Source organism: Brassica napus, chromosome A1 (assembly GCF_020379485.1).
Source record: "Brassica napus cultivar Da-Ae chromosome A1, Da-Ae, whole genome shotgun sequence".
NCBI lineage: Eukaryota > Viridiplantae > Streptophyta > Magnoliopsida > Brassicales > Brassicaceae > Brassica > Brassica napus.
The window spans coordinates 26,216,140-26,351,226 of record NC_063434.1 but is presented as its reverse complement, the minus strand read 5'-3'; the positions used below and the strand labels follow the sequence as shown (position 1 = coordinate 26,351,226).

At 35.1% G+C, this 135,087-nt stretch overlaps 28 protein-coding genes, 1 long non-coding RNA gene, 2 other non-coding genes and 3 pseudogenes across 36 annotated transcripts; 21 read left to right on the top strand and 13 right to left on the bottom strand.

Moving 5' to 3' along the window:
* Nucleotides 1-1,440: 1,440 nt before the first annotated feature.
* LOC106349327 (multiple organellar RNA editing factor 8, chloroplastic/mitochondrial) lies at nucleotides 1,441-2,902 on the top strand. Its single transcript, XM_013789278.3, has 4 exons — nucleotides 1,441-1,836; nucleotides 1,910-2,007; nucleotides 2,078-2,143; nucleotides 2,231-2,902. The coding sequence occupies exons 1-4, from the start codon at nucleotides 1,466-1,468 to the stop codon at nucleotides 2,695-2,697; spliced, it is 1,002 nt and encodes a 333-aa protein (XP_013644732.2). The 5' UTR covers nucleotides 1,441-1,465; the 3' UTR covers nucleotides 2,698-2,902.
* Nucleotides 2,903-7,526: 4,624 nt separating this feature from the next.
* Nucleotides 7,527-12,650, top strand: LOC106379046 (transcription factor TCP4). 3 transcript variants are annotated; one of them, XM_048739321.1, is made up of 3 exons: nucleotides 7,527-8,584; nucleotides 11,863-12,219; nucleotides 12,298-12,650. In XM_048739321.1, the coding sequence occupies exons 1-2, from the start codon at nucleotides 7,849-7,851 to the stop codon at nucleotides 12,186-12,188; spliced, it is 1,062 nt and encodes a 353-aa protein (XP_048595278.1). In that variant the 5' UTR covers nucleotides 7,527-7,848; the 3' UTR covers nucleotides 12,189-12,219; nucleotides 12,298-12,650. The 3 variants fall into 3 exon arrangements, with proteins under 3 accessions (XP_048595278.1, XP_048595275.1, XP_048595273.1); XM_048739318.1 differs by having other exon boundaries at nucleotides 7,527-8,590; nucleotides 11,869-12,220; nucleotides 12,327-12,650; XM_048739316.1 differs by having other exon boundaries at nucleotides 7,529-8,584; nucleotides 11,863-12,220; nucleotides 12,327-12,650.
* A 1,349-nt stretch (nucleotides 12,651-13,999) lies between these two features.
* LOC106349355 lies at nucleotides 14,000-15,293 on the bottom strand. Its single transcript, XM_013789313.3, has 2 exons — nucleotides 15,150-15,293; nucleotides 14,000-14,840 (listed from the first exon to the last, which is right to left on the bottom strand). Exons 1-2 carry the CDS (start codon nucleotides 15,291-15,293, stop codon nucleotides 14,160-14,162), a joined length of 825 nt encoding a protein of 274 aa, XP_013644767.2. The 3' UTR covers nucleotides 14,000-14,159.
* Nucleotides 15,294-15,376: 83 nt separating this feature from the next.
* Nucleotides 15,377-16,601, bottom strand: LOC106349346 (protein IQ-DOMAIN 10). Its single transcript, XM_013789300.3, has 3 exons — nucleotides 16,389-16,601; nucleotides 15,860-16,315; nucleotides 15,377-15,762 (listed from the first exon to the last, which is right to left on the bottom strand). Exons 1-3 carry the CDS (start codon nucleotides 16,461-16,463, stop codon nucleotides 15,499-15,501), a joined length of 795 nt encoding a protein of 264 aa, XP_013644754.1. The 5' UTR covers nucleotides 16,464-16,601; the 3' UTR covers nucleotides 15,377-15,498.
* Nucleotides 16,602-17,111: 510 nt separating this feature from the next.
* TRNAI-UAU lies at nucleotides 17,112-17,185 on the bottom strand. Its single transcript has one exon. It is a non-coding gene; the product is annotated as a tRNA-Ile (tRNA).
* Nucleotides 17,186-17,249: 64 nt separating this feature from the next.
* LOC106349363 (ras-related protein RABA1g) lies at nucleotides 17,250-18,214 on the top strand. Its single transcript, XM_013789321.3, has 2 exons — nucleotides 17,250-17,523; nucleotides 17,611-18,214. Exons 1-2 carry the CDS (start codon nucleotides 17,303-17,305, stop codon nucleotides 18,044-18,046), a joined length of 657 nt encoding a protein of 218 aa, XP_013644775.1. The 5' UTR covers nucleotides 17,250-17,302; the 3' UTR covers nucleotides 18,047-18,214.
* A 1,211-nt stretch (nucleotides 18,215-19,425) lies between these two features.
* On the bottom strand, nucleotides 19,426-20,776 carry LOC106349384 (F-box/kelch-repeat protein At3g04660-like). The gene has a single exon (XM_048739313.1). It carries the CDS (start codon nucleotides 20,701-20,703, stop codon nucleotides 19,534-19,536), a length of 1,170 nt encoding a protein of 389 aa, XP_048595270.1. The 5' UTR covers nucleotides 20,704-20,776; the 3' UTR covers nucleotides 19,426-19,533.
* A 3,740-nt stretch (nucleotides 20,777-24,516) lies between these two features.
* Nucleotides 24,517-25,834, bottom strand: LOC106380640. The gene is made up of 2 exons (XM_013820446.3): nucleotides 25,057-25,834; nucleotides 24,517-24,942 (listed from the first exon to the last, which is right to left on the bottom strand). The coding sequence occupies exons 1-2, from the start codon at nucleotides 25,696-25,698 to the stop codon at nucleotides 24,580-24,582; spliced, it is 1,005 nt and encodes a 334-aa protein (XP_013675900.1). The 5' UTR covers nucleotides 25,699-25,834; the 3' UTR covers nucleotides 24,517-24,579.
* A 2,571-nt stretch (nucleotides 25,835-28,405) lies between these two features.
* LOC106380651 (protein CUP-SHAPED COTYLEDON 1) lies at nucleotides 28,406-30,253 on the top strand. Its single transcript, XM_013820455.3, has 3 exons — nucleotides 28,406-28,657; nucleotides 29,224-29,507; nucleotides 29,587-30,253. Exons 1-3 carry the CDS (start codon nucleotides 28,456-28,458, stop codon nucleotides 29,998-30,000), a joined length of 900 nt encoding a protein of 299 aa, XP_013675909.2. The 5' UTR covers nucleotides 28,406-28,455; the 3' UTR covers nucleotides 30,001-30,253.
* A 1,878-nt stretch (nucleotides 30,254-32,131) lies between these two features.
* LOC106349409 (30S ribosomal protein S20, chloroplastic) lies at nucleotides 32,132-33,190 on the top strand. Its single transcript, XM_013789366.3, has 3 exons — nucleotides 32,132-32,436; nucleotides 32,508-32,668; nucleotides 32,806-33,190. The coding sequence occupies exons 1-3, from the start codon at nucleotides 32,256-32,258 to the stop codon at nucleotides 33,061-33,063; spliced, it is 600 nt and encodes a 199-aa protein (XP_013644820.1). The 5' UTR covers nucleotides 32,132-32,255; the 3' UTR covers nucleotides 33,064-33,190.
* A 759-nt stretch (nucleotides 33,191-33,949) lies between these two features.
* Nucleotides 33,950-37,210, top strand: LOC111198776 (ethylene-responsive transcription factor 4-like). Its single transcript, XM_048739299.1, has 2 exons — nucleotides 33,950-34,261; nucleotides 34,343-37,210. Exon 2 carries the CDS (start codon nucleotides 36,242-36,244, stop codon nucleotides 36,881-36,883), a length of 642 nt encoding a protein of 213 aa, XP_048595256.1. The 5' UTR covers nucleotides 33,950-34,261; nucleotides 34,343-36,241; the 3' UTR covers nucleotides 36,884-37,210.
* A 5,555-nt stretch (nucleotides 37,211-42,765) lies between these two features.
* Nucleotides 42,766-46,287, top strand: LOC106377610. The gene is made up of 5 exons (XR_007316083.1): nucleotides 42,766-44,353; nucleotides 44,636-44,816; nucleotides 44,906-45,007; nucleotides 45,093-45,185; nucleotides 45,301-46,287. It is a non-coding gene; the product is annotated as an uncharacterized LOC106377610 (long non-coding RNA).
* Nucleotides 46,288-53,624: 7,337 nt separating this feature from the next.
* LOC106380672 (squamosa promoter-binding-like protein 5) lies at nucleotides 53,625-57,784 on the bottom strand. Its single transcript, XM_013820478.3, has 2 exons — nucleotides 56,239-57,784; nucleotides 53,625-56,146 (listed from the first exon to the last, which is right to left on the bottom strand). Exons 1-2 carry the CDS (start codon nucleotides 56,556-56,558, stop codon nucleotides 55,936-55,938), a joined length of 531 nt encoding a protein of 176 aa, XP_013675932.1. The 5' UTR covers nucleotides 56,559-57,784; the 3' UTR covers nucleotides 53,625-55,935.
* A 479-nt stretch (nucleotides 57,785-58,263) lies between these two features.
* LOC106380678 lies at nucleotides 58,264-60,051 on the bottom strand. The gene is given in 3 exon segments (XM_013820489.3): nucleotides 58,264-58,708; nucleotides 58,711-58,810; nucleotides 59,007-60,051. Coding segments are annotated over 3 exon segments (468 nt in total). The 5' UTR covers nucleotides 59,142-60,051; the 3' UTR covers nucleotides 58,264-58,475.
* Nucleotides 60,052-62,148: 2,097 nt separating this feature from the next.
* LOC106380687 (VQ motif-containing protein 19) lies at nucleotides 62,149-63,136 on the bottom strand. Its single transcript, XM_013820501.3, has one exon. It carries the CDS (start codon nucleotides 62,955-62,957, stop codon nucleotides 62,307-62,309), a length of 651 nt encoding a protein of 216 aa, XP_013675955.1. The 5' UTR covers nucleotides 62,958-63,136; the 3' UTR covers nucleotides 62,149-62,306.
* A 10,884-nt stretch (nucleotides 63,137-74,020) lies between these two features.
* Nucleotides 74,021-75,540, top strand: LOC106382206 (annotated as a pseudogene).
* Nucleotides 75,541-78,700: 3,160 nt separating this feature from the next.
* On the bottom strand, nucleotides 78,701-83,757 carry LOC111201783 (annotated as a pseudogene).
* On the top strand, nucleotides 80,036-80,975 carry LOC106367916 (annotated as a pseudogene).
* An 874-nt stretch (nucleotides 83,758-84,631) lies between the features above and the next one.
* Nucleotides 84,632-87,657, top strand: LOC106349435 (beta-glucuronosyltransferase GlcAT14A). The gene is made up of 5 exons (XM_013789401.3): nucleotides 84,632-84,881; nucleotides 85,261-85,940; nucleotides 86,021-86,096; nucleotides 86,159-86,274; nucleotides 86,949-87,657. Exons 2-5 carry the CDS (start codon nucleotides 85,349-85,351, stop codon nucleotides 87,452-87,454), a joined length of 1,290 nt encoding a protein of 429 aa, XP_013644855.2. The 5' UTR covers nucleotides 84,632-84,881; nucleotides 85,261-85,348; the 3' UTR covers nucleotides 87,455-87,657.
* Nucleotides 87,632-91,844, bottom strand: LOC106349428 (protein SPA1-RELATED 3). Of its 2 annotated transcripts, XM_013789389.3 has the most exons (7): nucleotides 90,760-91,842; nucleotides 90,394-90,551; nucleotides 89,235-90,141; nucleotides 88,698-88,844; nucleotides 88,260-88,571; nucleotides 88,122-88,181; nucleotides 87,632-88,043 (listed from the first exon to the last, which is right to left on the bottom strand). In XM_013789389.3, the coding sequence occupies exons 1-7, from the start codon at nucleotides 91,348-91,350 to the stop codon at nucleotides 87,852-87,854; spliced, it is 2,367 nt and encodes a 788-aa protein (XP_013644843.2). In that variant the 5' UTR covers nucleotides 91,351-91,842; the 3' UTR covers nucleotides 87,632-87,851. The 2 variants fall into 2 exon arrangements, with proteins under 2 accessions (XP_013644843.2, XP_022543735.2); XM_022688014.2 differs by lacking the exons at nucleotides 87,632-88,043; nucleotides 88,122-88,181 and having other exon boundaries at nucleotides 88,469-88,571; nucleotides 88,679-88,844; nucleotides 90,760-91,844.
* A 1,584-nt stretch (nucleotides 91,845-93,428) lies between these two features.
* Nucleotides 93,429-94,575, bottom strand: LOC106349445 (lectin-like protein LEC). The gene has a single exon (XM_013789413.3). It carries the CDS (start codon nucleotides 94,446-94,448, stop codon nucleotides 93,618-93,620), a length of 831 nt encoding a protein of 276 aa, XP_013644867.2. The 5' UTR covers nucleotides 94,449-94,575; the 3' UTR covers nucleotides 93,429-93,617.
* A 256-nt stretch (nucleotides 94,576-94,831) lies between these two features.
* LOC106349455 lies at nucleotides 94,832-97,357 on the top strand. 2 transcript variants are annotated; one of them, XM_048739247.1, is made up of 5 exons: nucleotides 95,057-95,117; nucleotides 95,267-95,318; nucleotides 95,398-95,525; nucleotides 95,616-95,883; nucleotides 95,980-97,357. In XM_048739247.1, exons 3-5 carry the CDS (start codon nucleotides 95,442-95,444, stop codon nucleotides 96,132-96,134), a joined length of 507 nt encoding a protein of 168 aa, XP_048595204.1. In that variant the 5' UTR covers nucleotides 95,057-95,117; nucleotides 95,267-95,318; nucleotides 95,398-95,441; the 3' UTR covers nucleotides 96,135-97,357. The 2 variants fall into 2 exon arrangements, with proteins under 2 accessions (XP_022543728.2, XP_048595204.1); XM_022688007.2 differs by lacking the exon at nucleotides 95,267-95,318 and having other exon boundaries at nucleotides 94,832-95,117.
* TRNAK-UUU lies at nucleotides 94,838-94,909 on the top strand. Its single transcript has one exon. It is a non-coding gene; the product is annotated as a tRNA-Lys (tRNA).
* On the top strand, nucleotides 96,759-97,357 carry LOC125577666. The gene has a single exon (XM_048739251.1). The coding sequence runs from the start codon at nucleotides 96,759-96,761 to the stop codon at nucleotides 97,191-97,193; it is 435 nt and encodes a 144-aa protein (XP_048595208.1). The 3' UTR covers nucleotides 97,194-97,357.
* Nucleotides 97,358-98,506: 1,149 nt separating this feature from the next.
* LOC125577667 (cytochrome c oxidase copper chaperone 1-like) lies at nucleotides 98,507-98,918 on the top strand. Its single transcript, XM_048739254.1, has one exon. It carries the CDS (start codon nucleotides 98,508-98,510, stop codon nucleotides 98,724-98,726), a length of 219 nt encoding a protein of 72 aa, XP_048595211.1. The 5' UTR covers nucleotide 98,507; the 3' UTR covers nucleotides 98,727-98,918.
* A 2,154-nt stretch (nucleotides 98,919-101,072) lies between these two features.
* On the top strand, nucleotides 101,073-104,035 carry LOC106349489 (probable ubiquitin-conjugating enzyme E2 25). Its single transcript, XM_013789464.3, has 7 exons — nucleotides 101,073-101,275; nucleotides 101,632-101,733; nucleotides 101,814-102,626; nucleotides 102,716-102,779; nucleotides 102,871-103,010; nucleotides 103,106-103,417; nucleotides 103,503-104,035. The coding sequence occupies exons 1-7, from the start codon at nucleotides 101,225-101,227 to the stop codon at nucleotides 103,812-103,814; spliced, it is 1,794 nt and encodes a 597-aa protein (XP_013644918.1). The 5' UTR covers nucleotides 101,073-101,224; the 3' UTR covers nucleotides 103,815-104,035.
* Nucleotides 104,036-105,729: 1,694 nt separating this feature from the next.
* LOC106367925 (choline transporter protein 1) lies at nucleotides 105,730-110,157 on the top strand. The gene is given in 13 exon segments (XM_013807797.3): nucleotides 105,730-105,779; nucleotides 105,938-106,010; nucleotides 106,013-106,042; nucleotides 106,045-106,123; nucleotides 106,221-106,366; nucleotides 106,462-106,536; nucleotides 106,538-106,650; nucleotides 106,743-106,790; nucleotides 107,478-107,583; nucleotides 107,585-107,611; nucleotides 107,706-107,745; nucleotides 107,748-107,852; nucleotides 107,855-110,157. Coding segments are annotated over 13 exon segments (1,182 nt in total). The 3' UTR covers nucleotides 108,145-110,157.
* Nucleotides 110,158-111,558: 1,401 nt separating this feature from the next.
* On the bottom strand, nucleotides 111,559-114,877 carry LOC106380693 (putative nuclear RNA export factor SDE5). Its single transcript, XM_013820514.3, has 12 exons — nucleotides 114,498-114,877; nucleotides 113,863-114,384; nucleotides 113,735-113,760; nucleotides 113,193-113,261; nucleotides 113,022-113,086; nucleotides 112,692-112,933; nucleotides 112,516-112,598; nucleotides 112,391-112,447; nucleotides 112,246-112,313; nucleotides 112,036-112,157; nucleotides 111,897-111,958; nucleotides 111,559-111,812 (listed from the first exon to the last, which is right to left on the bottom strand). Exons 2-12 carry the CDS (start codon nucleotides 114,362-114,364, stop codon nucleotides 111,687-111,689), a joined length of 1,422 nt encoding a protein of 473 aa, XP_013675968.1. The 5' UTR covers nucleotides 114,365-114,384; nucleotides 114,498-114,877; the 3' UTR covers nucleotides 111,559-111,686.
* A 582-nt stretch (nucleotides 114,878-115,459) lies between these two features.
* Nucleotides 115,460-116,771, top strand: LOC106380703 (period circadian protein). Its single transcript, NM_001316060.1, is given in 2 exon segments — nucleotides 115,460-116,690; nucleotides 116,692-116,771. Coding segments are annotated over 2 exon segments (1,311 nt in total).
* Nucleotides 116,772-117,381: 610 nt separating this feature from the next.
* Nucleotides 117,382-119,883, top strand: LOC106380710 (ultraviolet-B receptor UVR8-like). Its single transcript, XM_013820535.3, has 5 exons — nucleotides 117,382-118,126; nucleotides 118,266-118,475; nucleotides 118,556-119,035; nucleotides 119,114-119,221; nucleotides 119,370-119,883. The coding sequence occupies exons 1-5, from the start codon at nucleotides 117,803-117,805 to the stop codon at nucleotides 119,697-119,699; spliced, it is 1,452 nt and encodes a 483-aa protein (XP_013675989.1). The 5' UTR covers nucleotides 117,382-117,802; the 3' UTR covers nucleotides 119,700-119,883.
* Nucleotides 119,884-120,622: 739 nt separating this feature from the next.
* LOC106349502 (stem-specific protein TSJT1-like) lies at nucleotides 120,623-121,958 on the top strand. Its single transcript, XM_048739239.1, has 3 exons — nucleotides 120,623-120,885; nucleotides 121,211-121,575; nucleotides 121,653-121,958. Exons 1-3 carry the CDS (start codon nucleotides 120,680-120,682, stop codon nucleotides 121,841-121,843), a joined length of 762 nt encoding a protein of 253 aa, XP_048595196.1. The 5' UTR covers nucleotides 120,623-120,679; the 3' UTR covers nucleotides 121,844-121,958.
* Nucleotides 121,950-123,615, bottom strand: LOC106349498 (ribosome biogenesis protein BRX1 homolog 2). The gene is made up of 7 exons (XM_013789477.3): nucleotides 123,211-123,615; nucleotides 123,047-123,125; nucleotides 122,839-122,963; nucleotides 122,665-122,766; nucleotides 122,501-122,569; nucleotides 122,320-122,418; nucleotides 121,950-122,236 (listed from the first exon to the last, which is right to left on the bottom strand). The coding sequence occupies exons 1-7, from the start codon at nucleotides 123,553-123,555 to the stop codon at nucleotides 122,099-122,101; spliced, it is 957 nt and encodes a 318-aa protein (XP_013644931.1). The 5' UTR covers nucleotides 123,556-123,615; the 3' UTR covers nucleotides 121,950-122,098.
* A 2,738-nt stretch (nucleotides 123,616-126,353) lies between these two features.
* LOC106367935 lies at nucleotides 126,354-127,411 on the top strand. The gene is made up of 4 exons (XM_013807808.2): nucleotides 126,354-126,460; nucleotides 126,549-126,681; nucleotides 126,844-126,947; nucleotides 127,036-127,411. Exons 1-4 carry the CDS (start codon nucleotides 126,354-126,356, stop codon nucleotides 127,409-127,411), a joined length of 720 nt encoding a protein of 239 aa, XP_013663262.2.
* Nucleotides 127,412-131,378: 3,967 nt separating this feature from the next.
* LOC106349514 (NAC domain-containing protein 55-like) lies at nucleotides 131,379-132,702 on the top strand. Of its 2 annotated transcripts, XM_048739204.1 has the most exons (4): nucleotides 131,379-131,663; nucleotides 131,753-131,866; nucleotides 131,936-132,021; nucleotides 132,104-132,702. In XM_048739204.1, exons 1-4 carry the CDS (start codon nucleotides 131,483-131,485, stop codon nucleotides 132,605-132,607), a joined length of 885 nt encoding a protein of 294 aa, XP_048595161.1. In that variant the 5' UTR covers nucleotides 131,379-131,482; the 3' UTR covers nucleotides 132,608-132,702. The 2 variants fall into 2 exon arrangements, with proteins under 2 accessions (XP_048595161.1, XP_013644954.2); XM_013789500.3 differs by having other exon boundaries at nucleotides 131,753-132,021.
* The last annotated feature ends 2,385 nt before the right edge of the window (nucleotides 132,703-135,087 follow it).

Sequence of the window (135,087 nt, the reverse complement as noted above, 5' to 3'; positions counted from 1 at the left end):
AAACTGAAGTTCGAAAATATATCTATCTTTATTCAACAAAAACGCTTACCTGGGCGAAACCAAAGTACTAATAACACTTGAAAGACGAATATCTTGCCTGTTGTTCTTGGGGGCAACCGAACTAGTGACAACATCAGCAGAAAGAGCATGTATTGGGCCGTAGGCATGAAGATAAGTACTCTTTCTCAGGCAAATGTGCCAAAGGATTAAAACCTCAAGTGTTATCCTGCCAAATCAAAATTTCAATGCAAACAAGTGCTAAACTAACGTCTTGTCTGAGAGCTTATTGTTCTCCTCTATACCGAGCAGTACGAAGTCATCGTATCCGCAATCTCCCTTCTAAGCTCAGCCATTGTCACCTCATGATCTTTTGTATACTTGCTGTTGAGGCTGAAATAATTATAGCCTTGAACCCCAAGTCATTTGCTCATCATTAGTAATTCAGTGTACAACTGGATGTTGCATATTTATATAATATAAAATTCATAGATGATATGGATTTGGAAAGGACACTACTAAATTGAAACATCACCAAAAGATTTGAATGAACCAAAAAATAGAATATATATTTATATTTAAATAGATTTAGACCGATAAATTTAATATACACAATCCATTTTTATTCTGCCATATAGACATGTGAAGTTCAATTTCAGTGGAAAATTCTCGAAACATATGAACACTTAATTATAAAATCAGGGCTGTGCCTGACAATTGATGACCCAGAAGAAAAAAAACATATTTGGCCTATTATCTCAAGAAGTGTAAAAAAATACTGAAAATGCAACGGCTTGGATTTGAACCCAACACTTGTATATTACTTTTTTTTTTGAACAACACACTTGTATTACCTAAAACCGGCTGTAACAAGTAAAACTAAAGACTATCGTCCGCTATTATTGGTTCCTAAAGCAAGTTAATTTAGTTTGGCCCTGAAACAAATGCGTCATTAGCCTCTATTCAGAGTTCAGACACTGCTGCAATTAAAGAAAACACAATTATAAACATATCAAAAATGATATTTTTATTTAAGATATCCTCTCATGGCATAAACTAGCAATCATATCTACTGTTCATATATAACTCAAATGTAAAATCCATTCTATATATACTAGTAGTATAAAAAAGGAAAAAAAAATTACTAGTAGTACCACAACCAATCACATACTATCATATTGTTACAGCCAATAAATTAATAAAACAAAAAAAAACAATACTAAACCAACTAGATTGGCAAAGTAACTAGTAACATGAATATCACTAGTATAGGAGTATCATTTGATGTAACTGTTGCTAAAGTTCATTTTGCTCCATTTGATAAGATCAAAGGGGTTAATGACCGAAGATCTCGTTGATATTTTCTGTTCAGATATGAAATACCGAAACTACCCACGACTGAGTATTAAACCCTCCCAAAACCTCTGTTTGGCTCATCACTACTCTCTACGGTTTGTAGCTTCCTTCCATGGCGACGCGTTCCATTTCTCGCTCCATTCCCAGGCTCTTGACTCGATCCTTCGCTTCATCCGCTCCCCTCTCCAAAACCCCGGCGGCTCCGTCTCTCCTCAGCAGTTCCCGCCCCCTCGCCGCCGCCGCCTTGTCCTCCGTTCTCCGCGGTGGATTTGTTTCCGTGAAAGGTCTTTCGTCGCAGGCGACGGCGTCTTCTCTGAAAGATCCGAGTCCCAACTGGTCGAACAGGCCGCCGAAAGAGACGATCTTGCTCGATGGGTGCGATTTCGAGCATTGGCTTGTGGTTGTGGATCCGCCTCAGGGTGATCTTACGAGAGACGAGATCATTGATGGGTATATCAAAACCCTAGCTCAGATCGTTGGCGGGTAAAACCCTAAATTTCAAAATTCAGAAGTCTCTTCTTTTGTATGATAAAGTTTTGGTTTTTGAAATGGACAGTGAAGAAGAAGCGAGGATGAAGATCTACTCTGTTTCGCATCGTTGTTACTTTGCTTTCGGTGCACTCGTGTCTGAAGATCTTTCTCACAAGCTCAAAGGTTTTGTCTTTTGACTTGTTGAGGTTTTAATTTTTCTCCAATTCTGCGTTTTAACTTTTGTATGTAACAGAGTTGCCAAATGTGCGTTGGGTTCTTCCTGATTCTTACCTTGATGTGAGGAACAAAGACTATGGAGGTAAGGCTTAAAGGGCGTTGCTTTACTCTTCTTTTGATTGTGGAGAGTTTAACTTGATGTGTTTTGTGTTTTTATATTGGATTTTAGGGGAGCCTTTCATTGATGGGAGAGCAGTCCCTTATGATTATAAGTACCACGAGGAATGGATAAGGAACAACGCTAGAGCTAATGACAAAAACAAGCGCAATGACCACCGTCCAAGAAACTTTAATAAAAGGAGAGACAACATGTCAGGAGGCTCTCCTCCCATGGGAGGCCCTCCTCCACCTCAGAACTATGGGGCACCCCCACCACCACCTAACAACATGGGAGGACAAAGGCCTCCACCGAACTTTGGAGGTGCACCACCGCAGAACTACATGGGAGGACAGAGGCCACCACCAAACTATGGAGGAGCACCACTGCAGAACAACATGGGAGGAGGAGGTCCACCACCAAATGCAGGATGGTCAGGTAACAACTACCAGCAGCAGAGTGGTGGAATGCAGCAGCCACAGTACCAGAACAACTATCCACCTAACCGGGATGGCAGCGGGAACCCGTACCAGGGTTAGAATAGTTGAACCAGTTGTGGGTTTTCTTTTATTCATGCATTCTGGACGATGTATAGGTTAGTCTAAGGAAGGTAGGGAGACTTAAAAACTCCTTTTGTTTTCAGTGTTTATCAGCCAGGTACCGTGTGAGAGAATAACCTTGAATAACTGTGTCATGGTTCTGGCGTTTTTTTAGTTTATATCCTAAATCCCATCTTAAGAGTTCGTAAGTGATTCACTTGGATGCCTTTGTTCAGTATGCATCTTTAATAGCTGATCGTTTTGTCTTTGTTCGACTCTTTTTGGGTCGAGTTAGTGTGTATGACTTACTGTTCTCCAAAAATGTTTCCTGGCTGCTTGTTGAGCAAAATTGATACTAAGAAAATTACATTAGAAAATTGTTCAAAGAGGATAGTGTTAACATGTTATGATATTACCAGTAGATGCTTTGCAGAGCAGGTGACATTATCTGCGCTTGGTAAAAAATAATTGCATGTGGAGGAGGTGATCAGGTGATGCTTATTGCTTACTCTCGTGTGGCTACATTAACCAGTTGCATTGCCTCAGATAGTCAGATGATAAAAAGTTAAAATCACTCAGTCTGCTGAATCTGAAAGAGAACAGAGCGAGAAATATGTACTACTTCGGCGTGTTCGGCCCGAATCTGTAAATCTCAGCCCAAAGATAAATTCCCCATCCGACCATACCCTGTATATAAAAATAAGTAATAAAAAGAGAAAATAATGTTTGCTAGTGCTACTGTAGTGACAACTTGCATTTATCTGCCTTGCAGTATTTGATTTACAAAGAGATGAAAGTGTACTTGTTGGTGTATTATTGTTGGATCACGAGCCCTTCTGTCTTTATGATTTTCATTTTCTTTACTTTGATGAATAAATACATGTCAAAAGAAGTGAGATAGTGAAAGAACATTGTGTCCTCTTTCAATGTCTCACCTTTTCTTTTATTTTTGTACTTTTTCATAAACAAAGTAAAACTCAACAATGCTTGGTAAATTAGTGAATAGATCTTGTACGATTTAATAAACATATCTATTTAGTCTTTTTTTCTATACATTTGTTTCTTCACTAAGATTTATTCAGTGTGTTAACTACAGTTAGTGTTTATATATTGGTCTCTGTAACGATCATGATAATACTAGTATTTTAAGTAATGTTGGAGGACGAACACAAGAAACAAATATGAGCAGTAAATAAAATAGAGACCCTTCGAAATTGAAATATTTATGATAGCAAATGGACAGAAGAAGAGTGTTTAATTTAAAACCAAACAAAACAAATGAAAATTTATGTTCTTGAGAATAAAGGAAACATGGAGACAAATGACTATATAGAAACTGATCCGAATGGTACTATATCATGGATAGCATACGACCAAAAAGCACGAACACCAGTCAGGGGTAAAATCGTGATCTCGTTTTATATAATCAAAAGGTAAATCGTAGGTGAACTGTGTTGATTTTCAAAGAAGCCATTTGTCATCTGTCGCCACCTGATCATGATTTAGTAGCAATGTCATGTCCTATGTGCCAAATCCGACTTCACGTGTGTCTTTCTCTTTCAGATGAGTTGTTTTTGCGTTATTTTCATGTTCACTCCGAGCACTATGAATATTAACATACAATAATAAACAAATACATCAAGTGGTCTACTAATTTACAAGTAAAGCATATTCAAATTGAATCTTATCAATAATAACATAGACCAGAATTAAGTTGCTATGTTGCAGAAAAAATTGTTATGTTGCGAAAAGTGGATCACTACTACTTGTCTAGTTGGTCATATGCGAGAAAATTATTTGATGAAGCAGGTGCATACCTTACTCTATCAAATTCTGTAAAATATTAATTTGAGGTTGTTAAATTTTCATTATTTAATATTTTAATTATCATTTTAGATTTGTGCATATAGATTAAAAAATAATTAATTTTGTATGTTTTTTAAATAAAAATATCATTACGTATACATCTAACTATATTTTAATAAATACAAAATTAAATAAATTTTTTAATAAATTTTGTATTAAAATTTTAAAACAACACTTATTTTATAATGTAAATTTTATTTTACAACGATAACTAACTGAAATGGAAAGAGTAATAATTTTCATTAGGTAAACGTAAACAATTGTCCTCGTTGTAATTGATAGTTGAATTTCACATAAACTCCCATAATCATAATCATTATATTTTGTTGTGTTGCGATATATGACTGTAGTCCCAAGTGGAAAGCTCCTTTGGTGTGATTAAGTAATATGCAACCGTGTGATGATGACATATATTCTCCATTTATCTATTAAATAACCTACTTGATGTAAAATATATCCCTACTTGTTTTGTTTGATCAATTATTTAATGTGTTCGTATTAGGTTATAATGCAAATATGTCACTTTCATAATTATTATTCCATTAAAGTAAGTGTGTTTAACTGTAGTTATTATTTATGTATCTAGACGCAATAGTTTGGAGCCTACAGATAATTATGTACGACTTATTTTCCTCCGACTAATAAAACACTACTACTCCAGTTTAACAATATGATATGATACGTTTTTTTTTTTTTGAAAAAAATTATGATATGATATGTTGCGTCGAGTTTTTATTTCTGCTTTTAAAACATAACTTATTGAAAACTGTTTAGCTTACCGTGAGTTTATGTTTAAAATCTTATAAAATTATGTGAACAATATGTTTTGTTTTTTCTTTTTGCTTAAAAAACAATATGTTTATATTAATTCGAATATGTTTTGTTGGTATTCGAATTAATATCATTTATATTAAAACAGAAACCACAACCTTGATTCATGTGTGATTTTTTTTTTAAATAGACTTATGGACATATTTTTAAAAAGTCATGTTACATTTAATTACTAATCTTATCATTTAAATTTTAGGTCTACCAGAAATTTGTATTGAGCTATCAATAATTGGATTTAAGCAATAGATGATCCATTAGATTTATAGATAGTATAAATTAAATATATATAATTTAATGTTGTAATACTATACTTTCATATGTTAATTATTTAAATATTTATCGATGTTAAATTTTAAATTTAGAAAGATTTTTTTTTAAATAACAAAAATCATATTATCTAACAATGACTAATCCTTACTACCTTAAACCAATGAAAACAAATTTTAAACTATATAGTTTATTTTAAAAATTAAACAAAAACTAAATATTTAATTATAACATAAATCTGTGAAGCGAAAAGTTTAATTTTTAAAAAACTTTCTTAATTTATGAAATGTTACAATATTTTTGAATATGACACTAAAAAAATATTTTATTAATTTATATATATATAGTTACGATTTTAATAATGAAATAATAATCTAAAAATATATATATATAGAAGAAGATACAAATACATGTGAAAGTGTGAAACAATCTATCCATGAAAAAATATACCGTAAATTTATTATATTTTAAAAATTGATAGACACATATATATATTATAACATATACCAATTTAGAATTGAAAACAAAATGTTTATATAAAATTACATGAAAACAAAAATCCGCACGGTTGAGCGGATAGAGATTTAGTAACCAATTAATTTTGGAGATATCTGTTATGTGTTAAACATATTTTAACCACAATGCAACTCCATGTGAATTAGTCGTGTGAGTTTAAGTTTAGTCAATTGGTTGGGTTTGAAGAAGCATTATGGAGTCCCACAAATTATTTTGGAGCTTGTAAAATTCTCTCGAGATTTGAAATATCTCCATTGAAGCTTAGATTGTCTTTTACTCTCCTACTATTGTATCCTCATAATTCAAGATACCTTATATATAGAATTTGTGTTATACTTAATTATACGGTTAAAACAATTACTTCGCCAAGTTTAAGTCGGACAGTAGTGTTGGATTTTGGAACAAAATATGAGGATCTCCTTTTGTATATTTTTAAGTGAAGCACCAGGAGTTTATAGAATCGAAGACTAGATGAAAAGAAGATTTCACAAGTGTTCTAAGCGTATAGGTTAATAAGAAGACGCCGAAGGATCTTTAGTTTAGTTGTTCTACACAATTACTATATTGTATCTGTGTGATTTAGTCCCCGATTTTCCGAATAAATCTGCTTTAGTTAACTATTGAGATTCTTACAACAAAAAGTAGAGAAGTGGAGCATCACCAAACAAAGAGCCTTTTATAAATATTTACACAATATGGGGTCAACCCTTAAAAAGAAACCAAGATGCACGAAAGGCTGAACCGAACCTTGACACAGCCAAACACCATAGGTTTATTATTAGGGTATTTTTGTCCGGTAACTTAAAACTCTACATAATGAAATCCCCGATTAATAGCCTAGAGCAATAGTAGTTAAAACTTAAAACTGTAAAAATGATAAATGGGAGGATGCAAAAACTGAACAGTAAAGTTTTTTATGCCACTTTTATGATTAGTAATTATTAAAGTGATAATACTTTGTATTGTACGTGCACAAGATTATCAATCAAACCCAATTCTGATGAACATGTTTTGCATTTCTTTTAAAATTGCTGTTCTATTGAATGGATATGATATGATTTTTTTTTCTCCTATGTACGTTTATAAAGGTCAAGTAATTTTATAAACTCTTAATAATACTATTATGTTATAATTCCTAGTATTGAAATCCAAAAGCTTAGAGTTAGTATGTTTTATCTTCATCAGATTTTAGGTTGTTGTCAAACCAAGACATGAATAAATTTAGAAAACAACTAAACCTTGATAAATGGAAAAAAATGAGAGAGAGAGACATCTTTAATGAGAGGAAAACACTGTCGTCTTAGCAATTGCGTCATCACCAGCGTCATAAACACACACTTAATTTTAATTTACTTTTTTCTTGATTGGTCAATTACACATCTCGCTTTTGGTCTCCTTCTTGCTTTTCTCTAGGAAGTACATAGAATTTAAACGAGGCAGATAGAGAGAGATTCAGACATGGGCTAGTCTGCATCTTTTGATAAAGAATCATCTTCTTCCTAGGCTTTAGCTATCTCTGCTTTTTTACGGTTACGGTTTTTGAGGTGAGACTCAATGCGTGAGTGAGAGTTACATCCATTTCGAATTATTACTCTGGATTCCCCACCGTCTAACCCTTGCCGCCGCCGCCTCGACGAACAAGACTCCGAGCTTCCCCAATATGCTCAACCAATGGCAGACGAACACGATGAAGCTCACCACTTCCTCCACCCTCAACCCCCGCCGCCTTCTTCAATGAGGCACCGCGCTGCGTCAGACGAGATAGTGGAGGTGCAGGGAGGTCACATTGTACGGTCGACGGGGAGAAAAGACCGGCACAGCAAAGTCTGCACGGCGAAGGGACCACGTGACCGGCGCGTGAGGCTATCGGCTCACACGGCGATTCAGTTCTACGACGTTCAAGACCGCCTTGGCTTCGACCGACCGAGCAAAGCCGTTGACTGGCTTATCAGAAAGGCTCAGACTTCCATCGACGAGCTCGCTCAGCTTCCTCCGTGGAGTCCCGCCGACGCTATTCGCAACGCTAAACCGAGACGAACCGCCGCCAAAACTAAAATCTCTCCGTCCCCGCCGCCGCCGCAACGGGAACAGCTTCAGTTCGGTGGTGCACGGTCCGGTGGATTCGACGGAGAGGCGGAGCTTCCGAGTTTTCTTCCGCCGTCGACGGATTCGGAGTCGTTTTTCCCGGTGGTTGGCTCCTCGACGGAAGCTCCTCCGAGACAAGATCTCCGTTTATCGCTGCACTCGTTCCCGGATGGTGCACCGTCGCTTCTCCACCACCACCACCACCACCACTCAGCTCCCGAGCCTGTTCTGTTCTACGGACAGAGCAATCCGTTTGGGTACGATGGCTGGGAGCAACAGTCGATTCAGAGACTGGTGGCTTGTAACGGCGGCGGAGCAACCGATACAGTGATAGACTTCTATTAGCTCGAGTCTGACGTGGCAGGGAGGACGCTGACGTGTTTAATGAGGAAGAGTAAGGGGAGCTTTAGTTTGGTTCAGAAGGTTTGCAGTTGGGAAGATTAACGGAGAAAGACGATATAAATATAGTTCGTCTTCTTCACTTGTTCTTCATGCTTTGATGTTTCTGTAGATTGACGCCATGAGTCATCTTGACCCGATCGCCATGAGATCGGTGACGAAGGTGAAGCTCGCCATGAGAGCCTAGCCGGAGTCAGCTCAAAGCTATTCCTTTATCATCTTGTAGTCTCTGTTCTAGCTTGTACTCGGTGTTGGAGTGATCAATAAGAAGAGTCAGGGAGTTAGAGATATCTAAACTCTATCATTGGTGCGGTGAAACTGTGATCGAATCTAACGCGGTGGTGTTACGGTGATGATGAAGTTCGGTGAATCGGCGGCAAGAATCAAGGGAAGCGATGGTTTTGTTGCTGGATTCGTCGGAGGCGCTATTGAGTTTCACGAACGATGCGAAGATTACGGAAGTTACGGAAATCGCGGAGTTTCCAGAGATGATGCGAACAAGACGATGCAGAGAGATCCGTTGGTGACGCGAAACGATAAGGCGACGGCAGAGCGATTGGATTCTGTGGAGAAGCAGATCGCAACGATCGGAGAGGATTCAAGCGCAGTCATGGGAATCGTTACGGTTCCAGTGTTTCCGGATGTCGACTTGCGGCAGTGGATTTCGTGGATGGAGCATTACTTTGCTCGGAAGGGACTCACTGACTTCGAGAAGTTACACATGGCTTATGGATTCATTGTGGATGAAGCTGAGAGGTACATTAGTGGTATCGATTCTTTGAGGCCTATTAGAAGCTGGAAACATATGAAAGAAACGTTGTTGTGGCAATTTGGCGCTGATGATGATCCAGAGAAGATCAGAATGAAAGCTAGTTATGATAGAGGCCACAAAGCTTTCTTGGAGTGGGAAGCAGACAAGCGACGACGTTCACGACTGTGTTCAGGTGATTCTGGTGACATAACTTGCACGGATGAATCAACCTCACACAATGCCATTGTTCATGAGACTGGAGTAGTGAGGAACTGTTCTCTGTCAGATTTGATTCAGCCAGCTTTAGATTCCGAGACGGTTCATGAAAGTGATATGGTGATACATACTGTCCCTGCTGCAGAAGTTTCTGTACAATCTGAAACAATACTCGAGAAAGATGTTTTTGCTGAGACTGGTCATGAGGACGAACTAAGTACAGAGAAAGAAGCAGAGCAGGTGTCAAAGTCACTATGTATTACAGCTCAGGAGGAGAGATTAGTTGCAGAGATGTCTCTAAAGGGGCCAGATTTGGTGAAGACGATGGCATTAACGACTTTGGATAGTGTGTCTGCGAGTTCTAGTGTTAAGCATGTTTCAAGTTCAGAAGCTGCTCAAGAGGCAGAAGTAGAGCTTAAGCCTGCGTCACTTCCGGGTATGGAGCAACAAGCTGATGTTAAACGTGAGATATCAGACAGTGGTTGTGTGGAGCAATCTGATTTGTTTCTTGAGAAAGCTCCAAGTTCTTCTCTGGTTGATAGGAAGCTGAAGGAGGCCTTGCATTCAAGGAAGGAATCTGCAGGAACTGTCAAGGGCCTTCAGAAGTTGAGTGAGTTGTTGCAGGCTCAACTGTGTCATGTCCAAATGAAAAGTTTGGATGTAATTACCTTGTTGACTTCAGAACAACAAACTTTGGAGCCAAAGAGGAGGAGTTCCAAGTCATGGCACTTCAAATATAAAGCTGAGAACGTGGGGTTGTGTAAACAATACAATCATGTCCTATATTATGCGTGTTGGATTCTGCATATGAGAGACTGGTTGCGGCAGCGCAAGGATGGACAGTGTTTGAAGTTTTGGCACTCTCGGTTTCCATGCGTTCCTGTCCTGGCTGAAATATGGAGATCATTGTGCAAAATAATAACTCAGGGTGAGAACAAGGCAGTTGCAGGAATGTCTCAGTGTGAGAACTTAGCTATTACTCTTATCTCGGTTATCCACACATTTGAGAGGTTCAGAGTGGAGAATGGCAGTGTTTGGATTAGTAGCATGATTCTTTCATGCCACGTACTATACCATGCATGTCTGATGAGCAAGAGGACAGGGCAGATGTTTTTGTTCCAGATGCCGCAGATTTTACAAGTGTTGCAACATTTTTTGGTTGGTGAGGGAGAGTTCCACGTGAAGCATAAATGGAGGTTTAAGTCAGTGGCAGATACAAGACCAGAATGGCAGAGATTCCTTATCATTTTCTTCTGTTCAAGCTTGAGGGCAAGCTTGGTTTCAAGGGCGGGTGTATATGAGAGAATACTGACTTGGTTCAGGAGGCTAAATGTACTGATTTGGTGGTTTTCAACAGTAAATGGGACTGATGTTCTTGATATAAAGGTTGGTAAGCATGAAGAAATGACAGAACCAAGCGCACAGTTGGAGATACAAGTGGTGAATCATCAATTGTGTAAAGAGAGAAGAGCTGTGTTATTGATGCTTTTCAAGAGATGCATGCTGCACACTCGGATACAAGAAAGGCAGAAATGGAAGAAGAAGAGTTACAAAACGGGGATGTTCAAATACAAAGCTAGATTGAAGCAAGTGCTAGGTCTGCCATTACATGTTGTGCTTTGCCATTGGAGAAGCTCTTCTTTTGTTTGGCATCGCTGGAGAAGTAAGGGTGATTCACTTGTTCTTCTGAGAAGGTTGGCAATCTAGAGGGGCAGAGACGAATAAGAAGTGAAAATGGATTGTTCAAGGCATATATACTTGCAATGCTTTCGTCTCAGTGGAGGCTGCACGTCAGTTTATAAATTGGTGGTTTCTTTTCATACAAGCTTGTGGGCAAGCTTGATTTCGTGGGGAATGTATTGATAGACTTCTATTAGCTCGAGTCTGACGTGGCAGGGAGGACGCTGACGTGTTTAATGAGGAAGAGTAAGGGGAGCCTTAGTTTGGTTCAGAAGGTTTGCAGTTGGGAAGATTAACGGAGAAAGACGATATAAATATAGTTCGTCTTCTTCACTTGTTCTTCATGCTTTGATGTTTCTGTAGATTGACGCCATGAGTCATCTTGACCCGATCGCCATGAGATCGGTGACGAAGGTGAAGCTCGCCATGAGAGCCTAGCCGGAGTCAGCTCAAAGCTATTCCTTTATCATCTTGTAGTCTCTGTTCTAGCTTGTACTCGGTGTTGGAGTGATCAATAAGAAGAGTCAGGGAGTTAGAGATATCTAAACTCTATCATACAGGAAACGGAGGAGGAGGGTTTCTCTTCGCTCCTTCTCCGACGACGTCGTATCAGCCAGTACTTGGCCAAAGTCAGCTTTGTCCTCAGAGGGGTCCCCTTCAGTCCAGTTACACGCCCATGATCCGTGCTTGGTTTGATCCTCATCACCATCAGTCCATCTCCACCGAGGATCTCAGCCATCATATTCCTCCTCCGGTGTTTGCCTCAGGTGAATTCTCTTCCGGTTTTCGCGTACCAGCACGGTTTCAGGGTCAAGAGGAGGAGCAGCAGGACGGTCTAACCAACAAACCGTCCTCTGCTTCCTCTGTTTCTCGCCATTGATAACAATCGAAATAATGTCCTCCAGTTCCAGGTTATTCAACTTCTGTCCTTTTTACATCAGTAAAGTATTTCTTGTTCGTTTAAACTAAGAAAATAAACCGTTTTGCAGGGCTTGTCAAGCTTCCATTCACATTGAAAACTTGGCTTAGATTGTTCTGAACAGGAAAGGTGTTCTCTCGGTTTGTATACAATGGCTGAAAGAAAAAGGCAAAGAAGGGATGAGAGAGTAGAGGAAGAACAAACAAATGTAGCTCACAATTTCAGCTTCATCTTCTTCCAATATCTTCACCTTGCCAATTGTAATTTTGAGATTTTTTCACCAGTTAGACAACTCTCTGTAGCTCAATTATGGTTCGATCCCAAGGTTTCTTATTCTTGTGTTTTGTCTGAAAACCTTTTTGTTGTGTGTTGTATCAATCATCACCCTTTTGATACTGCAATAATAGCCAGATACTTGAGAAATTGCAGTTCCTTGTTCTTGTTGTGTGGTGCAACTCCATTGATGCTCTAATAATCTTTCTATATATTTTGATGTGGATTTTTGCTGCTCTCCTCAGCTAAGAAATTGTTCAAAAAAAAACTCAAACTAGATAAAGTTAAATGATCTGTTCAAGCTATAAATCCTTGTTGTAAAACAACCTGAGCCTGTGTTGATTCTTCTCATATCTCACTGAAATCCTTTGGCCCCAATGATAAAATGTTCGTCATTTTCGATGAACAGTAAGTTTTAAATGGTTGCTTCTTCTGGAACATTTAAGGGGATTTAGCCAGTTCCCTTAAATTACAAGTGAAACTTTCCTCACGAGTAAAAAAAATGGGTTTGTAATCTGTCTGATGGCACTAAATGTTTCCTCACCTACTTTAGTGATAGGACAAGAGATCCACCAAACTTGAATGTGATGTTGTCTTTGATGAGTAAAGGAATGGAGACATGAGACAAGGTACTAAAGAGTCACCCATGTTTGTCTAAATGTAGGAAGCTGATCAAAATTCTCAAATCTTCTCTGTCATTCATCTTTATACAAATAATTTTGGATCTAAAAAGTTAAGTCAAAATGCATGGTTTCAGATGTTTTTAGGGAAATTGCATCCAGTAACCACAAAAAAAAACAAAATTCACTACCTAACTAAAAACACCCCCTCTCTCCTACTTTCTCTTCCTATCTCTCTCTACTCTCTCCCAAAATCTAATTTCCCTTTTTTTTTTGCTATTTAGCAAATAAGCCCATGTTTTTATTTTACTTTCATTTAGCGCCGGAGAATTATTATTTTGCCTTTTAAAAGAAAAGCAAACACCTTTTCATGTGATGTAATAAGCACATCAGCAACCACACAAAATGAGAAGGTGAAGTACGTTCTACCAAATGATAGAAAGGCTGAATCTTTACCTTTCGATTACTGAAGCTCATATCCAGAGTCTACCGTTTGTCAACTGGTAAAAAATCTTTAATAAGTTATGTTCTATAAGACATATGTAGAGTACAGTATCTGTCATGACCAAGTAACATATTTATCACTAAACCTGAGAATATCTAATGGGCTTGAGAGTTGAGAGTGATGTTGAAGATGGAACCAAGATTGTAAAAGAGCTGCCGCTTTATAGAATGGTCCCCTCTCTCTAGTAAGATCTCAATGTCTTCCTTTTTATCAAAAGATCTAGTGAAAAAAGTCATAGCTTTTTAACCCCTCTTCACTTGTCTACTTCCATATAAATATAGTTGCAAATAAAATATAGATGCAAATTTAAGAATTTGAAACAAGTGAAGATTCACAAGTTGAATAAACTCAAACCCCAAAACATGTGAAGAATGTAAGCAAACAATCGCATCAATCTGATTAATATGAAGTAAACAACAAATCGTGTAATGTAAACAACATATATGAACAATAGTACATTGGAATGTTTCTGTAAACCAAATAACACCGGTTCAATTGGGGGCAATAAATCAAAGAATGAAAAAAAGAGAAAACTCAATCAATAAAACCGGTTCTTCTGAAAACAGCATTCCTTACCTGCCGGAGATCTCTCCCTTTAAGTGTTCTTCCTGCTCCTTCAAGCACCGAGCAAGACAGCAACGAAGACTGAGCCAAAGACCGAGCTACCATCTCGTGAGGCGGAAGCATCTCCCCTTCTTCATCATCATCAACATCCACCACATCAGTCAACTTAAACTCCTTCTTATGACGATTCATCATCGCCGACGGAACTCGAACCGGAGCTGACTGAGGAAACTTCCCTCCAGAAGATGTAAACGGAAGCCGTTCTTGAGGCGGTTTAGGAGCGGCGGGGATGGTTCGAGCACCACCGCCTGAAGAAGAGGAGGAAGAAGCTGTGGAGGAGACTGAAGTGGAGAGAACAGAGGCGGGTTTGTGGTGAAACACGTGGTTAAGGTAACTGTTTCCACCTGAAGGCTCGGGGAGAGCCGCGAGGATACCTGAAGCTTCCACGTTTTTTAAACTGCTTTTGCTTCTTTGAAGGTGACGAGCAGGTGGGTGTTGTTGCTGCGTGGGAGAAGGACGAGGCGCGTGAGTTATGTCGATTGCGAAGATGTCGTCTTCGTGGAGCTCACCGTCTGCGGAAGCTAAGGATGGAGAAGACGAAGAGGGAATATCGATCCGTGTGTTTTTGTTCATTTTATTTTTTGTTAAGATCTGCGAATCAGAGAAATCAAAGTAAAACAAAAAGTCAGTAAGTTTAGGTTTTATTACAGAACCTAACTAAAGTGGAATTAGATTGGTCGGAAAGTTGAAAATTTTCGATTTTTTTTTTATTTTGTAAACTAGATTTTCGAATTTGATTTGCTGAAAATAACATAATCATAACGTAGAAGATCAATTTTTTCAGAAACCTCGAATCATAAGAAGTTTCAGCAAAGACGAAGATCGATCCTATTGAAAGAAGATGAACTTGTTATTCAAGAAGGAGATCGATGATAATCGAAAGGAGGAAAAAAAAATTACCTCAACTATGGGAAGATGAAGAAATATAATAGTAGTAGAATAGATGCACGACCAGCTAGCGATCTGAATGTTCAGCGATGGAGAGAACAGAGAGAGACGAAAAAGACGAAGACCTGAATGATATATTTCTACAATTTTTGACATCCATATAGTAAATATTAATGTATACTAAAGCCTAGTATACAAAAGCCCAATAGCTAAAGCCCAACAAGATTCTTTTTATCAGATTCTTGTAAAAGAGTGTTTTATAATAACGACCAATTTATATAAAACAAACAATTGAGAAATCAAACAGGACAATGCTTAAATGTAAACATAAACAGTTTAAAAAAAAAATTCATAATCAAATTCATCCAGAACCGGGCTTTCTGGATTTTGCAGCTTCTTTGATGTTTGGCAAACTCGGTTTAGTGGATGTTTTCTTTGTGCTCACATTCGGTGGTGATAATTTCTCCGGTTTTGTAGCCGGTTTGATCGGTTTAGTGACTTGGCATTGGGCCCTAATCTCCCAAGGTCGAGCTGCTATCCACCGTTCTTTCCAACTCCATCCCCAGTTTTCTTTGTCTAGGTTAAACGAGGCTTGACCTAGATACTGTGTAGCATTAGCTCTCCACTGCAAAAAAAAAATATATATAACAGAAAAGTTACTTGAGCTGTAAGGTATCTAAAACACAAACCAATTAAAAATGTTAATCTCAACTTTCATTGACCTGGTGAGAAAAAGCATAAGCCATTGCACGTTCACGCTTCACTGTAGCTTCTTCTCTCTGTTGTATCCTCGCAAGAATCTCCTCCATTGTTTCAGACCCTCCACACCATTCAACTTCTATCTCATGAAGCTTGATCTCTAGCTTCAACCGATTCTCCAATCTTTTGTTCTGGAGTCTACCTTGTGTCACCATATACATACGCCGTGCTCTGATCTGACTCTGTATATCACACCAAGAATGCATCACATTGAGTGCAATTGAAGTTTGGTTCCTCACCGTATGGCCTTGGATCAGTGCGTTAAATCTCCTTGCGCTCTTCAAGCTGCATAGTCTTTTTCTCGCCTTGTATGCTCTAAAAGCCTTTTGAATGCGAGTAGCAGCGATCTCTACGGTAAGAGTAGTGGAAGCTGAGCTTGATTCGACCGGTTTGACATGGTTTAATGTTTCAGAATGTACCTGATAAGAACATATATATTGAAATAACTAGTATGCAAGAATGAAAAGGGACTAAAACAGAGATTTTACTAACGTTGCTTTGGTTTGATTTTGTATGTTTTTCTGCTTTGAAACATACGAGAGACCGGAGCAACCATCCAGATCCCATAACAAAAAGAAGATTGTTAGTAAAAATCTGAGAGATTTAGAAGAATAAAAGATTTTATTCGAGAAGATATTGAAGGTTGAAGATTTAATCACATTATGTGATAGTGAGATGGAGTGTTAATGTATGTTGTTTCTTGTAAGGCACACGAATGTTAATGTTGAGTGGGTTTTAAGTAAATGGGGATAGAGAGAGTTGAAGCTTCGTTCTCTTTATGGTGAATAAACCCATCTTGTTGATTGACATTTCAACCAATGGTGAAAGTGGTTGTTTGATCTTTTCTTCAATTACAAGGTGGGGTTGCTTCTGATAAATTAATTAGTTTTTGGCAAGTATTGGGAAAACTAATCAAAATGAAGGAGGACATTGGGAGGAAGATGACAAAAGAAAAGATTGGGAGGAAAATGATAATTTGAGATTCAAGAGGTTTCCCAGTAAGTATTGATGAGTTTGATGAAGTTTATAAATAGGATACAAATAAAAAATACAAGGGTATATTCTTAAAAAAAAAAAAAAAAAATTTAAGCTGCTTCAAGAGGGTTCCCTGTAAGTATTGATTAGTTTGGGATGAGATTGTTGAAGTTTCTAAATAGAAGGGTATATTCCATTAAAATACAAATTAGAAGGGCCATAAAAATAAAATAATTTAGCTGCTCCCGGCGGGGCGCGACCCCGCAACCTTCGGCTCATAAGACCAACGCTCTAACCAACTGAGCTACGGGAGCTGCTTGTAACTAATATTAAATGTGTTTTATATAACAATGAACTTTTCTTATATCATCTTGTGCGTTTCTTCTTCCCCTTTCTTAGCGATTACCCAAGAATCTTCCTTAATCCTCATAATGGCGACGTATACAGCTGACGACGATTACGATTTCCTCTACAAGGTGGTACTAATCGGAGACTCCGGCGTCGGCAAATCCAACCTCCTCTCTCGATTCACCCGCAACGAGTTCAGCCTCGAGTCCAAATCCACCATCGGCGTCGAGTTCGCCACCAGAACCATTCACGTCGACGACAAAATCGTCAAAGCTCAGATTTGGGACACCGCCGGTCAAGAAAGGTTTAAACTTTCCAGTAAAAGTTTCATCCTTTAACCAATCTCAAGAACTCTAAAAAGATTTGATTTTTATTTTGTTTTTTTGGGAAGATACCGAGCGATCACTAGTGCATACTATCGAGGAGCTGTAGGAGCATTACTTGTGTACGATGTTACGAGGCATGTGACGTTTGAGAACGTTGAGAGGTGGCTCAAGGAGCTTAGAGACCACACTGACGCCAACATTGTTATTATGCTCGTTGGGAACAAGGCTGATCTGCGTCATCTCAGAGCTGTTTCTACCGAGGATGCTACGGTCTTTGCGGAGAGGGAGAAGACTTTCTTTATGGAGACGTCTGCGCTTGAAGCTTTGAACGTGGAGGATGCTTTCACTCAGCTGCTTTCTCAGATATACCGTGTGGCTAGCAAGAAGGCTTTGGATGTTGGTGATGATGATCGGTCTGGTGTCCCTAAAGGACAGAGTGTTAATGTCGGGTCTAAGGGGGATGTGTCTGAGGTTAAGAAGATTGGTTGCTGCTCGAGTTGATCTCAGATTGTTTAGAGGAACTATGTTAGTTTGAGTGTCTATGGAACTGATGATTATCACTTGTGTAGTTACTTTTGGTGTAAGTTTCTCAGATCTTTATAATGTTCTATCTATGTTTACATGATCATATTAGATAATCTATGAACATAAAAGTGTGCTTTAGATGAATGCAAAACTATACTTCAGAGTAGCAAACCAAATGTACAAGGAACAAAGAAGCCTGTACAGTTTTCTTAGTCACTGAGCCACTATTTTTACAGGTTTACTCTGTTTCTCTTATGAAACCATTATATAAAAGCATGTCCAAACCACCATGTGAGTTAAACTTGAAGTTTATATAATGAGAGATGCGTGTGTGTGTGTGTGTGTGTGTGTGTGTGGAATGTTTATATAAGCTTTGAGGATGCAGTTTCTAAGATTTTTATTGGCTTTAACTGGTATATCAAACAAGAATCTGTTTCTAGATTGGTTCATGGAGCTTCTTCCGGGTTGATTCTGGTTTGACAAAGAGGTTCTTGTTTTCGGAAACTGTGTAACAACTTATTCTGACAAGCCAGTCTTGAGAGTTGCAATATGGCCGCTCAAAGCAAGAAGCTCCTGATGTGTAATAAGAAAAGCCAGTGTGTATTCGGCAAAAATCTATAAGTTGAAGCTTAATCATGGAGATATTTGGTAAGGAGTAACTGTGGACTCACTTCGTATGTCATGTCCTCTATGTCCAAGCGCATGTCTTGATGATGATCAACATAATTAACAGATATAAGCCAATCTTGAAGAACAACCATTCTTGAACAAGCTGACATTAGAAGATGGAAAATGTAGGTGATATTACATCTGCGTGAATTGCTTTAACGAGAGGCAGTCCATTGTCTCGCGGATGTATCCTAAACCCAGTTGATCGAACCGGTCCCACATGCCATGCATATTCAGGGGAACAATGTATGAGGGTATACTGTCGAACAAGGAGGGGCAGGCTAATGGCTAAAATAGTTGTGCATAGTGTATACAAATGGTGTGTGGTCTCTGCTTCTAGATGTTCAATGGTATCTCGGAAAGCAGACAATAGCAGAGTCTATGGAGCCAGTAACACCGTTACCTAAGAGATCATTCAAAAAGAAGAATACGATTTAAAAGAAATTTCAGAAAGACAATGCTGAGAATAAGGAGTATACCATGCATATAAGGTGCACAGGATGGTTGGGGCCAAAGCGAAGAGGACCCAATATTGTATGTGAAATTGTGAATCATATCTTTTTTTTTTTTTTTTTGTGAATCATATCAGTAGTAAGAATGTAAGATTGATATATCCACATTACATAGCTATATATTTTTAAGTCACAATATAAACCAAAAAAAAAAAATATATAGAAAACCAAAACTTGAAACAACTCATACTTGCATATACAATCCACAATCACACAACGTCATTGATGAAAAGACTGAATAAACTGTTTTATCAGATGTCACAATAACAGTAATAAGGAACATTAACATACCCTTGACAGAACCATATAACTCTCTACATGATCGACAAAGACTTGGATAAACACAGGGTAATCTACAAGTTCATCAATCTCAATTTTTCTGAATTTTCCCCCCTCCGGATTGTAACAAACAAAAAAAAACGGGTTAGGGGATGGGGATGGGGTTGTCCTCGGTGCGAATATCATCTCCCCAGTTCCAAGTATACCCTTGAACACGAACTCATAAGACATTCCAAATCTTTCTGGAAGAGAAGGCACCACGACAACAGTTTTTGACCATACTTCTTTGTTGACATCTTCCAGAACCCATAGGTCAACTGGATCAATACATCCTAGTAGAGTCGTCGCTACGGTTATCTTTCCAGTGTGATTCACCATCTCACCAAACCGTTGAAGCTTCTGATCCTCGGGTAGCTTAGTAACATTAAAGTCTTCAGAACTCAGATCAAACCTCATTAGAGATTTTTTTCCTTTGTAAGAAGCTAAATAATATATAACTCCATCCCTGCATATCTCTTGATATCCAGGATAATGATGATATGGATACTTACACTCGACCCTCCTCCATTTTTCTTTGGCTCCTACAGTGATCACTTGATGCACCTCCGACATAGCAACACAAGGTGTGTGTTTAGTTACCACCGTCATGCACAACACTTTGTACACATCATTAACTGGATCATATCCAAAAACACATAATATGCATTGATGCGTCGTTTCGACTCTAGGTAAAAATACGAACTGACCCGTGCCAGGGTTCCCGACCACCATATTGCTACAGTGCCGACCAAAGATCAAGCCGCGAACAGGTGGAGTAAAGTCATACGTCGCTAGACACGGTCCATACGGATCCACACTACAACTAACCTTGTCATGATTAGAAGACGGATACTCTTGAGAGATGGAGTGAAAGCGGTGCATCCACACGTACGGGTGGCCACCGTGCACTGAGACAAGATGACGCGGCTGAGTCGAAGATCGAGTCTTGTACAACTCGGTGAACTCTTTGCCGAGGATTATCGATGACAAGTGTTTAGAAGCGAAATGGAGCCTGGCTATGGATCCCGGCGGCAGTTTCATGAGAATCTCTACGTTCATGTCATTTTGAAGCGTCATAAACGGATCGTTTACATTCATTTCGTCTTGTTTCTTAGACCTCTTGACCATTTCCATGACTGTTTTCAACTCTGCCTCTCACAGTTTGATTCTTTTGGCTCTTAACCCTAATATCTTTCTTTAACCTAGATATATCTTTTTATATACTTGTAGATGTCTGGGCCGAGATCCAAACATTTCTCTAAGGATCGAAGCCGACTATTAATTCGAATCTGTTTTTCTAAACGAAACAAACAAAATTTAAAAAATGTATGGGCCGAGACCCATATAATCCTTTAAAGATTGAAACCAACTAGTAATAAAACTTGTTTTTTTTCTCTAAATGAGACAAACAAAGTTTAAAAAATGTATGGACGAGGCCCATATAATCCTTTAAAGATCGAAACCGACTAGTAATTAAAACTTGTTTTTTTTTAAATGATGCAAACAAAGTTTAATTTTACATGGCTAGTCAAATGATAATTTAGTTTCTAACAGAAATGAAATGTACAACCCACGACTGTATATCTCATCTCAAACTCTTTTTTCTACCACTAGACTACCACCGGTTGCTAATGTATATATAGCTTTGAATGCTGACAATACCAATTCCTTGATGTGTTAATACTTTATAGATTTGTATCACATTTTGGAAAAATGCAGCAGGAAACGCCTCTTGCTTATTAGGGCATCTCCAACCCTACTCCATTTTCTACTCTAAACACTATTTTGGAGTAAAATCTTCTCCAACCCCACTCTATTTTCAACTCCAAAATGGAGTAATGGCTAGGGTTACTCCATTTATGGAGTAATCCTACCCATTACTCCATTTTGGTGTTGAAATTTTTTTATTTGCGAAATAGTCCTTTAAATCTTTAATTATTTTTATTTCTTACTTAAATAATATTTTAAAATGATACAATAACATAAATTAATAAGACATTCCATTATTTAATAATTTTACATAAAATATATATACTATAACTAAAAATAATAATAACATAAAATAAAGATAGCATAAAGGATCTACAATTGTGTTTTGCTATTGTGAAAAGACATGTTCGGTTTTGGAAAAAATGTGTTACATGACGTGACTACATGTATAATTTTACATAACATGATAATTGAGGATGAGTGTGAATACGATGCACGAACTGAACTTGGAAGAAAAGCTCCACCTCCAGATACCGAAATTGTAGAAGATGAAAATGTCCGATTTCAAAAAAAAAAATTGTTCGATTTAGGAATATCAAAAAAACATAAGCTTATGTTTCATTACGAAATGCATTACGAAATGCATTAGTTGATCATTGTGAGAAAAATATTCTAATGTCATTATTAAATCAACTTATATATAGTCTTTTATTTTATTTTATGATTTCTTGTACTTTTAATAATAAATGTTTAATTTAAATAAGTTATATTTTAAAGAATTTCTGTAAACATAAAATAGTTGGGGTTAATTAGTAAATTTTTATAAGTATAAGGTATTATTACAATTGTATAAAATATATTATTTTTGGAGTAGAAAATGGAGTAGTACATTGGGGTAAAACCTTATTCCATTTTGGTGTTGCACCATTTTGAAGTAAAATATAGAGTAATACATTGGAGATGCTATTATGTGAATGGAAATCCTTAAGCCATCTTTAGTGCCAGTATTTAATAGAGTTTTAAATACCTGAAAATGTAAAAGTAGAGAGTTAGGAGATTTGCAAATAAAACCCTCACTTTCCACGACCATTCCAATTCCTCCCTTTGTATTCAAGTATTTCTTTGCGATATGGTGTTTATATTTGTGAATTTGCAAGGTGAACCTCTCTTTATAAAAAAAAACGCTAACAGAAAAGACGTTTTTTGTGAAAAGAAAATCTTTAGGACAAAATTTAAAGATGGTTGCTAAAATAGCCTTAAAGAAGGTGAGTCACAAGTGGAAACTGAAGTCACTTTAATCAAGAACTATCTTGTATATACTACTATATATTTCAAGTTTCATCACAAGGCTCTTGCGTATTGAGTTTAATAGCTCGAGCAAAAAAAGATGTTAGAACAATTGAATGGGAACAAAGATATCATTCCAACCAAAATGATTGTACATTGTTAGTTGTTATCGGACTGACTCGTCAAAGATATCATTTCACTGTAATTACAAAACTCTTCTACAAGTCGGACATCATCATGTAACATTCTGTCTCATTTTTCAAATAGTCAATTGACTCATTCTTTAAGATGTTGTTTTTGTGCAAATGTAAAGCAAATAAGAAAATCAAATGTAAAACAGCCAGGTCCAACACATGATCAAAATGAAAGGCAACACCAAGGGTTAACTTACATTTGACAGAATATAAGACTATCTACATGATCAAAATAGACTTCGCGTGAAGCATAGGGGTCTCCAAGTTCTTCAACCACAACTTTCTTGGCGATGTTTTCCTTGAGATTTTAACTGATGAAATAGAATGGGTTAATGGGAAGGGTCCTAGGTGCAAATATAAGCTCGCCAGTACAAAGTGTACCCCTGCATCTGTATCCATGATGAATGTCAATTAAATCTATCCAAGAAGGAACATCAATTGAAACTTTTAACCATTCTTGTTTATTGGAATCTTCTAGAATCCATAAGTGAACTTCACCGTTAATGGCATTAAAGTTTTCAGATATCAATAGTAACTAACTGAGAAGTTATCGAAAATAGTCTGACGATTGAGCTCTGACTCAATAGTAGTCGTGAACTTATACAGAATGAGAGCAATGACACCTACTGAAACCACACAAAGAAATCACCTTTGGTGTGTTCTGTCTCTATTAGCGAGCTCTGTTGTGGCCGGCCTGCATGGCTTCATCAGACTCTTCACTGAAGGCTAGCTGACCAGAGTAAAGGAGAAGTCCGACCGTGTTGATACCGAAAACAAATGTTGCTAGATAGCATACTCCATTGATGATTGTCCTGCAGATTAATATTCCATTGAAGACTTTGGTCAAAGAAATTTCCAGAATGGCTTGAGATGAAAACAGATTAAAGCTTATATATATATATATCTTACAGTTACTGTGATTTGCCTAACCTGCAAAGAGATAGAAGACACATATAAAGCTTTTGTAGACTCTTATTGTGTACACAAGGAATGATCAAAAAGGTTTATATAAAATGAAAGAAGGTACGGACTGAGAATCTTTAGAGAACATGACCTTCACATAATGAACATAGTTATTGCAATTAAGAAAGCATGGACTGGGTAGAGCCGAACTCCATCACTCTTATGGGCATCTACATATATTGAGAGCATGATGTGACCCATAATGATTCTCTCAGTTATGGGCTTTTACTGATACTGAGAGTTGAGACCATGGTGATACTTGGAGTGCAAGGTAACACTACTACTTGCTACAGTCCAACAACTAAGCAAAGATAGTTAGAAACAAGAACTTTAACTAGTCTTTGACACAAGCAATGAGATTGGTCAAGAAAAACGAGTAACTAACTGAGAAGTTTATCGAAAATAGTCTGACGATTGAGCCCTGACTCAATAGTAGTCGTGAACTTATACAGAATGAGAGCAATGACACCTACTGAAACCACACCAAGAAATCACCTTAGGTGTGTTCTGTCTCTATTAGAGAGTTCTGCCGTTCTGGTACAAAGACACTTTATAAGTGAATTCCAAAAAATGTTCTTTTTCTATAATAAAATACAAAGTATTTCACTTGATTGTTTTATCCACTTCGATTGCATTCTTCTTCACATAAATAATTATTCCAAGCTTTCGGCGTCAAATGATCCAAACACATTATTATGTTTTATATTCTTATTTTTTTAGTAAAATAAAAGATGAATGTTTTTTTTTTGAACATTAAGATGAATGTTTTTGAACAAAATAAGGAACGAAAGAATATAGAAAAGAGTGTTATATTTATAGAGAATCATTTGTTGTCAAAGGAAAACGAATGATTGTTTCAGCATTCTTGTCGAACATTACTTGCAACGGTTCGAGCCCAAAACTTGATCTGAGCTTTCATGTCTCTTCTTGACTCCTTTGGAACCCAAACTGGAATAGGCTGACCCACCACCGCTGCAGACCGGCTTTTCACGGCTGCGCGTGGGATCCTCCTCTGTTCTTCCTCATCTTTTTCTTGTTTCGTCTCCGACTCAGTAACGTCCAAGTCCTTCAACATCAGAAGCTCTTTCGTGTCGACGCTGCTTAGCGTCTTACGCAGCGTTTTACCATTTGGTTTTCTTTGTGACTTGATGACCATTTCTTGTATAGCTTCTTCTGATCTCGAGTGTCTCGGTGGTCTAGGCCTTGGGATGCTTGAACTCTGCTCAACGTTTGAATCAAATTCAGGAAAGATTCAATAGCAATCATCCAAAAGTAGAAAATAATCAAATAATACCAAAAATAAAATAAAAAGACAATGAAAATAAGAGATAACCTTTGGTGTGTTTTGTTTTGTTGGAGTAAACTCAGAAGAAGAGCTAGCGATGGCTTCACGGATCAAGAAACCCATCCTCGAATCGTCAATCTCTTGATCTTGAAACTCATTTCCGACATCTTCTCTTCCTATGTAACTAGGTAACGTCTGAGTTCTCTGTAAACTCCCTCCCATCGAACAACACTGGACACTATTGTTATTACAACTACTATTAATACCAGTTCTGTTCTTTTTAGAGCTTTCTCTATTTCCCTTCTCTCGAACCATAGGTTCCTTCTTTTGCAAGTAAGCTCTTCGTTCGTGAACCCTAAGCTTCTCAGAGAACTGCCTTCTCATCTTGTTTATCTTCTCAGGCTCTCTTCCACCTTCTTTATTCACTATACACGGTAGTGGAACCGAGTCTCCCTCGGTGGGAGCATTTAGAAGCTTCTTGTCTGAATCCGAATCTCCAATTTTTGAGAATTCGGGTTTCGGACAAGTGGAAGAGGAAGAAGGAGAAAGAGGGTAAGGATCTGAATGACAATACCTCAAGATTCTTGATCTTCTGTCAAGTAAGTTATCAAAGAACCAGAAATCTTCAAGAAGATCATCAATAGCTTCGATTTGTTCCAACTCTTGATGATCATTCAAAGTAGGATCCATTTTTATTTAATTCAGACAAAGAGATAACCAAAGAGATAAGTTTTTGGTCTTTCTTTCTTTCTTCTTCTTCTTCTTTGTTCTGTTTGTATTTGAAGCATAGATTCTGGAGACTTATTAAGAGGAGCCCATGTGGGCAACCATTCAGCATTTATTTTTTTAATATTTGTTTTTAATGTTTTATGTGGAGTCAGTTTTTTGTTTTTATTGCGCATATGAAAAAGGAAACAAAGAAATCTGAGTGCAAACAAAAAAGGAAATAAAATGAGACTTATTCCAAATAGAAAAGACTTTCATTTTCCAATTATTCAGATCTTGGAGTCAATAAATAACTTCCAATAAATTATATTGACTCCATTATTTTCAATATTATTGATAAGTATCGGTTTGTGATTTTATTTCATTTAGGACGTTGCAGAAACTAAGCTGCATTAATTTTGTGGAAAAGAAAACAATAAGTGGATAATTAAAACAAATGGAAATGATTTCTGGCAACAACTAAGGCAAAATAAGGTTTCAAAGAAAGGTATGATAGCTAAGAAACGGCATAATAAGCCCTGTCATGACAGTCAACATGCCATGTGATTCATAAACTAAAATGTAACAAATTGATTTCGGTATAATATAAAACAATACAGTTTTTATTCTATATATATTCTTTGTTCTCAATCGCCTCCAAAGCGACAGCTAAGAGTTGTAGTAACCTAATTTTTTTTTTTTTGTCAGCAGAGTTGTAGTAACCTAATAAATACAAAGATTTTGATAAAATATTGAAACATGTTATGTAAAACAGTAAAAGCAACAAGTCTCGAGCTTTGAACCTATATTGTTCCCCAATTATAATCTTACATTGCATATGCTATAACTAACACTAATTATGCTAATCCGCCGTAATCTTTATTGCGTGGCAAGTTGCCGAGGCTAATTAGTGATGGATAGAGAGTGAAGTTAGCTACGTACCTGAACATTTGTCGACTATGTTGAGAAAAAAGAATGCTTCAAACTTCAAAGAAGTTAGGGGGAATCACATCACAGTAAATAACTGCGTGCCGTCTGCTACTACTACAAATGGCATGCAGTCTCTAAGGACAAGACTCGGTAGACGAAAACGTATCAAACCATTCACCAGACAAACTATTAATTTGGGCTTAAGCCTGAATGCCGCAGCCCAGTCCAGTCTCGGGTTGACTTTAAAACAGCGTGCCGTCTTTTGATTCTAAAACGAACGGACACATAGTTATAACTATTCAAGATGGCATGCATTGTTTCTTCCTCTGTTTCTATCTATTCTGGAAATTGCTTCTCAAGTTCATATATTATTTCACTTCAGTGCCTCATAAGCTGCTGGTTTTGGTAATTTCCATGGTTTTGAGCTTGTGTAGTATCTCTGCGTTGATGCTTGATCTTAGATAGTCTATCAGCTTAATTTAGTATACTAGTATCTCTGCGTTGATGCTTGAACTTAGATAGTCTCTCAGCTTAATTTAGTATAGTAGTATCTCGCGTTCTAATTATGTATTATCTTGTTAATTCTTTGCTAGTACTACTTGTGGCACTAGAAAAAGTGGAAAGGAGCTCGTGGTCAGGGGCAAGGGTTGGAGGTGATGACTCAGAGTCTGAAGATAACAAATACAATAGATGTAGCTGATCCTATGTTTCTTGAGCTTCTCAAGGAAGAAAACGATGTATGCCTCCTGTCTAACAATACAATTGATTCAACTAGACTAAATGATAATGTTGCTTGCAAGAAAGAGATGGAAAGTCGTGTGTCATTCTTTAACTTTTGCATGTCCTCCCTTCCATGACTTTGCTTTCTCTGATGTCATACCCAAAAACTGATCAAAGAAAGTCTCTTAATTTGCTGTGTTGTTATGAATAGTGAAACACAAAGGTGTTTATAACATTCCTTCCATAATTGGACTAATCTCTCCCGGTTAGATCCGGTTATAAACTGAAACCGGTTTTGTGTATACAATACAACTGCAGATACTTGTACAAATCCGAAAGATGTAGGTAGACTTATTTGTGGGGAAGCATTGAGGTGAAAAAAATTGCAGGAGAGGGGAGAAAGATGCATGCAAAGAAAGTAAAGATTGGAGTGTGATTTGATGTAAAGCCTGTGAGGACGTTTCCTTGTGACAGATAAGACGCGTCTGTATCCGGTCCGTTCGTTTCTTCTTCAGACACTGATGGATGGATGTGAAATGCTTCTTCTTGATTTGATGCATCCATGCTCTTCCTTTTCTTTTACGTGTCTTCTTTGTTCCTTGTAATAAAGTTTTATCTTGAAGATACTAACGCGTATTGAATTATTCGTAACAAGAATCTTATTCATGGTGAAGTTCAGACTGTTTCAGTAGATAAAGATCCAATAATATATTGGCTAGTAAACAAAAATAAAGATTTGGCTGACGTAGAGTCCCCTGAGATTTCCAGTCATGCACGCATTGCATGCTCAAAAGACAAATGTTTTAATTATATTTATCCTAGATTCTAATACATTTTCAGCGATATTAATTGCATGCATATACACACGCATCATATATACATATATATATATATTCGTTTTGTGTGGTGTATTGAACACATCAACATCAACTCTATCTGTCACACTAGCTACTGTCCAATATCACATCAGTTGCTTGCACAACAGGAGAAACACAGATCATTTTACGAAAGGACCCTTTTACTATTTCACCTTCTTTTGTCTTTAAACACGGGAAAATCTAGGGTTTTGTTTGTTTTAGAGCTTCTCCCACAATGGATATGGATGTCTTCAGTGGTTGGGAGAGATCATCAAGATATGAAGATGAAACCATAATGCCACCTGGGTTTAGGTTTCATCCTACCGATGAAGAGCTCATCACTTACTATCTCCTCAAGAAGGTCCTTGACTCCAGTTTCACTTGTGCCGCCATCTCTCAAGTTGATCTCAACAAGTCTGAGCCTTGGGAGCTTCCTGGTAAAGCCCACCTAAACACTACCACACCTATTTTTTCCTCACGTTATTATAACATTTCATGTCTTGAATCATCATTATAGGTCTAAAGTTTCAGACTTTACTCTGTTTTCACATAGCTTTAGACTTAAGAGCGACTACTTGAACCTCTAAAGTTTAGACTTTTATCATGTCATGAACCTTCACAATATATATATAGTAGGAAAATGGTTCACCTTGATTAAGACATTGTTATAAATCTACGAAAATCTGATAAGAAATCAAACTTATAATAAGCTCAGTCTTAGACCAACATGGCATAAGTCTTTGTTTCTCTGTTTCAAAACAGAGTCTTACTTGTAACATTTCGGTTTCAATAAAGTTTGGCATTTTTCCTCTTTGCAAACAAAACCTTTGGAGCAGAGAAAGCCACTGACAACTGTTTTTAATCTCATAAGAAATCATTTTTCTTATAAGCTCTATCTAGACCTACATAATCATAAGTCTTTGTTGCTCTGTTTTAAAAACAGAGTCTTACTTGAACCATTTATTTTTGTGTAAAGTTTGACACTTTCCTTTTTTTTGAGCAGAGAAAGCGAAACTGGGGGAGAAAGAGTGGTACTTCTTCACACTAAGAGATCGTAAGTACCCAACGGGGCTGCGAACGAACAGAGCAACAGAAGCTGGTTACTGGAAAGCAACGGGTAAAGACAGAGAGATCAAAAGCTCAAAGACAAAGTCGCTACTCGGGATGAAGAAAACACTTGTCTTTTACAAAGGTAGAGCTCCTAAAGGTGAAAAAAGCTGTTGGGTCATGCATGAGTATCGCCTCGACGGCAAATTCTCTTACCATTACCTTACGTCCTCCGCTAAGGTAAGTAGTAACCCCTTTCTCTCACATTCACTTCTCTCACTAACCAAAACGTAACTCTTTGTTTTTTGTTTGTGTACAGGATGAATGGGTTCTCTCTAAAGTTTGTCTGAAAAGCAGCGTTGTCAGTAGAGAGACAAAGTTGATCTCTTCTTCTACCGCTTCCATCGCCGGAGAAGTCTCCTCTTCTGCTCCGATCATTGACGCCTTTGCGACGGAGCACGTGTCCTGTTTCTCCAATACCTCTGCTGCAGCTCATGCCGATACGAGCTTTCCTACGTACCTTCCCGCTCCGCCGCTTTCACTGCCACGTCAGCCTCGACGCATAGTTGATGACGTGGCGTTTGGTCAGTTTATGGATGTGGGATCTTTAGGGCAGTTTAATGTCGACGACGCAGCGTTCTTACCTTCTCTGCCTCCGACGGTTCATCCTCCTCCTCAGACGTTCGAACTGTACGGTGGCTCGGCCCTGAGTTGCTGGCCGTTTGCTCTCTGATGATCGTTGCTATGCTGGTTTAGTCTCGACTCTCGAACCATTTGTTTGTTGTGTTGTGTTACTCGCATGTACGTGTGTTTGTAATATCTCTATGCGTGTTGTAACATGACTTGTATGTCATTTCCTAGCAGTAGTAGTACTCTCGGATCATTTGCATTATGTTTTGTAATGTCTTTTGCATGACTTTTTTTATATTAATTTCTTGTTTGCTTGGTCATTAAAAATTAATCACAGTTAACTTCTTTTTCTTTTCCGTTGAAAATCTTTGATTTTTAAAGGTAGATAGTACGATGGAGAGAAGATTAAAAAAAATGACACGTGGATTCGTGGTTTGTTTTTTTTTTATTTTGTCGATTCGTGGTTTGTTAAACCTGAATAATGGATTAGTTGGGGAGAGAGGAAATCGGTCAATTTATACATTAACATAGAGCTGCGGTTCCGATCAGTACATACACTGATGACATGTGCTAAAACATACATCATCAAAGATTTATTTTAAATTTCATACACGACCTAATAAAAATAGGCTAAATCATACATTGACATCTTTTCCGTTAGTCAAACGTTTATAGATGGTGACATGTCATTAACGAAAGCTTACGTGTTGCTAAGCTGTCTATTACGATTTAAAATATAAATTATTAAAAAAAAAACAATTCAAACAAGTTGAAGGGGGTTTCTAACCCGGGATGAATCAGTGAAAATTGAGTCGTTCAATCACTAGGACAAAATAACTGATTGTTTATATTCTCTATAGTTTTAAATATATCTTTAGGAAATATTTAGCTATGATATTCTTCTTCTATGACAAAGGAATACACTCCTCGCGTCAAAAGCCTGTGATGCTACTCATGAAGGACCTTTATAAAGTGCATGGATGATCCACCAGCTGTGATGATCGGGGTTTTGCGAAGGATTTCGCCGAGAAGAATCATTGTAAGACCGAAGTTGCTGATCCACAAGTGTTGTTTCAGGTTCGGAAACAGAGTGATCTCGATTAGGTACTCGAGGAGTGAGACTAGCATTGCAAAAGTATAGTGTTTGGTGATTAAGATGAGCTTAGAGTTACTCTCGATTGTTACGGAATTTATGGTTATGATACCACTTGTAGAGTTAATTGTAACTCTAACAAGACTTTGTTGTGGGATTCGCAGCTTATGATATCACTCACTACAATTCCCAGGTCCCTTGATCTTTCCCATTGATTCAATCCTTGTTCATGACTCAAGAACTTTTCACTGCTTGAGTGCAGTGTCAGTCAAGATCTTTGTCATTGATTCTTTACGAAGCTTAACTAAGACCTAAAAAAACACGAGTTACAGATCAGAGAAGATGTTATTGAGTCCTATGAAAGAAGTAATAATCCAAAGATGGAAAGCATTCAAGTATCCAAACTCTCACTGGACTAAAGATATCTTTAAGCCAAAATCTCAAGAACATCTCAATCAATGTAACAAATGCCTCAAATGTAAAGAAACTTTAACTCACCAAAGATTAAAAATGATAACTTTCCGACAAAGAATCAGTAGAAAGGAGATTACTTGAGGGGTTTGTGTGAAGAAGGAACAAGACTGAAAAAATGGCAACTTACCAAAGATGAAGAGTAGCATATGAAAAGAAGGAAAAAAAATCAAATATTTAGTAGTAATATATTTCACACCATAAAGAATATAAACAATTAGTTACTTTGTCGCACTAGTTTAGCGATTCAATTTTCAATGATTAATCCCGGGTTTAAAACCCACATCAACGTAATTGACAAAAAAAAATTTAATAATTAATATTTTAATTCGTAATAGATAGTTCAGCCACATGTAAGCTTCCAATAATGACATGTCATCATCTATGAACGTTTGACTAATGAAAAATAAGTCAATGTATGATTAACTTATTTTTATTAGTTTGTGTATAAAATTTAAAATAAATTTATATCGATGTATGTTTTAGCACAGGTTATCAATATTGATCGGGACCATAGCCCTATGTTAACGTATGAATTGACCGATTTCCCCATCGGTGGGGTAGATGTTGCCTATGGAAAAGTCATGTAATTTTTTTATGCATGGGCCTTGGCCCGTTGGATTCAAAAGGTCACAACAAAAATTGGTGAGAAGTCCATCGAAAAGGGGGTAAAACGGTAAATTACAGTTTTAGACATCATCTCTTTTCTGGATAACACAGGTCCGAGAGCCAATAACTCTACTCGTTACGGAGTACGAAAGCAGAGAACTGGTGTTCGGTAGTAGAATAGATCAATGGCGACAATAGTACAGTGTCTTTCTTCCTGTGCGACCCTCAATTCCAAATTCAAATCCCTTTCTCTCAACGGAGCTTCTTCATCATCATCTCCAACTTCTTCCTTCTCCATTCGTCGTGGTGTCTGCTCCTCCCTTAGCTTCGCTCAGAGCGTTTCTCAATGTGTCGCCTTCTCCTCCGGTATAATACCATTTTTTTGTCAGAATCTTGAATTGATTTCCTACTAATTCACGTTGGTTCGTCCTCTGCAGGGAAAACGTGGGTACAGAAGAAGCCAGCGAGGCAATTGACTGTCTGTGAGGCTGCTCCCACGAAGAAAGCTGACTCAGCTGCCAAGAGAGCTCGCCAAGCCGAGAAGAGGCGCGTTTACAACAAGTCTAAAAAATCTGAAGCCCGCACACGGATGAAGAAGGTAATCTCATAGTCTCGCTTCACTTTAACTGAACATATGTTTTCAGACAACACCATCACTGTCTGCAACTGATTTTTCTGCTTATATGTTTTTGTTTTTGTTTTTGTATTTTTACATCCCTGTCAATTACTAAACAGGTCTTGGAAGCACTCGATGGGCTCAAGAAGAAAGCAGATGCTGTGCCTGACGAGATTGTGACGGTGGAGAAACTGATAGGAGAGGCTTATTCTGCGATAGACAAAGCAGTGAAGGTTAGAGCGCTACACAAGAACACTGGTGCACGTAGGAAGTCTCGGCTGGCTAGGAGGAAAAAGGCAGTTGAGATCCACCACGGTTGGTATGTCCCTGCCACAGCAACAGCTCCACCAGCAGAAGCTGCCACCATGGCTGCGTAAACAACGTGGACAGAGATAATTGTTTTTTTTTGTCATGTATAATTCAATCGCTTTCAGACTCTTTTTTGTGTACTTTTGGTCCAAAGCTTTGCCTTGGTCTGGTTTAGTAAGATCTCAGTTCTTGCCTCTTGACATCATTTCTCGGTAATAACTCAATGCTTCTCCTATTTTCCCCTTTGCACTTATCGAGAATCCGCCCAATCTCTTCAGGTGACCTTTCACGGTGGTGAGTGATGTAATGATGTTGTTCTTATGATTCGGTTTCTCTTAAGGAGAGAGACGGCGAAGACAGGACAGGGATGAGTAAGAGGAGATCCGGCAACGGGTAGAGAGCATTTTGTAGCTGAAATAAGATTTCGATTTTTTGTTTCCCTCCCATCGTGACAACGGAAGCAATAAAGGAACAATGTTCGGCTCATGCTGTAAATTTAAGATGGGTCTATGTCTGAAGCCCAGATACGAAAATATAAGACTAAACTAATTTATATCTAACTCTATTAAAAGGAAAATAACAAGCCTTCTAAGTTATGCCACGTCGGATCAGAAAATCAGCCACTCATATTGCAGCAATCATCCATGTCATATGTTTCTATTTGATTTTGGACTTCGTCTTTTGTTATGAGCTTCTTATTTTACCTTTCCTTAGATTTTAGTGAATGAGAATAAATTCCATAAAATATGAATTTAATATCGATCTACCCGGATCGCATTCTTTACCATTGGATTAGATTTAATCCAACAGGCCACATCTAACCATACTCTCTCTCTCTCTCTCTCTCTCTCTCTCTCTCTCTCTCTCTCTCTCTCTCTCTCTCTCTCTCTCTCTCTCTCTCTCTCTCTCTCTCTCTCTCTCTCTCTCTCTCTCTCTCTTTTTTTTCTCTATCGACACTTTGCTTTTCGCTTTTGCTTTATTTTTTTTCTCTAAAACTCATCTTCTCTCCATAGATTCTCTCACCCAATCTCTTAATCTTTCCATGGAAACATATAAAACAAAATTCAATCTCTCGTATTAACAAAAATAAAGTAATTGGCTTTAGTTACCTATGAGAGTCAGTGTGGTCCGGGCCATCTATATCTTTATCCCTTTGCTTCTTCTTCTCAACATTCTACGCGACTAAGATTCTTGTTTCAGACTAAGTAGTGTTTTGTCCAATTGCAATCCACCATCGATTCCCTTTAATGTGCAGTCGATTTTGAGGTCAGTTATCAACTTCTTTTTCCTTCAAAATCATAACGAATTATAACGAAATTTTTGGGATTTTCTTGTAAATTGTTACAGTAGCGGCTAGTGCGGTAGTTAGTTAGGCGAAGAAGAATGACGAGAACGACTGGGTTTAGTTCTAAGCACAACAACCGCCAACATGACGATGGTTCTGTAACCAACAACAACAACAATAACAACAACCCTACTATACATAAATGGATGATCGAGCAATGTGTAAGTTTGTCTTAGAAAGCCGGATTATTTTTAAAATTAAGAGATTCTAAATGAAAAGTTTGGTATTGATTTTCTTTTTAATTCGTCCCCATGCAAAATTAAATGTTTTTATTAAATTTTATAAAAGGTTTTCATTTTGATTTATAGGTTTGCCTACAAGTTATACATTAAATTATTCAAACCGAGTTCAATAAATAGACAGGATAAGGAGAAGTTAAACATTGCCATGATAGTCCATTATCCTCTTATATTTTAATGGAAAGAACATAAGATATGATACATTTAATTTTATATTCTTCAGATTTTGTGGAACGAGGAAACCCAATCCACTATCCATGGCGTGAGGAACGTAGATGTCGTTAATTAAGTCAATTAACTAATTTAATTAAGTTATAATCTTTAATTTTGAGGTACACGTCTTTCTGCCATCAATGTAATTACCGTCTTTTAGTAAACAAAATAGATGGCGGACGGTTAGAATCTCGGTTAGCCGATGCAGCCATCATTTTCTCTCATTGTCTTTCTTTTAGATATTCTCCACGTGTTGGCACTAGATCTTAAAAATAAAATATTACAAATTTTGTTCATTATTTTATTTAGTATGAATTCTAGTGAGTAAATGACTCTTCTACCTTTACGTTAAAAGATATAAATATAAATAATATTTAAATAAACAATAAATAAAAATAATAAATTTTTGATAAAATTGTTATTCATTTACAACCTTTTTTACTTTTTAATAAACAAAAAATTAAAAAATATATATATTTTGAAATCTGAAAATTCCTTTTCTAAAACTTTTTTAAAATTATTATTGTAAATTTTAAATATTTTTTTAAATCCTTAACCTCAATCCTAAAACTTCATCTCTCGTATCTAAATTTTAAGTATGGATTGGTTAATCCTATAAATATAGTTTTTGATCGTTTTTAGTCTTTTGACCTTTGTGTGCTATAATTATGATAAAAAAAATTATTTCTGTCGCCTTAAACAGAGAATATAACTATTGTGCACTTATCTTAGAAAAATTCTCATATCAATATTTCAAAATCTGTCTTGATTCCATATGTTTCATAGTTAGATCTTTCTAAGTTTATAATTTTCACTGATACATGCAAAGATAGAAATGTGTAATTATATATACTATTCATCAACTAAACTCAAGGATAACAAGGTATAATGTTATCTAAATTAAATTGTGTGTATTTAAATACTGTAGTTTACTAGTATATCTACATTTTTTTAAGCATTTGAGTGTTTACCCTTTGTAAATGTATTTAAATTTGAAGTATATATCTTTAGATTCTTTACTATTTGAATCTGTTTACCACTTTAATTTTTATGTTTGTGTTCTCGCCTACGTTATCAATATTTTCTTTAATACATGAATAAACATCTTTAATATGATTAGGAGCAACAAAAATGAAAACGCTTGATAGTGAAAAACCAAATTATTAAGGGTAGATAAAAAAAAACAGGATTCTTCGAAAGAGGAAACAAACACACGTGGCTAAGGATAAGTGGAGGTTAAAAAGAAAACCATGAAAACCGCTGTTGTTGTAACCGAAGCCGCTAAAACCATCTCTCATGCTCTGACTGTTCTAAACAAAGCGCCCCAAAAGGAGCGTTGCTTTTACTCTCTCTCCACCTTATATAAACTACCATCTTTCCTGTCTCTTCCACCTTCAATTATCTCACCACCACCACCACTCTCTCTCCCTCTCTATCCAATTTTTAGTTATGGTCAAGTTGGGTTTGAAACCCGACCCGGTTCACAATAACGCCATAGAGATTCGTTACAGAGGCGTTAGGAAGCGTCCTTGGGGTCGTTACGCCGCCGAGATCCGAGATCCCGGCAAGAAAACCCGTGTCTGGCTTGGAACCTTCGACACCGCCGAGGCGGCGGCGCGTGCATATGATAAGGCGGCGCGTGACTTTCGTGGTGCCAAGGCCAAGACTAATTTCCCTAACTTTCTCGAGCTGAGCGAGAACGTTTCCATCGGCGGCGGCGGCGGTTTTGAGCGTAGCCCAAGCCAGACCAGCACCCTCTATTGCGCTTCACCTCCGGCGGCTGCTGATATTGTTCCGCCGCCGCTTGAGCTTAGTCTTGGCGGCAGAGGAGGCGCGTGTTACCAGATCCCGGTGGCGCGTCCTATGTATTATTTGGACCTTATGGGAATCGGAAACGAAGGTCGTGCTGTTCAGCCTCCGATGTCGTTAGCGTGTAGGTCACCGGCGATGCATGTTGCGACGAAGGTGGCTTGTGGGGGCCAGAGCGATTCTGATTCGTCTTCGGTCGTAGATTTTGATGGTGGGATAGAGAAGAGAGCTCAGCTGTTGGATCTAGACCTGAACTTGCCTCCTCCGTTGGAACAGGCCTGAGCTGTTGGCTGTGTGGTTTGGTTTCATTGCGTACGCTCATGCGTTTTTTTTGTTTTTGTTTTGGAGCTGAGAGAATTCGTTTACTTTCCTTAGTTTTTTTTCTTCTCTCAGACTCTAAAATAAAGATCGATTTTTAAATCGAGATAGAACAAAAATATAATGATAGCTGACATGGATCGTTATGTACATATTATTACATAACCGGAGATCTGGACTTTTGTTGTGTGTGCCTTTTTTTTGCGACTTGGTTTCACCATGTTGTTCCCACGTAGGTTCTTTTTTGTATTGTTCTTCCAAATTTCAATTAATAATTTGGTAATTTCAGAATTAAGGTGTTCATGTTAATATTCAAGATTTAACTATCACTACTTGGAACTACTTACTAAACTGGCGGCATCTTTCATTGGCCTTGTCGGTAATTGAAAGACTAAAATGTGTTCTTTTTTTGGCAAAAATAAAAGTAGTTGAACTATAGCAGAAGGATTTGACCAAAAGAAAAAGAACTACAACAGATGGAAATAAAAAGTGATAATTATTGTTAGTATTGAAAAGATAAGCAGGGTAACGTCGGCAAGTCCAACTTTACAGCAGTCACGCAGCCGGCGTGTGAGCCCTCCTTTTTTGATGCGATTGTATATTAGAAATGTCTTCGCGCTTCCGTCACTAAGTAGGGTCTACATACAGCCTCGTTTTTCTTCTCTTTCTAGAGGACTTCGACATTTGAGTTTTGAAAGAAGTAATTAACACTCCCGACAGAGTGAACCTATATTTTCCATTTGATAGATTCTGCTTTTTAAAAGATCCTAGTTTTATGGGTCTTCAAAAAAGAGAGACAAGTTTAATGCTACCAAAAGATATAAGATTGGAGATATTTATATTTTCCCAAATTAAAAAACAAGATCTCTGTTTGAGTGAAAAATTATTATAAAAACACAACTAGTACTCTGTTAACAATACCTCCTCGTTTAAATTAATTGGTTATATACCATCGCTCAGTATTATATTACCATATTTTGGTATCAATATACTAATTGAGTGGATTCCGAGTTGAATTGGACTAACACAACGGTTATGATTGGAAAATTTTAAAGTAATGCAGAGTAAATATAATGGTGAAAAACAGAGTAAGTATTAAAAGATAGAAAGATAAAAGAGAAACCAAAGGTAGCGCTAATTGTATTTCTTTTCTCAATCCTAGAGTTAGAGTGCTTTTACCACTTTACCAATAGTACACAGAGTGGGAAAGACAGTTTAAGTGAACTTGAGTGAAATGTTACCAATCAGGTTAACATTTCAGTTGAACTTGGAGTAAAATTGTTTTACTCCAAAATATTTACTCCAAGAAGACTATACAGTCACACCCAACATCATTGTTAAACCGGTTAAACCAATCGTGTAATTTCCTAGATAATGATGGTTGACTATATTTGATTGTGAGCGTAAACAATTTGTTATTGTGAGAGAGTAATGATGGTGCGATGTGTTGAAAAATATAGGAAATGATGGTTTGGTGTAACTATGAATATGTAATGATGTTAGCTAGGAAAGATTAATTGTTGTCTGCTTGAGTCAAAACGACGACGTGTGAAAGGGTGTGAGAGAAAGCAGTTTCATAATGAGAGGCAGAGAACAGATAGAGGTTTGATTGGATTCTTGTCTCCAACTCCGCAATCAAAAAGGGCAATGAACTATCCCTTCGTTAGGTTTGACAATAGTAGAGAGAACTGCGACTCTTGAAGACACCGACGCCCTAGATCTGTTCAGGCGCGTGCGCCAGCTCCGGCTCCGTTCGTTTCTGTCTCTTTTTGCCTCCTGCCATCTCCTCCTTCTCTCGTCGATATGCTCGCGACCCTGGTGATGGAAGATGACTGTGTCGCTCAGATCTGGTCAAGTAGATCTTGATTTTGGGCTTCGGTCTTCCTAGCTGGTGAAGCGGCGAGACGAAAGAAGATATGGAGATTAGGTGGGGGGTCGGCTTTTAGGCTTAGGGTTTGGAACCCAAATTTTCCGTTCGTACTGTTTATGAAACTTGGTCGGTTTTGGACTGCTTGGAGATGTTGGGCTTGGTGTGCTGTCTCTGTTCTTTGAAATCAACTCTTGTGGTTGTTGATTTTTGAGGGTCAGAGCCTTTAACGAGATCTACTTTAGTTTGGAGGAGAATCAGAGGGAGATAGATGTTTTTAGGAGACAATGCTCCATTGATGGTCGTTTGTCTCCGATTTGTTTCGTGATTTTCCTGGATTTCGAGTGGAGTGTTTTTATCCAGCTACCGGCTGTGTGAATAAGACGTGTTCGGGAAGCTTTTATTGGCTTCGCCGTGGGGTGTTAGGCGTATGAGGCGCGTGGAGAGCACAATCAAGGTCCAATGGCGAGTCTTAGTTGGGATTGAAGGGTGTGTACAGCAACGGTTAAGGACTCTAACCTCTCTCGAATCTGTTTATGCGTTGGTGATGCTCGTATGCGTCCTGTCTACCTCGTTGTTCTTCTCCTCTGGTGTTATTTGTGGATGTGTTCTCGTTAGGTATGCCTGTCCTTGAGTGCAAGGTGGTGCTCTCCGTTCTTGTAGTGATCTATCCCTTCCTTGTTTTAGCATAAGTTATGTTCTTTGTTGTTGTTTTACTCTTGGTTCCGAAGGGTGTTGTTTTACCTCGTCGGCTTATGGCTCCGGAAAGGCTTTGTTCCTTTGTCGGCTTTGTGTAAGGCATGGTTATTTCAATTTTAATCCAACAGATGACAAAAAAAAAAAAACTATCCCTTCGTTCACATCCAACTGTTAGATTCTATTTTTAGTCCACGTGGATGGATCTCAAATATTTCAGATTACTAATTAATTACACAAAAAATAAATAGAGGGAGGCGGCACCGACGGCCAAGCATTTCCTCTTTTTTCTTTATGGGTATATTAAATTATTAATGAAAATAATAGTACAAAAAAGTATAATCTCAAAGTCATCGTCATCTCGGAAGTAATGGCGAGCAAAAGAAAATACGTCTAATTATTTCCAAATCTTTCCTCAACCACTTAGTTGTTGGTGACAAATAGTCTCATTATTGTTGTACAAACAATTTCATGCCAAAAAGCTTTTAAAGTTGAAAATTTTCAGATTTTTATAAACGATGGCTTGACTTGTTTCCTTGCATACAAAATAAATTCCTTTACCAAAAAGCAGAAACTTGATAAAAGCAGAAACTTAAACATATCGTGAATGTAAATAAGAATTTCAGAGGTTGATATATGCTGATATTCGTACAACCGGTTAAGCATCCGGTTCCGGTATGACTTGGAGTATTTACAAGTGATAACCAAAATGGTTACTGGAGAGTAAATTAAAGCGTGTGGTGAGCATCTGACGCGTGTGAAATGGTCATGGGATGTAAATTCCGTGTTGCCGAGGTTTATGTCGGAATTATGGGTTGTCTTCACGTGCATGGTGCATCTCCACCGTCCAATAAAGTTTGATGCTCATTGTCTTTTTTTATTATTGTTTTATTACCTATCATTTGTTTACGTGAACGACTCCGTAAATTGAGGTATTTTCATTTTGGCCCATCATCTCATTATCTTTGTTCCCGAACAACCCCACATCTCCACATTTTCCAATTTAAAAAGATAGATTAGATAATAATAATAATAATAATATTTATTCTGATTAGCAAAAGAGTCCACCGTTGATTAAAAAGGAGGTAATACGTATTAAGCGATGGTATTATGACATACTATTAGAAATAATCCCTTGTATATTAAAGGAGGAATATTTGAAAAATAATAACCTCAATTTTGTACCGATAAAAAAAAACTTCTTGTTTATGTGGCAATCAATTAGATAGTCAGTTAGTCATATGTGTTACCATTACATTCAAATTGAAAAATATGATGGTCCAATTTGAAAAATTATTAATTATCAATATAAAACTATTCTCCATTATTTCCTTAAAGAAAACATGCAGAATTACCTAATCTGATTAAAATAGATATGATAATTAATGATTTTAAATAATAAAAATTTAATAATAATTTATACATCCTCTATCCTTTTGTTTTATATTAATAATATTAAAATAAATTAGACAATCAAATTAACCAAATAATTAAAATTTCAGTTTTTCTATATATGTTATATTTTGAATTTTAAAAATAATATAAACTAATAAAACTTTAAAAAACTCACTTTGAAAATTTGTGATCAATGGTTTAATCTCTTACATATTAATTGAGAAATATAACAATATTGTTTTGTAGCCACGATTCACCATGAGAATAAAATTCATAATTCTTAGAAAAATAGATTGGTCCATCTTAATTTATATTATATTTTTATCACTAACTATCAAATTGATAAATAGTGTACAAAATAATATTTTCGCACTTTTTTAAAATAAAAGCTACGGAATTACCTAATATGATTAACACATATGACAACTAATGATTATGAATAATAAATATTTGATAACAATTTTTGTATCTTTCTTCATTTTTGTCTAATTTTATATTATCAAAGGAAATTAAACAATCACATTAACCCATATAATATAAAAATTTAGATTTTTTCTTTTATGTTATATTTTGAATTTTTTAAAATGACTATAAATTATTAAAAAAAATTAAAATCTCACTTTGAAAATTTTGTGAGCAATTGTATACTTTGTTTTGTTATAACAAGATACAAATTATCATAAAATTATATTAATATGGATTTTTATTTAATATGAATATATATATTCATCTAGCAACTTCAAGTAAGAAAATGGGCTGCATCAATTTAGTCATCCAGTTGAAACCGTTCAAAACTATGTGGAAGACTAAAGTCAAAGTAATTCGATTTTAAAAACAATATTAAGCTGCTGGTTCTAAAATTATTAAAATACTCCCTCTGTTTTTATTTGTAAGTAGTTTTAGTTAAAAGTGTGAATATTAAAAAAAAATTTACTTTTGAAAAATAGCATTTAATACATAAATTCAACCAATAACAAAAATGTATAAATTATTTGATTGGTCACACAACATATAATAAATGTAAAATATACTTTGGATTATGTAAAAATCTTACATTGTGAAACAAACATTTTTTGCTAAAACTACTTGCATATCAAAATAGAGAGAGTAGTTCTTAGTAATGTTAAAGTAAAGTATTAACTGTAGAACCTGTTTTTGTAATAAAAATTAACTTGATGACCACGTTACCGTTTTTATAAGTATAAACAAGATGATAAAAAAATTTAAGCCTAAATCGATCAGACTCGTTATAAATTTAAAATAGATTTCGGTCTATAATTACAATTATAAATATTCGATCAAACATATAGATGATTGTATAAAGAAAACATAACTGTATGCATATTTAAAAAAATTCAAACACATATAAATATTTAATTTGTTAATATTATATATTTTTAATATATAAATTTATTATGCATAAAGCATAGTAATAGTATGGTTGGTTAAAGATACGCCGATCAGGATCACATCGTCATTTAAAAGCATAAGAATCAATACGTATTAAAATAGTGTTAGTGTGAATAATTCATTAAATTTGAAAGACACGTGTGAAACAAAATTAACTGCGGCGGCCGCTTTTGCTCGGATGGGACCTACACGTTTCATATCAAGGTCATCTAGAATCTCCATCTCAACCAACCAGATTTTTCCCTCCCTTGTGCAAAGTCGACCATTTACACCACATATACTATCTTTCTTTTTTTTCTTTTTTATCAAATACACCACATATACTATCTATGTTGATAATTTTTTTAAGTTTTTATCGTAAAAATACTAGTCTTTAATAAAGAGAATGATCAAAAACAATTTTAAAAAAGTTAAAATATATTTTTACTCTAGGGTAACTAATCTAAATCTTTAGATTTAGAATTAAAAAATAGAGTTTGGAAATAAAGTTTCAAATTTTAAAAATAAAAAATAAATATAAAAAAATTTCAAAAGAAAGAGTTATTTTAATCATTTTCTTTATTAAGTGTTATTTTATGACAAAACTTAAAAATAAATGATTATTTGAAAGAATTGTCCGTATTTATTCCCCTTTTTTTGGTATTTTACGATTGCAGGTCCCATGATTTATTATTTTCACAAGTAACCCATCCACTTATGAAACGCTTAATTAAATTAAGACCTCCCAGATGATTTATTACAGATCCAACGAGTACAGTTTCCAGACTAGTGTCAATCGTAACATCGGGTTTCGTTAATTAGATTTTGGAGAAGTTATTTTCTTAGCTAGTAGTTTTTTTTTTGATATTTCATTAAATTAAAACAGTTTTTTTTAATACCAAAGTACAACATACGTAAAAAAAAAATCAGTTTCAATGTATGTTATTAAATTTAAGTGTTTATAATTTATATTTTAACGATAGAACCGTAACCATCGGAGAGCTTCATAACATTTGCACCACAAATATTAGTCCTCGCATGAAGGAGAATGATAACTTAAGAGAGTTTTTGTAAAAAAGTTTCACCCAATGCGGAGCTGCCACGGCAGTTGCTTCACCTGGACAGGGGACAGGTGGCACTGTGAAAATGTCGTAGCGTGATAGTGCGGACGCGCATGAAGAAGGTCCTTGTCTGGATCCAATGCTATGTTGGCGCGTCGGGCACGTGTTCAAATTGTGCTTTAGTACTACAAAACACCTTATTGGAACTCTGCAAACCAAACAAAGACCACTTATTTTTTATTTTTCTGGTAAATGGCATTCAACAAAGACCACTTATTCCATTTACTAACACTTACTTGTCTCTCTTGTTATCATAATAGTCTGAATAATTTTGAAATTCATTCCGTCTATTGTGACATATTTATTTATTAGTTTTCTGAGAAACACTGTTAGAAAATTTCACGTAAGAAAATACAAAAAGGACTTGTTCTATTTACCGTAACACTTACTCGTCTTTCTTAATATCTTCTAAATAATTTTAAAAATCATTCTGTCTATCTTATACAATAAAGGAGAGTTGTCTCTCTCCTCCTTCCTCCACGTCCTCAAAGAGAGTGGGGCTTTTGCCGACACGTGTCAGCACAGCAGGCTACTTGCGAAATTATTTTTTCTCCAGCCGGATCTTTTAATTCACTTATTTGAACTGGGCTTTTTAATTATTTCTGTTAACAAGAGTCCAAAGTGGACCTCTTAAGTTTATTAATGTATTGGCCCAGACACACTCTTCTCCTTCTCCGTCGGTCTTCATTTTATTAGATCCCTTAGATTAGCAACGACGATCTCCTTACTCTTCTGTAACGTTTTCTTCCTCATTCAATCCTGATCATAACTATTTGCTATTAACTCTCTCCTTCAGACCCTCCCACTATGCCGATCTTAAATATTCTCTCCCAATTTCATGGCAAATCCCTAAATTGTTATACTATAAATACATATGAAGACTCTGCCGAATCACAAAGCTTCACCATCTTCTTTCTTTGTATATAAACAACAGAGTTTGGATTGTTTTCTCAAATAAATTTGTAGGTAAGATTCTGAGTATGGAGCATTCGATATATGAATATATGATGTTTCGGTCTCTCTCTCTCTCTCTCTCTCTCTCTCTCTCTCTCTCTCTCTCTCTCTCTCTCTCTCTCTCTCTCTTTTTTCATTTCGATTATTGTTACTGCTTTGATATTCCTTTGTTTTGTTTGAAGCACTGTCATATGATTATTGATATTCCTTTGTTTTGCATCTCTGGTTCTTTTTTTTTTCTCTGGTTCTGTTTTGGAAGTGATATGATTATTGACTTACGTTTTGGATTGTCAGGCTTTTCACAATCGTAAAATGCACTGGCTGAGTTTGCATGGGTTGCAAGGAAAAAAAGCAAGTTGTAGCAGGAATGATGCATCATCTCACCCTGGAGTGAAGCCATGGTTGACCTTCAAAGAGTTGCAGGAATTCAAGCCCCTACCATTAATCTTTCCAATCTTGGCTGCAAAAAAAAAAGGTATGACTACAAATGTTACGTTATGTACTCAAGAAATAGATTAATCTTAAGAAACACTTTAATGATGAAGATTTGGTTTTATGGATCAGATGGCCATGACTCTGGATGCAAGGAAGTGCAATACGTTTCTTGATCATGTCAAGACCATCTAACAAAGATCAAACTCACTGTTCACTTATGAACTTCAGGAGGTTGTGCATAGTACCTTAGAACATTTGTAATGCCTCTCTCTTTAGTGTTGGTTCAACTTACAAAGTGTATTCTGTTCGTTTACAGGCCCGTCAAAGCCACAAGAGAATTGGAGTGATACGCAAAGATACTACAACGGATAATCAACAAATAGTGGGCCTCTCTTATCCCTAATGCAAGGTATCATTACAAAAGCTTCTTACATGTAGTTTCATCCTGAGATCCTAATCAGTTTACTGTAAGTCTGACAATCATTAGTTAGGAAAATGATTAGTGTCTTTTTGTTGTCTTGCAGATTTAGCATGGGTTCAAGATATCGATGATTGAGACCATTAAAAAGGAGAAACATTATCTGTCTTATGACTTCCATTTTTGTGTATATCAAATGGCAATTTGGCAAGAGATGTAATAATATTATTATCATCATTTCTCTGTTCGGTAGCGAGAAACGTTGAGAGCTTAAAATATTTGGTATCGTGCGGTTTCGATATTCTTTTACGTTTTGGGATTAAATATCCGGGGAACTCTTTTTCAAATCTTAGCTTTTACCACTCATATCAGTTAGTGACAAACACTCGAGTTGCTATGACTTTGTGGTAATTATTTTCTACCGTCTAAATCTTGACCTAACTTCAGTTTGGTCTTTCATATTTTTTATCCGTATGCGTATAAGTTATAACGTTATAGAAAGGTTGGTGATATATCTTTTTTACTTCGAGATCAATATATATTTTTCTTTTTTATTTCTTATACAGTGTTCTAAATTTATTAACCCTCTAATAAGCAAAGTGTATGCAGCTCCTTCGCATCAAATTATATTAATCCTCTAAGAGCAAGCCGACAATGCAAAGTATATGCAGCTCCTTCGCGTCGAATTATGCATAAAGAGGATTCATGGGTCCAGTGGAAGTTGCATTACGAATGATGTTCATTATTATTAATAATAAAAATTTATACTCTGAAACTTAGATAAAAATACAAAAAAATTGTGATAAGTATTTATAGGTTACATTTGGCTCAGGAGTTTTCGGTCTTAGAGTTTGGAAAATAATAAATTATCTAGCACAAAAAGAAATAATGAGAATTATAAAACTAAAACTTTACGACAACTTTTTAAGGCATATATTATTTATTAGACATTATATATTTAACATCTAATATATAAACAAAATTAAAAAAAAAAACATAATTAATATGTACAAAAGATGAATTGAAGATAAAGAATGGTTTCATTAAATAAAAAAAATTAAAAATAAATGATAACAGTTAAATAATAGAATATCAGAGAACATGTTACTAACAAATAAAAACTAAAACACATAACAATCATCAAACTCAAAACTAAACATCTTATACAATATTCCCGCCCGAAGGGCGGGCAAACCACTAGTTGTACATATTTCTTAGTATTTTGACAAACGCTGTTGGAAAAAAAAATTCACATTGAAAATATTAAAAAGATTTTAATAATACATAAATGATTTGGACCACTTCACTTACCGTTAATTAATTTTAAATTAGAATCCCAAAAAATTTATCATAGTAAATCCAAATCCTGACTCATTAATCCGGCTTGAAAAATAGTTGAATCAATCCACTAACTGATGGTCCATAAAAAATTCAGTTCTTCCGAAATTCATAGAAAAAAAACATTATCTTAAAGAGAATATGATAGATTCTGTGGAGATTAATTGTTATATAGTGTTGGAGAAAAGATCTCACATTAAAATATGTAAAAAATATTAAAAGAATTTGGACCACTCTACTTAGCGCTAATTAATTTTAAGTTGGAAGAAGCCTATGCAACTTACCAAACACATTTTTCTCCCTGAATTGTGTGATTCACTCATTAAACAGGAAATGGTATTTTTTTTTGTATTATAAAAATCGTAATTTGAAAGGTTTCTAATACTGTCAAAGTGCCGTTACCCGTGTTATATGATTTTCGGGTGATATGCCAGGTCGGCTGACCTGCCATATGTTCCATGAAACTTCAAAGATAGCTTACTAGGGTTCACGTAGCGGCTTAACATTTACAATAACGATGTCAATTCGTTTTCATTTATTTAATGAAAAAGAATAATGCAATTTGGTCTTTTCGAGCTTTATCAGCGGCTCGCTTTTTTGTCAACCCGTTTATTATTATCAACCATTTGATTATGGGGCTGTTCGTTTCTCCATCCGTCATCTCCATCCATCTGTTCTATCTATGTAATCCATCAAGATGATCCATCTAGATTTTAATGACTGTTCATTTGTCCATCCAGATGAGCCAACTGGATGGATTTTATGTTCGTTTTTTTCTTCTATTTCCATCAAGATTAGTGTAATTACCAAATTAAAAATATACCCCTATTTTGATTTAATCATATATTTGATATTAATTTCAACTATACTAATTTTTATTATTTAGTCTAAAATTTATTTACATGGACATTATTTTAAAATTAGCATTTTGACATTTGTACATTTTTAAATTTTAATTTTAATTTGCATTTTAACATTCATACATTCATAAATTTATAAGTTTCAAAATATTTAAATCTAAAAGATGAGAACCAACATAATAGAATGTGATAAAGTTTCAAAATATTTAAATCTGGAAGATGAGAATCCACATTACATAATGTGATTAAAAATTTCAAGATATTTAAATCTAAAAAATGAAAACCCACATTACATAATGTAATAAAAAGTTTCAAAAGCAACAAGATTTCAAAAGCATTGGTAACAAGGTTTTAAAGATAACAAGCTTGAGAAACACAATTTTGTCCTCACACTTCAAGAATTGAGCCAACTATTATAAGATCCGATTCCAAGCGATGATCCCATCAAAACCTGAAAATTTCAGTTGAGAGCAAAATGTCAATAAGTATCAGTACTATCAAAGCAGCACATATGCGCACACACTCAACATATCTCTACAGTTTCATGACTCCTTTTGCATCGACAAATGAGGCATCGACAAACATAACATATGCGTACACACTCACAGTTATATTTGCTGTCTTGCCCCACAACACGATCAGTTTCGTCAACAATAATGCATCAACAAAACAAAGAGACCAAAGAAACACTTCTATCAAAGCTAAAGGAAACACTAGATTCCAAGTTTCTATTGTAAAATGCGTCAAGTTCTCAGTATTTTTTATTAAATCATAAGGGAGCAGAAGATACATGGTAAGCAAGAAGGGTAAAGTCACCAACAACCACTAAACAACAACCACATTCCCACTCATATCCATAACACTCTCCTTACGGATCAAACATTTCAAACATTGTCATCATGATCTCAATCTAATTCGACACAATGCAACATTCATTAACCACAACCACATTCACACTCAATCTAATTGATGATCATACAAAAATGAATCTAAAGAAACCTGTTTCGATAACAATCAATCCAACGTTGTGATAAACCACAAACCAGTGACAATATATGTACACAACCAGCAACCACAAAAGCCCATGAAAACTGACAAAGAACCATACATGTTTGATGCTAATGTGGAAGTCTAGTTCCTCTTGCCATCTCTAGAGTAATAGAGTCACGCGTACGCTCCATCACTCTATCACCTGCTGGTATGTATGGAACATGCTCATCATGTTGTTCATCACCATGTTGTTCATATGATTCCATTGCTTCCCAATGTGAAAATTCACAATCTTCATGCTGTGAATCTCGAATGAAGTTATGGAGAGTCATTGTTGTTGTCACAATCTTAATCTATTTCTTCAGCTCATACTTGGGATGTTTTTTTGTCTAGAACCTCCATTTAGCTTTCCATACACCAAATTCCTTTCAATTATTGATCTTAAACAAGAATGCCTGCGGTTAAACAACTATCTACTGTTTAATGGTGGACCTCCTCTATTAAACTGATCTATATGGTATCTAGTTCTGCGATGGGGACCTAAGTAACTATCTCTGGTTGGATAACTTAAGTCGACCAAGTAGTACTTTCCAGCTGGAGGGTGAGGAAAAGAAACTTCTTCAGTAGCATAATATGTTAACATCTTTGTGTCTTATGCTCTCCCGAGAACTCCAACATTAGCAAAGATGAATCTCATGCTGAAATCAGAGAAGCAAATCAAAATTCATAAACACATTCTCAAAATCATGCAAACCCATCAATGTTTCAACTCAGAGACTGACAAATCATAGATCTCTCTATGAACAAACAAGCTAGAGAGAGAGAGTGTGAGAGAGTGCGAGAGATATACTTGAGAGAGAGTGAGCTGTGGTGAGAGAGACGCGGAGAGAGAGAGAGGCGGAGATAGAGAGGTGGAGAGAGAGAGAGAGAGCTCAAGCTTTCATGGGGATTTCATGGCGAAAGAGAGAGATGTGGAAGTGTCGTTGACGGCATAGAGAGATACGAGAGATTTTAATTAGGTTTGTAATTTCAGTATTTTATGAGGGTAAAATTGACATTTTGATATTTTGGCTGAGCCATCTCCAGTCAGCTGGTTCGATTTGGTCCAACCAGCTGGTTTCTGAAATTAAACCTAAAATTTCAAATGTCATCCGGATGATCCATCTGGATGAGTTATACTCTTAGTGTCTAAACTAACAAAACTCTCATCTCCATCCAGATGGCTCATCCGGATGGAGAAACGGACATGGCCTTTATAGTTCTGCTTCGTTCTTCTAGCATATTTAGCTAAGTGATCCACATACATAAGTTGAATCCTAGGTACATGATGAAAGCTAAAATCTTGAGACCTGGACATCTCTTGTATGTCATGTACCATAGAGGCTATCTCAGTGCTGAGGACAACTTTGATGGTTGAGATATGAGCTTCTTAATTGAACTCATCTATCAGGAATTTACAGTCACTTAGGAAAGCAATCTGTTTATATCCTAGTCTTCTTGTTTGTTGTACAGCCATCATAAGGGCTTGTGCTTCGGGTTTTAGTGATGTGTTTGTTGGCTTTATGAAAGAGGATCCTTGGAGTTTCTGAATGCGTGCTTCACTATGCAAGGACCATCCAATTCTTTCTACCTCCTCAGCACTTTTCCAAGATGCATCAAAAAAATTGATGCTTGAGAAGATCCTTCCAAACCCTTCACACCAGCTTGTATCGCCGCCCTTCACAACTGGTCACATTTCACATTCATCCGTTTTTATTTCTCCATAATGATATGAATTAGATATTTATTGAAGTTTTTAATAGTTATTTAACGTCCCATTTGTAATTATATCGAGTTATTAAGTATGAAATGATACAAGTTTTGAAAAAGGAAACCAAACATTTTAGAAGTAGTTATATGGGAAAAATTCATAAGGAATATCCCTACTAAATGTTGCTAAGTTTTAATTAATTATTTTATTCATATTAATGCACAAAATTTTAAAATTATGCTCATTTTGATATCTAACTATGTTATTTAATCAACAGTATTAATAAGTTTCAAATGAAATTTAAAAATCTCTAAATCTTAAAAAAAATCTTAAAATTTATATTTTTATTTCAAGTTTTAGGAAATAAAGTAACTAATTATGGAACCTTAAAATTTAGAAAAACTTAAGTTTGAAGGAAAAAAGATTTGTTTTGTATTTAAAAAACGAAATTTGATATTTAAAACTTTAAACGTTTATTACACAATTTAAGATTATCTACAATTTAGTTACTTTTATTTCTAAAACTTATAATAAATTTAAAATTTGAAGGTTTTTTGTAAAATTTAGATTTTTTTTTAAAAAAATTATTTGAAAGTTATTAATATTTTGATTAAAATAAGCATCATTTTGAGTATTACAATGGCACAATTATTTTTTTTAAAATTGTATATTAAATAGAGCAAAATAATTAGTTAAGGTATTAGACTGGGTAGCAAAAATTTATGTGTTAAAAAACTTATCTAAATTTAGTTGGAGTATTTTACGAAATTTTCCATAATATACAACTGAAAGTTTAGGTCAGTTGTTTTGGTGCCATTTGCCTTCATTAGAGCATATCCACTGTAGATCTCCTATTTTCTTCTAAAATCGAAAATCTCTATTATTAAGTTGGATTTACTCTAATGTATGCATTTATAATAGAATTTTTCTTTTTTAGAGGAAAATATGAATAATTCTACTCTTTGCCTCTATATTTAGAGATGAAAATATCAATTCTCTATATTTTTCTCTATAAATAGAGGTATTCTATTTGACCATCTCTACCTCACCTCTATTTTCATCTATATATGTTTCTCTAAAATAAAAAAAACTCTATTATAGAGATGAAATTGCTCCAATGTATGCCTCTATAATATAATTTCTTTATTTATAGAGAAAAATATAGATATATGCTATTTTCACCTCTAAATATAGAAAGCAAAAAGTAACTTTCCTCTATTAGTTTTTTTGTAAAATAGAGGAACTCAATTATAGAATACATTAGAGTAGTTTTACTTGTATAATAGAAATCTCTATTTTAAAAGAAAATATAGAGATGTATATTGGAGATGCTTTTATAGATGTATATATTGGAGTAAATCCATCTCCATAATAGAATTTCTCTATTTTAAGGATATAAAGATGAAAATGGATGGGGGTGGGGATGGTCTTATTGGAATAAATAAAGGCCCAAACAAAATTAAATGAAATAGGTACTCTGTGTAATCTTCTAATCAATGAAAATTGCATGTTATTACATTAGGTTTGAAATACGCTATGTGTTAGCCTATTTTTTTTTTTGACGCTGATTTATTAAGATATTACAATTACGATATGAGAAAGATTACATAGACGATTCGACAACCGACAATAGTACATGCCTTATGATGACCTACGCCTAACTGCATCACCTGAGCTGTCCTATGAAGATCCACGCCTGGCCAGATTTATTTGCACCATGTTGAAGATCCCTTGTAAGCCTTTCTTCTGTAGTCTGCATAATTGTTTAATAAACCGCTCTCTCCGGGACTTGAAACCTGGATTTCCTGTAATCTGCAATAAATTGCATAGTCTGGGATTCGAATCCCAGACCTGGGTGTAGAAGCGTGCTTCCACATGTGTTAGCCTATTAAGTGCATAGATTCGTAATTAACAATCACCTCCCACGTAAACCTTAATAATAAAGCCTTAGCAAACGTGCGTATTCCATAGATGAAAACATAGTAACACAGGTGCTAAAACGTGAATGAATCAGTTGTAACTCCTCATCGTATATATAAAGATCAAGATATTACCAAAAGACAAACAAGAGTACAAGACATAAACTAGCACAATGCAAAACAGTGAGAAACAAATGGTCTCGTCATCTTCATCTCCCACCGTAAGTTCACGAGCGAGGATTCTCCTGTCCCTCCTGAAAACCAACCCATTCCGTAAACTAGAAACGGATGATCTCAATGCCAACCCGCCGACGTTTAGCGTATTCTGCGGAGGAACCGAACTGTACTCGTTCCCGGCGTCACAGTCGGATGCAACGGAAAGAGTTCAAGAAAATGTCAGACACTTCATAGGAAACTACATTTCTGTCTTCGTTGTAATTTTCTTGATCTCTTTGTACAAGCAACCGATAGCGTTTCTTACGCTGCTTGCAAGTTTTCCGGTTAAGGATTATCTTGACCATTTGATCACTAAAAGAGGACTTGATCAAGCTTACCCCTTCATTCGTCGTTTACTCTTCTTCATTTCCAAAGCAGGTTGGTAACTTTTTATATATATATATATATATATATATATATATATATATTTCTCGTGATGGATGATGTATTATTTATATGCATGGATCGATCATGTCGGAGTAACGTTTGTTTTGTAGTATTGACTATTCTTCTGATGCGTGCGGAAGTTGTCATTGCTTTTTTCTCGTGTCTTCTTGCAGCTTACTTAGGTAAAAGCTCTAATCTCTATCTCTGTGTTTCTTTTATGTATATATGTGTGTCACTGTGTGCTTATATTTGTATATGCAATGCGTTTATATATGCTATTTATTATTTTTAACAATAATATCAATCTTATATCCTCAAGAGATAACTTATTTGGTTGTAGCTATGTTGCTTCATGGATCCTTAAGGAAGTTGCGTGATTGAGAATTGGAGTATTCTAAAGACGTGGGTAGGAGCTGTATAATATGATAATTATTACATGTAATTTTTTACTGATCAAACTTTCAAGAAAGAAGGTTAATTAGCAAGGAAATATAACATAGGATGATGGTATATATATTCTCGGAAAAAGCGAACAACTGATCTGTTTTTCTAGTGAGAACTGTTGAAAAAATATAGTCCTTTAGCTTTTGAGAATCATGAACAAGTAACATATATATAATTACAAAATGTAATTACTCGACAGTAAACAGTATATCACCTAATAGCGTAAGAGAAGTGTGTAAAAAGAAGAAGAAAAATGAGCATATATAAAACAAAGAGAAAGAAGTTGAATAGAAAATGTATGGGTCGACTGATGTTTTCGATAAATATCATATAGCATCACATCTCCACCGAACTATGACATAGTGCTTAATCTCTCCGAATTAAAATATATAAACTTATTTCTCCACGAATTGAAAATTTCAGATTTATTTTTCCCTAAACCGATGTTTTGAAACTTAATTATCCATATCTAGTGGTTTTGACCGGTTTATTTTTAACCAAACTATTTTAAATCGACGAAACCAAATAAAACAATTTTTTTTTTTAAAAGTGAAAATGATTATATCGAGAATGTATGTTTATTTTTACAAACATACCAAAAACATGTAAAATGATAGAAAACCAGATCAAAAATCAAATCTAAATTTTTTTTCTCATCAATCAAAAACTCACAAAAGAACAAAGAAAATAGAATTGTGGAAAAAATGAAAAATTTCAAAACGATACAGCAAATTTGTATGTAACCAAGAATGCTCCGGCCACTGCCATTGACTTTTCTTACTCCGACAACAACGCTATTAATAGCCACAGCGATAGCCATTGAAATCTTCTTAAGATCCTCAACGCTCGCATAGCTCTTACACACCATTCCCATCAGCCACTTGCTTTTTCCCCATGCATTCGCCGATTTTCTTCCTCTCGCAGCGGTGGAAGAAAATGCCGATCTCTTCAAACACATCCCTCATGGTCCCCAACCACCCCGTTCATCCTTCACAGACTCCACCATTGCTGGAATGGCACAAGCCAACGACCACTGATGGCTCAATCCTCATTGCCTACCTACCACACTCACATGCCTTTCCCGGTAATGCCAAATTCAAACAAAGAACAAGACTCTGGCCCACCGGACTATCTTTCTTCAATGCGTTGACTAAGCTCTTCTTTGATTCGGAGGGTTTAGGTGACAAACCAGAGCATCAGAGCCAGGAACAGAGCAACTCTGAGAATCAAGCTAATACGAGTGTGTTCTTGAGCCTTGATAGTCACCACAGAAACATGAGTTTATTGGAGTGATGACATTCGTGTATGACTTTCGCAAGTAACTTAGTTTGCTTCTTTTATATGTCTTTTGTTTGTTGTTTCCGTTGTTGTCATGACTTGTGTTGAACATAGTTGATTTACTCTCTTTTATTTATTTTTATCTGTCAACAATTTGCCTTTTTTTTGTATTTTTTGTCTTTCTTAAAAACTTTTCTTGACTTGTTTTAAGGTTTTCCTCTTGCATAAGCAAGTGTTTGTTGTTAAAATTATAATAAAATTTTTCATTTTCTTAAAAATTATATGATTCCAAATAACCAATTTTGTTTTCAAGATATTTTTATACTGTATTTCTTCATAAGCAACGATAGCAAGTGCAATTTATAATTTACCCACGATATCTCGATAAGTATGTTATTATAAAATATATTCCCCTAAGAACTCTGCCGTTTTCTTTGTTGCCCTTAACGGTTTTTATTTCTACTGGGTTGCTTGTTGTCTCTTAATTTGCTTGCTTTTGCATGGTGCTTGAACGCCAATGCTATCCTTTGTACCATGGCTGTTTGGCTTATTACTTGCAATGGAAGTTATCAGTATTAAAAAAAAAAGAACTCCGCCGTAAGAAACTCTGGATAATGATGTTCTAAAGCTATAAATATCGCGAGTCCTTAAATGGTTTCTTCAGAAAATTAATGTGTGGATCCCATTTAAATTTTAACAACCAGTCCCTAAAGTCATGAATTAAAGATCGATCTTGGAGAGTTTTTGCACTGTTTGCGGATCACACCGACACGTGCCGGCCCGCGATTGGTTGACTTTTTCTTCTTTTAAACAAATTTTTTTTTTTTTTTTAAGTAACCGCATAAACGGTGTTACCGTTAATCATGCTCTAAGAGGTTGTTTAGATGATACACTTTGGTTAAAAGCAAAAGCTACAATCGCTTTATGCGGGACCATATAAAATGAACCTATATATTACCTATCTATCAGACAACTAACACAAGATAAACATTTTTAATCGCAGATTAATAATATCCGCTATATGATTTGAGAGACTTAACAAGAACCTGCTCTGACTGCGATATTGATCAACTGCCAGAAGCTGGTGGTTGCTAATGTTGGAGACTCTCGAGCTGTTATTTGCAAAGATGGTGTTACCAAACAAACTCTCAGATTATCACGGGCCCAACATGGAGAAAGGTGTAATCGAGAACAGAGGCGGTTTCGTGGAGATGTTACTCGAGTGGATGGCCATTTGGCTGTGGCAAGGGCATTTGGTTATAAGAGTTTGGAGATGCATTTCAGTCAAGAACCATATGATGTAGACTTTTTTTTAATTTGAGACTCAAGAGTAAAAACATATCATAATCATTATTAAAGGTCTTATTACATTTTGTGGATAGGCATCCTTCATATGACAGCATAAAGGGTACTAAACTTTTGTAGTTATATATTGGTGTAGGATTCACTTTTCTTGACATGGTTAGATGCCATTATTTGGATAACAAGATAATGTAGATATAGACCATAAGTAGATGACAGAAGAGAGAGAGCTGGTGTGTTGATATTGTTTAGTTGATCTATGGTCGTTTGAATGATGTGTTGGCCATAGGAAATTTAATGTCTACCTTGTTTCTTTCTTGAGTCTGGATCAGTTGACCGCTAAACCCTCTTCGGCCTGACCTTTCGCCGAAACTGTCACCAGAAACCTTCCTTCTCCTCTCATTGTGTCCTGCTAGGCGCATCCGGCAACTTCTTTTAGCTTCATCAAACTCTGGTAGCTCATGAAACCTGGTCAAACCCAACCCAAGCCCAAAGTATCAAATCGAAACACAAACTTCTTAATAAACTTTAGAAAGTAATATTGAAGGGAAGAATGGTACCTGCTGCATTGTTGACAAAAACGTTGCTTGGCGCCTGAAACAGTTGCAGCAGATGCCTTTGCATGAACTTCACAGACTTTGTGTCTGCGGTAATACTGCTTGGCTTCAGTTAAATTAGCAGTGCACCTATGGACCTGGCATAGCCGCGGTGGAACACGGTCTGTGTTAGTACCCCTAGCTCTCTCCATCATTCTCTTCCTTTTATCTTCATCTCCTGCATCCTCCTCTTCTCCATCCATGCTATTCTCCCATTCTTGTTCAGCAAGGTTGGAGACTATAGCCTTGTCTTTCACGTAACTCCAGCGTTGTGATTTCTCCATTTCTGGTTAAGCTTTTAAGTTGTAGCCTTGAGAAGATGGTGGTGGAACTATGGTTAAAGACTAAGCAATGGTGATGATGGATGGGAATGGGGGTTTGGAGTGAATGTGTTGTGTTCTGAAGTGTTTAAAAAGGGGAAGAAAAGTCAGGAGATGGACGGTGGACCACTGTGTCTTGTATGCTTCTCTGATGGAATATAAGTACTTGATTACGTGATGTGGTCATCTATTGTTTTAGACTTTGGACCCATCTAGACGAGGCATTCCAGGTTAGCTTAAGATTAGAGGGAATGTTATTATGTTGAGTTTAAAATTCTATGTCTTTTTATTATATACTTGTTTTGTATTTGGTTTTAACTTGCCTTGTCTGTGGTATTTGATGTTGGCATGAATATCGTCTGTTCTGGACCATGGCATATGAACACGTTTAGTAGATGCTTGCAAACACTTTTTTTTTTCGGGCGTAAGCATTTACCTATAGAAGATTATATTTTGTGGGAATTCAAAATTACATATTAAAAAAATGGAAAATAAACAATTGAGGTCGCTTTAGATGGAGGGTCAACACTTGTTGGATAGAGAGTTCGTGATGTTTTAAGGTTTAAAATTTAGCTACTTCAAAAGAGATTTTCTTCACAGAGTCCTTTTTCTGTTTGTTTTAAATTTGTTTTGTTTTGCTTTGATAGGAGAAGAAGAGACTCCTCGGCATATTACATTGATCATTAGTCTTTACGATCACTGAAACAAGTAAATAATCTTTCAGTTTGGACCAGCTAAAGAATCATAACATGAAACAAGCATGAGCGTTTCCCTCTCTAAGATGCAATCATCACCACTTCTGTTTACTCTTCTACTCTTTTTTATTTTCCAACTATATGGACATGTTTCTTTGTGGAAATAAAAGTTAATACATTACAGCAGTGTACCTAAGAGAAATAGTTAGAAGTAGTGTGTAGTGAAAGAGACGGGGCATAAAAGGTTTCACATGCCAAACTGTACTCATGTCTTGTATTTATCATCAATGACTTTAAGCTTCTGAGGGTTTGCAGAGCTGCACTTGTTTGTACACAAAGATGTTGTCTTTTTTTTTTCACATCTCCCTTTGATTCTCTCCTTCATCTTCAGTTTTTGGCCCTGCTTAAAATAAATAAAATGTTTTAGCACACCAAAAAGAATGTGCTTATAGGTGAACATATGACTTTTGGCTTTGGTTTTGTAAGCTGTTGTGTGAGCGAGAAGAGATTCTTTTAAAATCTTTGTGAAGAACAAAGTGAAAGAGGGTAGAATATTATGATAAGTTAATGCTCGTCTCTGTCTGGTCGGTACCAGTTTCAAAGTCTTCGCTCTACAAAAAAAAGATAGTACCTAAAATCGAATCTAGATGCTATTATATTAATCTAGGAAGTGGAGAATAATATATAGTCAAAGAGTCATACTTCCTTCTCAGTCATGGCGAATGTCTCTAGTGTCGCATTTTTGTCGCTTTTAATGTTAGAAAACAAAAGGCGAGTAAATATCAGAGATGCCTCACTTCGTTTTCGGCTCCACTTGTCTCCTACATAGCAAAGAGAATTAGTTCTGTTTATTTGTCGTAGATGCCAGAAGCTAGATATGATCCAGCTGTTTTCAGACCCAAACCCACTATCAAACACTTCAGACATTTGTGAGTTGACATACGCTATCGTATCACTAATAAATACAGAGCAGATTATGTGTTTACGTTTGTATATATTATAAGCGATTTTTGAAGATATGTACAAAAGAATTTGCTCAAACTTCAAAACGATTGTTATTTTTCGTTTAGACTAATAAAATCAAAGTTTAACCAAATCTAGCAACGGTTTATTCATAAACCTTCCACGAGCAACACCTCAGTACTGAAACAAACAACAACGAAAAAATACACCCTAACACATTATCTCACGGTGACTTATCTTCACCGCCGGTTTGCTGACGTAGCTCCTCCACACCTCTATACTTCGTCGTGTCGACAGGCTGACTCACATCCTTCAGTTCCACAGCAACCTTGTCCTCTTGAATCCTGTCGTTGTCGTTGTGGTCATCATCCCCCGCTATTGCTTAGCTGATGTTTTGACCCGTTTCCTTCGCCGCTTTCCAGGCGCCATCCATCGCATCCTTCATGTTATCTCCGGCGTCAAGGCTGCATCCGTCGCTTTCTTCACTCCTTCTTTTGCCTTGTCTGACACGTAACTGGTTGTATACCTATCGTCGTTTGTAATGTTCGTTGAACTTTGCTCGTTGTGACGGTCTCTCATGCTCTATAAATAATTAATCTCCAACTGATTAGCTTAAACACAAATTGAAGATATAAGTATATAACGAGAAAGAAAAAATGAAACCTTCTTAGAACCATTTTACAAGTATAACTATAATTAACTTAAATCATAAAAATTGAAAATGTTAACTCAAATGAAATATTTATAAACATGCCTCCGTTTGCCTAAAAGCAGTGAATAAGCGGATGGTAGCTTGTCGGGGGACATAACCGGAGATATCTCCGCCATGAGTTTTTGAAATGGTCACCGTTGCTAATGCTAGTCTCTTCACTGAAAACCTAATCGACATAGTTACTTTTCTTGTTATTTTTTTTTTGGTGTACTTGATTTTACTTGATATATTGCTTCCCACATTATCTCAACTGCTTATGGAGTACGTAGCGAAGATCCAAAGCTTGCGGAAGTCAGTGAAACGGTGCATGGCTGGGCCAACCACACGTAGACAGTGTACGACACGTTTACTAATTGATGTGTAGTGTTTCGACACGTCCTCAGAATGGCATTACTAATGACTTATGACTAAAACCAAGCTCGGTCCATGTTTTTTTTTCGAGCTTGTCCATGTTATTAGGCCGTTCGAAATGTTTCCCATTGAAACTAGTTGGGTTATTAGAGGTCAGGCCCAGCCTGTGAAGAAAATCTGGCAAATGAACCAGGTCCTCATGCCAATGCATGATCAATGAAGCTTTCCACACTCTTTACTCAGGGTGGCTACTAAGGAAGATATTGACAATGGAATGAAACAGAGCACGAACCATCCGATGGGTCCTCTGGAGTTAGCTGACTTGATCGAAGAGGTAAATGCTGTATATGTTTCATTCTTTGTTCCTTTTGTTTCTTGGTAGATATGAAATATGACGAAGATAATGATGAAAATCATCACATGATATTAGTGTATGATAGATGTCGGTTTACTATGGTTATGAACCGGTTACGTTTGTGTAAACAGGTGTAACAGTCACTATATAAATGATACATTGTATCAATATTCATCAACGAAAATGTAACCGACTTTCTGTTATTCTCGTTGATGAAAATTGAATACAATGTATCACTTATATAGTGACTGTTACACTGGATTACACAAACGTAAGCGGTTCATAGCCATAGTAAACCGACATCTATCATACACTAATACATGATAACTTATATATAAGTTTGATTTTACTAGTCAAATAGCTAATGAATCTCTTTTGACAAAACAAAATAGCAAAAGACAAATCATTTGCGCACTACTATTAGTTTATTTACTATCTTAATCCAAACTTCAACCTTCAAAATGATTTAATAATACGATGCTCCTGAAACTGTAATTCTGATATTTTATCCTTCTATTATATATTTTTGTGTTTTTCTTTGGAGCAACTTATATATTTTTGTGTAATTTTAAAGAGACAATGTGTGGAATATCCTCAATTACGATCCAAATTTGCTGAATGCCCATAATTATGGATAACCCAAAAAAGAATAATATTTTGATACTGTGCAGACGAAAATGCCCTTATGCTTTGTCGAAAACAAGTAACTCTAGATCTATCAGCTAAATATTTATATAGCATGTAACAATCTACATAACAACTAACATATCCGCTAATAATTTCAGTATCATCTAATAATTTATGTATCAAATAAATATATCGACTAACAAATCATATATCAGTTAATGAAACTATTAACAATTAATTAGTTATCTATTAAATAGCTCCAAATCTATTTGTAACTGCTAACATTTCATGTATCGATTAAGAATCCATTAAAATCTAAATAATAGCAGGTAATTAATAAAATACCTGCTAACGTATATATTATCTAAAAGTTGATTGTGATTCGAAATTGAAAACATTGGAATTGGGGTGAGATAATAAGATTAGCATTATGGGTGTCAAAAGAATCAGAATAAAAAAATAAAGATCTTATATATTAAAAGAAAAGTCATGACTTCTCATTCATGTGTGATATTTAAAAAAATGGACCATAACTAGAAATCACAATTCATTTATTTATTACTTAAGAAATGTCACCATTTTTAATCTTTAATTCATTTAAATGTTAAACCAACTCCTACAAATCAGTTAGGTTATTTATTTGGGCTTTAAAATTTCATATATTTGATTAAAGATAATTTAGAATACATAGTTTCTTTGGGCTAAGTATATTATTTTGATTTAAAAATTGTCACATTAAATGGTAAAATCTATTAATACGAAATAATATATACTATATTTATAATATCTATGATTTAACTTTTTTGCAAATACATTTTATTTTTAATCTTTAGATTAAATCTAGACTTTTAATATATGTTTAATAGTATACATTGTATGTAATTTATTTAAATATATATGTCAATGTTATTTGTTTGATATTAGATAGTTCACTTTTTAAAAAAATACTAATTGTTTAATCAATTAATTTTTAATTATAATCAAAGAAGATATAAGTTAAATTTTTGTTAACTTTATAATTTTGAACTCAGTTACCATGTTTTTAGTAATGAAAATTATTTTCAATTTTATCAAACTACATATTTTAAATATTTATAAAAATGAAACACTTATTCAACAATATAGAAACAAAGATACATAAACATGTTACATTTTTATATAATTGATCTGATGGAAAAAAGTATCTTGAAAACTATAATATATACCATTCTTGAAGTAAAACTATATATTATGTAAATAAAAAGAAAATTAACACCCGCGCGGTTGCGCGGATTCAAATCTAGTTTGTGTTGAATTAGAAGATGATTTGAAGAATTTGTACGAGAGATAAAGAGATTAGAACACATAAGACCATCTCCAATGGGTTACTCTATTTTTTACTCTAAAATAGAGTAACTCAATAATAGAGTTTGAGTTTGCTCCAATGATACTCTATTTTAGAGTAGAAAATAGAGTGATGAACCAAAAAAAATAAATTACTCTATATTTGGAGTAAACCTATTTTTCACTCTATTATAGAGTGAGAAATAGAGTACCATTGGAGCATTTTTTACTCTAAATTCTATTTTAGAGTGAAAAATAGAGTGGGGTTGGAGATGCTCTAAAAGGGAAAAGAGAGAGAGATAGAGATAAGTGTATTATAATCACAAAAAATATTAAAAAGAAACAAAGTTATATGACAAATTACATGAGTTTTTGAGTGCATCTACGCCAATTACTCAATTTTAAATTGTACGTTGTTTTTAACTTTATATATATATATATATATATATAACTGGCGAGCATCTTCTTATCTTTGACTTCTCTCATATTCTTCATTTTATTGATACTATAAAATTTTTTGACCAAAAAAAAAAAAAATTGATACTATAAAATTTGAATTGACACATTCTTGGTAACACAGTAAAACGAAACGAGAGGATTAAAAAGCAGAGCAGGATAAGAAAAAAACGAAAATTACAGTGGCAGTGAAACTTATTAACATTCTCTCTCGTCTCTCCTCAAGTAGATTAATTCTCCGGCGACGCCGATACTCTCGGAGAAGTCACCGGAAACAACGGCAGAAGCTGCGGCTCCGATTCTCTCGGAGACCGATGCAAGTAATACCTTTTTTCCGAGATCGCTCTCTCTTCCTCCGACAATGGCGACATCCTGTCAAAAGTGTCGCTGTCGTTTCCGTCGCCGCCGTGTTTCAGCGGCGTCACGGGACTGTTCAGTGCCAGCTTCGGGAAATCAAGACAGCTAGGCGACAGAATCTCCTGGTTTCTCGGTGAGAATCTCGGGCTTCCCGCACCGTTTCCGCCGCCGATCATGAGCGTATTGATCATGAGGCTGTTCTTGAGACTGTTGTTGTTAGATCTCCTCTCGTAGAGTTTGTTTCCTGAGTGTTTCTTCGGCTGTGTTGTTTTGATCGGTGGAATCACGAAGTTACCTTTGCCGGAAGGGTTCGTCGGAGGACGCGGAGAGTCTGGGGATCTCGGAGAGGAACTGCCTGTGAGCATCTGGACGACTTGTTTGAAAGAGGAAGTGTCTGCTTGGACAAAAGTTGTCGGGTAATGATCAGATCTGGTTATGATGTGTTGATGTAAAGATGAGGAAGCTGATGAACAAGAAGTGGAAGATTGGGTTCTTGAATCTCCTTGTTTTGTTGCAATCTCCATTGATGTTTACCCTAAAACTCTAATGTTTTTTATTCTGTATGAGTTTGAGTGAAAGAGAAGAGGATGAAATTAAATGGATGTCTCCTCTTGAGGTTTTGGGATTATAAAAGAAGTTGGATTGGTTGATTTATTTAATTTGGAATCTTTCTTTATGGGAAATTTTTCTATTGAAATAAAATATATAAACAAATTAAAGTTGACATGAAGATTTGTGCCCAGGGAATCAAAAGATGTTTTTATTAGGCAATTTTTAAGTTCTTACTTTGAATTTGTCTGCCATATTGAATAAAGAAATTGCAATTAAAAGTAAGAAGTGAATTTTGTCTTGATTAGGCTCTGTTAATATTGAAATCTATTAATTTTACACACTATTCAGAGAAGGCAAATCCAAAACTTTATCGAACAACAAATTATATTTGATATATACTCAAGAGATTTATTTTAAAAGAAAATAATAATCATTCGTAATGCTCCTCCTCTCCGCTGATGTAATTATCAAAGGCATATCTTTTTTTTATGTTTGCATACATACATCATACATGATACGTATATGAATATAAAGGATTATCGTATTTGGGAAATATTCCACAGATACCAATCAAAGTCGTACACATACACATGTGTTGTGTTTGTACATAATGTATGCGTGTGGGTATGACATCGACGTATCAAAATTGCATCTGTGATTTCAAATGAAAGAAACTTCGAGTTCTTTCTCTTATTAGTGGGAAGTGGGAACTGTGGACTTAGACTATATATATAATATTACGATATTACATACTCCTTCAAATAAAAATTACAGGTAGATAAAACCATGATACATTCACAGGGAATGGTAGCAATTACATTTAGCATAAGTGAAATGAACAAATAATGAATTAGTCGAAGTTTGAAAATGTATAATGCTAAGTACATGTTTTTTTTGGATCAAATGCTAAGTAGTAAGTACATGTATCTCAAACTACATACACAAAACATACGGTGCAGTTATTTGTGATTGTTTATTTTCCTTTTTTCTACGACTCGTTCATAGAAGTAGACTTTTGTTAAAACAGATTTAAAGAAAATTTCTTATTAATTTCCACTAGAATAAGTCTAGTCAATGCTTATTTCCTAATTTGAACAAAAATCTTTTGTGCAAGTTACATTTTAGACTGGCTCCTTTTAGAAACGAAGAAAAAAGAATGATGTGATAGGCATGCATGTCTTGAGACGCAAACCCTAATGATTAATATTTAATTATTTATTTAAATTAAAGTCTCTGACCATCGGGACACTTGTATGCCTGAGATTGGCCGGTTTTCCCTTAGTTGAACGAGCAAATACTCATATTAGCCTACCTCTACTAACTATCCCCTATATATTAATTGAGAAGCATTTGAAAATATGTAACCTCAATTTTGTATTAATTAAAAAAGACCCATTGCTTTTGTGGCACATCTAAATGCCTTCTAAATCTATTTTCTAAGAATTCTAGAGCACCTAATATAAAATATAGTTCAATCTAAAGTTGTCCCGTTTTTCCATAATTATATAACATTATAGAACATTATATTAACATAAAATATAAGAAGTATATATTCTTTCCTTAAATAAAAGCTACGGAATTACCTAATATGATTTACATATATAATGCAATTAATGATTATGAATAATAAAGATTTGATAACAATTTTTGCATCCTTCTTCATTTTTGTTTAATTTTATATTATTTAAAAAATTAAACAATCACATTAACCATATAATAAAAATAAATAGATTTTTTCTTATATCTTATATTTTGAATTTTTTAAAATGACTTTAAATTACAAAAATGAGGAAACATTATATGTTATATTTTTTTTAAACGGCTTTAAAGTACAAAAATGGGGACACCTTATATGTTATATTTTTCTTATATGTTAGATTTTTTCTTATATGTTATATTTTGAATTTTTTAAAACGACTTTAAATTACAAAAATGTAAGTTTTTCTTAAGTATATGATTAAAAACATTAAAATGACATGTATCAATTCAATGGTTGGTCTGAAAGCTTTTAAAACCATATGGAAGATAAAAGTCAAAATAATTCAACTGTGGAAACAATACTGTTCACTTTTTTCAAGAATGTGTTCGATGAAAAAAATAAGGTTTTTATGTCATAATTTGTTTAATGTCCACTAAATAACATTATATTAACCTAAAATATAAGAAGTGTGTATTCTTTCTTTAAATAAAAGCTACGAAAACCTAATATGATTTACATATATATGATAATTAATTATTATGAATAATAAAGATTTGATAACAATTTTTGCATTCTTCTTCACTTTTGTTTTATTTTATATTATTAAAAAACAATCACATTAACCACATAATAAAAATAAATTTTTTCTTATATGTTATATTTTTTATTTTTTAAAATGACTTTAAATTACAAAAATGAGGAAACTTTATATGTTATATATATTTTTTAAAAAACAACTTTTAAAATACAAAAATGATGACACCTTATATAGTATAATTTTCTTATATGTTAGACTTTTTCTTATATGTTATATTTTGAATTTTTTAAAACGACTTTAAATTACAAAAATGTAAGTTTTCCTTAAGTATATGACTAAAAATATAAAAATGACATGTATCAATTCGATGGTTGATATGAAAGCTTTCAAAACCATATGGAAGATAAAAGTCAAAATAATTCAACTGTGAAAACAATACTGTTTATTTTTTTCAAGAATGTGTTCGATGAAAAAAATAAGGTTTTTATGTCATAATTTGTTTAATGTCCAATCCGATCAGCCCATAATAAATTAATTATAATTTTGTTCCATAATTTTTAATAAAAATTGATCCGATAATAAATTATATAATAACAACAAAAAATATTGTATATGTATAAATAAAATGATCAAATATATAAATTATCGATAATATATACAAATAAACTTACCCTGCGCAAGGCGCATGTCTTATCCTAAGTTTATAATTAACTTCGGGTTAGCCGGTCCAATTTTAATTGGTATAAATAAGTACTAGGTTAAGACATGCGCCTTGCGCAGGAATAATATTATATATAAATTATTTTTAATTATTATATATTTTTTACATATTATGAAATAATAAATATATATTCATTAATTAAAAATTTAGTAATTATTACGTATATAATTAAATTGGTATAAATACTTAAATAAATTTTATTAATCCAAACAAACACTTTTTTATTTTATATGGCATAAAATTAAGTTTAAATAATATTAACATAGATATATAGTACATTTTTAATATTGACATCTGTTAAAAAATATTTTATACTCATATTATTTTTGATCATTTGTATTTCTTTACAACAATTTTTTTAAATCAATGATAACAATAAAAAATTTGTGGGATGTTTAATAGTTATAATAATTAATAATTTCAAAAAAACATTCAATGCAAATTTTAAAATCTAATATTAAGTTGTCAATAATTGTTCAAAATGTTTATCAAAAAAATTCAAAGCAAATTCTAAATTAAAATACTTATGTATTTTATATGGTATATAATTTATTTTTAAAAAATATTAATAGACATATATATATTATTTATTAAATGAAATTTCCTACTTATGTAATTTTGTAATCATTTGTCTTTATAACATAAATTTTAAACCATGGATCACAAAAATTTCAATGTGAAATTTTTAACAACTTTAGTCATTTATATTTGTTTTTAAAAATTCAAAATATAACATATACAAAAAAATCTAAATTTTTATTATATAGTTACTGTGGTTGTTTAATTTATTTTAATAATTTAAAATTTTGAAAAATGATAGAGAATAGACTAATTTTTATCAAATCTTTGTTATTAAAAATCATTAATTGTCATATATATTTTATCCACATTAGGTAATTCCGTGATTTTTATTTAAGGAACAATGAAGAACATTTATGATTAATTTATGGTTAGTTTAATAAAAAGCTTATTATATATTTATATGGACCAATATATTTTTCTAAGAATCCTAAAAATGATTATGGTGATGACATGTGGCTACAAAAGTATGTTGAAATGTTTCTCTTTTAATATATAGGGGATTAGTATATCTGTATACGATAGTCCATAAAAAGCATAATAAATGTTGATGAAAAGTAGTACATGTGTCGTGTTTAGGCTACACACATTATTTCGTAGAACTACAGATGATTTCGTTAGTTTCCACTTTCCAGTAAAAATTAATTGTTCTCTTTTTTAATATGCTTGCTTAGGCCTGGGCATTCGGGGTCCCAATCGGGTTTCGGTTTTATCCAATCGGGTTTTGGTTTTTCGGATTTATCAAAATCAGTCCCATTCGGATTATATGAAAGTTCGGTTCGGGACCGGTTCGGGTTCTATCGGGTTCGGATCGGAGTTAGTAAATCTTCAAAGAACCGGCAGAACCCAATATACTTTCGGGTTCGGGTCCCAATCAGTTTTTCGGTTTAAAAGTACCTGATTTTTACCTATTTTATAACCAAAACATGAGTAAAATCGGTTCTTCGGTTTTAAAATACTTGATTCGTACTTATTTTGTAACCAAAACTTAAGTAAAATCGATTCAAAAATAAGGAACATCAACTATGATCATTCAAAATCAAACAAAAAGTAAACATATTTACTGATAAAAAAAAACCAAATAAATAAAAGCATAGAACGAAAACCAAGTTGAGAAACATTGTTTAACGAAAACAAAATCAAAATCTAAATACTTCAAGATTCAACGGTCATCTTCAACCATCAACCTTCGTGTAATAGAACCACCAACATTTATGTAATAGAACCACCAACCTTCACGTAATAGATAAGTACTTTAGATGTTGAATATTTCTTAGTGTATTTTGGATACATATTAGGAATTGAGATCATGTTTGATACAAGATCTTTTCGAAGTTTTGAATGTTTCGGGTTCTATCGGATATCCATTTAGATTCGGGTTCGGTTCGGATAATACCCATAACCCGAAATACCACAAAACAAGATCCATTCGGTATTTACATCGGGTTCGGATCGGTTCGGATTCATTTTTATCGGATCGGATTCAGTTCGGATTATCGGGTTCGGTTTATTTACCGTACTGCTTGCTTAATTAATTAACGATTATATATGTTGATGATGAAAAATGATATTTGATCTGCTTTAGTCTTTAATATGCCTGAGTAGTTAGATAAACAAACTAATGATGACAACAGATAAAAAAAAATTGGGATGATATAATGATACATTATTGGTTAATGTAAGCAAATCATATGTTATCATAGCATTTGGTTGAAAGTCAATTCCAAAAATAAGATGTCGAGACAATGACTCTTGATTAGTAGAGTATTATCTATGAATGCGAGAGGAACAAACACATGTAAATCTATACTATACTAAAAGGAGGATATAAGCTCCTCTTAGAGAGTGTCCACGTAGGCACAAAAAATCGTCCAATCAGAGAGTCCGAAGTTGCCACGTCATCTCATTTATTTTTTCGTAAAAAATGAAAAACCAATGCAAAGGAAAGGATCAAACCCAGGTTAGAATGACATGAATATATGAGAGATACCACTAAACCATTGAGACTTTCTTAGACACATATACAAGAATCACTAAATATGTAATCACACTCTTATGTACATTTATAATAATATGGATTCAACTTTCAAGACTCCAATACATTGTTTTGTAAAAAAAAATAAGTAAGTGACTAAGCTAATATATTCTTTGAAAGTGTGAGAACATTGACATATACCACAAAGAAATAGATTTTTGTTTTCGTGACAAAGTTAAGAATTTTGTAAAAGTAAGTTTAACATATAAATTTTCGTGACAAATATGAAAAAACATAAATTTTTGTACAATTTTGACAAAACAACTCAAAACATAGTTCTCTAATGTCTTAATAAAATATTATTTAAGGGTGCAATAATTAAATATATCAATTCAATAAATTTTGTAATTTATAAACAAAACAATAACACAACAAATTTTGAAACATTTGTTTAACCTATCGATTTCTTTTCATGAGAATCCAACTAAACAAGATAAAAAAAACAATTAGATTTATTTAATTACCATTTTATATATAGATTTCATATACACAAATAAATATAATATAACAACATAAGCTTGCTTTCCCCGATTCATATTAAAACCTTTTTAAGTTATCTACCAAAACAAATTAATTAAATCAATCAAATTGTTAGAATAAAACAAATTAAAATATAATTTTATTTTAAATTAAATTATTTAAAAACTGATTTGATGGTAATTTTTATGACATATATATATTATGTGAAAGAAATATAAGCTTAATATGGAAAAAAATCTTAAATACAAAAAACTCTAAAATTAACAAAAACAACTAATAAAAATTAAACTATGATATCAATTGAAAGCTTCTTAGACAATATTAATAAAATATTTAAGCGATAATAAGACAAATTTGATTTTTTTTTCAGCCAAAAGTTTATTATTAATTAGCATCAGTTATTTCAAAATATTTAAGAAATGATGGACTTAAATGATATATGAACTATGAATAGTAGTACTTTGTAAAGCTGACTTAGATAACACATCTGTACATCATTTTCCGTCCTTTTTGATGTCTAAATTCAAAATTTTCAGAGCAGTTATTCCACAAAGAGATCGTATGAGAAATTGTTTTGATATTCATATTTGTTTCTTGACTGTTAAGAAGATTGATAACTGTAAAAATGTCTCCTTCGAATATTATATGTCTATAATCGAATCTCCACCATGAGACAACTTTGTTTAAAAAGTAAATAATTTCATTTTTTATATTATATAATAAATATATATTATTTAGATAATAAAAATATAGTTATTCATCTATTACAAATATCTATGCAAATATGTGAATCAAATACAACAATCAAACAACATAATGATTTCCACAAAGAAAATTTAAAATAAATATATTTATGTTATGTAGTCTTATTTTATATTCTTTAAATAATGTAATACAATATTATACATTATTTTTTTTAGAATTGAGAATTACATATATATCAGTTAGACAAATTAAGCGATAATTAGACAAATTTGATTTTTTTGCTAGCCAAAAGTTTATTATTAATTAACATCAGTTATTTCAAGATGTTTAAGAAATGATGGACAAAAAAATAGAATGAACATAAATAATATATGAACTATGAATAGTATTTTGTAAAGCTCACTTAGATAACACATCTACACATCCATTTTCAGTCCTTTTGATGCTTAATTCAATTTCTTCAGAGCAGTTATTCCACAAAGAGATCGTATGAGATTGTTTTGATATTCAGATTTGTTTCTTGACTGTTAAGAAGATTGATAACTATAAAAATGTCTCATTCGAATATGATATGTCTATAACCGAGTCCCCAACATGAGACAAGTTTGTTTTAAAAGTAAATAATTTTATTTTTCTTATATTATATAACAAATATATATTATTTACTGATAATAACAATATAGTTATTCATCTATCACAAATAACTATGCAAATATGTGAGTCAAGTAGAACAATCAAACAACATAATGATTTCCATAAAGAAAATTTTAAAAAATATTTATATTATGTAGTCTTATTTTATATTTTTTAAATAATGTAATACAATATTATATATTATTTTTTTAGAATTGAAAAATACATATAAAATTTTATCCGCGCGTAGCACGGTTAAAAAATCTAGTAACTAATAAATACCACTATTAAAGAAGAGACTGGATCTTTACTGCCTAACCCATAGTTTTTGTTTTAAATTGCCTAACCGTGGTTGGTTTCCCACTCTCTTTCTTTTTAGGGTCAATTAGCCAAATAGTTAAAATTTGAAGTGAAATTAAGAGAATAGCATTGATTTTGACGTAATTGGGTAACTAATATTTAAGGCCCATTTGATCCGGTAATACCCTTGGTTGGTGCAAGTAACCGGTGAAAGATAAAAAGTTAGATGACGTAAACAAATTGAGGTATGGCTAATATTTAAATTACATTTGAGTGAATATAAGGAACCACGTCACATATTTATGACCACATACATATGTTTCAATGTTCTATTCCACATCACCGAAATAAAACAGATTTCTAACCTCACTCACATACTCTAATACTAAACATTATCCCAAATCTAACCCATATATACTAAACATTATCCAAATCCCACCCAACCCCTTAATACTAAACCCTAAACCTTAATCAATAAACCCTAAACTCAAATACATAACTCTAAACCTAAATATAAATTCTAAACCCAAATATAAATTCTAAACCCAAATAGAATAAAACAAAATAAATAATATAGTATATATTGGTAAAATTATGAAATGCCTATAATTTCGTAGAAGAAGTTGATGTTGATCCCAACTATACCTCCTCATCTTCTAAATACTAAACCCTAAACTATATTCACTAATCCCTAAACTCAAATATAAACCATAAACTCAAATAGAATGTAACAAAATAAATAGCATGGTATATATTGGTGAAATTATGAAATATCTATGATTTCATGGAAAAGGTTAATGTGACCCAACTGTACCCAACTATATCCTAAACTTTAATCCCTAAACCCTAAATATAAACCCTACACGGAAATATAAACCCTAATCCAATGTCAACCCCAATCTTTCATAAACTAAACCCAAATGGAACAAAATGATGAAATATCTATGATTTCATGGAAGAAGTTAATGCTGATCCCCCAACCATATCCCCTCACCTTCTAAATACTAAACCCTAAATTATATTCACTAAACCCTAAACCAAAATATAAACCCTAAACCCAAATATAAATCCTAAACCCAAATATCAAAGTCTAAAAAATTATATATATTATGTAAAATTAAATTATATTATGTAATATTAAACTACACAATCTAGATCATAGCACGATATTTACTTGTTCAAAAACTATATTTCTTAACAAAATAAAACACTCTTTAGTAATCATCAAATGGAATGGAACATGATAAAATAGAAGAGCAGCAGAATATATCGCATTTCATAACAGGAATAGAACAAACATAACACATATTGTTTTACATTTCTATTCCATATGCGAATAGAATAGAACAAACATAACACATATTGTTTTACATTTCTATTCCATATGCGAATAGAATAGAACAAAATAAACAGACACTGTTTATCTTCTCCGATCAACTTCATCCACGGCGAAAAAATGTAACTGTATCTCGCAACATCAGTGGAGATAATACATATAACCGTATCAGAGAGACAGATTTTGTTGTTGATACAGTAAATAGAAGAGAAGAACATACGGTGGTGACGGAAGATGGTGCCGTTTGCATAGATGGAGGTGATCGCCACTACACAAGTCTTTTCGGCAAGGATCAACACAAATTGGAATGTGAATGCTAATCAGCAAGGGATTGTAATCAGAGAAAATGCGGTGGAGAAAATCTGGAGTGAAACTATTCAAAGGGGTGTGAATCTGGAAGAGACACGACATATTTTTGCAAAATAGTAATTTTTAATTTTATTTTTTTCTAGCAGGTTTCTCCGGTTTCAAGCAGGGGTAATACAGCAATATTATATAAAAGACATGTGAAACAGTGAAAAGTTAGGGTAATTGGCTACTCAATCAATTATGCTTTTTTGTAGCGTCATCTCACCTAATTTACCTTCTTTTTACTCATTTCGGTTGCTAATGTGCTAGGGAATATATTCATAATACTTCAAATTCATTTTCTATTAACTATATTAATTAACCTAACGATGCTTATATTAGTGGTTACCAAATGCTTTCTTGTCACAATCATTAAGTAGTTAGGTTCTGTCAAAAAAAAAAAGTTTTTAAGCTAGGATTAAATCATCACCAAATTTCATTCAAACCATGTATGTTCCCATTTTTACCTAAATTCTGATACAAAAGAATGACAGACGAGTTTGACTATCTATATTAATGATTCTGATCTTCTTCTTTTTCTCTTTTAAGTCAGAGTTCTGATTTTCTTATATTTTGATGGTGTTTACTTTTTCATCGTTCACTGCAAGAAAAAAAGATCCAAGTACAAGTGTCCACCACCAATTTTTTATCGGCTGTAACAGTAAACACAAAAAAGCAAACAATCAGAGAAGATTTCTCACCATGGCCAAGAGCTGCCTAGGTTCGTCAATTAAAGTTCAACCATTAACAATTAACAAACGAATAAGCAAAACAAATTATCGCACGTACTCAGTTATTAAAGACCCTACGAACTTATTGTAATTGTTTTTATAAGCTTAGTCAGTTAGTCTTATTGAACATGCAAGTCGTTTCAATTTGGGCCAATCTAACCCATTAGTATATTTTCGAGACCCGCCAGTGGATATATGGCGTGACCTCTCTCTATAACATGAATGAATATATATCTCTAGTTACAAAATAAGTTAATAGTACTAGTATCAATAATATCATTCAGTGAGAAAATAAACAAAAATCCTCGACATCTGAGAGACTTGGTGTAGAGTATCGAGTGACTATATAAGCTATTGACTGTCTAGGCTTATAAAATGTTATGTGTGTATGTAATAGTCTTGACTTGAACAGTTGAATGAATGAACATAATACTGGTGTTCAAAAAAAAAAAAAGAATGAACATAATACAGTATATTTTCTGCGTAGTAATGAAATTGATTTTTTTTAAGAAAGGGCATTCGTAGTAATAAAATTGTTTCTACGTTTAATAACTATTAGCGATGATTCTACATGCTCAATGGAATGTCCACAGGCTCTTCGAAGGTCACCGGTCAACGTTTAGCAAATAGTCAAAGTAAAAGTAATGAAACATTGGAATGGAGACGTGAACGATGCGTTGAGGGAAAACATTAGAGTGTCTTGATCGCGTTATGCAAGCAAACATGATGGCCATGTGACTCTTACCGAATGTCGTGGCACCCATACCGTTACCACACGTGGAGGTTTGCGTAGGTTTGGGTAACAGATAACCCATGCATGAACTGCATGACTTCTCAAGTTCTCAGCATAGCAGTAAAATGTCATATATATATATATATATATATATATATATATATATATATTGTCCAAGTACATAAGAAATCTTATATCAAATAATAAACTAGGAACAAAATGTAACATTTTGGTTTTAGGACTGTAAGAGGGTGGAGTTGATCTCGTGACACTATTTGTGAATGAACAGACTTACTTCAATTAGAAGATTAAACACATTTTTCACAATAAAGACATTGGCATTTTGTTCAAAATTATATACTTATTATTATTTTCTAGAGAAACTATTATATATGAGAAACACTGTATTAATCCTCAAAATTCCAATGTATGTATGTTAAAACATAATATTCTTTTAAAAATATTTTTTGGCAAAAAAAATGATGAGATGCTGTTAAAGAAGTGTGTAACAAACAAAACTAAAGTAATTCATCTCATAATTAAAATTAAACAAATCGTGAGTTTCACCAACTCTCTATTTATCTCGAGCTTATATCGTCTTAATTATGAGAATCATATTGAATTAATAAGAAAATGAAAGTAACAGCTTGCTCAATACGGGAACTAAAAAGCTGTAACAATGATGAGGACAGTAGCAATAAGATACTTGTAGGTTAAGGTATTGCATTTGATTTTCTTTTCACTTTCCGTTACAATTAGACAGCAAGTATCACTTGTTTTTGCCTAATTTTAAGGAGTTTTATAAACAGTCTAATAAGTATACATCAAATCTAGAGTTTATGATACCTACATACACATCTGACATCTTTCCTTAAATTTCACGTTTCCATTTGCTTCTTTTGTGTTCAAAAGTAAACTCATCATCGTAACAAATGCTCATTAAGATCCATTATACGTTCATTAAACTCATGCTACTCGTCTCATTAATCCTCTATTCCCTCATAACCGCAACGTCTAATCCTCATTCAGTTGTACCCGAAGATATTACCAGTGAAGAAGACCCGGAGTTCTATACTCTTGATGAAATCCACACAAACCTAACAACATCATCCAAAACCCGCGTAATAGTTTCCCAATACAAAAATATCAGAAAAGGGATGAGATGTCATGTTGGGCGTCACAACATTTGCAATGGCGTAAAAGAGGACAAGGGAACGAGTTTGTTGTATTGTTGCAACTTGCAAGAAACATTGTCGGAATAGGTTAGGTGCCAAGAATAATTGTGGACAGTGTAGTCACAAATGCCGATTCGGGCAACGATGTTGCGGAGGCATATGCACCTACATTGGGTTTAATCCTGACAATTGTGGTGATGATATCTGCAATGGCACACAAAAATTTCTTCTATATTTCACACTAAAATAAAATAACTTTATCATAGAGTTGGATTTGCTCCAATGATTCACTCTATAATAGAGTGAAATATAGAGTAATATTGCTTTTTCACTCCAAATATAAAATAAAAAAATATCATTACTCTATAGTTCATTCTATTATAGAGCGAATCATTGGAGTAAATCCAACTCTATAATAGAGTTACTTTATTTAAATGTGAAATATAAATGAGATTTTTGTGTGTCATTCGAAACGGTCTAGAAGCAACAAGAAATGTAAATCTGGGGCTAAATGCGAGTATGGATATTGTGGGTACGCTTGATTTTTTAGAGTATGAAAATAATCGGAAGGTTATGTGATAATTTGAAGAGTATTGTATTATTATTAAAAAAAACTTAAAAGTTTATATTCTGTAAGATTTATAAGCATACGTACACCATGATTCTGCGTGAATATATGTAAAACATAAACAATTGAAATTAGTTATTCGTCATCTCGTTGAAATATTTGTCAGTACTGCCTGAAAACAAAACATGTGAGCATATTTATATTGGCAGTGTTGCATAACACTATGAAGACAAAATTTATCGTAGAGATGTGAGAGCTTTCTGTCATCTCTGACCTGCTATTCTTTTAGCTTTGCACTTTATTTTTCACTAAACCTCGACATTTTGTAGTATAAGGCGAGCATCATATGATGACCATGATATAACAACAGTACAAATCATTAACCTATTATGTAAACACATATGTAACAACCAACTAGAAAAATTATTTAACATTGTTGTTCAAAAAAATTGGATTCCATCTTTTTCTTATACAAGTTATGAAAAATAACAGGTAACAATGTGTATCACCTAAAGACTAATTATTACGTCTGTTATATCTTTCAAGGAACACACATGTTTCGTCTTTCAGATTGTGGGTAATAGATGTTGAATTGAGTACTAGCTTTCAGGTCTAAACGTGGACTCCATATAAGAGAAGAGGGGAAAAATCAAACTTTTATGAAATTCAAGAGTAACCAAACTGTTAAAATATAGCTTATGTGTTTGGATACTCTTACATTTCATAAGTTATATCCATTTGTGGGTTCTAAAACCTGTCAAAAAGAGTAGGTTTTGCGATTTATGTTAGGATCCAACTCCTACCAACTAGTCCGTCTTGCCGGTTATACTGTATATCAGAGGTAACAAGTCAGGGAAATTGAGTTTTAGTGTCCTACAAATATTATAGGATACGAAACAGCTCAATCGAAACACTAATAATGGTTCTGGACGCCAGACTTATTTTTTGAAATGAAAACAAATAATCAGACATTTTAAAAGGAACTAGATTCTGACCCGAAGGGCGGGTATATTTTTTAATTTTCTTTAGAAATTTAATTTTTATATTTATTTATGTTTTTTTTATAATCATATTTGTGTTTTTCTTTGTAATCATATTTATGTATAAATTTAAAGCAAAATCTATTTTATAAAATAATAGCAATTTAAAATTTATACGTTTCTTTGTGATCATATGTCTGTACATGTTTTTTTGTAATCATATTTGTATGTTCCAAATCTTGACCCGCAGGTATAATGCCGGTTTGTAATTTTTTTTTAATGTTTCTATAATTATGTAACATTTTGCTCGAGATCTAAATAGACAAATATGATTACAAAGAAAAAATGTATGCCAAATCAACTTTTAAATTGTTATATTTTATAAATAGATTTTAATTAAGATTTATGCCCATGTACAATTACAAAGAAAAATACAAATATAATTACCAAGATAAACAAAAATATGAAAATTAAATTTTTTTAAAAAATATGAAACTAAAAATATATATACTTACTTTTTCAAAGGACGGTCAGTTAATCAAATTAAAAGTTAAAATTGTAAAAAGAAAAATGTTGAGGTTATTGAATAACACAAAAGAAATAAAATTTTTGGGTGGAATACTATTGAAAGTAGTAAACGTAATTTTGGTAAAACCCCAAAAAAAAAAATTGTAATGTACTATATAACTGTTGGATAATATAAATATTAGAAAGAAGTTGCCACCGATAATTTTGGACTGGAAGTTACAAAATATGTATTGACCCATAGAAGGTTGTTAGGGAGATACATTTTGCTTAATAGGACCCGTTAATTTTAAGCAAAACTAAATCTAGTAAATGAATTTTAATAAAAATATCTATTTAAAATTCATCAAATTAAATGAGTTTGAATGATTAATTATTTTTATTAAAAATCATTTAAAACTTGATAAGCAAACTCATTTTAACATCAATACTAAACTGCCCAAAGAAAACCACTCAAAGTCATTCATTGTCATTATATTGTTGAGGAAACCTGTATTTTATAAGGGAAACTGACTAATTATATACAACGATTAGGCACCTGCTGTCAAATTACATTGTGGCATCGCGCATGAAAAATATGATTACACTTAGCTTTAGTTGTATATATTAGTCGAGCATATATTAGTCATTTATTTCGCATGCTCAAATAAACTGTTTATTTTAACCAAAAAACAACGACTGTTATGTGTATGAGAAAAGTGAGTTTTGAAATGTTGGAATTTGTTGTATCAACAGGTTTTAATTTCATTAAATGTCCTTAATATACTTGAAATTGATACAAATTTTGGTTTAGCCAAACCACTTAATTACACGTAAAAGACAGGATTAAAAGAGATAGTGGAGGGCGGATCTACCCTTTACAGCAAGGGGGCAGTTGCCCCCAGTAAAATCTAAAATTAAATTAAAATACACAGTGAATATCTGAAATCCCGTAGCCTAGTTGGTTAAAATCCTTCCAATGCCCCCATTAAACCCAGGTTCGACTACCCTCCCTGCATCTTTTAACCTGATTTTTAATCTTTTCATATTTTAGTGCCCCCAGTTAAATTTTTTTCTAGATCCGCCACTGACGTGGGGCAAAGATAAAAATGCAGTTATATTTTGTAGTTATATTTAGATGTATATTTTTAAAATGGACTGAACTAATATCAATGGGGCATGTTTCTGTTTTAGTAGTATTGATTGTTGAGATTTTCCTATATTCGATACCTTTAATTGTATTTCCTTTTATTTTGATGCAAGATAATTGCGATTTCCTCTTTGCAATCTATTAATTTCAATAAAATTAGATTTCATTTCTTGGTAGTTGGTAGATTCTCTCGGAAGGGTTTAGGTGATTTTCTCTGCCAAAAATTAATTACCTTTAATTGTATTCTCTCGACTCAGTTCTAATAAGTTTAGGTTTTTTCCTTTCTGCTTCTTTCTCCGGAATTCTAAAAGGCAAACACCCCCCCCCCCCTCCCCCCCCCATCCCCCCATTGCTATATCACAAAACGTCTGAGCCTGATAACAAAAGTAGAAAATGCTCAAAGGGCTTTATTTAAACAGAAATAGAGATAGCTTATTAAGCTTTATTGAACAAGAAAGTAAAGAGAGGAGAAGAGATTTAAGTTGTCACCAAGATCTAAATGATTCTGAAATGATATTCATAAAGATAAGGTTTTGGCTGCACAAACCGCAGCCTTAGTTGCATTCAATGTAGGATTCTTACATCATATATATTAGTCTAGAAAACCCTAAATACATGGGTTAATGAGGCTTCTTAGTAGATATAAGTTGGGCTTGTATGTGGGCTTCAATATCCTCCCGCAAACTTGGCATCGGGTGGTGAAGCAAGCAGCTGAGCCAAGTTTGAAGATGCACATGGAGCTGGCTTTGAAAGGAGCATGAGTAGTTGAAGATCCATGGAAGGCAGGTAGATGACTCTATTCAGCTTGGAGAATAGACATAAGTGTGAGAACATCTTCAGGTTCTTTTGACCTATTTGTCTTACAACAAGTTGGGGATTTTTCTTTTTATCCTCCTAACTGGACTAAGCTATCTCACGGCAAAAGAGAATATCCATCCTACAACAGCCTAAACCCAACTCCCTATTTCCTATTCATCTGCCATCAAAACTCCTCATTTTCACAATCTGTTTTTCTTCTGGACATTTAACCAAACATCTTGTGTGTACTCATCAAAACAAAACTTGTCGCCATTTATCTCATCGCTATCAAACCCAGAACTAGCCTATTCATTTTCCTTCCAGATTCCAAGCCTATAGCACTAAATCATTCATAACATACCAGAAGATATGCGCTGATGAAGAGACATGAAGGAGCTTCCCCTGCTTTTGTTCCCACAAGCGCTTCTTCTCGTGTTTCCATATTTTTTTTTAGCAGATGGGCTTTTATCTGGAAGGCCCAATAACATGTTGATTTGCTGGAGCCCAACTTCCTCTTCTTCTTCGATTGGAAGATCTGCTTCTGGCTTTTCTTATCAGGCGACCGTGGTGGAAAGAGTAGAGCTTAAACTTCACTGTCATATCAACACAGATCTGCAGCACAATTGCAGAAAGTCTCTTTCTTTTCTTTGGATTTCGCCCATGAACCAGCATATTGTCGATGGCTTAGATAGAGGGTGCAGAAGCTAGAAAAAGATAGGGTAACCCATGAAAATCGACTGAAACTCTGATACCATGATAACAAAAGTAGAAAATGCTCAAAGGGCTTTATTTAAACAGAAATAGAGATAGCTTATTAAGCTTTATTGAACAAGAAAGTAAAGAGAGGAGAAGAGATTTAAGTTGTCACCAAGATCTAAATGATTCTGAAATGATATTCATAAAGATAAGGTTTTGGCTGCACAAACCGCAGCCTTAGTTGCATTCAATGTAGGATTCTTACATCATATATATTAGTCTAGAAAACCCTAAATACATGGGTTAATGAGGCTGCTTAGTAAATATAAATTGGGCTTGTATGTGGGCTTCAATAGAGCCAAGAAGCTGTATCCTTTACAAAGCGCCTCACAACCCTAATCTCACTTCAAACACACAAGAAACTTCACTTAGTCCTTGACTTGGACAACACGCTAGTCCACAGCGTTAGGGTTTCCAATCTTTCCGAAGCGGAGAAGTACTTAATCGAAGGTGAGAAACCAGGTTTGAAGCTATATCAAAGCAGGATAATAAAAGTTAGACCGTTTGTCAAAGACTTCCTTAGAGAAGCCAACACGCTATTCAACATGTCGTACGTTTACACAAAGGGCGATTTGTTATACGGTAAAGAAATTGCTAAGATGATTGATCCAGACAAAACCTATTTTGGAGACCGAGTGATAACCAGAAGAGAGAGTCGTCACACGAAGACGCTTGATTATGTCTTGGCCGATGAGCGTGGAATCGTGATTGTGGATGATACGGTTGAGGTTTGGCCTCATCACATGAGAAACTTGTTGAAGATCACTAGGTACTTCTACTTCAAACACAATGGTATTGATAAAGTGTCATCGTACGCAGAGAGGAAGAGAGACGAGAGTAAAAGCAGAGGAGCATTAGCCAACCTTCTGAAATATCTCAAGGATATTCACAATGGTTTCTTTAGCTGTGAAGTCCAAGAAGAGCTGGATACAAAGGACGTTAGGTTGTTGATAAAGGGTCCCTTCAAACCACATGGATGTTAGATTTCTCCCGTTTCATATTTGATTTGTTTGGCTATAGTTTTTAAATAAAAACTTTTGGAGATGTAATTAGTCAAGAGACTTGTATCCACAACATTCTCTTAAAAAGACAGCTTGAGGTTTAGAAGCAATTAGGATATGTTTCTTGTTTTTTTTTTTCAGACAGCTCTCTAAACAGACTATGAGTAACATCTAAGGTTATGAAGCTAACAAGAACTATAAGCTCCTCACTCACTCACTATATATCTCTCTTTCTCTCTTTAATTAGGTAAAGTCAAAAATCTTTTTTACTGTATCTTTCCATCCTCAATTTACTGAAGAAATAAAAACAAGAGGCAGAGCGCCAAAGCTAGTGCAGCAGACAAGAGTCCCCAGGGCGAATATTTGTGAGCTTTTCTACGGTTTAAGATGGCTTTAGGGAGAGCTTCTGTTCCTCTTCCAGGGTGTTTGTACCTGAAGCTTTCTCTTGGAAAGATTGATCTCTGCTTCTCTTTCCCTGAGTCTAAAGCCCTAACCTCTTCCAGCTCATTGATTGCTCGGTCTAGTTCTGGAGGAGAAGAAGAGTTTGCTGCAGCTTTCTTTTTAGCCTTCTTCTCACACTCCTGAAAAAATAAAACAAATATTTTAGAAACAAACCAATGAATAAGATAACAAAGATAGTAAATGTAATCTGCCTTGAGTTCTTTTTCAGCTTCCTTTTGAGCTCTCATAACAACTTTCTCTTGTAGTTTCTTCTTCCTTTCCATAGACCGAGCTTTCTCTAACTGCTCTTCTTTTTCTCTCCTTCAAAGTCTCCTCTTCTTCTTTCTCATACACAGGGAAGTCCAAATCAGTAACATCACTCTCCTCAGCACTTGAACTTGTTGAAACCTATCTCCCTGATTACATTTCCCTCTTCTCTATTCATCATGTGAATTGCCTCACCTTCCTTTCTATTCTTCACTAGGGCTTGCTCACCTTCATGATCTCTAATCCTCCCATCTCGGCTCAGCTATTTTTCAGAGTGAATGTGAGATTCTTTTAATGTAGTCATCCCTATAAGCCTTGTCACTGTTTGATGGAGAGCGGAAGCTATGAATTCAAGAATCAAGGGTTTGATTTTGAATCTGGTAGTGTGTTCTTGAAGTCAACTCAAAAACAAGAACGATAGATCGCGAATATGCGCAAAGCTCTTTAAAACCTAAAAAATTTATTAATCTTCTTAATCAAATCGTAACTACAAAGCTTGGGTGCGGTCTTCTTAAATACTAGCTAAGAAAACCATAAACCTAGAGATTAACAACTCCTCTTTCAAAAAGGAAAACAAAAATAACTAAAAAAGAAAGCAAAAACGACTTTAATAAAAGGAAAATTCCTATACTGAAGAGGAGTTGTGAACATCTGCATCCTCACGTTGATTACCCGCGATCACGAGTGTAGTTGCATCACTATTCCAACGAGTCATGAATCTATCAACCTATTGGAAAGACAGTATCAAGATTACATTTTCATACACAGAATCAATTAAACTAAAATAACAAACAAGCCTCAGAGCTAGTGTGCACTTCAAGATCTCTGTGTTTCTAGAAGCAGCAATTTCTTTAGCTTTGCTCATAACAGCAATACTCTGGAAAAATTCGGCATTTTAACAAAACATAACACAATGTTATTACATCCATAAGTAAAACTAACAGAGAGACAATAAATATTTACCCTTAAATTTGTCTCGTTGTATCCTTTCATATGACTTGTCTCTCTGATCAAGTACGTGTGCCATTTCCACATCCAAAGCCATGATCTTGTTTTAAAGATCTCCGTAGATTCAAGCGTTTTCCAAATGGGTCCAACCCAATAGTGTTTGGAGAAGGAAAATCAACTCTTATTTTTTTTTGGCATCAATCAACTCTTATTTGTACAAGTTGATTGTTGACTCTTTTAGTATTTGAATACATAATAAAAACCCCTTTATATCAGGAATTCATATATGTAAAATGTATAAAGATTTTGGCAAGAGAAAAATAGAGATTTGACCTTCCTCTTTTATACATTAATAACTTATGGATCATAAAATTAAATGCTTACAAAGCATTGCATTGGCCATTACTTTTTTGAACTAATTTTGAGCCATTGTGATAGATACCAAGTATCTTACTATTGACTTGGAGGTGAGGAAGCTGATGTGGCTGGTTAAGTAAAGGGTGTAGAGCAAAGCCTTGGGTTGTTCCAGAGGGTTTGCTGTTAGAAGAGTCTGAAGAAGCTATCGGAGGTGATAGTATAAGTAGGGGAGAAGAGGATGATGAGAGACTTTATGCTTTGATGTTGTATGAAGATTGACGACATGAGTCATCTTGACCCGATCGCCATGAGATCGGTGACGAAGGTGAAGCTCGCCATGAGAGCCTAGCCGGAGTCAGCTCAAAGCTATTTGTTTATCATCTTGTCATCTCTATTCTAGCTTGTAATCTGTGTTTGGAGTGATCAATAAGAAGAGTTATAGAGTTTGGGATATCAAAGACTCTATCACATTGACCATTATTTTATATACTATTTCATGCTGCATATTATTAAACTATACTATATTTAAAGTTAATATATATATTAAATTAATTACTATTTTTATGGGATGCTGATCAAAATCCAATTTAATTTGGTAAAAATATTGCCAAAATAGATGTCAATTACATTATTTAACTATGTTTGCCTGTTTGGATAAATGACAAATTTCTACATCTCTCTAATTACCCTGAAACAAAAGAGTTTTAGTATTTAATTATGAGTTGCAAACTTTTTAATGGCCTTATACACGCTACATTAAAATTAAACAACAGACAAAAACAATTTCATTTGGAGAGATTACCATATACAATTTCACACAGTTTTTCTCTCCCAATTGCCAAACACAAAGTCTATCATATTTGTTTTACCAAGACAAACAATATCTACCTCTTTTGAGCATATCTCTTAACAACACAACATCACAATTCTCCTATATCTTGACTTAGTTTCCGATCAAGTTAGTTGTCTTATTTCTTAACCTTTGCCATTTGAAAGGTCAGGAAAATAATACATTTTAAGATTAGACATGCTACTGCTAGTGGGATGTACCGAACCAGCTTGTATTGACAAAAAAATGTCCCATCTGGTTTACAAAAATAAGCCCATCAAATACGTATATTAGAGTCAAGGCTCAACTAATTCAAGGTGTAGTATGGGTCTCGGTCCATGTTGAGCTTCAGAGTTAAGCCCATTGAAACTAACTGTGATCTTGTGATCACTCCATGTGGCTGGTGAAATAGTTAAGCGTGTAAATTGTTACCACTGACGTAACTACCGCAATATAAATCAACCTTTTGGCTATTACAACAACATAAAGTCGTATTTCATGTGTGAAAGCAAAATCTTTTGCTATGGTGGTCCCCACTTAAAAAGTGACGGAAAGCAATGACTTGTGGATACAAATTTATTTCAAAGTGACACTATGTTTTATCTCTTACATTGGTAAACAAATAGAGTCTGAACTAACTCTGAACTCTAGAGATGTTATCAGGCTTGAGTTAAGAAAAAGAAGAAGATAAAGTATTTATTACTTTAATTACAAGATGCACAGAGAGGATATTTTAGGAAATGTTTAAACAAAGAAATGTTGCTATCACATATAACAAATACGTGTCTGTTTGTTACAAATATGTTTTGCTTTAATATGAGTACCTATCATCTACACGCACATCCACACATAATATTCAATAAAATGGGTCATCATGGTACTTGGCTCACTCACTGTCAGCCTTTGAAAAACGTGTCAGCAAAAGGGTTTGCATTTGTAATAAAATAAAATAAAATAAAATAAAATAAACCTAAAATTGAATTAGATTCCAGTAATAAAGGAAACAGAGTGACAAAAGTAATGAAATTTACAGCTCAAAGAACAAAAAATTTGATTGGGAGAGAATATTTCAACGAATGAGAGTTTCACACACGTGAAATCTCAAAAAGGCTTTTCTCTATTTGCTTCAGCGAGTTCACAGTCTCTCTCTCTTCTTCATCTCTATATAACTCTCTTCACTCGACACAGAAGAGTCCCGTGTTCTTGAGCTCTGGAGCAGACCAGAACAAAGCCACAAAGATTAAAAAAAAAAAGCTTCGAGATTTCAACAACCAAAATAGAAAGGTTTCGTTTTTCAATCTTTTTTTTTTTATCTAAATCTCTAGATTTGTTTTTTTTTTGTACAGTGCGTTAGATCTAAATGGCAGCTTCAAGATTCTGATAGTGTTGATTTGATCTTGGGGATAGTAGTATACGTCAAAGGGTTTCTAAAAAAGTATCCATTTTGTAATCGGGTAATAGAGGTTTTTAAGAGTTTGCTATAAGGTTTGCGCTTCTGAGATGTCCAGATTGATTCTTTGATTGATGAATCCAGATCCCAAGAGAGCCTTGTCATCTTGATTGAATTATGTTGCTTAATCTGGCAACTTCATGTTTTAGTATCTTCTTCCTTTCTATATCTGTCTCTAACCACTTTACTAAGGTTTTTTTTCACATTTGATAGGTCTTTGTGTCTGATCAAGCCTGAACTCAAGATTGTGTCTGATTTCTCAACTTTATGTTTCTTGTCTCATGATCACTACTTTGCTTCAATGGGGTACGTAAACATGGAGAAGAGATGGGTACTATTCCCTCTCGTCATCACATCACTCGCCTTCGTTTTCCTCCTAGCAACCTCTTTCAACATGGGCCTCATCTCCTCCCTCCGCAAATTCAACAACATCTTCTCCATCATCCCTTCCCGTCACAGCCACGTCAAGAACCAAACCAAACTCGACTTCGCAGAGTCCAAACTCGCTAGACAAAGACAAACCCGCCCTCACGAAGAAGACAACAACCTTCCACGTTTCGCATACCTCGTCTCCGGGTCCAAAGGAGACGTGGAGAAGCTCTGGAGAACGCTTAGAGCGGTGTACCATCCGAGAAACCACTACGTTGTCCACTTGGATCTCGAGTCACCCGTTGACGAGAGACTAGAGCTGGCTTCTCGGATTAATAAAGATCCTATGTATTCCAAAACCGGGAATGTGTATATGATAACAAAGGCTAACCTTGTGACTTATAGAGGACCGACAATGGTGGCGAATACACTTCACGCTTGTGCTGTTTTGCTTAAGAGAAGTGCTAACTGGGATTGGTTTATTAATCTTAGTGCTTCAGATTATCCACTGGTGACGCAAGATGGTAATAATTAAAACTCACTTTCTTTGTTCTCTGTTTCCATCAAGAGGTTAAGTCTGATTTGATTTCTCTGTATTATGCAGATTTGCTTCATACGTTTTCGAGTCTGGACAGGAACCTCAACTTTATTGAACACACAAGTGAACTAGGTTGGAAAGAGTAAGTTTCTTTCACCTTCTTGAGTTTCCTCTTTGGTATTGATTCTTGTTATCCTTGTGAAGGGAGAAGAGAGCAATGCCAGTAATGATTGATCCTGGACTCTACTTGTTGAACAAATCAGATATCTACTGGGTCACTCCTCGTCGAAGTTTGCCTACTGCGTTTAAGTTATTCACTGGTCAGTCCTCTAACCTGTCTTTGAAGCTCCATTGCTGCTTTTAGGCCTGGACATATAAACCAAGAACCTAAAACCGAACTGGAACCAAACCGAAGTCATATCTAAAACACATTTAATATACCTAAAATATTATTTATTTTAAAATTACCAAATATTTTTAAAATAATACGTATAAACTGAACTACCTGAAAAACCCGAATTATCCAAATATTTTTATCCAACATATTTAAAATTATGAATTACTTGAATATTGTATCCAAAACATTTAAATTTATTTGAATTATCTGTTATTAAGTTTGAAAACTGGGGAAAAAAAATTGTTCAAATTATCCAAAAACTGGACCCAAACAGAAAGTCAATTGGAACATAAAATCTATCGGATTTTTAGCCGGTTTCCAATATTGATACCCAACCGGATCAAAAACCAATATAACCAAACCGACTTTCATATAATCCAACGAGTCCTATATCTTTAGAACCGAAAAACCAAAAACCGAAAAAGAAAACAAATTAGGAACTGAAAACTGAACGCCCTTGCTTTAGATCCATAGGATCAAAACAATTTTTTTCTTTGTTGTTGCTTTTAAGTACCCATTAGAGCTTGTTGGTATTGCAGATGCACATGATCAATTCTTTATCTTGCCAAATAAAGCTAATAATTTAATGCTGTTCAGGATCTGCTTGGATGGCTCTATCACGTCCATTTGTAGAATACTGCATATGGGGATGGGACAATCTACCAAGAACCCTTCTAATGTATTACACCAACTTCGTTTCATCACCTGAAAGTTACTTCCACACTGTAATCTGCAACGTCCCCGAGTTCTCCAAAACCGCAGTGAACCATGACCTTCACTACATCTCCTGGGACACACCGCCGCAGCAGCACCCTCACGTTTTGACGCTCAACGACACAGTGCAGATGATATCCAGCGGTGCTGCGTTCGCTAGGAAATTCAAAAGAGACGACAAGGTGCTTGATGTGATCGACAAGGCGTTCCTTAGACGGAGGAATGATAAAGATGGTTTTACTCCTGGTGGGTGGTGCAGTGGGAAACCAAAGTGCTCCCAGGTCGGTGATGTGGCTAACGTTAAGCCTGGTCTTGGAGCTAAGAGGCTTCAGGGACTTGTGGAGAGGTTAGTCAGTGAGGCTAAAACAGGAGTTAATCAATGTAAATAGATCCAAGGACGAAAAAGTGAAATCATATATATATACACATAACATATAGGGATGGTTTCAGAGAATCTTGCAGTTGGCAGGGCTTTTAGTTTGGGTTTAGAAATCATTGTTTTGATTGCGTAGACGCCACGTCACCTATTGGTTACATTAGGGTTAGTTTTTTTTTCCTTGTTTGAATTGAATAAAAGTTATAATCTATTTTATCGAGATGTTTACAAATACAAAGATCCAACATCAGCATCTTTAATGAAATTCTATAAATAATATTTCTTTCTTTTCCTAACCATTTTAGTAATTGATTTACCCTATATAGTAGCCCAACAAAACAGATCTCTATCACAAGAAGAACTAGAGGTCTTTTGAAGGTATCCTTTTGCTTTTGGTTCCTCAGAGGCTCTCAAGCCACCATTTCAAGAATCTTGATGTTGCCATTGGAGTTAGCAGCGACTAGCGTAGACGACTGTCCTCGCCAGCAGATTGAAGATATGAACTGTGAGGCATCGTCGATTTCAAGACCTGACATGGAGTCAGTGTTGCTGAACATGTATGACATCACCGGCATTGGGAATGCCTTGTGGTACACGAAAACCTGTTAGGATCCACAACAAGAAAGAATCTCAGACAATCAAGTTTTTAAGTGACGATTGTTTTGCATTAACCCTTTTACCTCGTTTGTCTCTGAGCCTGTAGCTATATACCCATCAGAGACAGATAAGCCAACAAAGTTCTGCAATAGCATATACTACTTTAGATTGTGTTCTCAGAAAGCTGGAGAATAAAGAGAGTCTAGAAAAGGAATGTTAACCTTTAGATTAGTGTGTCCAGCAAATGAATGAAGAGGGGTTTCATTAACACCAGAAGCAGACATCGATAAATCCCAAAGCTTCAGCATGTTGTCAGTAGAAGAAGACACAAGAGTGGATGAATCCACAAACTTGACATTACTCACTGTCTTGTTATGACCAACCATTGTGCTCAGAGGAATCTTGGGGTTCCTAAGATCGTAGTAATACACTTTGTGATCTGCAGAACCGAACGCTAAAGACCGGCCTGAGTCTGATGGGAACTGGACACAGCATATATTAGCCTTTGTCTTGATGGTTCCAATACTAACTCCCTGAAAAAACGTTTCACAACACAAAAAAAAAAACTCCTTATATCATACAATCCTGAGGACTAACATGTAAATTTGGAGAAAACTAGTTTCAGTTTTCAATAGCCGACATTTTTAAATTAGAATTGCCTGATTGATACTCCATAGCTTAACGGTTCCATCATCACTTCCACTAGCCAGCAAAGTAGGGTCTGCTGATGAAATATCAATGGACCATACTCTCTTCTTGTGCTCCTTCATCTCTGTAACCAACTGGCTTCTTGCAACATCCCATATCTAAAACCACAAACGTATATTAGTGCCGGTTTAGATAGGGGGACAAATGTTGCAACCATCTGGTCAAATCAGTTGTTCTTCTGTTTCTTAAAAAATAAGAGTCCGATTTTTTTAAAAAATACATGTATTTTTACACTAAAATTAAGAAAATGTGTCCAAAATATTTATAAGAAAATATTTTTATTTTTATCAAAATTTTATTTAAAAAAATAAATCGTATTTTGAGAAAAAAAACAATTATCTATCAAAAAAATAGTAAAAAAATTTAGTTTGGAGACTCAAATTTTGTTGCCCTAGGGCTCATGACATTATTGAGCAGGCCCTATGCCAAACTGGTTTCATGAATCTTGAAGTTCTTATAACAACAATAAGCAGAATCTAAAGACTAACCTGAACAACGCCTTCAAAGTTACTTGATGCAATCTGACTCTTTATGTAACTGTTCCAACACACACTACTTAGCCTTGACCGGCTAGCTAATTCCACAACCGGATAGTGAATGTCCCGGTTACTGTTTACAATGGAGTTATATTCGAAGATCTTGATCTTCTTGTTTACACCAGCAGTGGCGAAAAGCTCTCCATCTCGGTCAAATGCAAGTGCGCAAACTAGGTTAGAAGAGTTCAACAAGTCTCCTTGTTTCAAATCTGCTTTCACTCTGAGCTTACTGAACGATAAGTATTTGCATAAACCCTCAAGGAATGGATCTATCCACCCGCCTTGTCTCAGAGGATCATTGTTGGAAACAGGGTTGCTTACTGAGCTTATCATTGAACCTCCTCTCCCGTTTTCACTACTCAAAGGCGAATGTCTAGTTAATGATTTCCCTAAAGCAGCAGCTTTCATTTGCCTGCGCCTTGTTAGAAAGTAGACCGTTTCTAGCTTCTTGAAGTTTCTCATCAACCTGGAGCTTTCAAGAAGTGTGCTTCCTTGACTCTCTTCATCAACTTCAACGTCTGTTTCCACTTGAGGAATCACTTGTCTAAACCGTTTTCTTGAGGCCAACAATGTAGAAGGACCAGAGGGAGATTGGTGATCATCTTTACTGAGATCAGAGTATGAGCTTCCTTGTTTCTTCAGAATCAGCTGTCTCTTCACAACTTGCTCAATGTCTGAAGAAAGAAGTGAAATAGTATCCCGCAAACTACAAGCAGAATCTTGCTTTCTTTGTTGAATCAGTAGCAAGAACTCGAGTAACGACTCTTGTTCCTCGATTCTATCTCTCAGCTCTATTGCTGCTTCATGTTCAACCAAATTGTCTCTTGGTTCGGTTATAAAATCACTCTGCAGCAAGTCACTGCACCAATAAAGACAACTTCCCTATTAGTTCCATTTAGTAAAAGATGATGGAGATCCAGGGCAAGTCCTTGAAACATTCGCCTCTAACACTTCCCTCCAAATTTTTGAAAAAAAATTACATTATCATAATATCTCCAAATTTGTAAAGAAATATTTTTATAAAAATCTTTATTAAATCGCCTAGCCCCAAAAATCTCATGGCCGGCCTGTAGAAATTAACAATGCACGAAACTAAAAACACGAACTAAACCTCATTGATGGTCGACAAGTTGGCTCGGGATGGAGTAGCCACAAGCAGAAAGAAGCTTCTTTATGACATTTGAGCAGTATCTGAGGCGGAAGTACACGATGTCTTAAACTAGACATAATTCTTGACTTCTCCTCTCTTGAAGTCACAGGGCAGAATAGCTGCAAGAGAGACATAGACTTTAAATCTAAAAGCAGCTAACAATTTTTCCGGCTAACAATTTTTGCCGGAAACCCAAACATTGTAAAGAGTTGTTCCCAACAAAAATTGAAACCGAGTGGTGGAGTGCCTACTATACACTTTTTTACCACTAGGCCAACAACTCGTTGGTTGCGCAGCTAATAATTTGTTAGAAATAATGTCACAAACCTCAAAAAGAAGAACGCCTAGACGGTAGACATCTGAGGCACAAGTACTTGGAGAACCAAACTCCTCTTCAGGGCTAGTATACCAACTTGTCTCCATTGCTAATACATGTTTCATCGGAAAACAACGTTGCTTCTTCTCTTCCTCTAGCTTCTCGATTTGTCTCTCCAAAATCTTGTTATATGATCCTTTCTCTTCCTTCTGGCCGTCCTCAGAGCCGGAGTCAGAACAAGAAGCGGATTCGATGAAGGAAACATGGTTAAAAGAAGACATGACAAAACAAGATGGCTTAACGTTATGAACAACAATGCCTTGAGAGTGAGCCGCATTCACAATCTCCACGATTTGTCTGAACACGTGCAAGCACTCGAGAACATCTACAGACCGTTCAGGCTTATCAAGCCACTGTCGTAAGCTGACGTCACCCCATTCCAAGGATCTAACGAAAGGGTCAACCCCTAAAGAATCTTCTTCTTCGGAGGAGGGTTTGTGTGTGCTACTACCAAACATGCTTCTGACACACTCATCAACTGGTGGGAACTCAGTGTTCCTGTCTGAAAACCCTCTAGAATTGGAGTTTGAAGAACCTTCCATCGATAGTAACCAGAAACCAACAAGTAGCTGATGAGTTGTCTTGATTTTCAACTCTTAACTGGAACCATTTCGGATTCAGCAGCTCATTGCTTAGGATCGTTAATCACAAGTCACACGTCCGCCAAGAACTTGAGATTCTCTTTTTCGAGTGATCACACCCACAAAAAAAATCTCTAGGCTAGAGAAGGAAGAACACTGAATAACTTAGGAGACCCACTTGAGAAAAGCACACAAAGGACATAGCTATCATAGAAAAATGTAATATTTTGATCATATAAACAGCCAAAAGAGGGAAGGAATCTTCTGTACCGCAACACTATTTTTTTTTTGAAACTTAAAATTACAAAAGATAATTTTTTAAAGGGGTGCAAGAATTCCAGGGTACGATTCTGTACCACAAAACTTGTTAAGCTTTATTAGTGAGAGGGATAAGATAAGAAGAGAACCTGAGTGAGAGGCCAAGCATAAATGATCTTTTCGGGATTGAAACAGAACCACACATGCAACATCACCAAACACAGTAACTCTATAAAAAAAAGTAGAACCAGCCACTCTCTCTCTTCTCAGCCTCATAAAGTCTCGACCTTTTGGGATAAAAAACAAAAACGACTGCTGAAAGAAACCATTCACTGTCGAATCGTCCTTTAAATATTTTATATTATGGATGTCTCTCAGTTCATGTTTTTTTTCTCCACCTCTCTTTTGACGCAAGCAACGTGGTAAATCAACGGCCTCACAAATCACAAAACGAGAAAAAAGAAAAAATTTAAATGAGACAAATGTATGAATATAAGCAAACATTGGGGGTCAAATCTTCAAGCTTCTGCTCTGGAATAAAGAAACTTTAAATAATACAAAAGACCAGATTCTTTCAAAAGCAATGAATCTCCGAAGTTCAAATAATGTGGTGCCTCGAGACCCAAGTTCTAATATTTCAAACTAATAAAAAAAGATTTGGCTCTGATTACGACTTTCCGAGACAATAACCAATCCAGACCGGTTTAGTCGTTGGTCACTTGGTTTTGCTCAGATATCCGAGTTATCGATGGTTTTGAAGTTGAATTGGACACATAAGAGCATCTGCATTGAAGGTTCAATGCAGAAGTTCACACCTTTCCCAAAAAAAAAGAATATTAAAATATTCTATTTTTGGTGAACTCAGCTCTTGCAGGGTCACTGGGATGAACCTGGTTCATCACTGTATCGCGGGTCCCACGCCACGTGGCGGCCCGTGATTGGTCCGCTTAATTTTTTTTTTTTTTAAAAAAAAAAAAATCAAACAGAAAAATTTAAAAAAATAATAATAAAAAATTAAAGTTATGAACCTCCCTTAAGGTTCATTGATGCTGATGCCCTAAGGTGTGGTGCGAAAGAGGAACAGGGCAAGAAAACAGAGTTTTGTGAATTTGCATTGTCAAATAACAAAACATCCAGCTTGAGTTTTCAAAGAGCCCATTAAAAATAATCAGTGGAATCAGTGCCGGTCCTAAGGAATCCAAGACCAGAAGCAAGTTACAAAAAAACGGCCCCATGTCTTAGGATTTGAACCCAGGTTGGACAAAGAGAATCTTTAGGTTTCAGATGTTGCCACTAGACTAAATTGATCATTTGTGGCCGAAATTTTATTTATAATAATGTGGCCGGAAGCAACTGCTTCCTTGGCTTGGCCCACGGGCCGGCTCTGAGTGGAATGGTCAGTTTGATAACGCCACCATCACCACGGCCAGCAACGAAATGGACCTACTGGTTTCAGTGAAACGAGGTTTATAAAATAGAGAAGACAAACAAGTTGGTTGATAGTTGAATTCGATTAATAATTGCTTTCATTTGTATTTCTTGTCCTGTTTCTTAATGAAACTTAAAAACAAAAATTTCATAGCTCGTGTATAACTGTAGGACACTCCACGTTTATGATATTTTGCATGGGAAATATTATTATCTTTTGCATGGAAAATCATTTTATTATTCTCTGTGGTAGTATTTTCTATTATTCTCTTCACGTGGATGTAGTAATTTGCTCTGTTTAACCTACCGACAAGGAACAGGATCATGAGCACCTATAATCCGAAGCCTCAATATAATTTTTTAAAATGTTCATTTTATTATCAATCTCGGATTGAAACCAACATGAAAATACAAAAGTGCAGATACTGAGCCACAGATTTGGCTTTTTATTTGTTTTAAATTTTGAACGTCAACTCTTCACTCCAATAAGCAGAAATAAAGCAACCGAAACTTAGCCAAAACCGAACCAAAACCAAACCGGTTTAGTTGTTCTTGGCGTCGTTTTCGAAGGACCAGCTCCAAACGTCGTGACGCTCAACGCCACGTCCCATGGCTCCAGCAAAACCGACGTAACCGTTTTGCAAAAGAACATCATTAAGCTCCCTCGGACCTTGAATCAAAGGTCTCTTAGGTTTCTTCACGTTTTCAGGCGCGAGCGTAACCGTAATCCTATTGTCTCTCTTTCTAAACTCAACCCAAGCCGTGAACTTCTCTCCACTACTCAGATTCACATCTTTAAACGACCAAACTTTCCTCTTCCCGACACTCGTCTGAACCCAATAACCAGCGTTCGCAGCAACATTTGAAGTCATGGAGTTGATGTTGAGTCCGACATGGTTACCGCTAATGTCTTGAAACTCTTTGTTCTTGAAAGTGTCGAACTCGATAGAGAAGAGGTTGTTCTCCGCCTTCCCGTTGTTGGTTTTGTTGAGGATCCCGAGGAAGCCGCCGCCCGAGGCGCCGGAGTTATCGGCGGTGGGGACGATGATGAAGGCGAGGCCTTGACCGGAGTTTGGTTTGGTGCGAGGAGTGATGGAGAAAGTGAAAGAGGTTTGGAATGAGTAAGGAGCTGAGTCGTTAGAAGGCTTGAGAGGGATGGGGTTGATGTAGAGACCTTGACCGTGTGAGAATGGGGTTTCGTCACGGGTCATGGAGAGTGCACTGGATCTGCCTACGCCATCTGAGGAAGGACCAAGCTCTGCGTCTCCTAGGAACAACAAGTTGTTGCCATCGAAGGTTTTGAAGTTGAACTTGATGGCGAAAGCTGCGTGAGCTAAGAACAGAGCAATAAAACAGAGTTTGTGTATCTGCATTGTGATTGATGAATGATGATGAAAGTTTACAGGTTGATATTGTGTTTATATAAAAGAGTTTTAAGCCATCGAGTTTGAATATTCAAATCGAAAAGCCAAAACAAAAGATTCGAAAATGGTCAAATAAATAAAGCCAAGTGGACGCAGCCACATGGGCCTTGCAGTGAAATTGGACCGGCCAGATGTTAGTGGGACAAGCCTTATCCTTTTGTTGATTTATAACTATTTCGAGTAATTAATTGATTATCTTGTGTCCCCTTTATCTACGAAACATTGTGTGAACTCATGTTAACAAGTTTGAATACGTTGATCTTTCGTGCTCAGCCTATTTGATATGTAATAACTTATTTGGTTTATCAGAATCTAATGAGAAACAGTTATCATCCAATGCCGTCTTAGCTCAGTGGTAGAGCGCGTGACTTTTAATCCCGTGGCCGTGGGTTCGATCCCCACAGACGGCGTCAATTTTCTTTTTTCTTTCCGTTAAAATACTTTTTTTTTATCAAAAAGAAGATATATACAGGTATAACAAAAAGGCCTGGCCCATCGATAGGCCGAACATTCAGGCCCATTAAATCTCTGGTTTGGTGTTATTTTTTCTCCCTTCCTTTCGCAGCGTCGCCGAGATTCTCATCGGTCCTCCTCGCCTCTGCTCTTTCGTCCGTAAAGGTTAGTTTTTTCTTTTTATTCTTTCTCGAGAACCTTTGTATCAGCTCGCTTTTAAAGATGCTGCAAAATAATCAGAGAACTTGTTAAGTTATGCTTAGGTGTTGTGTTTTTTTGCCTTCGGTCCGTAACGATGCGGTTATTTGATTTAGGGTAATTGAAATAGTAATGAAGACCTTTGGATCTAAAGAGAGTCTTAGATTTGTAAGTGAGCTTAAAAGCACACAAGTATTAATAGCTAGGAAGCAGCTTCATAACCACTGACTTAGTTATTTTGTTTAAGCTGTTCCTCGAGCCTTGTTACTTGTCGGAATCTATTAAACCAAGATGGAGTTGGACCCAAAGAAGGTTGTTGAAGTATACGAGAGATATGAAGCTGTTGGTGATCAGTTTCTACTTGTTCGCAATCAGGTACTACTAGCATCTTGCTAGATATATTCATAATGATGGTTGAGAGAACTTACAAGTAGAATAACACTCATGGGAGTTTTGTAATAACAGATGGTGGAGAATGATAGGGAGAGGAACGCGAACCGAGAGGCTCTTACAGCACTTAGGAAGAAAGCCAAGACAACAAAGACTAGCGTCCCTTCTCCTTTCGACTCTATGATGAAGGATACGCACGGGAGCTCAGCCAAAGCCTTGATTCAAGAAGTTTGCTCGACGTGTGGATCTCATGACTCTACTGAACCCACCTGGATGATGCTCCCAGGAACAGATCTTTTCGCTGCGGTCCCTTTTCATGCTGTTCATACAATGCTAGAGAAAGGTTCGTCTTCTCCTCTCTTCTACGGTTTAGCTACTTTCTTACTGATTGATGATGAACTACTGGTGGTCTAAGAGTGTATTTTTTTAAACTGTGTAGATGAAAAGAGAATGGAGTTTGAATCAAAGAAACTGCAGAGCTTACTCAAGGAGAAGACTCTTTTGTTATCTGAACTTGGGGCTCTTGCTGATAGTGTTCCTCCAAGCGTCATCAGATCGCTGATTACGTTAAAGGACAAACCTTCAGTTCAGTAGTACTTGGATTGACACAAACAGCGTTATCCATTTGTGATGTTGAAGGATCAAGTCTTCTTGAATGTTGAAACCTTTGATTATAATTAAAAATCATGAAATTCCATTGTTTCTTCTAATAAATAATATTATATTTTTCTACTGATTAATAATTTTCAAAGTTTAAAGTATAAAATAATGTCATGTGAGTCATGCCTAATGGATAACGTTTTTCATAAACTTACAAATAACATTATTGACATAATTTTTTTGTTTTTTTTTGTTTACTGACAATTATTTTAGAGATATTTATAAATTTTATAATCTCACTCCCATTTAAAATCGGAAAGCAATCTTTATACGGTGGGTTTTGATTTCTGTTGAACAATAAAGAAAGCTGACAAAGAGGAGCAAGCAAGATCAAGACAAAGATCTTCTTTTGCATCAAGACAACACTAGAGTTTATCTTAAACTATATTTGATTCAGACAATCTCTCTTTCAAGACCGTATCTTTCCGGCAAAGCTTAAACCCTCACCACAGCCAAGTGTTTGCCTTTTTTGCTCTTCTCTATTAAAAGATTCAGACTTTCAGTTTCATCTCTGTCTTTGACTTTTTGTTTTCTCTCAGGCGATCTAAAAAAAATCCGATGAATTCACATCTCTTCCGAGTAATCTGTATACTCCACTCCGTAATCGCACTCACGAGCGGGACCCTGATGATGTTCTACACAGAGAAAGCCTCCATCTTTGGCCACGGCAGCGACATAGCTAACAAGCTCAAAGGCTCAACGCCTCACGACGAGCTGCTCATCCGGATCTCTCAGTCTTTCTCCGGTTTGCTCCTCTTTGCCATAGGTTTGGTGCTGTTCATGGTGTCCTTCGTTAAGGATACAGAGTTTCATGGCTTTTTCGCTGGAGGGTCGGTGATTCTCTATGTGCTTATGGCGTTGTGGAGAGTTGTGTTTGAGTGGAAGGTTGAAGATCTTGCGTTTGAGTGTCCTAAGCAAGCACTTGGAGATATTGCTTTGGCTGTTTCGTGGGTGTTCTTTCTAGTTTATACTTGGAGGGAGAAGTATGATTGATTGGTTGATGATGCAAGAGAACCATTAGCTTTGGTGGGAAGTGAAGTGTCTTTAGATCAAAACCATTGTTGGTTTCCATAGTTGTCAGAAGATCAAGTGTGAATTAATTGGATTTTGTTGTTGATATAGAGGAATTGTCAATGAAAATAAAGTGTTGGTGACTATCAGTGTTGTAAATAATTTGTTGGTGACTATCCCTTTTCTTCTTTAAGTGTGTATCAACATCTCGTCAAGGTAAGTGTGATGGTTCTGTGGACAATAATCACATTCATAGGAGCTCCATTCTTTCAGAGTCCATAGACCATATCACCATAGATAGCTTAATAAACTCCATTCGCTAAGCCTCAGTGTCTGCTACACTAACAAAAAGTTAAACTTCATCACTTCTCTGTCTTTGTAGTCAACAACATCAAGAGTCATTTCTTTCAAAGCATGGGCCTGGACCATTTCAAGCCCAAGCCCAAGCCCAGAAGACGGGTCCATAATTTAATTTTGATGCCTTGGTGAACTTGTGGTGTGGATACTTACACATTCAAAAATCAAAAATTCTAAACAGGTGGCTCTACTTTTCAATATTCGTTTCATTTATTTAAGTCGCCGCCTTCTTCTCCAAGCCTAAAGGTCTCTTCTTTTCACCTGTTCTCATTTGATTTTTCCTCTGCAAATTCATTCAAAGGTTTGTTTTTTCCTTTCTGTGAAATGTTGTATCAAGAACTGTGATATTTCTGTAAATTAATTAGAAAGTGTATCTTTTTTTTAATGTTGTTTCCTGGGTTTGATTTGCTTGATTGCTCGTTGATTTCAATTGTTAGCAAATTGGTTTATGATGTTGGTGCTGTTGTTATCTTATAGATGTGAGCATTCTTGATTTGAGGTTCAGGGTTTTAAAGGGTTTCTTAGGGTTTATCAGATTTGTTTAGAATCTGAAAATTTGATAACCACCTATAATATTTTTCAGCTATTTCCTGATAATCAGTTCTCAATTATGTCTCTGTGGTAGATTTTTGCACTTATTAACTCATATTGAGCATATGCCAGGGTTTAAGGGTTTAAGGACTTGAGAATTATTACAAATGAGTGTATTGTGTTATTCAGTGTTTGGATGTTAAAACTTCTTTAAGGGTAACATATTTATTTATTAGAGCATGCATTCAACTGATGAATGATTTGTTTTCTCGTTTAACTACTCCTGAAAATCAAATTGGAAGTTGTGTGGATGCTTCACTTAGTATTGTTACCTATGTTATATGTGTCCCCTTTGTTCATACGTTTTGATTGTATTCTTCTTTGTTATCTGCATTATGACTTGACAGGATGAGTAACCAACCAGCAAAAGACGGTGCTGTTCCTCCACCCGTTTCAGATAGCAAGGCTGCTGCTGCAGAGACGAAACCAAAGAAGAAGATATGTTGTGCTTGCCCTGACACCAAGAAGCTGAGAGATGAGTGCATCGTCGAGCATGGTGAACCAGCTTGCGCTAAATGGATCGAAGCTCATAAAATGTGTCTCCGTGCTGAAGGTTTCAACGTCTGAAAAAGGCTTCTTTTTTTTCCTACTTAGAATATATAATTTGATGGATCAAAAGTAATGAGAGCAGTTCATTGCCCCCAAAGAACAAGAGGTTGATTCATCTTGAGGATTTGTATTTGGATACAGAGTCCCCATTTTGTTGTGGTTGATAATAAAAGTCCAAAGAAACAAAACAAGCATCGATCTTTTCAAATATGTTGCAACTCTTTATAGTGTTAGTCAAGTTTTATAAGATGTTCGTTCACACCATTTTAGGAAGTCATACGAGCTCATACATGGCCCCTTTTTCTTAGGCATTCGTGAAGGTTTTTAGGCTGCGGTCGGCGCAGCTTCAAGGTTGTTTGAGCTCTTGTTCTGCTTTGTGATGAGACCATTGATTGCTCTGTAATTCAAAGAGAAAGAGCTTCCACTAATTATTTTAAGAAATGGGCTTCTGTATAATTGAGCCTCATCATGTCTTTTCATTGCTAGCTTATTGATAAAAACTAAAATAATCTACTTAGACCCAGTTTCTTTTCAAAATCCCCACAAACAACTTGGTATTTTTTCTTAGTTTATGATATCAGAAAGTACTAAGAGTCTCACCAGTGACCATGACCATCACAAGAACACTACGAACTGGTAGGAAATAAATGGAAATGAATAAAATTATAAAAATGATAAGGGAAGATGAGTAACGATTATTCTTTATCAAATTTAATAAATAATAATTTTATTCTATTTATCTCTACAATAAAATGAATAAAAAGGAATGAAAAATAAAAAGAATTCCTAATAATTGTATCATTTCTTAAATTGTAACATTTCTCAAGAATGTTAAAGAATGTAGTGTTTTTCTTGATTCTTTTAAGGGTTTGACTGGTGACTATTGACCATTCTAGAAATAAGAAGAATAAATAAGAAATGAATGTAGATGAATAAAATATTATAATGAAAATAAATTGTTTTTTTTCTCAAATTTAACAAGGAATAATTTTATTTTTTATTTCTCTATAAAAAAGGAATGATAGACAGATAGAGAATGAAAAGGAAAAATTATTCTTTGTGAATGATGATTTTTATAGGAATGTTAGGGAATGCATTATTCATCGTCATTCCTTGGTCATCATTCATATTAGTTTTTCTTTGTTCTGTTTTTTTAACACATCGGATATTGAAGGGTGACCAATGAATAAAGAGGAATAATGCATTCTTTAATGTTTCTAAAAAAAAGTTACCATTTATACGAAATAATTTTTCTTTTCCATTTTTTTCTCATTCCATTAATTGTAGAGAAATATAGAACAATATGGTATGATTGGTGACTCAAGAAATATTAAGCAATATTTAATTCCTTATGATTCCTATAAAATTACATCATATATAAAGAATAAATTTTCTTTCCATTCGTTTTCATTCTTTTTTTTGTTGAAAATAATAGAACAAAATTATTTCTCACTATATTTGAAAAAAAACAACCATTCCTATTCATTCTTATTATTTTATTATTTTATTCTTTTTCTATTTTTTTCCTATTATTTTTACAATGATCACTAGTTAGAGCCATTGATTCTTATTAAATATGATAAGGAATAATTATTTTTCGTCATTGCTAAAATTTTATTCCTATATATTACTTTCCTATAAGTTTCTAATATTTCTATGATGATTACCAGTTAGATCCGATGTTTTCCTTTGTTATGAACAGGAAAATCTCTTCTTCTTTTTTGGTAGAAAATCTCTTTTTTGGTCAACAAATAGATCTAAGCAAAAATCATACAATGTAATTTAAGGAAATGAATTACAGAATCTTTTTATTTTCAAAACATAAATATTTTTATTTATACTTATTACTTATCACAACTTTCCTACATATATTCTGCATTATTAATTAATATTATAGTAAATTAATAACAAGTCATCTTTATCGTATTTATTCAGAAATTAAAATTATTATATACTTTATAACATAATAAAATAATCATCCAATTATAGTTTCTCTTTTGCATGTATATCTTGAGGACTATCTATACCTCTAGATTAGATTTCTCCCAAAAGATCTTTTAAATATCTTACTCATTTTATTTGCTATGATTGCTCTGTAAAAAAAAAAACAGAAGAGTTCCCATCCGTTGGATTCATCCAACACTTTTTAATCTCTGACATCCTACAACTGTAGAAAACCATAGCATTGGTCACACTACCAACCGTGTCGCGTAAGCTCGGCTCGTTTCCTCTACAGCAGCACACTATACCACGAACCATTACTACCACCGTCGATACAGCCACGTCACCATAAAACAAAATCAGAACCGTACGAATAAAAACGGGCCCCACCTTGTAGACTTTTTTACGTATTGACTTGAAAAATAAAAACGCACAATTTGGAAAACTTCCATTAAATAATCAATTTCTATATTAAAGAGGGGATTAAATAGAGAGAAGTGGTTTAATAAGAAGGAAAGTGTTGTTTCATCATCGCCTCTGCGCAAGGTTAGTGAGCTGGAGATCGATCGTTTTCAATGGAGCCCGAGATCGCTCACCCCGTCGCTTCTTGCTCCGCAACTCTTAAGGTTCATGCTTTACCTAATAAATTCACTAAATTGATTTTTGCGAGAATTGTGTAATTCTCCCTGGGTGATTGCGTGCGATCATCGTCTGGGTTTCTCCAATTTTATTGATTTTAAGGGTTTAGTGATTCGCCTTAGTTTTTTTTTTTGGTTTTAAAGTTCGATCACGTGCATTGTCCGTGTCTCTTTGATGTTGGATTGGTTTTGTTCGTAGTGTTTTTTTTTTTGCCAATTGTAGTTTCTTGCTTTCGTGTTCTGATCACTGAGACACCGTAACACTGTGATCGTTTGCTATGTAATGTGTTTTCAACTTTGTTGGCGATTACTTTATCTTATTGGTATTATTCATTGTCTTGTAGACGACACCTCCAGAAGCTAATGGTGTTGTTAATAACAACAATGTTGATAGTAAGAACAAAGGGAAGGCTATAGAATTGGAAGACGATGATGAGCAACTTGAGGTAATTAAAGTGTCTATATTATTTTTATTAGTAATGCTTTCACAAGCTAAAAACGGATTTGATTATTTTTGTTTATTTAGGGATCTGCTAGTGATTGTTATGACACAACCAACAACGATGAATCGTACCCTGGTTCCTCTCCATTATCAAATAGCTTGCTAGACCCTGATTCTTTGATCTACGAAGACGACGATGACTACTCTGATCAGTACGGCTATGAGATGGAGGATGAGCTTGAGGAGGAGGAGGATGATGGCGCTGGTGATTACGTCTCTGAGTATCAAGCCCTGTTTGATGCTAAGGAGAAGGATATCCCAGCTGGTGTTGAGGTGTCGATGGACTGGCTTCCAAACTCTGAAGCTGCTAAATCAAGTGGAAGCGGCAAGTGTTCTCGTGATGAACATGGGATCAAACCTGAAGCTCCAAGCAGCAGCTCCAAGAAGGCGACAGTGGGAAGTGGAATCCACTCATCTTGGAACACTTTGCCTCACAACTCCAAAGGAGTTATACCGAACTCTGCTTACGCGTTGCCAATGAAAACTCAGATTTACAATTACTCTGCACATGCTTTGAAGTTTTCTTCTTCTTCTTCCGATCATCTTGAGCCTCAGACTCCTGATACCGTGATGGGGGAGGCTCCTGTTCCTGCTCCAGCTCAGGCTTCTTCTGGTTTAGTGCTTCCGGTGCCGAACCACCCTCCGTGGTACAAAGGGCATAAAATGTATCCTAGTGCTCGGCCTAGAGTGGATGAGGTTATCTCAGCTCAGAGTTGTTCCAGGGTTAAGAGAAACATGGAGGATTATCTTGGCAAGTATTTGTTTTTCAAAAAGTTTGACATTGTTGAAGATTTGGGGGATCACGAATACGCTACTCAGGGAACAACTACAAAGCAGGTTTGGTTTGACCATTACTCTTGAATGTATGTTTTGTTTTTTGTTTTTTTTTCACTCAAGAACTGACTATTTCTTTGTCCTACTTTCAGCATTCCAAAGAATGGATGAAAAGGATTCAAGAAGAGTGGAGAATTCTTGAGAATGATTTGCCAGGTTAGTGTAATAACTAGTTAATACACACTGTCTAATACATAAGTTTCCGCTGCTTGACATTGTCTTTTTGGTTGTTTGTTTCTTGCAACAGAGATGATATTTGTCAGAGCTTATGAGTCTAGGATGGACCTTATGAGGGCTGTGATTGTTGGAGCTGATGGAACTCCATACCATGACGGTCTCTTCTTTTTCGATATCTACTTCCCGGATACATACCCTTCTGTGCCACCGGTAAGTCCAACGGAACTGTCTCAAGTTGTTGTCTATCTCCTAATGTCTTCTCTTTTGTGATTTTGAATTTTTTTTGTTTTTTCGGTTTTGTTCAGATGGTTCATTACCAGTCTGGTGGGCTAAGAATCAACCCAAATCTGTACAACTGTGGGAAAGTGTGTCTGAGTCTTCTCGGCACTTGGAGTGGTGCACCGAGGGAGAAGTGGATCCCCAACAACTCCACAATGCTACAGGTTCTTGTCTCGATCCAAGGTCTAATCTTGAATGAAAAGCCTTACTTCAACGAGCCTGGCTACGAGAGAACAGCGGGTTCTGCAGGCGGTGAGGCCCAATCTAAAGCTTACAGCGAAAACACATTCTTACTTTCTTTGAAGACGATGGTTTACAACATGAGGAGACCACCCAAGGTAACAAAAAAAACTTAAAACTCATCCATTGAGGAGAAACCTGAGCTTGTGATGGTTCTTGATGTGTTTTGTTGGATTTTTACAGTATTTTGAAGACTTTTCGTATGGGCATTTCTTCAGCTGTGCTCACGACGTGTTGAGGGCGTGTACTGCTTATAGAAACGGAGCTCCGGTGGCGTCTTTGGTGAGGGGAAAGGTTAAAGAAGGGGAAGAGAGTAGCGAGAGATGCTCTGAGAAGTTTAGCCAAGATGTGGGTATCACTGTGGACACGCTTCTGTTGAAGGAGTTCATTCTTCTAGGTGTCCTTGGTCTGGAACCTGAAGAAGACAAACCCTCAGAGATTGACGTTGCAGAGAGCAGTAACGGATCACCGAGAGGCGGAATGTCTTCGAATTGAGCTTCCTTTTCTTATTTGATCCTTTTGCTTATTTTAAGGAGCTTAAGAAGCTCTTCTTAGGCGAGATTTCTTCAATGTTAACAGAACACAGAGGACTTGGTTGATCCGTTTCTTATTATCATGGATCCTCTTTTTCTTATATATGACATGTCTTTATTGATAAGCACTCTCATTTGTACAGTTGCTATCACCTAATAGAGAAGTGAGTTAAAAAGTCTTAACGATACAAGCCTTACAAGGTCTCCATTTTGACTTTCAAGGTTCATCTTTTGTTACATATAATTTAGGTGTTTTTAAACTACTGTATTTAGAAAAGAATATATTCATATAATTATCAAGTATGAAGATACAATATATTCATATTGTCATCATTGATGTCTAGCGCATCTTTTTCTTTTGGGTTAACTTCTTTGAAATTATGCTAAAAACTGGAGACAAAAGTGTTTCAACCGTTAACTATTATTCTCTTTCTAATGTTTAATTAGGTTTTGTATCTAAATATTGCTTTTTGTTTTGAGGCTTTTTTTTTTGTTAAACAAGATTCTTAGACATGTTTAGTTACAAAACCTCTAGATTCTTTGTAATGTCTTCAAGTGGAGGTGCTTCATGTTCATCCTCACGTGAACCTCTTCAATTTCTTGATTTTCTTGAAACGTTATTGCTACGTGCTGCCTTCTTGAATCTCTCACGATTTGTTTACTCTTCCTTAATCTCTTTAGAATCTTGTACGACATGGGTTTTACTTGCATTCATCCCAAGAAAAACCCATATAGCGACGAGCTTCACTTTGTCAACTAGTTCATTGTTGAGATACCTCAGGAGACAGAGAACACCTGCATATTTTTTCTCTTTAGCCTTCTTGTATAATATCCAAAGAATCAAACACAAGGAAATTTTTCTTCGGATTGATATTTCTATGATATACAATCTCCACCCTCTAATGATAAGAGTGGACTCAGGAGTTGAAAGAAACTTCACCCAGAAAGCTCTTGGCAACAACTTCATTGTTTCTTGAATGGTGGCGGGAACATCGACAGAAAAAGCCATTCTAAAAAATGAGAAACTGTCAGTTTTTTCTTTATTTATTTTTTATAACGAAATCATATATAAAATGACTTTTCTTGCAGTTGATTTTCTCCTTATCATATTTACAAAATCAATAGTATCAGACCAATCAATATAGTCATGCAGCTCAAATCTATACTCCAACTCCAACCGTACAGTGCTTTCCTTGTACACATAAGTTTCATATATGATATATGGTCCCATATCTCTATGAGTTTCCAGAATTCTAAGTTCACCAAAAACAGATCTCAGTTTTGCTATTAAAAAGCTACTCTCATTATTAATTAACTTCTTGAATCTCTCTATTTGTTTTCTTCTCTTTAACTTCTTCGGAATCTTCTTTGACATTGGTTTTATTTGCATTGTCTAACATTATTTCAAGACAAATACATAGAGCAACGAGCTCACTTTGTTAACAAATTCATTATGGAGATACATTAAGAGACACACAACAGTTTGAATTCTTGCTCTTTAACCTTCTTCTAGATTAAAATCAGAATAATAACCCACAAATCAATATTGATTGATCTCTCGATAATAGATAATCTCCAACCTCTCATGATCAATTCTCGAACTAGCTCTGGTGATCAAACAATAGTGGAAGTTTCACAAGGAGTTGATGAATAAAGTCTTTCTATATGTGGAGGAGAGACTTGTTCCACTTCGCCAAAAATTTCCTGGAAACGTCGTTTGTGTGTTCATCTTCTTCTTGGATGGCGAGAACATTGATGAAGTCCATTCTGTGAAACAGTTGCGTTCTTGAGAAATATTTACGTTCTTTCTCTTTCTCTCTTGAGAGATGAAGCTGAGGGCTAGAAAGCTCTTGGCAACAACTTCATCGTCTTCTTGAATGGTGGCGGGAACGTCGACAGCAGAAGCCATTTTAAGAAACGAGAAACTGTTAGATTTTTTTTTTCTTCTTTTTTTTTAATACCGAAATTTATATATATAAAATAGATTTTTTTCTCTTCTAAGAGAGTCCACGTCAACAGTTTTAATTTGTGGGTCCCACGCTTATTTCCGAGTTTGGTTTGGTTATTACGTACATATGATTTCAGTTCAATTCCATATAAAGCCCGAGTAAGCTATAAGGCCGATGGAAATGGTTGGTTTCGTCTCAAGATGAGTGATTTTGGGCAGACAGGAATTATGATTACTTTGAGTGTTTCTTACTCCTGAAATGAGGAACTCATCTCTTCAGCTTCAGGGTCTTTGTTACCCTCTAATCTTCCCTAGCGTGAATGGTAAGTATGCATTATATATTCACATTTCACAAAGCTTTAAGTCTTTATTTATTTATTTATCTATTTATTTATTTGAGTTTTGATCTTTTAATTGTAGTTTATTGGAGCTGCCAATATATTGCTCGTGCTTCAAACTTATCACTGAGCCACTGGCAGAAGATGAATGGTGTGAACATTCAAGATGACATGATCATAGACAAATCGATTAGAAGGTCATTGGATTCTCGTGCCTCGGTTGTAAAGGTCAGAGAAATGATAATATTCTCTCTTTGACATGTAGATTCTACTTTCAAACTTGTTCTTGGAACATTGAAGAATGTTTGGTTGTTCAATGGCAGCGTTATGTTGCTGATATTGGCAAGTCATGGCCAGTATTGATTGTTTGTGGAGGCATTGTCCCGCTCTTCTAATCCCGTTGTTTGGCTGCTTCTTATTCGGCATTTTGTTGCTGCCATGCCATGGATAACCGTTGTCCTTTTCAACATGCTTTTAATATCAGTGACTGACTATCTTCTGTTACTTGAAAGGTTGGTTTGAGAAAATCATGTTTCTTCTGTCTGTCTCAGTATTTTCTCGTCATAATAACTCAATATATGTATTACGTTTCTATCTTCTGTAGCTGGATGGATGATGCTGTAACACCAATTATTGGTGAGCATGACCCATTATGAGAGTGTAAGTTCATTACTCCATGAGACCTTTAGTCAGAGGCGTACCTATAGTATTAGCAAAAATGCATTAGCCTTAGGCCCCCACATAATTTACAAAAATTAGGGTCCCAAATCTCTAAGAAAATCTTTGAAAATTGTTTAAACGTATGTTTTCTTCTTGAACTCAAAACCAAAAAATTACAAAAAACAGTTTTTTTTGTTAAAATTATATAAAAGAAAATAACCTTTTATTTGTTTAAGTTCAAGTTTTTTAGTTAATTTTGTTTTCTCAAATTTGTTTCTACCAGAAAATTGTATTTCTATTTAAAATATTTTTTTTTTAATTTAGTGGTGTGAATGTTGATGGTTAGCATACTTTATCCTATTTTAACATATATAAATTAGAATGCCTTTTGTTTGTTTTCCTTATAATTTTTAAGATATTAAACATATCTTAAAAAAGAAAAAGAAAATTCTTTATAAAAAATAAAAAGTGAAATCATTTAAATACTATAATCATTTTTAATATTATTTTATTTTATTTTTCATTAGCATTTTATATTATATTACAATATAATTAATATTTTGATTATAAATAATTTTTATAGTAAAAATCTAATGCTAAGTCATCGTATTTGCCTCGGGCCCCTGAGAGGGTTGGCACATCACTGCCTTTAGTCCCACACTTCTACATGCTTATTTACATTTGCTTGTTCACAGGAGCTGACTCATGTCCGTGGAGTCGCCATTCTGATGACTTTTATCTCAGTTATAGCTATCCTCACTTCAGTTGCCATCATCCACCGTATGTATTCTCATGGCAACATCAGTCCTCAAGGTGACTACTAGCTTCTTAGTAGTGTAATAACTAGTTTGGCTTTTCCTAATGAAATGTCATGTTGTTGTTGTGTATGCTTGTGATATTCTTCCAGGCAGCTGCTAAAGTAATAGGAGAAGTGCAAGCGCTGATTATATTCCGGCTATACCATACGCAATGCTCGCTATATTCTATATGTTCTGGCTATCGGCGGCTCTCCATCTATTCAGTTCTGGTCAGGTTGTTCAGAACAACTGCAACAACATAATCTCGTCTTAAAGAAAGTGATCTGTGACAGTTGTTGCGGTTACAGCATTCGTTACACTCCTCACATCACCATTGCTATATTCTTCCATCGATTTGGTTGTTACTGGGACACACAGTTCTTCAGTGAATCTTCTGCTACAGTGATTACTGGTTCTGTTGCTTCCTATTACTTGGCTCGAGAGGAAGCATCGCCAGAGATTCCTTTTCTTCCTGTGTTCGCCTCAATGAAGCGGCTTGCACGCTACAACCTAGGAGTCTGTTTGACTAGAAAATTTGCTAATTGCTAATATGTTAAGACATCATGCAATGCAAGTGATAATCATATACAAGAAAACAGAGACATGGATCACAAGTGGAGTAGTGTTTCAAAAAAAAAAAGTCACAAGTGGAGTTGGAACCACTTATCTAGGATTCCATCTCCTGCATCTTTCACTTTGATTAATAAATTATACACACACTTGATATGGTTTGAATTGTACTTTAGGGAATTAAATTTAGGAACAACAAAAGTATAATGCCTGCCGAGAGAAGCACAACTAACTACTCTCATTGCAGACTTACATATACTGATGACCAAAATAGTTTGCATATCAGCTTCATAAACTCTACGAGGATTTTTGATCTGTATAATATCGCTAAATATAATCAGAAGTAGAGGAAATGTTTCCTCCACAATGATGGAAACTGGTGTCATCTCCTCGTCTGACTGGAACCAAGAAAACAAAATTGGGAAGTAGAATCAAGATGATGCAGCACATCTAGATTTACTGCTACATATGCTTAAACAATGAGATTGTCATGTCGATTTGTTGCTTCTCTACATGTAATGCACACTTTTCGTTCCTAGCTAGAACTCATCCAAACTCCATAAGACATTACGAATTTCATTCGAAAGAGCCATGGACATCATTGTATTCTAAAGTACACTTTTAAAAAATACATTGTTAAATCATTAAATCAGACACAGAACGAGTGACTCTTCCCTTAATATGTTTCTACACAGGAGTTGTTACCACCTAACTAGTCGAATCGATGTGCTACACTGAAACGACCAATATTTTCACTAACTAATCGTTAATCATACACAAGAATGGACATACGGGAAGGAAAATCTATGAACTTACTCATATTTTCTATAGAGTATCTGCAATACAAACAAAGCTCAATAAATTTGTTGATTTTGGTTGTACTTAACCCAATCTAAAAAACGTTGCCATCGTTCTGTGTAGTCAACATATATAATTGTCTTGAAGGACTCTCCAAGTTGTGATCTGGATCAGAAAATTAAAATTATTATTGGCTTTTAAAAAAATCATTGTTGTTGTCAAGTGTTGTACAATGTTTATTTAGTTAAAAAAAAATCACTATATGCGCAGTTAGCTACAGTTACTAACTGTTTCTTCTGTTTGACTAATGTATGTTCATCCTCAGGTGAACATCAAGAGATCTTTCTATGGTTCCAAAAACTATTTCTTCTCAGTGTACATGCACAAGCTGTAGACTTTTGGATGAGTTCTTTTCGAGTCACTATTGTAGCAGGGTTGTGACAGTGGAGATAGAATGGATCTTATCTCTACTTTAGCGAATACAAATTCTCCAGCTCTCGTAAAACCTTCAAAGGATAAGTAGAGAAGTGACTGAGCTGGTCTAGGATACTTTGAAAAGTTTCAATGAGGATTGAAGACCATACGTTCTTCTTCATGTCTTCTAGTACCACACAATGTAACTACCTCCACTACTTTGTAGAAAGCATACTCCAACCTTTTCATTCACATCAAACAAGCCTGATTTGAATAAGTACTGGCCAAATAGTGGTAGATGAGGAATTATAATCTCGGCATGAAGAGTATAATTCATGGCTCGTTTTTTCAAGCACTTTGGCTGATTCTATACATAATTATTGTGATACAAATTGTCATGAACCGTATGTGATATAACGTTTTTCCTTCTGGACTAAGGCCATCTTGTCTAATAATTTCAGGAAAATAAATGTAGGTGTTGCGACCTTTATAAGGTGACTTCGGAAACTAAATATTAATATCTTGCAAGGACATCAACAAACATATTAGACTTCAAAAACGAATTCTCTTTAAAATTAGAGGTAACAGATTGCATCAAGTTTACATTCCAAGGGAGTTTAGACCATTTATTTTTCTATATATTTTCTATATTTATACACAAACTTCTTTTATTGATGACTATCTCCTTGTCATATTTACCGAAGTAATGGTATCAAACTACATAACAATAGTAACACTACCAATAATTATAGTCAAGCAGCTCAGATCTATACTTCAACTCTAACCACATGTGTTTTTCTTGTACATAAAATATTTCATATATGATACATGGTCCTACAACACTATCAGACTCCTTCAAAATTCTAATTTTACCAAAGCAATCTTAATCTAGATTAGAAGAAGGAAGGTAAGAGTCCAAACACGACACAAGTGGAGATTGTGAGACATAATGTCAGCTCAATGTACATAATTGTCGCCCACACGATTACAATAGAAGCTACAATAAGAGAAAAGAAAGAGATGATCCACAAACCAAATTTTTATTCATCCTTCTAAACCTCTTCAATATCTTCTTTAATATGGGTTTTCCAAAGATATACACATATAGCGATGAGTTTCACTTTCTTATTAACAAGTTTATCTTGTAGATACCTCGAGAGAAAAAGAGCCGATTGAGATCATGGTTCTTTAACCATCTTGTGGATTAAGATCCGAAGAATTACCCATAAGACATGCTTTCGTTGGACTAACGTCTTGAGAATAAAGAATATCCAACTTCTTAGGATAAATTTAGAAACGAGTTCTGGTGGTTGAACATGAGTAGAATTATCACATGGTGATGATGAAGACACTCTTTCAATAATCTTGTTAGTGTTTTGGTTAAATTTTATTTGAGGTGGGGATAGTTATTAGATGTTTCTTCTATACAATTGAATCTGTTTTTGTCTTTCAGAATCATGAATCACTTATGTGAAACTCTGAATTTATAAGGATTGGAATATGAAAGTAGAACTTTTAAAGCATCGTTAGTGGTGAGAAACTCGGTTGAGTATCTCACAAATATATAGTAATATATTCAATATAGTTTGATTGTTTAGTTAAATTTTAAGTCATAAAAATAAAGAGACTAATGGTATGAGGCTAAGTGTAGAAGAGTATCTTAAATTTTATTGTAGAGACTAATATACTCATCTCATTCTTTTTTATTACTTTAATGTTGAAAAAATCATTGAGATATCTTCAATGAAGACTCTCTTAGATCTGAACTTTGAAACATATCATATAAGGAGGAATGCTTTCTTGAATTCTATAGTTTTTTTTTTCTTGAATTATATAGAATTAAAAGCAATGTAACTGTTCCTCAAGGTATTGTGATAAGAACTTGATTATTTTTTCAGCATAGGGTTCAATATAACTCAAAAACAGAACCATGACTTAGTGGCTGCGATGAGAAAATGCAGTATTGCATAAAACAGCCATCTCTGGTTTTGAGAGATCTAGTATTTAAAAACTGTTTGTTTGATGGTGCAGTGCCAAACCTATCTGATTCAGAATGGCAAACACAGGTTCTCAAGTCAGATATCCCAATGTTGGTAGAGTAATTTTGGCCACCTTTGTGTGGAGTGTGCCGTATGATTCACCCCAAAACATTATAAGCATATTGTAATAATGTCAGATGACTTGATAAACCAAAAAATTATATTTCTGCCAAATGCTTCTTTGCTTTTGTTACATACGAATATTGTTTGAAACATCATAGTCAAATTTTGTAGTGGAACTAAGCAAAAGGATATGAACCAATGGTGTTTTTATTTCTTGGCAAAACTCAATTTCTCAGGGTCAATCTCATCAATACGAATCATCAACACGAGGCCATCATCTTCTTTAGACCAGGCAATGGATTCACCCTCCAGCAGCTTTGCAATTGCAGTATGCTAAGAAAACAAAGTGAACCAACTCAACTCAAAGTTCGTTTTAGAGATGAAGAAGATATATGAGCAAAGATAGTTATTAGGTACCCTTCGTTTGCATTTGGAATCTTCCTTGTTGTCACCTAATTTGACTCTCAGGCATTTGATAGCTGAATCATAATCCATAAAACAGATTAGATTCGTTTATGCTAAAGACAAAAATGGTTTAGTGAGAGTGAAAACGTACATGGAATGCCAGTGAAGTTTTTAAGTTGGAGTTTGAGAAGACGAAGAGCTTCCCTTGGTTCGAGCTCATTCACATTCACTAATACTACCTCATCTTCCTTATAAGTGGAAACATTGTCTTCCCTATAACATGGTTTTGAATTTTCTCAACACCTTTTGCCAAAGTTAAAGTACAAGACTGAAAAATAAATGGTTGTGAAATTAAACCCACTTGACTTCAAGCATCTTTGCTATGGATTTGTCATCAGCTTCCCGAGCTTTTTGTCCGAAGAAGTGTCCCTGTGTATTGTGGAAGATATCAAATAGTTAACACAAGAACGACAGAGAGATCACATTCAACCACAAAGTTCTTTTACCTTTTCCACTAGTCTCTGTGCTCGCTCGGTTTCTCCTTTGGAGAATGCTTCTACCGCCTGCCAAAGAGAAAGAGGTTTTACTTACGCAACAATCACATGACTCCTTTATGATCTCAAAGACTTACAGCTCCGTAGTATTCTTTCATCTCATGCAAATTCTCGTGCACTGCTTTACGATGAGCCTTGTATTCATTTTCATCATCTTCATCTATCAAAAGTGAGAGACATAGAGATAGTTTAGTAAACTCTTGAGATTTAAACTCAAATAAACGTACATGTAAAGACTCTGACACGGTTTTACCTTGTTTAGATGTATGTGACGATTGTTTCACAGTGACAACTCCCTCTTGAAAAGGGTCTTCCAGAGGTTTAATAACAGGACGACCAGCAGCTCTTCCTCTCATTTCTCTAAATCGCCGAGTTAGTTTTGGCACTTCCTCATATCTTTCTGGACACGAGAACAAAGCTTCTAAAACCTCCTTTTCAAGACCAGAGTTGTCTTTACCTCCTTCCTGTGAACCTGTTAAGTTTCTTGCTCCATCACTGTGTATCATCACAGAGAGAGAAAGAGATCAAAACAATTTCCAAGGGGAAGGATTTTGTACAAAGATTTGACAAGAAAAAAGCGTACCCCTGAGAAAGTTCCACTTGGTTGCAGGATGTAGATCCCTGTCTTTGAGAATCGACTTTTGACATCTTGAAGAAGAAGATGATAGACCAAGTTAACCAATCAGAGTCAGATTTAGTAGAAAAACATTCTATAACAACCACCAAAACTGAATGTCATATAGCAAAAGCTCACAAGTTCATTGGAAATTCCAACATCAGCAAGCTTCTTGGTATCAGACAAGTCAAGTAGCTTCTCTGTACTCTGCAATATAATTAAAGAATAGAGTGGATGCCACAAAAGAAGAAGTTAAACACACAAAGATCCAAGAAATACCCACAGGATCCATATGCCAAGAGCTATAGAGATACCAATAACAATCAAGTGAACACAACTAGAGGAGACAATCAAGTGAACACAACTAGAGGAGACAATCAAGTGAACAAAACTAGAGGAGACAGTAGGACTGAAAAGTCAATTTTATCTCAAACTTTAGCCAGCAAATAGTATTAAGACACTAAAAAGGAATTGTCAAAGTAACTCAAATAAAAAAGAGTGATGCAGCTATAAAGGTCACATGTGTAAATAAAGATATGTGTAAATATAATAAGATTTAGCCAAGAAAAGGTAAAACATATAATATATTTGTTTATAAGATGAATACAAAGGAATGTGCAAAAGCAAATTAAAGAAACAAAAATACATTACTTATCTCAGAGCTAAGGGAACTGGCTTACCTTCTTCACATCATAGCCACATACGCCTGATAGTTTGTTGGAAAAGCAGATAAGTTTTAGCATCATGAATACCATTAAAGAAGAAAAGGAAGTTTAATCAAGGAAAGAAAGAAGAGAACTCTGCTTACCAAGAATCTGGTGAATGAGCTCAGGGCTAGCTTGAAAGCCTTCTCCAAGCATCTTAATAATAAACTCCTCAACCTCAGTTGGAGCCCTGCTTATGTTTATTGCCTCCTTGCTTTCTTGACACCACATCTCAGTTTCTGGTATATCCTTTGAGTCTATTTTCACCGGTTTACTCGCTTCTTGGCGAGCATTACATACAGGTCTGGTTCTAACATACTCCTTACCGATAACACTTGAAACACTACCAACTGATACAGAACTCTTTTTTGGCCTCAATACTTTGGCTTTGGCATGAGTTGCTTCATTCTTTTCAACTTGGTCACTCTCAGTAGTCTTTTCAGTCATGGCAAAGAGAATCTCACCAGCCACATCAACATTCTGACTAGCTTCGTGGTAGGCAGCAGTAATGTCATCTAGAGAGAAACGAGAGCCGAAAGCATCGAGAAGCACTTGCAAGCTTCTTGAATCTTGATCGTTGTGCGAAGAGCTTGCAACCATTGACATCTCTTCTTTCTAAAATCACACTGCAAAACAAATTGTTCAGTTACTATAATGCTGAGTGAACAGTGTTCAAGTTTCAATCTTTGACTAGGAACTAAAAGCAGAACACGGGCTTGTAAAAGACAGGATTTTTAACTATAATGAAGCGGAGATAGACCAAAAGGAAATGCCTTTGCAGCAAATCAGAAATGCCAAAGAGTTTTCGCTTTGCCTAAAACGCCGGAGCCGTACAGAGGAGGAGGAGGAGGGAGGGAGGGCTATTCAATCGAGACTCTGAAATGGGTTTTTGGTTATCGAAAGGACCAAACTTGTTAAGTCTAACGGAGAAAGAAGGGGACAAGAGAGAGAATTTGCCAGCGATGACAAACAATTTTTCAGTTTAAGTAACGAGACATCATGGTCAGTGGTTGCATGAGGACTGAGGAGTGTCTAAAGGTTTTTTATATTGTATGTAGGTCCTTTATGTTTTGTTTATTGTTGACTAAGTCTCCAATATTTTTACTCTTTATCAAATTTGTTTTGTATTTGACAAAACCTGAAACTGTTGTTCCTTTTTGATGTTTTCCAGTCATAAAGTTTGCGTTTTTACTGGTGATTAGAGAGGAGTTATTAGCTACAAGTGGTCAATGAGGATTCTATGGGGCTGTGCAACCGTTAATGTTGTTAGAGATTAGAATCTGTTTTCTCCACATCTCATCTTAGACATACCTTGTTTGTTAACCATATGACTGTTCAGGTTTATACAGAACAGTGCACATGCTTTGGCTGAAGGTTCTACCAACTTTTAGTCATATATAATAACATCATGTTCCAAAGATTTTGTGTGGATGGAGTACTTTCTTGTTGGGCAAATCATCTTAATAAGTTTTCAAAACTTGAAGTTGGTAAACATACAATTTGTGTTATCCCAGAAAATCTCCTTAATATTCTTCATGCTAAGTTTGTGAATCCCTTTATTTCTTGCGTATTTTCAGCAAAGGCACTTTGCGTTTAAGGGATGTGTTTTGTTTAAAGTAAAATCTAATATACTATAAAACCATGAGGTGGTTCTTTACTCGGGAATGTACAGCAGAATCAACTTATTTTCTAGAAAATAAAATGGCAAAGGGACACCAAGGCAAATGCTTTGGATTTGTCCTCTTACTATGTTTCTTCAGTTCAACTTTCGCACGCAGGATTCTTAAGGATCTAGACCATGTAGTGAAGCCTGGGAAGGTTAGTTTGAGGGAGCAAGATCATGGCTTGTTCAGTCTAGAACCTGACCACAAAGTCAAGCCTGGCCATAATCCGCAGTCCGCGTGGTGGGGTGAACCAGAAGAGCCTGAGGACAAGGTCAAGCCTGATCATAAACTGCAATCCATGTGGCGTGAGCTAGAAGAACCTGATCCTGAAAAAAAGCATGCTCATAAAGTAATGCCTGATTACAAAGAGAAGCTTAATGATGGTGGTAAAGAGAAGATTGATGACATAGAGAAGCCTGATCATGTAGTAAAGCCTAATTACAAAGAGAAGCTTAATGATGGTGACAAAGAGAAGATTGATGACATAGAGAAGCCTGATCATGTAGTAAAGCCTAATTACAAAGAGAAGCTTAATGATGGTGACAAAGAGAAGATTGATGACATAGAGAAGCCTGATCATGTAGTAAAGCCTAATTACAAAGAGAAGCTTAATGATGGTGGCAAAGAGAAGATTGATGACATAGAGAAGCCTGATCATATAGTCAAGCCTAATTACAAAGAGAAGCTTAATGACAAAGAGAAGATTGATGGCATAGAGAAGCCTGATCACACAGTTAAGCCTATGGGATATGGCTATGGCGTTGGTTATGGCAGTGGAGGCAGCGGCTTTGGAGAAGGAATAGGCTCTAGTGGAGGCAGTGGTTTTGGAGAAGGGATAGGCTCTAGTGGTGGCAGTGGTTTTGGAGAAGGAATTGGCTCTAGTGGAGGCAGTGGCTTTGGAGAAGGAATTGGCTATGGTGATGGTTCAGGTGTTGGCATTGGAGAAGGAAGAGGGTCAGGGTATGGCCAACCTAACTGCGGTCCTGTCAGGGGAGCCCCAGGTAGGGGATTTGGTGAAGGCATTGGACGAGGTAGTGGTTCAGGGGAAGGGATTGGTATCGGTAGAGGAGGAAGTGGCTCTACTGGTGTACCCAGTGTAGTTGTCCCTCCCATAACTGTACCAGGCACAACAATCCCTCCCATAACTGTGCCAGGCACCCACATTCCCGGTTTTACGATTCCGGGAGTGACGGTTCCTGGCTTTGGTACTGGTGGAGGATGCCAAACCGGTGGGTGCACCCCAAGCGTGCCATACTACCATCCACCTATATACCAACCACCAAACTGTCCCCATTGTCCTCCTTTCGTTTCAGGACAAGACAAACACATGTCAGATAAAGGGACCATGACCGAAGCTCTTGCACCCATGTCAAATGAGATGCACAACTAAACTTTGTGTCCATGGAGAACACAAAGTCTGACAATGAGATTAAAGTATATTTTGGTTTGGTAAAAGCTTCACGTTAAATTGAATAATCCAACTTTATCCCAAATAAAGTTCTGAATAAATTAAATGTGGCGAAGGAATAGTATTATGTAAAGAAGCAAGCAGGCAACTGGAACTGTATTTTGCATTTTCATGGATGTATCTTTGACAATGAGTTTTTAATAGGGCCAAGCTTGTATTATAGTGTGTTATTTTCTTAATTTTTAAAATAAAGAGTGATTATGGTGGTGGGCTTAATAGAAGGATGAACTGAGATTATACAATTATAAAAGACTTAAGTATAATATATATTGATATATAATTATAGAGATTCTTTCTAATTATAGTTAGGTTTTTATACATTAAAATTTTAAAATTATAAATGAATTATTTACTATGCTTAACATTTTTCAATAAAATTTAATTTAATAAACATAATCATTTAAATTTTATAATCTCTTTCATTATTAACTAATAAAACCAAAAAATGGTGGCAACTAAGTTACCAATTATTATAATAAACACAGATTATGAAGAAAAGAAAAATTTAAAAGACAAAAACAGTGTCAAGGCAACGACCAAGCCTCTCAAAATATTCTGCGAACTCGACAGAGAGGAAGAATCGCCACAAAAGAAGAAAGCTTAAGAAGCAAGATATTGATTTCTCCCTAATTCTTTTTTTTTTATTCCTCTTCACACGTCTTCGCACCATTCTTCTTATATAAGAAAAAGAACTCTGGTTTAGACTTTTGATTTCATTAGTGGCAAACTGATAAAGTCAAGAGCTTTTGCTTTCCAGGTTATCTGTCACCCATTTCACATTCCTCTTCCTCTTCTGCTCCTCTTGATTGTGTTTGGTATTCGATCGAAAGTTTCTTTGGTTTTGTTGCCTGTTTCTCTGTTTTGAGTTCAGGTGAATTTCGGTGGTCGCTTGAAACTCTGTTCTTTAAAAAAATGGCTGAGAGGAACTGGTTGGTTTCCTTAGAGGATCTCCCTTCTCATTTGATCTTGGAGGTATTAACCTCTGGCCGGCTTAACGCTGTTGATCTACTTAGCCTCGAACTGACCTCTAAGGTTTTTGGAGGGAGCTCTGGATTGTTGTACCCTTTGAAGTTCAGATCACTAGCTGATTACGCTGCGTCTCGGCTTTGCTATGTGCATCCTGTGTACGCGGGAATGGGTTTGGCTACGCAGAAAGAGCTCTTTGCTAACTGTGAGGGGAACTGGAAGCGGCTTTTGAGGTTCTTGCAGTCTGTGGATCAAACCTCTGCAGGCAATGTATGGTTTCATTTTGTTTCTCTCTTTGCTTTTTTTAATTGGTTAACTTTCATTTTACTAAGTAGTCTTAGGTATAGGGAACTCTAGGATTGATTTGGTTTAGAAGTCTCAGGTGCATTTTTTTTCATGCTTTCTTCAGATGCAAGTTACAACAGGGAGGTATCACACGTTGCTAATCAACAACTCAAAGGTTTACTCTTGTGGTTCGAGTTTATCTGGTGTGCTTGCTCATGGCCCAGAAACTACTCAATGTGTAGCATTTACTCCTATAGAGTTCCCCTTCTCTGCTAAAGTTGCTCAGGTCTCAGCCACACAGAACCATTCTGCTTTTGTATTGCAATCTGGAGAGGTTCGTTGGCAGCTTCTGTTTCTAGAAAGTATATTTTTTTTGCTTTCCATACTCACTTATCTCTTTGAAATGCGGTTCAGGTTCTCACATGTGGGGATAACTCATCGCATTGCTGTGGTCACTTAGATACTAGCCGTCCAATTTTTAGGCCTAAGCTAGTTGAGGCTTTGAAAGGAACTCCTTGTAAGCAGGTTGCTGCGGGGCTGCACTTCTCTGTGTTTCTATCAAGGGAAGGGCGTGTGTTCACATGTGGATCAAACACACATGGACAGCTTGGTCATGGCGATACCTTGGACAGTCCAGTACCCAGAGCTGTTGAATTTTTCCAAAGCGTTGGCCCTGTGGTGCAAATTGCAACGGGACCGAGCTATGTGCTAGCTGTGACGCAGGATGGCTCGGTTTACTCCTTTGGCTCTGGTTCTAGCTTCTGTCTTGGTCATGGGGAGCAGCAGGACGAGCACCAGCCACGTGTTATTCAGGCTTTTAAAAGAAAAGGTGTTCATATACTTCGTGTCTCTGCAGGGGATGAACACGCCGTAGCACTTGATTCAAATGGCCGTGTAAGTTCTTTGTTAGAAGAATCTTGGTTTTGAGAAATTAGAAGAATCTTGTTTTGATTGTTCTTTTAAAACGCTTAGGTTTACACATGGGGTAAAGGTTACTGCGGTGCTCTAGGCCATGGAGACGAAAACGACAAGATCACTCCTCAAGTTTTGGTCAGTCTCAACAACTGCCTTGCTGTCCAGGTCAGACATTCTTCCTAATATGTTTTCTAAGGGAACTAATATGTGATCCGGTTTTAGATTCTGTTATCTCGGTTACTTCAGTGAGGTTTTGGTTCAATTTGTATCGGTTTTAGAAATGTCGTAGTCATGAGTCTGCTTTGGCTTGTAGGTGTGTGCAAGAAAGAGGAAGACGTTTGTATTAGTGGAAGGTGGAGTGCTGTATGGGTTTGGGTGGATGGGTTTTGGAAGCCTTGGGTTTCCGGATAGGGGAGTTTCAGACAAAGTCCTGAGGCCGAGAGTGTTGGAGAGTCTGAAACCACACCGTGTCTCTCAAGTTAGCACCGGTTTGTACCACACCATTGTTGTCACTGAAGGTGGTCGCATATTTGGTTTTGGAGATAATGAAAGAGCACAGCTTGGTCACGACTCACTTCGTACCTGCTTAGAGCCAACCGAGATCTTTCTCCACTGTGGCCATTCTCGTAGTCAAGTTTGTTGATCCTAAACGTAAATAAACAATTGTATGAACTGGATTGAGATTGGATTAACTGGTCAGTGTATTTTGTATGATTTTGTATCAGTTTGATTTTTTTTTTGTTTTTTGAGTCATGAGATTGTATCAAAGATATTTCGGGTTTTGTGGATCGTAAATACTTCTGGTGTGAATTAAGCTTGTTTTTATATACTTAATGATTTTTCGAAAATAAGTTTTACCAAAATAATATCTATATATATTGAATATATTGATACAAATAGTTGAAATTAATTAATGTTCTCTATTGTGGCCGTTCTTGTGGTGGATCCAACTTTACCTTGTCATTTTCCTATATGATCTAGGATGCAATTAATTAAAATATCACATTAAATTAGGTTGATCATAAACGAATTTTACCATTGTCAATTAGTTTATGTTTTTCTTTCATAGTTGTCAAATACTCCAATTAGTGACGTTTTTAGATAGAAACATTTTTTTTTCTAGAAAAAAGGAATATGAGATGAAAAAAAAACAATATATTCCAACTAGTGACGTTTTAGATAATGCAAGGCTGCCAACTTGTGTCGGCCTATTCTAATATCATAAGATTCATAACATCAAGATTTGTGACACAAATATCAAATGATGCTATTAACAGAGATCGTATAATCATATATCCCAATCCTAATGGTACTTTTCAAACGTAGCACGTTAAGAGATCATATCATTCCAAAGATAGCCTGTCTGATTAAACAATCTAAATAAATTGTTGGGTTTACAAGTTTATTTACTAGATTCTGAAAAAAAAAGACAGATGATTATAGAATAAATTAAGAAAAAGAAACGGATAAGAACACGTCGGACAGGTCAGAGAATCAGAGATGGGTCTTATCCAAAACTAAAATCCAAGTCAGCATCACGTAGAATCACCCCATATAAATACTCTCTTACATCAAAACACTTTCTCCTCATTACAACAACAAAAGATTCAAACTTTGATCAAAATGTTGGCAATATTTCAGAAAGCGTTTGCTCACCCACCAGAGGAACTCAACAGCCCGGCGTCCCATTTCTCCGGCAAAACCCCAAAACTTCCCGGTGAAACTCTCTCCGACTTCCTCTCACTCCACAAGGACACCGCTTTCTCCATGAACTTCGGCCACTCCGCCGTCTTAGCTTACTCCCGCCCCAACAACTCTCTTCGCCAGAGGTATACATATACTCACTCCGTTTCACTAATAAGAGTAGCATTTTACATTTTTAATACAGATTAAAATATAATTAAAATGTATTTATGTTTTTAATAAATACATTTATCTTACCAATAGTTTAAATTATTTATAAATTAATGTAATTTGTAATTAATATTAAGTTCAAAATAGCTATAAATTGCAATGAAATTTTAAAGTGAAATTTTTTATATAACAATAAAAAAATGTTAAAATTACTCTCTTTGAAAGACAGAGAATATCATATATACACACATATCATAGATTCAGATTCAGACATGTTGGTTCTGACAATCTGTGTTTCAGGTTGTTCTGTGGGATAGACGGAGTCTACTGTATGTTTCTTGGTACATTGAGCAATCTCTGCACGTTGAACCGGCAGTACGGACTCACAGGGAAGAACACGAGCGAGGCCATGTTTGTGATCGAAGCTTACCGAACACTCCGTGACCGTGGTCCTTACCCAGCAGATCAAGTCCTTAGAGGTCTCGAAGGAAGCTACGCCTTTGTCGTCTACGATACTCAGACCTCCTCTGTTTTCTCAGCTTTGAGCTCTGATGGAGAAGAGAGCCTCTACTGGGGAATCTCCGGAGATGGATCTGTTGTGATGTCTGATGATGTGAAGATCATAAAGCAAGGATGTGCTAAATCATTTGCTCCTTTCCCTACTGGTAAGGCAAAGGACACAAAAGCTTGTGATATAAGAAACAACATTTGAGAGTCTGATGTTTGTGTGATTTTGTTGTAGGGTGTATGTTTCACAGTGAGACAGGGCTTAAGAGCTTTGAACATCCGAAGAATAATATGAAGGCGATGCCGAGGATTGACAGTGAAGGTGTGATATGTGGAGCTAACTTCAAAGTGGATGCTTGTTCTAAGATTAGTGCCATCCCTAGGAGAGGAAGTGAAGCTAACTGGGCTCTCGCTAATTCGCGTTGATCTCTTCTTCTAATTGGTTCAGTTCTCTGAGTTATTCTTTTGTCCTGTTGCATTTTCCTTTTATTTTGTGTAAATAGACATCAATAAAGAAGCAAAGGCATTTTTATATTGCAAATAATGAACTCTTTACTCGTTGAAATTGTTAATTCCATGAAAAAGAAGTACACATTTTGATCCATGAGAGGGAGAGAAGAAAACAGAACAAGGAACAGTAGAGACAAAGAATGTGAAGTTTATGACTTGATTGAACTTTGATCATTCATCATCCTTCCACATGTCAGCAAACTCATCAGGCTCCAATGGGTTGGAGAGTTCATGCCTCTTTCTTCTTGTTTTTGCCTTTATTTTCTTTGCAAACTTCCCAGCTTTATTCCTTTTCTCCAATGCTCGGATCTGACAGAACAAAAATAAATTAGCATAACATTTCATATGATTAAAATGTGCATTAGTAAAATGTGACGAGAGAAGCCAAGTACCTGGTTAGGAGATACGTAGAATGGGTTCTCGTATAGTGTTGGACCTCCAAAGCTGCCTCCAAATATCTTAATCGGATTTAAACAAAACCTTGGACCAACCTGTCAACAAAATTATATTTCAATCAGAACCAACTAATAAGAATAACGCAAAATGCTGTTACTAATAATCATATCCATGTACCTCCACAAGAGTCATTTTATCAAGACCACCTCTTGCAACCTTGTCAGCCTCGTTATGAGGCACAGATATCTACAATGTGATAATAAAAACAGACCTTCACTTAGCTAACTCAAGCTTAAAAAAAAAGGAAATGATCTCTGAGATGGTAATAATGTTAAGCCAACCTGGTAATTACGGAACCATATATGGTCATCCACAATTGAGAAAGCAAACACATGGTCATGGTACGGTTTTGACTTTCTATGTTCCTTAGGGATTCCAAAAACCTGCAAGAGACAGGAAAAAAAAAAACTAGTTAGAATGTCAAAACTCTAAAGGCATAAACAACCAAAACTAACCTGTGTTAACATCTCTTTCAAAAGTTTCCAGTGTACATCTTTATCAAAATTGGATGAGAAGGTCAAGAGAGGGCGTGACCCTTTCAGATGATTTCCAGTGAGTTTCAGCTCCTCCATTGTGTGAACTACACCATATTCAGAATCATCAGAGATGATCAAAACATAAGCTAAAATATGCTAAGTGTACGAGGAGCTGGAGAGACATTACCAGCATTAACCAAGAACTTAACAGAGGGCCCACTAGGAGACTTGACCATCCACATGTAAAGATCTTTATGCTTCCTACACTGAACACCAAAACAAACAAACACATACCAACACCTTCAGTTTCATGATTATGGAACTCAGGTATTAAAAAGATGGAAGCTTTACCTCGAAGAACAAACAAGAAGAAGAGCCCTTAAGCTCAACAAGCTCATTAAGAGTAGCACCTTTACTGCTCTTAGCTTCCACCTTACTATCCTTCTTACAATGAGGCAGAAGCGACACCATGTTCAGCATCAGATGCCTATACCTGAAACTGATCCTTCGGGAGCAAGTAACGAGAACCTTCTCTTTATTCCTGAACCCAGACGCTGCCTTGGCTTTAGATTCCTCAGCATCTTCGTTCTTGTCTTTCCAACCTAATAGAGTCCTTTTGGGTCTCTCCGCAGCTGAGTCGTCTTTCTTCGCCGGCGCCGCCGCTTCGGTCTCGCTGTGCTTTCTCTTCCTCCCCATTTGTTTTTTTTGTTCTTTCTATTTGCGTAAACAGCAGCTAAATTATATTTTAGGGTTTTAGGACAGAAGTCAAACATACGGGACAAGCTGCTTTAGCTTGTTTGACGATCAGAACGGCAACGTTTTGATGTTATTATTAGATGGGCCGAAATTTTAATGGACCGAAAGTTACACAAGAAATGGGCATGTAAAAGGCCCACAAAGTGTTCACCCAATCAGTAGTAATAGATTAAAGGGATTAAACATCTATCTCTTTATTCTGATCTTTCTTTCCCATCGACGTAGCAAGTAGCAACTAAGATAATAACAGTTTTTTTTTTTTTTGGTAAAATAAGATAAGATAGATAGATATTGTTAATTTATTAAACCGACATAGATATCGTAGCAAGTAGCAACTAAGATAATAACAGTTGACGGTAAATGTTGTTAATTTATTAAACCGACACAGTTGGTCATCCCCTCTCATGCCCCTATATCTCATTACTTAGCCGGCTGTTCACAAGTCATAACTATCTATTTGCTATGAACGTATGTTACTTTTTACTTATACTTTATTATTGAAAAGTTTGTACTAAGAAGGAAAGTTTTTTGCATATTAATCAATTCGAAAAGTATGAATCATTCATATTCACTGTGCACTTTACAAAAATCCACTTATTATCTTCAAGAATCCAATAGTATAGAATATAGAAGATTGAAACTATACAGACAATAGAAAAAGTCATCTACGGGTATTTAAGTTTTTCATCAATTATTTCAAACTGCTTGTATTTTAACTCGCTAACTACATAATTTAAACCATAAACCAAATTAAATTGATTTAGTCTAAACCAAAATCAAATATTCGTATTTTTCTTTCCTTGAATATGTTAATTAATGTAAAAAAATTAATATTTTCCTAATTACATAATTTTTTAACTTGCGAGGAATGTTTATATAAATTTTCATATCTTATTTGAACCGGAGATAAGTATAGAAATATTTAAAGTGATCGCTTAACGAATGTAATCCTTCTATTCTATTAAGACAGACTTTTTAGAAAAAAAATTGTTTCACAAAGATGTTCTTTTGTGTTTTTTATGAAAAATTGTAAACTTTAAGAAAATTAATTGATTTTATTGAATTACTATTGGTTAAAAGTTATTGAAAATTAAAAATTAGAGAAAATGATATATTTATTATAGTAGTTTAATGTATTTTTTTAATATGCGTGAAAATACTAAAAAATCTATTATTTTGGAACGAATGGAGTAATATATAGCTTGTGAACAATGTTTTAGCTTTGACTAAGGTAATCTGAAGATAGCTTGCTTACAAAGTTTAGATATAAGTTTCCTTAGGTTCCGAATGGTAACGTTCGTTCCGCACTGCACCGTAGTCAACAATACCAAAAATCTCTACATATATCATATATCTATACGTTTTTATAACTGTCAAAACCGCACTACAGTCAAACCGTTTGTCCCGCACCGCTCAATCCGATGTTACCAAACCTTAATCTTTTATGTTTGTAGTTATTGTTTTCTCAATATTTTTTATGATTAAATACGTTCTTTTAATTTGTGATATTATAAGTATGCAAATATCGAATAATTATTTACATGACTATCAATATTAAAAACATGATTAGTATTTAAAGTGATTTTGATGGGTTGTTGTTGGCAAACGAATTGTTCATTAGCAGCAATTAATGTGGGGTTTCGATATGATAATATAGTTGTGGGTTTTGGTTTTAAATATTAAGTGTAAATGAATATAGTAAATTAATCAGTCCAAAATTTATTTTATATTGTTGTATTTTTTATGTAATAATTGTATCTTCATAGATATTTTTTTTTAGATATTTTATCCTACGGAAAGTGCGTATTACTACTACCTATTAGTTACTCCCTCCGTTTTTTTATATATGACGCTTTAGAATTATGCACATAGATTAAAAAATATTTAATTTCTAAATAAAAACATTATTAATTGTTTACCTAACCACAATTTAACCAATAATAAAATAGAAACTATAATATCATTGGTCATCTAGCATTAATTAGTCATAAATTTTACATAGAAAATTAAAAACGTCAAATAATTTGGAACAAAAAAATTCCTCTAAAACGTCATATATAAAAAAACAAAGGGAGTATTAGTTAAGTATAGTGACAAAAAAATTTAAAAAGATATATGTTCTTTTTGTGGAGATGTATCATTTAAATTTATGTTTCTTTTTTAGAAATGTATATATGTATATCTTTATATGACCACTAATTTCATTAAGTCTCTTAAGAGTTAGATATAACAAATATTTAAAGATACAGTAAGAAATTTTCTTAAAGTGTTTTGGAAATAGATGCTTAGCTTCATTGCAATGTCAGAAGATCCATGTATTGAAAATATTTTAATAATTTTTTGAAGTTTCTATTTACACAAATTGTGGGAAGATGAAGCTAAGCATCTATCTTTATATGGATTTTTTTAAATTTTCAATTAGTTAATAAAACATGTATTGAAAATTAGATCTTTTTGAAACAATTTTTTTCTCTAGACTATGTAATTTTATGAAACAGACGGAGTATTTGGATTTTCACATTCTTTTTCTTGTTGGTCCAACAAGAGTATTTTCACATTCCATATTGGAAAAGAAAAGTCGTGTTTCCCAGATTTAGTACCATAAATAAATCATAATACTAAATAGCTTTCCACTTTATAAGTGTAATTATATAATCGATTTTATTTTCTGTAGATACATTAACATCTCATTATTATATCTGTCTTTAAAAAAAATGCTCTTTCAACCTTCCAACAAAATGAAGGAAACGGGGTGTGCCAAGAATAAAGAACCGAAGCCTGGATGCTTTCGTAATGTTTTTGCTGTTTGGTTTCCTTCTTCAAGATGCCGACAAGCTTCAAAGTGGTAAGAAACTTAGTTTACTTACGTTAAACGATAAAGGGTTTTGTTTATTGTTAAGTGTTGATTAATCTGCTGTCTTTCTTATTTGTAGCAAACTCCATATCCAGAGTCTGCAATGTTCCGTCAAGATTCATCGGAGACGAAGAGACTGTATGGTTAAACAGTCCCGGTCTGATGTCGCTAAGCTCCTTGATAGCGATCGCTTACAGGAAGCACGTCGTAAGGTATGTAATCTCATGCTGATACACGAGGTTTTGGAGGTCCAGTACCAATATTTCACTTGATTATATATACCACTTTTAGTCACCATTTAAGTATTCTTATTTGATCCATATCTTGAGGATCACTAGTTGTCTTATCTGACAATTAAATTTTCCATACCATAGACGAGGCAAATCTATGAGGACGAGAAAATGTTATCAGCTTATGATCAAGTCGACTACTTCTGCACATCTATATTACAGAATTTTTCTCCTTTGGACCGTCAAAGGTTAGTTGTTCCATGACTTGTGACACACGGTACCATTTAAAAACTTGAATGGTTCCCTAACCCTAATTACTTATGTTTATCTCTCCAGCGATGTCCATCTCTTACCAGAAGAAACTAAAGAAGCAATGGCCGGACTGATATTTGCTGCATCAAGAATCGGCGAGCTTAAGGAGCTGCAAATCATAAGGAGCTTGTTTGTTGAAAGATTTGGGCTTGGGTTTGACAAAGATTGTGTAGATTTGCGTCCAGGACACTTGGTGAGTTCGGAGATAGTGAAGATTCTAGAGACGAAGTATTCGAGAGATGCATTTACTCCAGAGAACCTGTTGGGAATTTTCCAAAACAACCAAACCAACAGTACCACTACTAATGTGGATTCACTAACTGAAGATTCAGCTTCACGTAATGATCATGGCATTGCCCGTTCTGATACAGCGAAAAAGAGAAACCAAAGGAAGTTATGAAGAAGAATTCAAAGTTTCTGGATCGCTCATCGTTTATGAGGTAGAAGTTTGATTGTGATTTGTAGTATGGGTTTGATGTTCTTATTAAGATTCTTCTTGTGTTTTTTTTGTTCAATTTAAGAAAACAAAATTATCTTTTCATTTTTACATTGTTAGCTATAATTATAATTTTATATGTTTTTATTCTCCAAATTATTTGGACTAGTGTTTGTATTATCATCATCTTATACTATGTCTCTTGTGGACACACCAATAACGGTGTTTGGTTTATCATGTATGCGCATTTGCATCTCGATCTCATCTGCATATACGGTGCCGTATGTTCTGTATATATAGTAGTGTCCTTTCCATTGGACGTAGATTTTGCTATGACTGAGTTTCTTGAGAATTGAAACATTTGTTTGGTCTTGATGAAAAAAGGACTTGATGAGGAGTTTTATGATGAGCTCGGAGGAGATGAAGATGGGCTATTTGGACTTTCGACATTTAATTCCTTTATTATAGTCTAAACCCATTTACAGTATACGTAATGGCAATTTTATTGTTGAAGAAACTTATCTTTACGATGCATTTTGAAAATTGGAGTTGTGTCAATCATCTTCTATCATGCTAAAATAAAATAACTCTATTATAAAGTTAGATTTGCTTCAATGGTTTACTCCAAATATAAAGTAAAAAAAAAATATTATTCTATATTTTTTTATATTATAAAGTAATTCTATTGTAAATTAAACCATTAGAAAAAACTTAATTCTATAATAGAATTATTTTATTTTAGAATGAAATATAAAAAAAAAAATTGTGTAATTGTGAGATAGCACGTTGCTGAAATGAAGTAATTGTCAAAGATCTATATTTGGCTTTTTCTTCTTTTATATTTTGCTTTATTATAGAGTAACTCTATTGTAGGGAAACAAATTCGTTATTACCCTACAATATATTCTTTAGTAATATATATATTTCAACCAAACAAAACTATATATTTCTAAATCAACCTTTATGATAAGATAAAGTTCGATAAATAAGGGGTTTGATCTCTAATGTTCATCTTCATCCTTGGATTCCTTGTTTCGTTTCTTTTTAAGAATATGAAAAATGTATAATATGAGGGATTTGAGAGTGTGAGTCTGTTCCACATTTCCAGTAGTAGAAATGTTTGGACGGATACGTTAGCAAAAACATGTAGAATCAGAGGCGTGCTATTTTTAACCGTGTTTCCCGAAGAAACATCATATCTGACCATAACATGATCCAGTAAAATGGATAGTTGACAAAAAGAAGAAGAAAAGATGTAATATGCACAACTTGGTACCTTCAATATGATGCATGTATATTTCCAACTTGAGGAGAATGTTAATTAGCTTTATAGGGTGTAGAATATTTATCGATGTACCTTTTGATCTGGATTAGATACTTTGATTAATCTTTGTTGTTTGCTATCACTAAGTTAATAATTTGAATTCATGCATATTCACTACTGCTTTAAATCTGTTCCCATAAAGAAAAGTATAAAAAAAAACATTTTTCACTTTTAATCATATAAAATTATTCTTTGTTTAGCTTAATTAGAAATTATATAAGTTCTTTGCCTATATAAAAAGCAATTAGATAAGACCTATTCGATTTAAGAACGCTCGTCGCTTTTATCAGCTGAGATATGTCATATATTGGATTATGCTTATGGATGGAGCTCATATATACTTCTATATGCTCCAGATGAGCCACTTCTATATGATAAAACATAATTAAAAACAAAAAAAAATGAAACGTAAAGCAGCATCACAGATTGAGTTCAAATTTCACTTTGAGTATTGTAACTTTTCGTGGAGATAGAGATCAATCTACCGACTCAACAGCCAAACAAAAAAAAGTATGAAATTCCTTATAATATACTCCCTCCGTTTCACAAAGATAAATTTTGTAGTATTTTCACACATATTAAAAAAAAACACATTAAATTACCATAATAAATGTATCGTTTTCTATAATTTTCAATTTTTAATAACTTTTAATCAATAATAGTTCAGTAAAATCAATTAATTTTCTTGAAGTTTACAGTTTTATCATAAAAACACACAAAAAATACATCTTTCTAAAATAATTTTTTTTCTAAAAAGTCTATCATTAAGGAACGGAAGGAGTATAAAACAAACAAAAATTTGGGAAATTTATTAAGGATATATTGGTGTTGTCATTGTTTATTTAACCAGCCATTACTTACATCCACACGTAAGAGCACCTACAATGGAGGTTTTTAAGGAAGGATTCTTTAAAAAAACCTAAAAAATAAATAAAAGAAAACAAAAGGCTAACAGACATGGATTTTTAAAACAAAGTTTTTAAAATTGGTAAGAACCTCTAAAGTATCATTTTCTTATTAGCTCATTTTGTGTGTGTCTCTCTCTCTCCTTTGCTTTTTTTTTCTTTGTTGTCTTTTTCTGTCTTAAGAACTTTAAAAAGGTTTTACCATTAGAGATGACAAATTACAAAAAATTTAAACTTCACAAATTATAAAATTTACAGTTAAATTAATCATTACTCGTGATGGGTTCTAATCATTGGAGATAGTCTAAGAGGTTGCAACCTATACCATCTTGAAATCCACGTCATCGGATTCTTTATGCAGTGTTTTCTTTTTGCCTAATTTCCAGTGTGTACACATTAAGTTATATGCATGACACTCACGTTATGCTATATGCATGATCTCATCGTGAAAACGAGAAACCATATTCGAAGAGAAACAACTTTGACCAGTCCATTCTCTATCATTAGGTGGATCTTATTCGAAGAGAAACAATGTCAATGGAACTAATTTACACTAGATGCGCCGTGACACGAAAGCTTTTTAGTAAAAGAAACCCGGCCAATTCATTAATTCTTCTATTCGCTTGAATTATTTATAGCATCATGTACTTGTGAATACAAGATTCTAATAAAATAAAACTTTGATAGTTATTTGTTTTCAGTTTTCACATACATATTTCATATATAAGTGAATCTAGTGTTAAGAAAATCATGAAAGACAAGCCACATAATTTTCTAAGAGAAAAAAAGCTATTCAAGATACATATGTTCTCCTTTTTTCTTTTAAACCTAACACCCTAGTAGTAAAATTCTTGTTAATTGGTTTCGGATAATTTGCTCGGACCTATATTACAAACTGACCTGATGTTGCAGTCAACCAAAAATTTTACAATCTGATTAATAAAACATTAGAGAAAAATGGAGAGTCTGCATCATTAGCTTGTGTTTAGTGTTCGTCTTTCTCTCATCCGTAATGGCTTTTTGACGAGGAAAATATCTCGCCTAACTCAACCTATAATCGCAAAGCACATGTCAATTCGTCGTAGTTTAATCCGTATGAAAATGTTCTACATCTTACCATCTCGTGAACTCGCACCCCGTCATTCACTTACACGTGTCTTTTCTTCTTGACTAAATAAAATAATTTGGCACACACCCATTAAAAAGGAAGTAGAATCCTTTGTACTTTTCGTATATTGTCAGAGAAATATAACGCGTAAATTACAGGAAAATAAAATCTTAAACAATCAGCTAATCTTGATTTTGAATGTGTGAATATTGAATATTGATCCAGAACATAAATAAAACATTTGGGAAAACGGTAAAAATCATTCAAGGCGGCTACAGTCACACGCACGTACACACAAAGTAATAAATTAAATTGTCAGTAATACAAAGTATTAGTATTATTTTTTTTGGTCAAAGTAATACTAATACGTAAAAATATAATCAACTTTCTTGGATAGGTTTCTGGTTCAACGAACCCATGGGATGGCATAAATCACGACGCTCAAATTGATCCACGTTTCATGATAAACCCAAAGATATGGGACACATATTGAGGCTGCACGTTAACGAAGATTAGGCGGCGGTGTTGAATCTCTCTACGTATATTATATATATATACATATGCACTCCCAAGTAGCAGAGTTTCAAAATCTTGAATGTGAAAAATACACAAAACAAAACAAAAAAACAAGAAAGTTCAACGCCGTATCAGAAAGGTGTAGATACTTTATTTGTCCGAGAGAATATAAAGAAAAGAGAATGGGTATCCAAGAACTCGACCCGTTGGCCCAACTAAGTTTACCACCGGGCTTCCGGTTTTACCCGACGGACGAAGAGTTGATGGTTGAATATCTATGCAGAAAAGCCGCCGGTCATGACTTCTCTCTCCAGCTCATAGCCGAGATCGATCTTTATAAGTTCGACGCGTGGGTCTTACCGAGTACGTTGCCTTAACCAGCTTGGTTTAACCCAAAGAGTCTATTTATAGGTAGATGTAATTTATCTAATTCTTGTTGTTTGGTTTTGTAGGTAAGGCGTTATTCGGGGAAAAAGAATGGTATTTCTTCAGCCCGAGGGATAGGAAATATCCTAACGGGTCGAGACCTAACCGGGTTGCCGGGTCAGGTTACTGGAAAGCCACCGGTACGGATAAGGTTATATTGACTGAGGGAAGAAGAGTTGGGATCAAGAAAGCTTTGGTGTTTTATGTAGGAAAAGCACCAAAAGGCACCAAAACTAATTGGATCATGCATGAGTACCGTCTCATCGAACCCTCCCGTAGATATGGAAGCACCAAGGTACGTAAACTCAAAAAAAAAATATACTAAATTAGTTTGTTTTGTTTATTTAATATCATTTAGAAAATATATTTTTTCACAGCTTGATGATTGGGTTTTATGCCGAATATACAAGAAGCAATCAAGCGCACAGAAACAGGTTTATAGTAATCCAATGACAAGTGGAAGAGAATACAGCAACAATGATTCGTCGACGTCATCTTCCTCTCATCAATATAATGATGTTCTCGAGTCGTTACATGAGATCGATAACAGAAGTTTGGGATTTGCGGCCGGTTCATCAAACGCACCTCCTCACCATAGTCATAGACCGAGCTTAATCGAACAGAAAACCGGGTTTCTTAATTTAGCTAGGGAACCAAGCTTTGACTGGCCAAGCTATGGTGGGCATAACTCGGTCCCTGAACTTACACCGAGTCATAATGTTCCTCGTCTCCGTTACGGCGACGGTGGTGGTTATTTTCAAAGTGTCAAGACAAATGAAGAAGACAATAAGACGCAGCAACAAGCTGAGGGTTTCAGTGCTGACCCGGTAAACGGATTCGGGTACTCGGATGAACAACAGGATGCTTTCGGGTTTATTTAATTGTGTAACGGTGACATAAGACGATTTATTTTTGTGTATCAGTATCAGATTAATTAAGTAATATAGTGATATAGTGTAGAAGAATTGTAAATTGTGGGGGGGGGGGGGGGGGGGGGGGGGGGGGGGGGTGGGGTGTTAGGCGTAGGTTCCACTTGCATATCATTTGTACTCAAAGATACAATTTTCCAACCTTCTGATTTTTATAAAACAGATTACGATATTTGATAATTGGTCGACAAACAATAACGATAACACAAGAAACCGCGTGACCGTTTCACTTCTTTTATGCCAAAAAGTGGTGATGGATCGTTTCATTATAACTTATCCAAGCTATTTCAGCAACAATAACACATTTTAGCGACGACATCCGGGACACAAAAATTTGGGAGATATACGACAAATCCTTAATTAATACTAACACTTAAAAAACTTTCTTCCTATAAATTTCAAGCGTTATTCATAAACATATATATATCCATGAACTAGTAACTAACAAACGAACATGTAGATGGGTATCTTTCATCGTTTGTTATAAACGCCGTCAAAATAAACAATAGATGATTTGTTATCTTTCGCTGACGCTAACAATAGCTAGAGTACATGACCAAATTCATATCTTCATCAGTGATGATGTCTAGCCTAAACCACTAGTATATCTCTTGTACTAGGAAAAAAAAACTATTTATATGACATAAAACAATTTAGCACGAGATACTTGTGCATATATTTATGTACAATGAAATTTACCAAGATGCAATGTTTGAAGTAGTCATGTACAGCTGTAGCCTGTAGGCCGTAAAGCTTAAAGCTAATGTTCAAAATTTGTTAGATAAACTGTGTATATCGAAATAGATGTGTACTGTTAAATGGGAATAGGATAGTGATGGTATCTTAAAGACCAATTGAAAAAAAAAGAGACCAATTGGAGTTTGGAGATAAGATCGGTCTGTTTGGATTCTCCCGAAATTGCACGTGTGGTTCAACGTGGGCAGCTTCTTTGACCATCATGGAATAATTTCTTTTCCTAAAATAGTAACGGTTAACGCCGTACAAGTCTCAAACAAAAAGTAATGCTTTTACTCGTCTACGCTGATTTTCTTCTTCTTTTCTTGAAAAACAAAATCTGGAATCCCTAGGCGTAAACTAAATTTATGCAGATTTTCTCATTATCATGATAATTGATAACTACATTTTATTAATTTTTCTAAGTAATCAAGTAATTTAGTGAAATATGAAAAACAAAACCAATCTACATACAAATATCCATTCAGTTGAATTTTATGGAGTACATAGACTTTAATTTTTTTTTTTGGAAATGGAAATTTTGAAGTTTTAAAGGGGCAAAAGGATAATTGTCTTAAAAGAAATTGAGGTATACACATATAAAATTGAGCAAACTAATTTTCTAAAGATTGTGTAATCCACAGATATATATCATTTCTCATTCAAATGAAGTCGAAAGTATACACTAGAAGAAAACACAGAACATTTTGACGAACTTTTCTACGGCAGAGAAATTCGTCGAAATTTTCTGACGAATTTCTGACCGAATACCGACGAAATGCATATTTTTCCTTTCGTCGGAAATGTCCGATGAAACTCCGACAAAACAAACGTTGTCGGAAATTTCGACGCAATTCCGACCACAATCCGAGGAAAAAAAATATATGTTACGCAATCTTTTTAGATGTTTTGAATTTTTCGTATTGGTCGAAATTTTGTCAGTATACCGACGAAATTCCAATGAAAATTATTTAGCCGTTCGGTTTCTACGGAATTCCGACGAATCTTGACCGTTAAAACGTTTTGACGGATTTTTGACGGTATTCCGTCGATTATGTTGACAACTTTCCTTTATAAATACATGCTCTCTCTCATTCCCCTCATTCCCCTCATTCACACTTCATTCTCTCTTCACTTTCTTTACTACAAATCCAAAACAAAAATAAATCATGTCTTATGGAAATTATTATCGTTCTTAGATGGATAAACTTCATTTGGATCCAAACACCAAGTTGCTTACAGAAGAATACACAGAAGGTGTTAGAAAATTCATGAGGCTTGTTCAACAACAACCGGAAGCAAATACCGATATGTTAAAATGTCTCTGCTCTTCCTGCAATAATAATCAGATTTTAATGGAATGGGATGTTTGGACTCATTTATATATGAGAGGATTTACACAGAATTATAAGGTTTGGTATCTTTATGGGGAAAATGGTTATGAATATGGTAGTACTAGCGAACCTCAGTCTGTTGATAGGTTAGAAGAACCAATAACGGATGTAGATTATGGTGTATGTACTGAGCAAATGCTAAATGATCATTATAGAGGGAAAAAACCCAATGCAGAATCGAGGAGATTTTTTGATATGTTGAATGCAGGAAAACAGCCTTTGTATAATGGTTGTAGAGATGGTCATTCACCCTTATCATCCGCAACTAGATTGATGGGCATTAAGACATTTTATAATTTGGTT

Bases quoted from the DNA above. Each gene is read 5' to 3' on its own strand.
- LOC106349327 (XM_013789278.3), top strand. From the start codon at position 1,466: ATGGCGACGCGTTCCATTTCTCGCTCCATTCCCAGGCTCTTGACTCGA. The intron at 1,837-1,909 runs GTAAAACCCTAA...TGAAATGGACAG, and splicing joins CTAGCTCAGATCGTTGGCGG to TGAAGAAGAAGCGAGGATGA. The intron at 2,008-2,077 runs GTTTTGTCTTTT...TGTATGTAACAG, and splicing joins TCTTTCTCACAAGCTCAAAG to AGTTGCCAAATGTGCGTTGG.
- LOC106379046 (XM_048739321.1), top strand. From the start codon at position 7,849: ATGGCAGACGAACACGATGAAGCTCACCACTTCCTCCACCCTCAACCC. The intron at 8,585-11,862 runs ATACAGTGATAG...CTAAACTCTATC, and splicing joins TAACGGCGGCGGAGCAACCG to ATACAGGAAACGGAGGAGGA.
- LOC106349355 (XM_013789313.3), bottom strand. From the start codon at position 15,293: ATGTCAAAAATTGTAGAAATATATCATTCAGGTCTTCGTCTTTTTCGT. The intron at 14,841-15,149 runs GTAATTTTTTTT...TCTGATTCGCAG, and splicing joins TTCATCTTCCCATAGTTGAG to ATCTTAACAAAAAATAAAAT.
- LOC106349346 (XM_013789300.3), bottom strand. From the start codon at position 16,463: ATGGGATCTGGATGGTTGCTCCGGTCTCTCGTATGTTTCAAAGCAGAA. The intron at 16,316-16,388 runs GTTAGTAAAATC...TGTTCTTATCAG, and splicing joins CAAAATCAAACCAAAGCAAC to GTACATTCTGAAACATTAAA. The intron at 15,763-15,859 runs GTCAATGAAAGT...TTTTTTTTGCAG, and splicing joins CTTATGCTTTTTCTCACCAG to TGGAGAGCTAATGCTACACA.
- LOC106349363 (XM_013789321.3), top strand. From the start codon at position 17,303: ATGGCGACGTATACAGCTGACGACGATTACGATTTCCTCTACAAGGTG. The intron at 17,524-17,610 runs GTTTAAACTTTC...TTTTTTGGGAAG, and splicing joins GACACCGCCGGTCAAGAAAG to ATACCGAGCGATCACTAGTG.
- LOC106349384 (XM_048739313.1), bottom strand. From the start codon at position 20,703: ATGGAAATGGTCAAGAGGTCTAAGAAACAAGACGAAATGAATGTAAAC.
- LOC106380640 (XM_013820446.3), bottom strand. From the start codon at position 25,698: ATGGATCCTACTTTGAATGATCATCAAGAGTTGGAACAAATCGAAGCT. The intron at 24,943-25,056 runs GTTATCTCTTAT...AACGTTGAGCAG, and splicing joins CAAAACAAAACACACCAAAG to AGTTCAAGCATCCCAAGGCC.
- LOC106380651 (XM_013820455.3), top strand. From the start codon at position 28,456: ATGGATATGGATGTCTTCAGTGGTTGGGAGAGATCATCAAGATATGAA. The intron at 28,658-29,223 runs GTAAAGCCCACC...TTTTTTGAGCAG, and splicing joins TGAGCCTTGGGAGCTTCCTG to AGAAAGCGAAACTGGGGGAG. The intron at 29,508-29,586 runs GTAAGTAGTAAC...GTTTGTGTACAG, and splicing joins ACCTTACGTCCTCCGCTAAG to GATGAATGGGTTCTCTCTAA.
- LOC106349409 (XM_013789366.3), top strand. From the start codon at position 32,256: ATGGCGACAATAGTACAGTGTCTTTCTTCCTGTGCGACCCTCAATTCC. The intron at 32,437-32,507 runs GTATAATACCAT...CGTCCTCTGCAG, and splicing joins ATGTGTCGCCTTCTCCTCCG to GGAAAACGTGGGTACAGAAG. The intron at 32,669-32,805 runs GTAATCTCATAG...ATTACTAAACAG, and splicing joins CCCGCACACGGATGAAGAAG to GTCTTGGAAGCACTCGATGG.
- LOC111198776 (XM_048739299.1), top strand. From the start codon at position 36,242: ATGGTCAAGTTGGGTTTGAAACCCGACCCGGTTCACAATAACGCCATA.
- LOC106380672 (XM_013820478.3), bottom strand. From the start codon at position 56,558: ATGGAGAAATCACAACGCTGGAGTTACGTGAAAGACAAGGCTATAGTC. The intron at 56,147-56,238 runs GTACCATTCTTC...GGGTTTGACCAG, and splicing joins TTTTGTCAACAATGCAGCAG to GTTTCATGAGCTACCAGAGT.
- LOC106380687 (XM_013820501.3), bottom strand. From the start codon at position 62,957: ATGGAGATTGCAACAAAACAAGGAGATTCAAGAACCCAATCTTCCACT.
- LOC106349435 (XM_013789401.3), top strand. From the start codon at position 85,349: ATGGGGTACGTAAACATGGAGAAGAGATGGGTACTATTCCCTCTCGTC. The intron at 85,941-86,020 runs GTAATAATTAAA...TGTATTATGCAG, and splicing joins TCCACTGGTGACGCAAGATG to ATTTGCTTCATACGTTTTCG. The intron at 86,097-86,158 runs GTAAGTTTCTTT...ATCCTTGTGAAG, and splicing joins AGTGAACTAGGTTGGAAAGA to GGAGAAGAGAGCAATGCCAG.
- LOC106349428 (XM_013789389.3), bottom strand. From the start codon at position 91,350: ATGGAAGGTTCTTCAAACTCCAATTCTAGAGGGTTTTCAGACAGGAAC. The intron at 90,552-90,759 runs GTTTGTGACATT...TCTCTCTTGCAG, and splicing joins TAGGCGTTCTTCTTTTTGAG to CTATTCTGCCCTGTGACTTC. The intron at 88,845-89,234 runs GTTAGTCTTTAG...TTGTGGTTTTAG, and splicing joins ACTTTGAAGGCGTTGTTCAG to ATATGGGATGTTGCAAGAAG.
- LOC106349445 (XM_013789413.3), bottom strand. From the start codon at position 94,448: ATGCAGATACACAAACTCTGTTTTATTGCTCTGTTCTTAGCTCACGCA.
- LOC106349455 (XM_022688007.2), top strand. From the start codon at position 95,442: ATGGAGTTGGACCCAAAGAAGGTTGTTGAAGTATACGAGAGATATGAA. The intron at 95,526-95,615 runs GTACTACTAGCA...TTGTAATAACAG, and splicing joins TTCTACTTGTTCGCAATCAG to ATGGTGGAGAATGATAGGGA. The intron at 95,884-95,979 runs GTTCGTCTTCTC...TAAACTGTGTAG, and splicing joins TCATACAATGCTAGAGAAAG to ATGAAAAGAGAATGGAGTTT.
- LOC125577666 (XM_048739251.1), top strand. From the start codon at position 96,759: ATGAATTCACATCTCTTCCGAGTAATCTGTATACTCCACTCCGTAATC.
- LOC125577667 (XM_048739254.1), top strand. From the start codon at position 98,508: ATGAGTAACCAACCAGCAAAAGACGGTGCTGTTCCTCCACCCGTTTCA.
- LOC106349489 (XM_013789464.3), top strand. From the start codon at position 101,225: ATGGAGCCCGAGATCGCTCACCCCGTCGCTTCTTGCTCCGCAACTCTT. The intron at 102,780-102,870 runs GTTAGTGTAATA...TTCTTGCAACAG, and splicing joins TCTTGAGAATGATTTGCCAG to AGATGATATTTGTCAGAGCT. The intron at 103,011-103,105 runs GTAAGTCCAACG...GGTTTTGTTCAG, and splicing joins CATACCCTTCTGTGCCACCG to ATGGTTCATTACCAGTCTGG.
- LOC106380693 (XM_013820514.3), bottom strand. From the start codon at position 114,364: ATGTCAATGGTTGCAAGCTCTTCGCACAACGATCAAGATTCAAGAAGC. The intron at 112,448-112,515 runs GTAAGTCTTTGA...TCTCTTTGGCAG, and splicing joins TGAAAGAATACTACGGAGCT to GCGGTAGAAGCATTCTCCAA. The intron at 112,314-112,390 runs GTAAAAGAACTT...CACAATACACAG, and splicing joins CACAGAGACTAGTGGAAAAG to GGACACTTCTTCGGACAAAA.
- LOC106380710 (XM_013820535.3), top strand. From the start codon at position 117,803: ATGGCTGAGAGGAACTGGTTGGTTTCCTTAGAGGATCTCCCTTCTCAT. The intron at 118,476-118,555 runs GTTCGTTGGCAG...AATGCGGTTCAG, and splicing joins TTGTATTGCAATCTGGAGAG to GTTCTCACATGTGGGGATAA. The intron at 119,222-119,369 runs GTCAGACATTCT...TTTGGCTTGTAG, and splicing joins ACAACTGCCTTGCTGTCCAG to GTGTGTGCAAGAAAGAGGAA.
- LOC106349502 (XM_048739239.1), top strand. From the start codon at position 120,680: ATGTTGGCAATATTTCAGAAAGCGTTTGCTCACCCACCAGAGGAACTC. The intron at 120,886-121,210 runs GTATACATATAC...TCTGTGTTTCAG, and splicing joins AACAACTCTCTTCGCCAGAG to GTTGTTCTGTGGGATAGACG. The intron at 121,576-121,652 runs GTAAGGCAAAGG...ATTTTGTTGTAG, and splicing joins ATTTGCTCCTTTCCCTACTG to GGTGTATGTTTCACAGTGAG.
- LOC106349498 (XM_013789477.3), bottom strand. From the start codon at position 123,555: ATGGGGAGGAAGAGAAAGCACAGCGAGACCGAAGCGGCGGCGCCGGCG. The intron at 123,126-123,210 runs GTAAAGCTTCCA...TTTGGTGTTCAG, and splicing joins CTTCTTGTTTGTTCTTCGAG to TGTAGGAAGCATAAAGATCT. The intron at 122,767-122,838 runs GTTAGTTTTGGT...TGTCTCTTGCAG, and splicing joins TGAAAGAGATGTTAACACAG to GTTTTTGGAATCCCTAAGGA.
- LOC106367935 (XM_013807808.2), top strand. From the start codon at position 126,354: ATGAAGGAAACGGGGTGTGCCAAGAATAAAGAACCGAAGCCTGGATGC. The intron at 126,461-126,548 runs GTAAGAAACTTA...TCTTATTTGTAG, and splicing joins TGCCGACAAGCTTCAAAGTG to CAAACTCCATATCCAGAGTC. The intron at 126,682-126,843 runs GTATGTAATCTC...TCCATACCATAG, and splicing joins TACAGGAAGCACGTCGTAAG to ACGAGGCAAATCTATGAGGA.
- LOC106349514 (XM_013789500.3), top strand. From the start codon at position 131,483: ATGGGTATCCAAGAACTCGACCCGTTGGCCCAACTAAGTTTACCACCG. The intron at 131,664-131,752 runs GTACGTTGCCTT...TTGGTTTTGTAG, and splicing joins CGACGCGTGGGTCTTACCGA to GTAAGGCGTTATTCGGGGAA. The intron at 132,022-132,103 runs GTACGTAAACTC...ATTTTTTCACAG, and splicing joins GTAGATATGGAAGCACCAAG to CTTGATGATTGGGTTTTATG.